Consider the following 144,179-nt stretch of genomic DNA (forward strand, 5'->3'; position numbering starts at 1 on the left):
TGCCCAAGTGCCAGGGGCCCAAGAGTAGCACCCTGGCAGCAGTGGTGTGGGGCAGGCAGCTTAACCCTTCCCTGTCTACTCAGTCAGGACAGAGCGCAGGTGGCTACAAGTAAACTGGTGGGAGGCAGGGGGCAAGCCTGGAATGAAGGGAGGGGTGACTTTCAGCCCCCCAGGTCCCTCCCTGCTGACCTGAATGTCTAATTGCTCCAAACTGGAACTAGTGCTAACACCGATTGATGGCTCACTGTGTAACTTGTATCAGGGCCCAAGGAGTACCAGTTCTCAAGTGGGGGTCTGTGGCTCTCTGTGGGGCTGCAAACAGGTTTCAGGGGGTCTGTGCCTGAGGGATGAGGAGGCAGAAGTGTGGCACATGAGCACTGGCTGCTTCCAGGTGGGGGGCTCTGGCTGGATGCTCTTTGTTCTGGGCTTTGACTGGCTCAGCTGCTGCAAGGATGCCGCTGGAGGGCAGGTGGGTTGGGGGGCAGCACGGGTGGCCTGAGGGGAGCTGGGCCATGCCCCCTCCACATCTCTCCTGCCCTACACAGTAGGGGCCTGGGGGCAATGAGTTGGGAGGGAGGGGTACTAACAGGGCTGAGAGGGTGTGGGCTGGGAGTAAGCACTGGCAGGGCCAGGGGTTGCGAGTGAGGGGGACCTCAAATCCAAAAAAGATTTGAGAACTCCACCGAGCTAAACCACAACAGGCCAGTTGAAAACTGAAGTCCAACATTTACAGGTTTCTTTGAAACCAAATTAGATCCAGTCTGATGACAACACAGGCCTTGCACTAAGACACGGTTGCACTGAACGGAGATGACACGGGGCCTTTTATGAAAACTGCCGCGCATTTGTCATTTTCTTCCGTTTCCCCTCTAAAAGCAAAACCCCCTCTGGGGAGCCTGGGCCAGGCAGGGCAGGGAAGAAACAGGGAGTTTTTAGCATGAGGCATCTCCTCTCCCTTCACCAGAGGAAGAGTGGGAGGGACTTTCCCCCTGCCTGGGATCTCCAGCTGCTGCCTTGCTTTGCAGAAGGGGAAAGGCAAGGCTGAAGGGGACGCCTAGGGGTGCGCACCATTCACGCGCAATTACTGCAGTTTTGTAAGGGAGATGGCATGGAGTCTGTACGAGGCTTCTTGCGGGACAGTTGGCATCGAGTCCATACAAGGTGCAAAACTGTGCAAGGTGCAACCCTGGCACCTCAGTGCCTAGACCACATCCATGGGGTCACAGCCTTGTATTGGCGTAGGTGACAGCATCGCAGGTCACATCCTCCACGAGCAGCTTCGCCCCCTGAGGGTCTCCTGGTAGCCAAGATTGGTGCTGAGACACTAAGTTACAGGAAGGGAACCAGAAGGCATTACAAATACTGAGGGAGGACGGCTGCCAGGCTGCCTGTATACTGCAGAGCATCTCCTATAGAAACAGAGCTCGCAGACGCACGTTGCAAAAGACGCTACATTTTGAAATATCTTTGTCTGACACCTCATGCAAGGAGGGGTCAGATTTTCACCCGACTGGCCGCACAGAAAGTGCTTGGGCCAGGATCGTGTGGGGCAGGTTGACTCGAGGGTCAGATGTAGAGCCAGGCTTGGCGGCCCTGACTGTCGCGGAGAGAAGCTCTGCCCGGCGCCCCTCTCCCCCCTCGGCCAGGGCACGCATGCAAGGGCTGCTGCCGCTCCCGCCGCAGCGCCCAGCGCCTCACGCGGGCGGCGACAGCGGCCCTCCGGCCTCTAGCGGGAGCTGCTGCGGCGGCCGCGCCCGCCCGCTTCCCGCCCTGCCCTGGGGAACAGGGAGGCGCCGCTGCCAGCTCGTCTGGTCCCGGCCCGGCCCGTCGCGGCACCGCGATGCTGGCGTGCTGCCGGCCCCTGCTGCGCCCGGCGCTGCGGGCCACCCCCCTGGCCACCCTGCACAGCTCCGCCCGCCGCCCCGCCGCCCGCGTGGCCGTGGTGAGTCCGCGGGGCCGGCCGCGCCGCGCCGAGCTGGGCCCGGGGAGCGCCGCGGGGCGGGCGAGGGGCGCATGTGTACGCACGCGCGCACACCCTGTGTGCACACGCACACATGCACGCACACATGCACTGCATGCGCACATGCACACATACAGGCATGTGCACACACGTATACACACGCAGAGTACATGCATACACGGTACATGCAGACAGTGCATGCACATGGGCCCACACACCCAAAGTATGTGCACACATACACAAATACATGCACACACGCAGACTTTTGCAGACATACACGTGCACACACATACACAGAAGCATGCCCCCCCCCACACAGAGTAGACAGTACACATGCACAGACAGGAGATACACACACATGCAGTAGCAGTACATGCATGAGTACAGGATGTACACACACAAACATGCACACTCACTGACACACGTACACATGTGCAAACAGGCCCACGTGTGCGTGCGCACAGTTATGCACATGTACATGCACATGTGTATGTGCATGCTCATACACAACCTAATTGTACATGCCAGTGCAGCTCCCTCTGACATGATAGGCATTACTGGTGGGAGGGGGTGGGTTACATAGTTTGGAGAGGGAAATCTGGGTGGTAGCAACAACTTCTAGGAAGTAAATAAGGTCAAAAGTGCCTTAGTTTCTCCCTTGATAACTTCAATAAGGTTAGGATCCGAGAGCATCTAAGACCTAATTATGTCAATGAGGTAGAAATGATGCCTGTAGCAAATATGAACATCAAGAGAAGGATGGTACAAAGGAATAGGGAATTTGACACTTGCTGAAATGTGCAGCAGAAATGAAGGTGCTCCTATAATGATGTAGTAAGTAAAAAAAAAAAAAAGGGAACCAGAAGGCTGCTAGTATATCACAGAACATCTCTTATAGAAACAAAGATAAAATGATGGGGTTTGTTTGCTGTATGTGTGACAGCAATAGACTATAAAAAGAAAACCCCAAAAAACCCAACTGCAGGGATGGTGCAGAATGTGTTTAGGCCAGAATCATTTGGGGCAGGTTGAAATGGGCAGTTGACTCAAGGGTCAGATTGTATATGGCTAGAGAGATTTCAGTAGCATGGCTATATAGGTAGATGCACATCTGGAATTGTGGAAGACCTTACATTTCTGGTTACACATGGGAAAATAAAAGTTACTAATAATGGTTGGGTTCCGGTATTCATCAAGTCACCGAACCAGCTGGAGGTGATGTATGAACATATTATAGAACTGGTTGTAGAAAACAACCTTGGATCAAGCATTCATACATTGATTTACTTCTAAGTTTTATGTAAGGATTAACAACAGGTCTGTCATTTTTCAAATGGGCAAACTCTGAGAAAGTAGCAAAATTAGCTTCATGCAGTTACTGGACTGAAGAGCTCTCACGCTTGAATGGGGAGGAGGGATCTTGGGATTTCAGTAAATCAGGTTGTAAAAACTGGCAAGAACCTGTATCCCAAGCAAACAGGAAAAAAGTTATAGAGAAGGGCTCCAGACCTAACTGGACAAAATTTAAAAGGCAAAAACAAAAAAAAGGAAAGTAGGAGTAAGGAGAGCCTGGAGAAAAGGGATGGATCAGCAAAGTAAGCTGCGTCCTAGAGGTCAGGAAGATTAGGGATGAAGACAGTTGCCAACATTTAAACCTTTACAGAGGAGAAAGGGGAGTATCTGTGTTAATCTGAAGTTAGGCAGAAGACAGGGAAGGGTGGCACCTTAGAGGCTAACTCATTTGGGGGCATGAAGTTTTGTAGGTTGCAGCCTGCTTTGTTAGATGATATGGTGAAATTAAAGCAAGTAGCAAAGGATTTCTAGCCACGTGAAGACAGAGAAAAAGGAAAGAAGTGATACATTGCATTGAGGATGAGGTAGAGCAAAGCTGTTCAACTAGTGGCCCATAGGTTGTAGGCAGCCCATGAGAGATTAGGTTGCCCCTGTTCGCCACCACTTCCCCTACTGCTCGGGCTGCAGTAGCTCTGGGCTCCCCCTTCTCCAGCTGCCATGTTCAGCCTCTGGGGTTTGGGCAGTGCAGCCCAGGGAGCAGATGGTGAGTCTGGGGTCACGTTGGCACACAGTGCAGTGGCGGAGGGGGAGCAGAAAGCATATGTGGGCACAAAGTGAAGGGTATGGCTGTATGGGCACACAGTACCGCAGTGGCCTGGGAACGTGTAGTTCACTCCTGGTGTGACCCACAAGGTGTGCATTCCTAGCCTCTTGGAAGTTGGACATCCCTGGGGTAGCAACTGAAGGTGAGCTACTGTTTTTTTATGCTGTTTTTTTGGTAACAACAATGATATTGAACACAGGGCAGAGACAGGATGGCTAAAGGAATGGGGTGTGAAAACTGAAGTTGCCTTAGTCAAAGTAGAAGCAAAATTCAGATATTTGAGGAAGCAGATAATTTCCATTCCAAAAATCTGAAAGAACTAACACATGAAGTCACAGGTCCAGTAGCAGTGATGTTGAAGGGGAAGGTTATTACTATGTAGTGGGAAAATAACAAATGTAGTACTTCTTCCCCCACTGCTAAAGTACTGTTTAATTAATATGTGATGCAAGCCTATTAAAACACATTTTTGACTAGAATAAAACACTTGATGGATTACCACATGAGACACTATTAGTTATGTGGGAGAAGATGAGGGTTAGTAGAAAAATGGTAAGGTGAGAGGAAATGGCTGAAAAGGAAAAAAACAGTTGTAATAAAAAGTTGGAGAAAGCTTACTAGTAGACTTCAGGTCTTGAGACGGATTTAATCTAATATTTTAATGAATAACCTCAGTACAGAAACCATATCTACATGCATACCACATGCACTCCAAAAAAAAAAAATAGCTCTCCAAAATTGGGGTATGTTCATTAAGTGAGGGAGCTGATTTCCATGCTGGAATGGCAGTAGCTTTTGCCAGCAGCTGTAACAGGGTTAAAACTGTAGCTGTGGAACTACAGGAAGCGGGTAAGTGATACGGGGGAATGAAGTCTCCCCTTTCTGTACATGGCCAGCATTCAGCCATTGTGAGCTTGTGCTGTGGCAGTTAAAATTCTGAAAAAAAAATCTTTTTTTCTTTATTCTGCCTCCCCAAACCAAGGGGCACGTGTTATTTGTGGGCCTGTGGAATGCGAGAAAATATGGTATATGAAGTTTGCTTATTTCCCAAAGTTGGGAGGCATCATCGGTATGGGAGGGAGCATTGATGCTTTACATAGGAAGAACTGGATGACCTTGAGGACTGGAGTGAGAGAAATCAGATGAAATTTAGTATCACAGGGTACAAAGTCATGCATTTAGGGACTTCTTACAATATTTTCTGCAGCTAATTTGGGGCTTACTGTTTGGAAATAAAAGAGGAAGGGAAAGACTTGGGTGTATCAGTTGATTGCAGGATCACTTTGACTGCCAATGAGGCAACTGTGAAAAAGGCAAATGCACTTTTAGGCAAGGCATCTCCAGTAGATGCAGGGAAGTGTTAATGCTACTAATGAGAATTATCTGGAATACTGTGTACAAGTCTATTTTTCTTGTTCAGGAAAGAGGAACTCAAACTGCAACAGGTACCTAGTAACCCTAGTTACCCTTCAACTGAAAGGGGGTCTGTTTTATGAGAGAAGGTTGAAAGGGATTGCTAGGCTGGGAGGGGATCAAAACGATGGCTGGAAGCAAATATGACTGTTTGCTAGAATTACATCAGGAGATAAACACTAGAAAGGAAGAAGAGCTCTGTAAGCTAAAGGGCAAGATTGGCTCAAGGACAAACAGTTATAAACTGGCTGAGAGTAAATTCAGGCTGAAAATCAAGTTTTCAAACTATCAGACCAGTGAGATTCTGGAATAGCCTCTCTTTTGGGGTAGCACAGGCAGAAACCTTAACTAGTTTTAAAATTGAGCTCGGTAAATTTATGAAATGTCTTATATGAAAGGTCAAATATATATGCATGCAAGTAATATCATTAGTAAACTAAGGGAATGCAGTCTGTGCAGTAGCTTGCAACCCATGGCCCGCATGTGACCCAGCACAGCCCATGTGACATCCTGTTAAAAAAAAAGAGTAAAGACATTTGACAGTGTAAAAATGAGAGGTATTACAGAATATTGATTTGTATTGCATTACTGTCAGATAACGGATACCCAGCATTTTTTAAATGGATACACAGGAAGTAAGTTGTGTGAGCGTGGCCCACGTAACACATTGAGAGAAGCAAATGTGGCCCGCTGTGGCAAATAGGTTGAGAACCACTGGTCTAGAGGAAAGTACTGTTAGACGGATATATAACTGGTTGGGTCATTGTGTGGAGAAATTCGTCATCACCAGTGGCACTGGGAGGAGGTGTCCATAGGATACAGCCTGAGGAGCCACGGTATTTGGCCTGCAGGGCTTGTGGAGGGACCAGGAGGAGGGGAGCAGGATGAGCGGGGGCAGGGCTCACTGCCAAAATCCAGAGTGTGTGTTTTGGGCACCACACTTCAAGAAAGATGTGGACAAATTAGAAAAAGACCAGCAAAGAGTACCAAAATGATTCAAGCCTGGGAAACAGATTTAGGAGGAAAAGCTGAATGAGTAGGGATTACACAGTCCAGATTAGAGAAAATTGAGGGTGCATTTTATAACAGTCTTCAAATACCTGAAGGATAGTTTTATAGAGGATGGTGCTGATTTATTTTCTGGAGCTGTGGGATGGGGCAGGATAGGGGGCAGTACTTTTCTTTTGTAGCAAGAGAAATGTAGGTTGAATGTTAGGAAGAATTTCTCACTTTGGGAGTTGTTCAGTATTGGAACATGTTATCCGGAGAAGTTGTGGACTTTCTATCCTTGGAAATTTTTATGAGCAGGTTAGATGAATACTTAAGTGAAAGAGTTTATACAGGGATGATCATGCCTTGAACAAGAGGTTGGACTAAATGACCAGCTGAGGTCCCTTTCACCTGCACTTTTCTGTGTGTCTGTGGAATAAGTAATTGATAAAGTGTTCATTAATCTTCTCAAATGAGTAGAGAGTCAGAGTTAAGGTGTTAGTTATTGAGTGCATACCATCCTTGCCAACTGGAATTGTAGTCACTTTTTAAAACATGAGTTTATAATAGTTTCAGGAACTGGCAATCCTCTTGGGTTATCTAGGTTTTAGATTCATACTTTCCTATTTTTAAATATTTTTTTCTATTTTCTGTCAATATGTACCCTCACAAACAGAAAAAGTTGATGACATACATAGTGCTATCAAATGAGCAAAGTAGCGCTACAGAAGTACAGTAGCTCTTTTTCTCTCTACCTCTTGCTCTCTTTACTTTCTTTTAGTTCCAGTGATAACCAGGGTGGATTCAGGGTACTGACATGGGCAGATGTGTTGGCAGTATTGCTTTCAGATCAGCTTATAAGAGAAATTCAGTTGAGAGTAGTTTGCTTAGTTTCTCAAAAAATTTAGCCTCTGATCATAGAATAGCAGGGTTGGAAGGGACGCTAAACCAACCCAGATAAGGATCCTCAGACAAAAAATTATCTAATAAGGAAAAGAGCATAGTAAATTCTACTTGAAGTGCACCTTCACACCCCTTCTTTCCATGTGTTTCAAGACAGGAATGTGTTTCATGTAATGTACAAGCACCCTCTTCTGTGATTTGGGAACATGAAAGCCCATAGCGTTGTTTTTAATCACTTTTTATAACTGTAAGTATTTTCTGATATTCATTCAGTTTTTGAAGTGTGGGAAAAATGCAGAATCGAATATGGTTTGCTGTTTAAGTCTGTGGGAACTGTGGAACCATTTGCAATGTGACAGGCTACGATCAATAGCACATTTCCTCTCTGCAGGTTAAACATCAGCACTAAGGCCAATATCCATGTCTGTTAAGAGTGTCACTGCGATCTATATCTATTCCCAAATGTTTGTAAAAGACCCCAAAGCGTAGTGTGGGAAATAGATAACTTGTCTGAACTATGGTCTTGATTTTATTTTTTATTGCAGGTCTTGTCTGGATGTGGTGTTTATGATGGTACCGAAATCCATGAAGCCTCTGCGTAAGCCGCTTTGTGTAATTCAAGTTCTAGCAATGTATCCTTCACAATAGACATACAAAAAACTAGAACTCTTGGTTCCAAAATAATACTTTTTATTAGACCAACTGGAAAATGGCAAGAAAATTGTCCTTTTCTTCAAGCTTTTGGGATCAAAATCCCTTCGTCAGGCTCTGGGAAAAGTGTAGATGGTACAAGATGGTAAAAAGTCCATGCAGAAAAGAACAATTTTCTTGCCATTTTCCAGTTGGTCTAATAAAAGGTATCATTTTGGAACCAAGAGTTCTAGTTTTTTGTATGTCTTTTTGTCTCCGACCAACACAGCTACCAAGTACACTCCTTCACAATAGAGCATTTTTTCATATCAAATTAATTTCCACTTGCTAAGTACTACCCTGAAATAGCCTTGATGGTAGGTGGTTTCCCTCTGGGATCTTTTTGACAGCCAGGGGATGCCACTATTTTGTCCCAGCTTTATGTTCCTCAATACGTTCTTATATCACGGTGTTTCAGAGGGAAATGATTGGGCACAGTGTATGGCTACCAACTACTAAACCAGAGTAGTGAAATGTTGAGACAGGCCTGCTCTCTTGAGCAGTACCCCTAGTTCCTCCATTCATGCCACCTGAATCATAGATTTAATTTTATAGCCAGCTTTCTGAGCATTCATTTCTGAGCCACATTTACTTATAAGAATAGTACACCAGGTATGTTCATCTTAATATCTCTTGGTGTGACTTTTGCTGCCATTTCTGAAGGAAGGCCAACTGATCACTGAAATAGTTATAGACAGCCAAAGGGATTGAAGTAATGCTTGCAGCTCATCAGGCACCCTGTTGGCCAACTATTACACTGTAAACATTCTATTAATGCTGGCAATGTGTAGTTTTATTTGATGGTACTTTACCAGCTTTTTTTCTCTAAAAACAAGGAATATGTCTCTAGCAGGACTTAGAGGCAAATTAAAGTCCTGCTGTAATTTGTTTGCCATTATGACATCCCCTGTCTGAAGGTTTTCAATGTATTTTATGCCTGTGTTGTAGTATACTGTTTCACCTGAGTCGCAAGGGAGCTGAAGTTCAGATGTATGCTCCAGATGTTCTTCAGATGCACGTTGTTGACCACACCAAAGGACAGCCTGCTGAGGCTGAATCGAGGTAAAAGCTATGTTTAAGTAGATGCTTTTTCTTGTGGTTACCATATACAGTCTCCTTTATCTCAAATGGGTACTGTATTTCCTGCTAGTTTTGTTTCAGAAGTCACCTCACTATTGCTATGTTTATTCAAAGCCATGATGGTTTCTTACTCTTCAAAAATGACATAATTCCTTTATATACTTGAACGCTTGCACACACAAAGCCTTTTTCTTCTGTTTTATTTCTGGTTCTCCAAGAAATGTTTTAACGGAATCAGCAAGGATTGCTCGTGGTAAAATCACAAACCTGGCTAAACTTACTACACAGGACCATGATGCTGTGATCTTCCCTGGTGGCTTTGGAGCTGCTAAAAACCTGTGAGTGCCAAGTTAAGTAAGCAGTAATTTAAATCCTTTACGCATAACTCACAGTAGTAACAAGAAACAGTTAATTGCCTTTTTATAGAATGCATACATTTACTGAGGTTGGAGATTGCCATGGGATAATGTTCTCAGTGCAGTGCTTAGATAGTCTGGGATTTTCCCATATGATTCTTATTGCTGCAAGATGACAGCCCTAAGTCTCTCTCCATTGGTCACACTAAAAATTCCCTATTAAAACTAGTCAACAGTGCATGTTACATAAAAAAATATTTTTTTCCTCTGACGCTGTGATTTGTTGTGGCATAGTGGGGAAAGTGAAGGTAAAACTTTCAGTTTCAGATTATTTCTTGGTGCTTAGTTTTGGCTACAATGTATCTGTGTGTCAGTAAACTTATTAAATAACTTGCTTTCAAAAAATAGCATGTATTTGTCTTGAGAAAGTTTGCTTGTCAACAGAGGGGGACATTTTCTTTTGATTTTTGGAGCACCGTGTGTTTCTTTAAAACAGGGGCAGGCAAAATGGCAGGTCTGGCTAGTGGCTGGACTCTATTTTCCAGTAGCCCTTGCATGCGTCATTGCGGCCAGTGTCCACGGAGACCCCAACAGCAGCAGGGCCGTGACCATGGAGACGGGCCCTAGCAGCATTGGCAGGGTGCATGGCTAGGTGGGGAGCTGCTCTAGGGCCGAGGCTGGGATCTTGCAGCGGTGACAGCATGGTCTGGAGCTGGGGCAGAGCTGCAATCCGCTGCGTGCACACCCCTGCCTGCATGGCCCTCCCACCTCCACATTTTCTACTGCTTTGTAGATTTTTGCTGTATCAAGGAGCTGTCCCTTCTCCTTCACTGAAGTTCGGATTCTAACTTGTGGTGGTCGTTGAGAGATGTTCTGAGTGTCAGTGCACATCTGAATGCTTAGCTTTGTAATGAGGTGTTCATGACTGTCTCTTGTGACAGATCCACCTTTGCTGTGGACGGGAAGGATTGCAAAGTGCACAGAGAAGTTGAACGGGTCCTTCAGGAGTTCCACAAAGCAGGCAAACCCATTGGGTATGTACATAATAGGAGCTGGGCCCTTACAAATACTGCTGTGGAGTGGTAGCTTGAGAGCGGAGATAAAATGAGTTCTGTGTAGGTATGTAGAGTTTGGCATGGAAGGTAGAAAAAACGTGTGTGTTTTGCATGCATGGCTTTTTTAAAAGTCATCCTTCAAGATTGTGTGAATAGAGAGAAGTAGTTATGAAAAAAACACATTTACTTGTTGGGCAGGAAAATCTTGATACTGGACAGAAGAAATGACTGTTTTACATTTGTCTTTCAGATCTTTAAGAGCACAGACTGTAAAATCTTTATAAATACAATTCATCCTTTTAAAGAAGGGGCTTTCTTGGATTTTCATTTCCTATTTTTCTTGCAGGCTGTGCTGCATTTCACCAGTCCTGGCAGCAAAAGTACTCCCTGGTGCTGAAGTTACTGTGGGACACGAAGCAGAGGAAGGTGGGAAGTGGCCTTATGCTGGAACTGCAGGTGCCATTAAAGCACTAGGAGCAAAACATTGTGTCAAAGAAGTAACCATATCCTTTCTCATTAACATTTGGTGACTGTCAATTGAGAAATTGAGAGTTGAGAAGCAATGAATACTCTTGGCTTATACATTCTTCCAACTGTAAAGCCATATAGAAGCACAAATGTGTGCTTCTATTCCAAATTATTCCAGTTGTATAGCCATACATGAAGCACATGGCTGTAACAATAGCTGTGTGATTCCTGATGTACAATGCTCACCTCTTTTGGCATAGCCAGCACCACAGTTAATTCAGAGGTGCTGTGAGCAATACATGTACAGACCCATTCATATGATCTCATATAGACCCATAACTAGTAAGTTTTTCTTGTAATATGTAATAAAATACTAGCATTGTAGTCTCAATGAAATTCAGGTATTTCTGGCAAAGTAAGTAAAACCACTCCTTTCATAGGAACTAGTTTTCAGTTTGCCTGTGTGTAAAGGAAGATATTTTGGATTGTTTTTATTTGCATTGTTTCTTTTTGCAGTCAGTGTCTATCAGTACTGGGTTGGTTATGCTTTCCTTAACTCTTCCACGAAGCTCATGTGGACTTGAAAAACAAGGTGGTCACTACCCCGGCCTTTATGTGTGAGACAGAATTGCATCACATCTTCGAGGGCATTGGGGCCATGGTAAAGAATGTCCTGAAATTAACTGGCAAATATAGTGGTGTTTCATAAAACAAGCTTTAGGAAAGATTTGAATTCGAAGTACACCACCAGAAATAAAAATCAATTCTTTTGTAAACCACTGATGAAACTGATGATCTTGTTCCCAGCTCTATTCAGATAATGCCTTTTTATGTAGTAGGGGTTTTTTTGCAGTGATTCTCAAGCACTTCTGAGCAGAAAGGTCTGCAGAATGTCTCATTAGGTACAGGCAGTGTGTCCTAAATCCTAAAGTCTTGTTTTGGACTTAAGCTTCTGGGGAGGGTTACATGGGAATGATCTGAGGCCAGCCAGCATGCAACAAAACATTCCTGAGGAAAATACTAAAGATTCACATGACAATTGAATGGCATGAGCATCAGTCATTAGCCAGAGTGGCAGTCTGGACTACTGGACTAAGTTTGAGATACATGGCTAACACCATTTGGAGTTTCTGGCTCCTGCTCTTGGAAAACTACGTTAAAATTCACTTCTGTCTAGTTTAGTTAAAACGGCTGTCATTACCTTTACTTTCCTGAGACTGCCTGTCTGTCTGGGTGCTCAGATGTCGCTCAGGTTTGAGGAGAGAGAGATTGATCTGAATCACAAAGGTATTGGGGAAGACGTACTGATGTGTGTTTCAAGCAGGGTTGCTGTAGTTTGCTGTTTATGCAGATGTATGTGAGCTAAAAGCCAAGATTGCTTTGATTTAACCAAGGGAATCACACATTTTCCAAGTCCTAATTCATTGTTAGCTTTGTGTTGCTCAGGTTTTTTTTCCTTTCTTTACTCGTTCAGGGGCTTTTTTCTGCTTTAAAAAAACCTGCTCTTTCCAACATGAATAAAACTACATTTCAGGAGCAGGACATATCTTTATCTATAAATATATAGATTTTGAGGACGCTAACCATGATTAATAGCACAGTAAGCCTCCTACATAAAACAGGCCTGGAAATTAAAAAAACAACCTGCTGCAGTAATTGGTAAAGTTTAAAGACATCACCCATGCTAATGTAATTATTTGCCTAGCAGTGAACACTGGATACTACCACGTTCCCCTCACCAGAATAACAAAGCTCTTCCAGAGAAATACAGTCAAATGTAGGAAGAATGATGGCTAAATAAATTAACTTCTGTCCAATAATCCTTTTACAATGTTTAATCATGGAACCTTTTGCATTTCGAAATCACTTGACGTGTTCGTACAGTAGGATGCTATAGTATTTCCATCTTTTTTCCCTACATTTTCCCATTTGCTTTTGCTTTTATTTTTTTCTGTCTTCATCTTGAATATTAACTTTGTTCCATATGAGCCCACAGCACATTCTCTTCCATAGACAACTAAACTAGAAGACAAGAGACCTTTTCCCTATTCACAGGCAAATAATGTTGGCTTAACTTTAATATTGTGCCCTTTTCTATGACAAATGCCATCTTTAAAACACACTTGCCCCGAGTTACATCTTCAACAGGAATTTTAAGCCACATACATGAAATTATTTTTTTCAGAAGTCCCAATTCCTAGGATGACCATATTCAAAGATCACAAAATGGATTTTGAGGATTTTTTAAAAAAAATTTTGGCCTCCACATACTCTATTTAATGTGGTGACTGACTAATGTGACAAGCTGAGTATATATACTAATTATTTTCTCTTCAGGCCTACTGCCCCAATTAGGAAAACTAAAAAAAAATGTTTTGACCTGGCCACAAAAGTCTGCTGGCTGGTGTATTGCAGCAGTGACATGATATACATAAAGTTAATAAAAACTCATATGAGTCGTGTTCAGTGAAATGCCAGTGGTTAATGAGTATTTTAGTTGTGCATCTCATAAATCAGTAAGCCTCATTTAGTTTCCATTTACATCAGACTTCAGAGTTTATTTGTTGATCTTGGGCTGAAATACTCTCTCTGCCCTTCACTGGAAATCAACAGGGATTTAGTACAGTTTGTTTAAAAATGACTTTTTTTTTTAATTTTTACAAAAAAAAAGATTTTGGCTTGTAACCTTGTTTAACCAATCCTCAGATGAAGAAAAGATAGGCACTCCCTTGGGAGAGGTGCTTTTCCTTTTTTTAAAAAAACAGATCCTTTTTGTCTCCAAAGCAAATATTTGGTGTAGTTGGAGGTTCTGAGTGCATCACCAGAACATGCAAAATTGTCATTGATTACCTTAATTGTTTAAACTGTGATCTTTTTTTAAAGATAGTATTCTCTGTCATAGGGATTCTGTCATTAGCACGTATGCAGCTAAAGGAAGAGCTACGTACAAACTGTATCACTGAGTGAATATATATTTGTGTGTGTAGAATAAACTGCCTACTGCATTGATTTGTACAATGCTGGCTTTGTGTGTGCAGACCATTTTGTAGGAAACTGCTGGCTATCAAATGAGCAAGAAATGAAGAGTAAATCACTGTCATGCAAATGATGACAAATAAAAGTTGCTTCCATATGTCTGTCTTGTGAATTTATTATGGTATTACCTTATTTTTACAGACATCTGATTAACTCCATGGGGAGAAGGAGAGGTTTGAACCTTATTAAGTGTAATAAAGTGTTCAAAATATCTTTAGAACCTGAGTCAGTGAGAGCATTTGGGGGGAGAGAGATCCTGTATTTTATTTATTTTGTAGTCTTGAATGTATGTCTTACATTGTAAGAAGTTAAAAGGAATATTATATGAACAGCATTGGAAAGCTCTTGAAAAACACTATTTGCCTGTAGATGGTAGTTAACTATCAGGTGTCATACTGGTCCATGGGCAGCCAGGACTCGGGGTCACCCAGGGTCAGAAGAAGCAACCATGATCTGAGGAGAGCATGCAGAATCTGTGTGTGGGGGAGCCAGGAAGCTCCATCTTGGGAGCCAAGTCAGAGAGCCAGAGGGTCAGGCAGAGCATGGGGTCAGGAGGCCAGCTGGGTCAGTTATCCAGGAGTTCAAACCAGAGTTGAGTCAGGGAGCCAAAGGATCAGGCCAGACTCCGAGTCTATGCACAAGCCAGGATAGGTAGCCAGAGAATCTGTCTGAGAGCCAGTGGAGAGACAAGCTAAGGGTAAAGCAGCGCGGGTAAGAGATTGAGCCTGGTTGCTCAGACACTTTCCTCTTCCAAGTCAGTATTTTTTTTAGGAAGGGGTAGAGGGTCATCTGACCCTCACTGGTCACTTAGGTTGTAGGGAGTGGGTGGGTGGTTGAGCCCAGATGGGTTCTGACCATCTATGTCCACCCCAATTTTCAGCTGAGGAGGTCATCTTCTTGTGTCTCCACACCACATTTGACCATTTTGTTACATGTGCTTGTGCTGGTTTATTGTACTTTGTGAGATCTTTCATTGTATACGTGCCTACAAGTGGTGGGCATTGCAGCAGGTGGCACACATGCCTTCAAGCAGGTGTTGCATAGTCTGAGGCTCTGTGCCGCAGTCACTGGTGGTTAAACCAATGGTATAGCCTCACTTCTTCATTAGTTCCTTGGAGTGTCCAGCTCTGGTATGTGGGTGGTTGAGACATCGCCATTTTTGCCATGGTTCTTCAGCCCCTGGTGGTAAGGGCTTAGCTGCTGGAATGTCCATTTTTTGGCTGTCAGGGATTTTCTTCAGCCTCTCGTTCCACATCTGTAGTCATGTCTCCTTGATGTGGCATTGAGAGGTTGGGTGCTGGTGAAGAAGCTCCTGCATGACTTCAGACATTGTGAGCTGTGGGATGGTCATCAGTGGGCGTCTCACATCTTCACTTTGTCTTGATCATTCTATCCTGCTGGCCACCGCTCTTCTGATGTCAGGCGGAGCAATGCCAGCCAGCAGGTGCACACTGTTTAGACTGGTTTAGGTTGGTCATTTGTATAGATGTTATAAATCAGAACCTACACAATTGGCAGTGTTTGTGGAAACTGCAACATTGGTAGGTTCCCATGAAAAAGCACACAATCAGTGAGTGTGTGTGTGGTGGGGGGGAATGGGAGGGAACTGCAAACAAAGGCTGGGAAGCACTAGTGTCTTGAATATAGCATATATACTCTCTATCGGTGAGAGAACATCTGCATCTACATATACTGCTATATTATCTCCTACAGCAGCGTTTCTCAATCCGTGGGTCACGACTCAGAAGTGGGTCGCAAGAATATTTCAAAGGGTCATGAGCTGCAGCAGGCAGAGGGGCAGTGGGAAGGCGCCTGCCCCTTCCAGCAGGGGAAGGGGCAGAGGGAGCTGCGTGGCTAGGTTGGTGGCACTCGGGCCGGTGCCCGTGCTTGTAGGGGCAGAGTGGTCGGGAGATGCTGCTTGGGGGGCGGGAGGGGCCCTGACCAGGCTGCCTGGCACAGTGTGGGAGCCCCAGCTCAGGGAGCGGGGTGCCACAGACCTCTCCTCCCTCCAGCCTGTGTTGGGGCCAGACTTGCTCTGCTGCTGCCCGCATGAGCCAGAGCTGCTTTAGCCACTGTGCTCCAGCCCAAGCAGGATGGGGGCAGCTGGGGACCCCTCCACCAGGGCTGAGGAGAGCAGGGGCTACGGGTTGGGAGTGAGGGACACCAGCATGGCCTTGGGGGTGCAGGGGACTGGAGGTTGGGACAGGCTAGTAGGAAAAAGGTTGAGAACCACTGTCCTACAAGACTGCTGTAACCTGGGCTCACTCGTACTTTTTGGTCCTCAGAGGCTGACTTCGTGTGGATGCATTTAGTACTACTAACTACAGTGAGGTTGCACTTACAGTAGGATATTTTTATGCACATGACTTGTAGTGGGTATGGTTTGGGTGGTGATAGCTGTAGTGCAGAGGCAGGGAGTCTTTCAGCTGGCAAAAGCTTTCTTTTCCTATGGCTAGACAGATAAGGCCTTCCTAAGAAAGGGGGAAGTGTTTTGAATAAAAATTTAGTATCACGTTGTAACTTGTTCCTGTAGAATGAGATAACTGGTCATCAAAGCAGTGTCTGTCCTTGCAGTCCTCTCAGTCTTCACTGACCCTAGTCACCCAAATTGGAGCAATGCCCACCTATGCCTTCTTTGGTCAGTCAGAGTCTCGAACATGGTGATGCCTGTCTTTGTGGCTTTCTGGAGGAATTACTGTGCTGTGTATCAGGGAATAAACACACAACCCCTAAAAATCCAAACTGGTATTGAATTGACACATTCTGAAAAACGTGTTGAATAAGTGCATATCCCCTTGGTGGGTAGGTCTCTAAATACATACCTGCCAATATGTATTTATCAACAGAAGTTCAAGGTCATGGGCAGCCTCTTCAAGGCTGTCAAGAGGTGGGGCTTTGCTACCCAAACAACCACCTCAGTGATCAAGGCTTCAAGATGTAGAGGATGGTTTCAGGTTAGATGTAAGGAAGAATTTCTTTATGGTAAGGGTGACCAGAATCTGAAATTGACTTTCCCAAGGAGGTGGTGCAGTCCCCAGCCTTGGAAGTCTTCAAGAGGAGACTGGACAGACACCTTGCTGGGATCATTTGATCTCAGCTATATTCCTGCCTAGAGCAGGGGGGTTGGACTTGATGATCTTTTAAGGTCCCTTCCAGCCCTTAATTTCTATGATTCTGTGTTTGTGCCTAGGAACAATGGAGCCATCCATATAGTGTCTAGGGATGACACTTTTCCCAGGACTTTGGTATGTATGGAATTTCAAAGACAACTTGTTGTGATACCTCAGCTTTCCCTCAACAATAGCTGTAATTTAAAATCTCCCCATGGGGCTGAGGATGAATTAACCATACACAAGAATTAAGTTAATTTTATTTGCTTGTCATCCTAATTAATTGCACACCACAAAACTATGTGTGTGGGGGGGCACAGTTTTGCTTGTCTTGGATCTTGTAGAATCTGATCTGAAACCTGTTGCTGGCACAGGCTTTAATTTCCTTTTGGCTCTCAGCCACTGACTAGATGGAAATTCCACATGTGTTTGCAAAACAATAAGAAGAGAACATGTTTCTTTTAATTGTAGGATGGGTTTTCCCCTCTCCGTGAACTTGTGGCTGTTTGAAGCTTGGCCACTAGTTAGGTAGCTCCTAAGTTTGTAGTAAATACAATTTATTATCTGATAGTATCAGAAACAAACAGCACACACATATACATACATATTCTTTTTGCTCCTACAGGAAGGGTTATCTTTACATATGCAATGACTGGCCCCTGGACAGCATGAAGTCTTCAGTAAAGACTGAAGGGGATGACTTAGTATAATGTTAGCATGCATTTTCTGCCTATGTTCTACATGAATGTTCATAATGTTTTCTTGGAGAATGTATGCCAGCCTGAGCCCATGGATAAAATTTTATTTGCATTTAGAAACTTTGGCCTGCCTTAGTTCCATATTTGGGAACTGTGCTTTGTTTCTAAAAGTAGAAATGAGAGTAAGGATGGAGGCTTCCTCTCGTTTTCACTCTAGTTTGTAGTATGAAAACCATTTTCAGAATGTTTACCAGCAGGGGGCACTCTCTGAACAGTCTTCCAGGACAGAGATTTTCTTCAGCTAAAAATCAGCTATTATCTTTCAAATGTGCAACTCTTACATAAGTGTCCAAAAAGCAACACATTAAAAAAAAATATAAATGAACATTACTTATGTAAAAAAGACAAAACTAAACAAAACAAAAAACCCTGGCAGCCATCTGAAGGCAGATTCCACATTTAAAGAGTGCATTTTTTATTAATACGGATACATAGAGGACTTTGGTTTGATTCCCAGTCTATGTTCTTTCCCCTCTTCAAAGGTCTGCATTGGCTGAAAAGAAGGTCATATATTTTGGTGTTAATTCTCTTGCAGAATTAAGGAAGTTACATTTAAGTCATTTTTCCCATGATGGCTTGGGTTGTCAGAATTCTGTAAGTGGAAGTAATCTGCTGTAGGAAGAAATGGGGAGAGCCTAAAACTGTCCGGAAGCAAAACCAAATGGAACAAGGCTATGCTTTGAGACTAGTCACTCTGTGTGTTTTTCCACTTTTTTTTTAATATCTATTTTTAAAACTTTCCAGTTCACTTGCTTGGCTTGGATGGTGATTGCAAAAAGAGAGAATTGCATATGCTGATTAACTCAGTTTGTTCTCAAATAATGATGAAAATCCCACACTTTGATGTATAATTGCATTGACTTTATGCTAGTGCATTTTTTGCATTACTCCTTACACATAACATTGAAACTTAAGTCTCTGGTGACCATTTAGTTACAACAGGCAAGTCTATTTACAATAGAATAATGTAATAGCTAAGAAAATGAACTGCTATTTGGCGATATGTTCATTTGCATTTTACGATGATTAAAGTCATGAGGGGAGGAGGGGTCCCCCAAGGCTCCGTCCTTTGGCCTATACTCTTTAACATCTTTATTAATGATGTAGACATTGGTGTCAGAAGCAGACTGGCCAAGTTTGCCGATCACACCAAACTGGGATAAAGCATCCATGCCTGAGGATAGGCTGGTGATCTAAGTTGACTTCGACAGGCTCAGAAAATGGACGGATGAAAACCTGATGACATTCAACACTAAAGAATGCAAGGTACTCCACTTCAAGGGAAAAAACCCCCACAGCATGCTTATATGCTCAGCAGTGTTACGCTTGCTAGCACCATGGCCAAAAGGGACTTGGGGGCTATGACTGACCACAAGATGAATATGAGCCACCAATGCGATGTTGCAACTGGTAAAATGAGCAAAACTCTGGCTTGCATCCATAGATGCTTCTCTAGCAAATCTCAGGATGTCATCCTCCCACTGTACTCGGCCTTGAAGAGGCCACAGCTGGAGTACTGCATCCAATCCTGGGCTCCACAATTGAAAAAAGATGTGGAAAAGCTTGAGAGAGTCCAGAGGAAAGCCATGTGTATGATCAGAGGGCAGGAGAACAGGCCCTATGATGAGAGGCTGAAAGCCATGGGACTCTTCAGCTTAGAAAAACACAGGCTCTGGGGGGACCTGGTGGCTGCCTATAAGTATATAAGGGGTGTGCATCAGGATCTGGGGGAACGTCTGTTCACCAGAGCGCCCCAAGGGATGACAAGGTCAAATGGTCACAAGCTCCTCCAAGATGGTTTCAGGCTGGACATAAGGAAAAACTTCTTTACTGTCTGAGCCCCGAAGGCCTGGAATAGACTGCCACCGGAGGTGGTGCAAGCACCCACTTTGGACTCTTTTAAGAAACATTTGGACACCTATCTTCCTGGGATCCTTTGACCCTAGCTGACTTCCTGCCCCTGGGACAGGGGTCTGGACTCGATGATCTTCTGAGGTCCCTTCCAGCCTTAATGTTTATGAAATCTGTGAACCCCTAAGTGACTTGTTACCAGAAAAATGTACAAGGGTCTCTTAGTGTAGGAGTGATGTAGCTATGCTGGTCCAGAGACAGGCTACAACAGGGTTTGAATTATGGGGGACTGGGTGTGGGGAGGCTGAGCCCTCCCCTCCTCCCCAAGAGATGAGAGCCCCCCCAGTAAGATTTGAAAAACATAACCTGGGAGGGGTCTCCGATTTTATTTGGGCATCATGATGGGCAGCCCTCTGCCCCCCCCAGGCAAGAGTCAAAGTGTAATTCGAACCCTGGCTACAACATAGTGTTGAAGAAAAACTAGGAATGGTACTGTAGCATCCCAAAATTGCAGCCTGCGGAGCTAGCAGACATTGACAGTCTATTATCAGAAGATAAGTAATTAGCAATGCCAATGCTTTGGGATAATTTTAAGAAAGAAAAGGGAAGGACTTCTTTTAGCTTCAAGAACTCTTGCAGCTTTGTATTGTCTACACTTTGCTCAGGCTGTTGTGAATGCATGGTAGATTATACAGGCAAACCACTGTTTAGGTGTCTGTCCATTTGCTTGTCCAAGCAACCCATGCAAGTACAAAATGATACTAATTGCATCTGCAGTTGCGGGGGGGGGGTCACATTTTATGTTCTTGCACTGAATGTTTTTTTAAAGAGCTTGACCTTTAAGTTATTGCCACATGGCATGTGATTGTTGAGGTGAAAGCCAGCAGCCCACACCTCTGAGTTGTGGTTTGCATGCAAGCAGACACAGGAAGACTGTCCTGAAGTGGTTCCACTTTTGAAGGTTATGTTTGCACTCAGAAGAGGTAGGTGGTGTTTTTTAACAGGTTTTAAGTTCTACAGAAATGGATGAGATTGCCAGAGAAGAGCTGGTATGGCATGTGACTGCATTATTTATTATTTTCCTTCTAGTAGAAGGCTAACATCTGTTTTGAAGAGCTTATGCTTTATGACAACAAACAACATGTGGAAGATAAGACAATGGAAGACGTTACAAATATGTACATATTTTAAAACAAATCTTTCTGTTAAATCGATACATAGCCTTTATACCCAACTACTCCTCTATCATTTCAGTATATGTACATACTGGCTCTGTTTGATTCCAGCCGTGACTCAGGTGCAGAGATTTTCATGAGCTTTTTCCCCACACTAGGGGTATCTGTCTCTGTTCCCTGAAAATCTCTTTCATCAAAGGCTGCAGAAAGGAGCAGCAGGTCTCTTGTTTCCTTTTTTTCCTTTCCAGCAAGTACAGTTGTGTCTTGTTTGTAAAGGAGTGTAGAATGACTTCATCCAAAACCAAGCTGCTCACAGTACATTCTTGTGAGCTACTTTTCCTCCCCTCTGAGATGCTCTGATGTTACTCCAACCTTGGTAAGAAATTATCCAGCACTGCAGTCATGATGGTAGCAGGCTGTCCCACAGGTTATGCAATTTTTCTTGATATTATAGAACCATAGAAAATTAGGATTGGAAGGGATCTCAGGGGGTCATCTAGTCCAACTCCCTGCTCAAAGCAGGATCATCCCCACCTATATCATCCCAGCCAAGGCTTTGTCTAGCTGAGTCTTAGAAACCTCCAAGGATGGACAGTCCACAATCTCTTTAGGTAGCCTGTACCAGTGTTTTACTACCGTTCTCTTGAGAAAATTCTTCCTAATATCTAACTTAAACTTCCCTTGCTGCAACTTGAGACCATTGCTTCTTGTTCTGTCATCTGCCACCACTGAGAACGGTCCAGCTCCAAATAGGAAGTTAATCAATAGGAAGTTAATTTCAACCTTAAACATGGAGAGATATCCTCTTTAGTTTCCTGCATGGAGCATTCCAAAGAACAGACCAGTGCAATCCAGACAATTATCATTCCTAAACTTCGGATGCTTAAATCATTCTGTATTCCTGTTTTGTTTGTTTAAATACATCCTATATGAATTAGTAACTAGGTGTCAATGGTCATGGGATTGCTTGCATCCAGACCAAGTAGAACTTCAGACTTTTGTCAACTGGTTGTATTTAACTTATGTTCTATGAGGAAGAGGGGGTGAAAATGCCAGATTATGTCTTTTAAAGTCTGGCTGATCTGTTGGTGGGATCATCTTCCTCTGCACTTGCTTGCTTTAAATGTTTCATTGCCTTCCACCATTACTCTTCTTCCTATTGAGTGAATAGAGTATTTCTTTTTGAAGGAGAAGGAGGGATCATAGATGACCTAGACACATAAAAGAGCAGAAATATGAGCTACAATTGTACAGCCTCAAAATTTTCTGTGACAGTGTTTCCACTCTTGATTTTCACAACCAATTCTACTACTTCCACTTTTTTATCTGACATGCAGAGCAGCTACCCTTTCTACTCTTTCATTTCTCTCTTTGCGAAACATATGGAATCTTACGCAAAATAACCACAGTAAGGAACAATTTTATAATGTGACATAGTATTGTAAGACTCAGTGATTTGAAATAGTAATTACAACAAAAGCACAAGAGAACTATCATCACCAATTTTTTCACATGCGGATGGCTAAAGATAGGCTCCCAAATATGGGTGAAAGAAAAGCCAGGCTCACAATCTCTGATGCTTGCCGTTTCTGAAGATTCAGGACCCCTGTCTGAGCACCAAAATATGGATTCAGGTACCTAAAGTGTGACCTTTTTCTCAAGTATCAATGCCTCATTTGTGGCTTCTGGAACAGTGATAGTCAACCACACAGAAGGGTTCAGTTTGAAGTCACTCACTGGGAGAAGGTTGAAGATGAAAGTTTGTATTCACAGTCGTAAAATCCAAGCCATTATTACCACCAGGAGGTGAAAAGAAAAAACAAATGCATCTGAGTCCTTTGCATTGCTGCTGCAATTAGGATGATGTGAAGGTTGACCTAAGAGCAAAAAAAAATGTGTGTGTACAATTAGTAGTCAATAATTCCCTATTTAAAGACTTCCTAGGCTGTCTACTTCAGATGTTTACCACCTTTTTAGTTCAGATTTGTGTCAGATTCAGAAACACAAATAAGGTCAACAGCCTGCTTCTTTCCTGCCTAGGTACTGGAGGTATATTGTACTAGTTCTGGATTCAGTTATTCTGGACAAAGCTAGTCATTCTTGAATAGTAGGGATAGTTTCCCTCCCAAAATACAAATGGGTGTTTCACAACAGCTCTAAAAAATAAGTGCGTGATAGTAAAAATCACTGTAAATTTGAAACAGCTATATTTTATGAAGGGAATTTTTTTTTAAAGTTTGCATGCTCATCTGCATTTTAACTCATTTGAAAAATTCCATACAGCTTTTGGAGTTCATCAGTAAAGATACAGGATATAGGACTGCAGCAGAATCTTTTTCCCTCCATAAGACTGATGTACAAGACAATATATATAAATGTATAAAGCACATTGGTTGTGGTAATTTCTTTATGCTTTGGAGTTTTTAATATACATTAAAGTGTTCTCCACTTCCACACCAGTAATATTTGTTTATACCTTAATGGGCTCACATTAACTAAAACAAAAAAGTATAAAATGCACAAAGGGCCTCTCTCCGCTTAGGGTCCCAGATCAAGTACTTCTATTCACAGTCCTCAAAGAGCAAATTTTTAAAATAAATTCCAGAGGATAAAGGCATTTTCCCTATTCTACTTAGGCCATAGACCTTCTCTGTAAAGACCAGGTTGTGTTCTATATAGATTTATATGCTGATCTTATGGCTATAGTCTCGAAGGACCTCAGAACAGTGTATTAAGTAACATGACTTACAACTGTCAGATTGTTCTTTTTCCCCATCCCCTTCCCAGAAGACATATTATGTACAAACATATTGTGTACAACTCTTTAATTTCTGCTCATCCTCAATATACCTTTAGCATGTAGGTATAAGATTGTAATGAGTTTTCTATCCAGACTAGAGCTTAAGCAAGTTGCTATTAGACTAGAAAGGGTCTGCTCTGAGCCCAAAAGTGGCAATACAACCATCCTAGGAATAGAAGAGGATCTTGGAGAGTTTAAAAATATGACAAAAGAAAAACAAAAGGATGTTTTGGAGGGGGGGAGGTATGTGTTTGTTTTGATTTGATTATGGCCTCTCCCCACACATGAAAAATGTGAATAGCTGCCTGAACTCTTTTGGTAACTAAAGGAAAAGTACAGGTTCTTATCAGGCATCTCACTGTATTAGGTGGTTCCCAGAAAGAGTCTGAATGCCAGACAGGCTTCAGCAAATGGGGCTAATTGTGACTGATGGAAATATAAAAATTGAAGCTAGTGAATGAACTTCTTTCTGCACTCATCAACATTTTTCAGGAATTTTATTTTTATTGTCCCAACTTTCTTTTGACATTTCAGGCTTCTGCCATAAAACTTGATACCATGTACTGTTGATTGGAGACAACTGCTAAGCTTTATTTATTTATTTATTTATTAGTTATTTAGAGACTTCATTACAAAATACCAGAATTTTCTCACAAAAAAAAAAATCTTATCTGAAAAAAAATGCGTCTGTTTTGGAGGAGGAGGAGAAATTGTCAGGAATTTTTTTGACCAGCTCTATTACATATTTCTCCTTTAAAATAAAGGAATGTGAGCATGAACTTCTACTCTTCTTCCTCCTTATTTCTGTATCTTAGTTTTGCTGTTGCCAGGAAATTTTCCCTTCCTGTCAAATGAATGTGACCCCTGGGGGACTTGTCATCATTCATGTGGAATGTAACTAGCAAGAGAGGTCTTGTTGGCTTAGCTGCTTATTTATTTATTATTTTGGTCTGGTAACTTTGTATCTTAGTCGACTGTCAGGAGCAACATTAAAGATGAAGGTCAGCACTCTGAAATTACCCCATTGTCCTCTGAGAGGCTGTTGGGTCAGGAGCACTTTTGCATTTGTACTTTTTGCTGATTTTTAAATTTTGAGAGGGCCATTTCCTGCAATTTTAAAGATGCTTATTGCAAGTGACCTACTAAGCTGAGAGCTGCTACTTTTAACGAGACCAAAAAACAATGTATTTCTTTGCGTTTGTTTAAGATTTTGGTGTTCTTTCTTTTTCTGTGGCCTGACAGTGATGTCATGGTGTGTGTGCGTGCTTTGTCAGCTGTACGAGTTCAGGGCTACTGATTCGAGAATTGACTATGTTGTTGATCTAACATAAATCAGTAAGGATGCCTCACAAAAGGTAATAGTTTTATGAAGCAAATTAGGAATCTGAAAAGCTAGCATCAATACTTCAGGCCAGTGCCTTTTGGCAGATGTGGCATAAAATAATCACACACCCTCCCCGAGTGCCATGCTGATCCTTTTCCCTTTCTTCTGCCTGTCATCCTGCTCTCTCTTCTGGTTCAATCTGTTGCTATGCATTATGCTTCATGTCCTGCAGCCCCTGTATGATCTCTTGCTCTTTCTGCTTCTTGCCCTATCTGCTGTGTCTGCCCCCTCCCTTATCTGTTGCATGGCACACGCACAGGTTGTCCAAGCTGCAAGTTGGCCACTCCTTCTTCAGGCCATAATTAGGATAGGAAGGAGAGAATTTACTGAGGAAGATAGCTCAGAACTGGAGGACATTTGCTTAACGTACCATATTTCCTAACGTGCAATATGCATTTTCTACCCAAATCAACACCCTCAAATTAGAGTATGGGTATTAAATGGGGAAGCTAATTTTCTGCCCAGGATAGAAGCCCCTTGCTTTGATTTTTGCTCTACGCTGCAGCAGCTGTGGTATTACTACCCAGGCAATTGAGGAAATCAGTTGACTTAATGTTTCATTGCTTTTCACTACAGAGGTGTTAATGATTAATGATCATCTCTCCTTTGAATAGTCTTGATATTCCTCTAATTAAGTTAACCTTTTTAGGGCAATTTTGCTGCCTGCTAGCTGCTCATGGCCTCTCTCCTTCTATTTCACAGCCCTGGAGACTATTTATCTCTTTTAAAAATCTTAGATCCACCCATGGAGACTAATCTTCAGCAGCAGTTAAGGCTTCAGCTTTAGTTAAGGAGGAAAGGGAAAGTGAGTCAGTTAAAGATTAGGCCCTGTCCCTGCTCTGTGCAGCCATAACTTATGAAAAAATATTTTTTTCTTCTTTTTGCCTTTCAAAAAAGAAGGTGCATGCTATTCGGGGTAGGGGTGGGGTGTAAGAAAATAGGGTACAGTTATTCTCCACTAGCTCTCCTATGCTAGAAACTCAGCACCCTGTCTTGTCTTTGATGTTCTGGAAGTACTTGGAGACAAACATGCAAGGGTCAAAGCATTTAATTTTCTTATTATAAAACTAATGTATCTGCATAACTCAGATTCAGAGGTCATAAGTCACATGATCAAGAAGTTTCTACAAAGGACCCTAGTGCAGCCAATTATATAAGGTAAATAAATACGTTTAGACTTTAGCAGCTGCATTGTACTACAGAACTGTACCAGGAAAAGAATCATTTCAGTTTTTCTTGCAAGGACTTACATAAAGACATCTGCCCTAAGTATTATTAAGGCATCTATTAATATATTACCCAAGTGCCTTTCCAAACCTTTTGATTTAACAGTTCATCCAAACTAAGGGTATTTATGGAGAAGTTCTTTTGTCTGTTCTAAAACCCCAGTGGCTGCCCATTCGTTTGAACGTGTGTACAAACGTGTGCCATATTAGCAACAACAACAAAAAAAGTAAGGGCTAGTGGCTGCTGGCACTGTAATTCTTTTTATTATGAGCTTGGACTATTCTAGTGGTAGATGTATTCTCATCTAGGAAGCAAATAGGAGGTTTTTTTTCCCATGCTGAACCCATGTACTTCCTAACGGCATTTTGTTGGGATCAGTAAGGAGTATTGCCAATGAGAGACAAAACTGAATCTTTATTGGGCCTCCCTTGCTTAGAAGGGCTCATAATGAGTCATACAAATAAGGGGTGAAGGAAACCCTAGCTTACCCTATGGCTTTTTCAGTAGTGTATAACTCACCAAGGTAAAGAGAATTCCCTTCTTTTGGCTGGATATCTTGAATTTGAAAGAGAACAACATTCAGGTTAGTCATGTATATGTAAGCAAGATGAAGAAATATGTTTCCTAGACAGAACTGGGAAGATTTTTTTGGTATATTTGCCAAGGAACAGACTTTTTTTGGATATCGCAAAACAGCTCACAAAATAAGGTCAAATTTGATTAATAGCTTTGGCCAAAGATATGGGATAAAAATCATTTTAAAATTCAACATATTTTATTTTTACATTTTACATTTTTACAAACAAAATGGTTCACTTTGGAAATTGCAAAATGTTTTATTTTGAGGCTTTCCAAATTACACTTAGATTTTTTATTTCAAAACATCATGTTCCCTTGAAAAATGGACCTAATTAAAAAAAATAAGTTTTAGGACAGTTTATATAATCTTTTGAAGGAAAAATTCTAGATATTGTGTTACATAAAACACTGAAGCAACTGTGTTTTGTTTTTCCCAATGTTAGCTTCCCCACCCCCACTATTTTTGTATTCAGCTACCAAAAATTATTATCTTTCCCAGCTCTGCTCCTAGAGAACTACAATCTTTATGCAGTATAAGTAGTCAGCATTATTCAAGTATTTGTCACGACCTCACTTTTTTCATACAGAAGAAAAGATCTTTATTGCATATTTAATTAAGTCTGTGTCCCATGAGCTATTGAGATGGACTGACCTTGCTGCCTCCTTTTCTGTACAATGGATTTTCTCTTTACTTTTCAGCAACTCAGATAAAGTCACAGGTGCAAAATTAGTTAATAATTAATCTGAAAGTATACAGACCCTTTTTCTGCACTCATAAATAAATCAGTGAGTCTTTTCATCAACTCCACTGTGCTTTGTCTCTGGCCCATGCAGGTCAAGCTAATTTTGCTTCATTGACTGTCATTCCCCATGCCTTCCAGTAGCAAAAGGAAAGGGTGTACTCAGTAGCATTTGTAAATATCAATGTCCAAATTCTGGAAAAAGTTTGAGGTATGTTTTCTTGTCAGTGTCATTAAAGAGGGGAAAGTGGGTGGGATCCTTCTTTGGACCATTGGATCCTATAAAGACGTGCAACCCTGAAGCTTCCCAAATGTTCTCCATCTTTCCTTCCTCATCCCATATCTCATTCTTCCAATAAAATCACAGACTGGAGAGATTAAAACTTGGAGGAACTTAAATTTGAAAAACTGTAATCATCCCTAGCAGAAGCAACATGCAATTCGTTTCATCATTACAATAAGCTCAGTGGAGAATCATCCCTCTTTTCTCCCTCCCTTTAAGTTCAACTCCTAATAGTCTTACCTGAGACATTCAGTCTAACTGCATGCTTCCCTATTGCTCTGGTCTCTCCATTTCTGTAGATGCAGGTATACACAGCTTCATCATCATGCTGAACTTGAGAGAGTATTAGAGAAAAGTTACCATGTTCCAGCTGATCCAAAAAGAGCCTGGTTCGGTTCTGATATCTTTTAAGCTGATTGTTCAGTGATTCTGCCCCATTATGAAAAAAATGCACTACTGATGACTCAATCTGCCAGTATATTGAATACTTCTTCATGTCCAGTTTTTCAGATGTCTGATTGGCACAAGGCAGAATAGCAGTGTCTCCATTGATTGCTTGGTACAAAGTTGGTTGAGGAACCACTGTAATAATAATAAAAAATGCTGTGTGTGAAAAAAGGTTGATAGTGTCAAGAGAAAACTCCTGAGAACTTTGGAGCACCTGAACTTTCTATTTCTTACCTCTCAGAACTTTTGATCTAAATTTATCATTGACTGTAATGGTAGCGTACCAACTTCTGACACCTTGAAAACAGAAGCTATCTGCCACCAGTAGTAGATGTAGTGGATTCCGCTTTATAGAAGCATTGGTTAATAGAATCAGCTGCTTATTTGAATCAACATGGGAAAACCAAAACCATTTGTATATTATTACATGTAAAAATCACTCATATTAGAATCACAAGTTTTGGGTTTTAGGATCATTTTACCAGAGAAGCCTGGGGATTTTGCAGCTTTGTGAGGAGGCCTCTGCAGACTGGCAGAGTTCCAGCCTGCAGGGGGCTGGGTGCGGGAGGGAGGGAGCAGGAGGAGGGCAGTCAAGCAGGGGGCACCATGGGCATGTACTTTACAGCCTGGAGAGCAGCTCCCACAGGTAAGTGTGGTGGGGTGGAAGGGGCGGGGAATTGAGCCCCTGTAGGGAGGGAGGGATGGACTTGGGCAGGGCTGGGACCCCAGCAGGAAGTGGGATGGGTGCCAGGCACCCTGACAATGAACCCCCTGTGTGCATGGTAGCTTTGAGGATTGCAATCCCACATCACTGCCCTCCCTGCCCATGCCCACCCCCACCCCACGCACAGATTTGGGGGGCATGGGTCCCTCCCTGCCCCTCCGGCACACTGGGGAGCTGGCTCCACCTCCCTCACCCAAGCCCGCAGTGACCAGCAGCAGGTGGGTGTCAGAACCCAAAGTTGTGGTTTTTGTTTGTGTGTGCTTCGGCACCGCTAAATTATTTTCCCGCCGATTGTAGCTTTCTTTGCACGATAGAGTTTTCTGCTGCGAGAGAGAACTCTGGTGCAACGGGGGATTTCCTGCCAAATTACAGCTTCTTTGCAGGGTGCATTTCTTTTGCATACTAGTGATGCACGTTGCAAAGGAGTTCCCGCCATTTGTATTTGGATTCGCGCCACATTATTGGCCAGTTCCAAATGTAGGCACAAGTGGCGGCTAGCTATTGGCTTGCTAGCCGTACAAAAGGCTTGAGTGGTTTCCGCCCAAGGGGGAGGACTCCACGAACACCAGGAGAGAAAGGAGGAGGGAGGAAAAGAGAGACTCTGTGTGAAGATCTCCAAGTGCTGCGGACCCTCGCGGACCCAACGCACCTCCCCTAAGCAGGCAATAGAACCGAACCTACGGAGCTTTCGCTTCTAGCCTCTCCCCGTCGCCGATTGCAATCCCAGACGTATCCCTTTCCTGTAAACTTCGAACCCGCGGAGCCTAAGCAACTCCGGGGAACCCTTCGAACCCAACCGAACCAGACCCGCGGAGCCTAAACAACTCCGTGGGAGTAATCGAATTTGTCGTGGTCCTCTAGTGAGGATCTAAGCGGGAGCTGTGCCTGGAAACCTGTCCAGCCTACACCACGACCATCTTTGGGTGTAAGTAAACAATCTTTTCAATCAACCACTACGCGTTTGTGACTAACTCTAGCTCGCCGCCAGCTCTCTCCAACCCCGCGTGCCCGGGCTGCTGGCCACAGCCCGCGTGCGCAAAAGACGGGCCGCGGATCATCCCTCCCGACCCGCATGCGGCGGCGGGAGTGGGGCCCGGCCCGCACATGGCGACGAGGATGGGATCAGGAGAAAATACGCTAGAGTTAGAGTTGGTTCAGAACTGCCCTTGGCGCGATGGCCAGCGCCAAGTGAAAAGCTTTGAGGATCTGGAGGTGCATATCGCTTACCACCAGGCGGGTGGAACGGGTGAAAGATTTATAAGCAGACGTCTGTCGCTAAAGGGAGAAGAGGGAATCTCCAAAGACGGAGCCCTGAGAGAAAGGGAAGTGTACTTGCTCCCTGCGGTGTTCGGGTGTATAATGAGAGATGAGCGGGTCCTGTTTAGGCCCCTCGATACTGTGTCCCTCGCCAAACCCAACCCGGCGGGCGAAACGAACCCGACTTTCACCCAGGAGTGTGCCCGATGCCTACGATATGCTCGGGAGAGTGAAGAACTGGAGCCAATTGGCCGGTTTCCCCCGGGTATGATAATGTCTAGATTACAGGGTCACGAGCTTCCATCCGAACTCCGCGCAGATCTGGAGAAGGAGGAACACGCCGCGGATAAAAGAGTGGCCTTGCAGTACGACAAGGGGGGAGAATGTGGTACAACTTTTCGTACTGTGATGGATTTAATGCAGAAAAATTTAAGTTTGAAAACCCAGCTGCAGATGGCGATCCGATCGGTCAAAGAAGCAGCTGAGAAAAAGGAGCCTGAAACGCCAGTCCAAGATGGCGCCGAGCAAGAGGGAGACCGCGTGGAAGAACCAGAAAAGAAGGGTGGAGCTTCTAACGAACCCGCGAGAGTTCGGTCAGCGACTCCGCCCATCGACGTAGCGTCGTCGCCGGCAACCCCGCCTAGCGATGCAGCGACGTCTCTGCCGACCACGCCTTCCTGCTGATGAAGGAGAGAGTCAAGCGAAGGAGTGCATCCGCCCCTCCTGCCTGAAGCAGCAACAGCAGCAGTAACCCCCGCGGCAGCAGTTTAGCCTGTGACAACATCAACTCCTGAGAAAGCGGCTTGCCCTACAGCCATGGTCAACCAAGCAACTGATGATCGAGATGTCGTCACCAGTCGCATTCGTGCTTGGACAGAATTACAGCATCTATATAATGAATCTGAGATGGAATCTGATGAAGCTATAGTCTCATGGCTAGATCTTATGGCCATGGAATTTAAACGTGATTAATGAATAATCTTCTTTGTCAGTTGCCAAGACTGCGTATCCTGATGGAGCCAAGATTGTCTTTTGATCGGGACTGTCAACACCCGACCAGGCCTCAAGGCACCAGACAACATGGATCCGATCTCCCACCACTGCCACCGAGAACCCCAGAGGAGCGATACATGTTTGGATTTCTCCTACAGCGTTCCGGACTTAACAAGCGGCAACTTCGGATTTTAGGGGACGCAGGCCAATGGCAGTTAGCTTATGAGTTAGGTTTCTGTTATTTAGAAGAACCAGATGATGAATCTTCGACGATTTCGTCTAATTGAGCCATGAAAATTGTTTAAACCTGTTTAAGTTTGTTGAATAAGGTCATTAATCTGTTTTGAGAGTTTTCTGTTTACAGATCCGGAATTCAGAGCGCGTGGCAAAGAGAAGCCCTAAGAGAGACGACATCACCGAGAAAAGTGAGGAGACGTATGACCTCGCCACGATGCCCACTGAAGCCCTGATCATGCAATTTTGTTATGAATCAGATTATGTGTTTATGTTGATTATTATTTCTTGATTGTTATGTAACTTAATCCCAGGACAGCAAATTTTATGTTTGTGTATTTGTTTGTTGGGTTATTTACTCATTTGATGACTACGACAAAATTCTAGACTGCTCGGAAGAGTATGGCATAATTTAGCTATGCTCTCAGCAAGGGGGGATGTCACAACCCAAAGTTGTGGTTTTTGTTTGTGTGTGCGCTTCGGCACCGCTAAATTATTTTCCGGCTGATTGTAGCTTTCTTTGCACGGTAGAGTTCTCTGCTGCGAGAGAGAACTCTGGTGCAACGGGGGATTTCCCGCCAAATTACAGCTTCTTTGCAGGGTGCATTTCTTTTGCATACTAGTGATGCACGTTGCAAAGGAGTTCCCGCCATTTGTATTTGGATTCGCGCCACATTATTGGCCAGTTCCAAATGTAGGCACACGTGGCGGCTAGCTATTGGCTTGCTAGCTGTACAAAAGACTTGAGTGGTTTCCGCCCAAGGGGGAGGACTCCACGAACACCAGGAGAGAAAGGAGGAGGGAGGAAAAGAGAGACTCTGTGTGAAGATCTCCAAGCGCTGTGGACCCTCGCGGACCCAACGCGCCACCCCTAAGCAGGCAATAGAACCAAACCTACGGATCTTTTGCTTCTAGCCTCTCCCCGTCGCCGATCGCAATCCCAGACGTATCCCTTTCCTGTAAACTTTGAACCCGCGGAGCCTAAGCAACTCCGGGGAACCCTTCGAACCCAACCGAACCGGACCCGCGGAGCCTAAACAACTCAGTGGGAGCAATCGAATTTGTCGTGGTCCTCTAGTGAGGATCTAAGCGGGAGCTGTGCCTGGAAACTTGTCCAGCCTACACCACTACCATCTTTGGGTGTAAGTAAACAATCTCTTCAATCAACCATTACGTGTTTGTGACTAACTCTAGCTTGCCGCCGGCTCTCTCCAACCCCGCGTGCCCGGGCTGCTGGCCACAGCCCATGTGCACGAAAGACGGGCCGCGGATCGCCCCTCCCAACCCGCGCGCAGCGGCGGGAGCGGGGCCCAGCCCTCACAGTGGGGAGCTGGGCTCTGCTCCAGTGCAGCAGCTGTCGCCTCCTGCCAGGGTAAAGGGGCTGTGGACTGGGGTCCCTGGCAGCTGGGGCCCCCCTCCAGCAGGGCTGGTGGGCCAGGGGGCTGTGGGTGGGGGCAAGGGGCACCAGCAGGGCTGTGGGGACTGTGGGGGGCAGAGGGGGGGTGAGATGCCTGAGGAAGGCCAGGGAGCTGTGGGGAAGGAGTGAGTATCTGTCGTTTTAAAAAAACGGGTCTCCTTTTAATGGAATCAGCTGGTTAATAGAATCAAACCACCATTTCCCAAAGTGATTCCAATAAGAGGAATCTACAGTACCTTCAAAATTTATCTTAGGTATTTTTAAGTCTCCTACTAATTGCAGCACCTGGGTGCCTCATACTTTTTAATGGAATTATCCTTGATAAATTTTATTAGCTACTAAATTTGGAAAATATCTGTCTTGAGGCTTATTTTCTATGATATAGTATGGATTTTAACAAAAGGTAAAGATAGCTATTGCACTTCCTTTTTGATACAGGGGATTGAGTTTCCTGTTCTCCATGGGCCTGGCCTACAGTCTGAATAGGATTATGGCAACTGATGGCCCCTTGGAGGGGCTAACTGTCCTTAATAAATACCTGTCGGTTTGCTCACTACTAGAGTTCATTGCAACTATTTATCTGGAAGTGATATGACCACATTTGAGAATCAGTAATAGAAAAAACCAGGTCAGTAGAGCTAACTAAGTGACCAGTCTTTTAAAAATTGTGCCACATCCTAGGCACCTACAAAGGCTTCTGCATCTATACTGTGAGGTAGCTATTTTTGAAATTATTACTGCTGGGGATTTGTTTACACAGCTGTTCAGGAACGAGTCCTGTTCTAAATCCACACACTACCCTGAGTTCACTTTCAGATATAGACAAATCCTTAGTTTTTTCTTGTTGAGATCCATAATCTGAAACAGTGCTCTCTGTTCATAGACATACATCATCAGCATTTCATTTGATGGCATCAAGCTTCAATACTTGCATTTTTCTTTTCAGAAAAAAGCAATTTAATCTCAAGTTGCAGTTTAAGATGGAATATTTTGCCCTCTTCTCCATATGGGAAAAAATGCGTGCATGGCTATTTGTGGTTCTAAGGCATACGTTAATTTTCTTAGCAACAGTCAGGAAATATTAAGGTAAGAATACATACACATCCTTAGAAGCATGCAGGTATCAAAGTAATTGATTCTTTCCTTAAACAGTAGTTCTGCAATGAGGCTGAACCAAAAAATAGCGGGGGAGAGAAATTTGGTTCAGGTTAAGCCAAAACAAATTTTTGGTGGGCCGGTGAAACAAAAAACAAATCTCGTCTTGGGTTGCCCCAAAATATTTCATTAGATCCATGACAAAATAGTCTGTTTTGTTTTCAGGTAATTTAACCCTTTCGTTCAACTTTAAAAAAAAGTCTATTATTATATAGGAAAAATACTACTTTTTCATGAAATAAAATATGCACGTTGAAACAAAAAGTAGAATTTTAATTTTGAAAATGGCCAAATTACAACACTTGTGAAATTTCCCCTTTTGGGCATGAGTAGGTGGAAACTACTCCCTGAATTCTCAAATAGTCTGGTTCCCTCAGGACTCCGTGTTTTTGGCAATGCTGACACATAGCACTCCTACTACCACTATCCGTGTACCCGCTATAATGCAGCTATGCAGAGCTGCTGTGTTCTTAACATGATTAGGAGGAAAAAAAGACTCAAGTTCTGATTCACCAAAAACCGTCTGTAAGGATTTACATCCGGCTTTATTCAGCAAAGCACTTAAGCACTGTGCTTAATTTCAGTACGTGCCTCAGCCTGACTGAAGTCAAGTATCTACCTAAAATAAGTATGTGCTCAAGTATTTTGCTGAATTGGGGCCTCATCACTTACATATACAACCTTCTACAGTCTGTCTTCCAGTGCAAGAGGAGGCTGTTGTTGTAGGTAGCCTGCATGTTTAAAGATAATGAAGCTCTTTTGGTTAGAGAGGTTAAACCTTCTCTGTGAAACAGTCTATGTCAGGATTGACATGGACTATGGTGCTGTAGAAAGCAAGCGGCTGTCTTACTCACTGGCAGTTTAATTACAGTCATGCTTAGCCCCAAGTAATGATCAGGGCTAGACAGCTTGCATAAATCCAGTAAGATGGGCTGTATTTCTCTTCATCAGGGATCCTGGTTTTCTCTGATTTAAAAAAAATTCCCTATTTTTCAGATTTAAAAAAGTTACCCCAAATCCACATTTTTCTGTGATTAAAATGAAATGCCACCAATATATATATATTAGTGGCATTTCATTTTAATCATGGAAAAAAGTGGATTTTGGGTTACTTAAATCTGAAAATCGGGGATTTTTTGAAATCAGAAGACAAAACCAGGATACCTGCTCTTCATTGACCACAAAGGGATTAACTGGGGGCTGAAGAGGAACTGAAGAACACCTGGGAATTTCATTAACCTCATCTGGTACAGGTGGAGAGGGTGTGTTAGGCTGAGGACACACATGCAGCAGTCAAGGAAGGAGAGAACTGAGGTTAAGAAGTATTGGATCATTTGAGAACCGCTTTTTGTTAGGGCCTCTCTGACGTGAGGCTGTGATAAACCAAAGGAACTGGAGTAGAAAGGGGGGAGTCTAGAATAGTTCACTCTGTTTTAGTTTGTTACATTTATTCGTAGGACCTATGAAAACCCCAGAAAGCTGGAATTTTAGCAGGTCTATGTATTTAGGGATGTGCCCTCTGCCATGGGGATATCTGAAGGAGTGTGAGAGAGTGAAACTCTGTGCTTTCTATATGGGTGCTCTCTAAGGATGATGGACTCAAGCAGAGACTGTAAAAAAGAGTCTCCACACCCAAATGCAAATGCAGTCCAAAGCTGAGACAAACCATGCTAAGGCGGTTTAACAAATGAAAGGGGGAAGTGCCCAGTATGATTCCTGATCCTATTAATTTTTTAAACCTTGTCTTCCAGATTTTTTAATATATTGTAATTTCCATGGGTGTGTTTGTTATGAGAAATGAATGCAAAGGTCAGTCAAACTTGAACCTTTCCTGGCTGCTGTTCCTCCTGTCATCAAGTGTGCAAGCCCTTACTAGCCAGGACAGGGATGATGGAGGGCAGGGGGTCCAGTTGCTTTTGCCCTGTTGCACCTGCAGTTGGTGTCAGAGAAGGAGTTAAAAGGACAGAGGGACTTGCTCAGCTGGGCATTGACCAGGAAGATGAGTGGAGTTTAGCTTTTGCTTTCCTCTAGGAAAAGCTTCACTATAGCCAGGAATCTTGGCTATTTTGCTGATGGGCAAGTCTCCTTCAAGAGGATGACTACATCTGCAGAGGCTGGCTGAAAGTGCTTAGATAAAGATTGGGCCTGTGTAAAAGAGTGGTACCCTGCCAGAGACTTTCCAAAGGATCCTATTTTGAGTTCCTCGTTTTTCTCCCCTCTTATTCTGGGTCCTTCCTCCCCTGGAAAGAATAAAACTGGAGAAGTTCATAGCCAAGAGATGGTGCTTCTGCACTGAATTCTGGCACAGACAGTAGCGAAGCACTGGAGGCTCTGAAGTCGGGTGAGTAGTGTCCTATTAGACTACAGTTTTCTCTCATCCCTGCCCTTTCCATCTTGTCTTCTTTGCTCTATAGGCAAAAAACATTGTACAACACTCGCAACCCTAGAAACAGTGGATGTACAGATATAGTGTTTACTCTTGGATTCAGCAGTTCTTCCAGATAAGAATCTTCTTTAAAAAAGAGTTGTTGTTGTTAACACTAGTGAGACCTTTAATGGGTCAAATTGAAGATGAGTTTGTTATGCTTTTATTATTGTATTCTGATGCATAATCCTCTGGGATTCCTGTTCTGTCATAAGTATTACAGTACTGCATTAATGTCCCCTGGTTCACTATTGTGTGTCAATGCAAAGCAACTTTAAGTCTTCTATCAAAACCACTCAAATTGCCAATTTGTATTTTCTTGCAGGACCTTTCTTGTTAGATGCTGCAGCTAAGCTACACAAATAGGTACCTATTTTTTCAGTTAATTGCTCTTGTGTACCTAGCAAGTAACTTAACTGACCCTCTACCCCACCCCCATTGGGCATTTGACTGCAACAGAATTAAAAGCTTGTATCCCTTAAACAGCTGTCCTACCATTCATCAGAGGAGGCTGGTCTGACTGTTTGGGAGTCTTGTAATTATTTTTGGGCCCCTGCAGTTCTTACAGTAAGAACTTAAGAGCTTTGTTCCTACTGATGCTTCAGAATTGCTTGGATATTGGTCAGTCTGAAGGATGGTACAACCAGGCTCTAAAAGACTCTCTTCAGAAGATGTGATGAATAACCTTGACTAAGAAAAATGGTATCTGTTTGTTTAGATGCATATCATGATAGTTTATACCCTTTAAGAAGCTTAAAATCCAGTAGAAAATGGGGAAGCAAATAATTATAAGCATGGGAAATGGGGAGAGGAAAGAAGGTTTTAGAAACGAGCAATGTTGAAAGTGTCTTTTGGATGTAATAGGCAATGTGTCTAACAGTTCATGAAGTTAGTGGAACAGAAAATACACCTGCAGTAAAGGACAAAACACCAATCCATTTCAGTGCTAAAAGTAGTGCGTAGTGCACTTCTTCCTTGTCTCTTTGGTTGCTTAAGTTGCGTCATGTAGAGGGTTAGTAATATCTCATTTCCCTAAAAACTCTATGCTACTCTTAAATGTAACATGGGATGTGTGACAGATCTGAGCATCTGCAGGCTCAGCACCTCGATCAGAAGAACTGAACTCAAACAGCTTCAAAGGAAAAGTGAATCAGAAGTTTTATTAAACTTTCCAGTGTCTTAGTGGTGGGTTGCTGTGACCCATGCATCAGTCGACGTGGTATCTATTTGGCAAAAGAAACGCTCTCACCTCACAACATGGGGACAAGGTGTATTAAAAATTAGAATTGTGTTTTTAGAATGGTGAGACAGATAAAACCTGCATGAGGAAATCCTCCCCTGACCTATTGCAAAGCCTTCGGAAAATAATGGTGCAAGCCTTTTTATAATTATTCCAATCAGAAAAGTTACTTCATATGCCAATTACCTTGCAGATAATTTTTTTTTTAAGTATAAATTCTTCATGTTTGGGGTTAGGCCTTCCAAACAGCCACCCAGCTCTTACCAATAATTCAATCCTGTAATAGTATGGCACACTGCATTTATATAGGGTCATAAATTATGAAGCGCCAGGGACCTTTGGATCAGGCACTCATATTTCACTGTTATTCCCTCTACTGAGTCCAATAACTTGATACAGTGAACACTTGAAATAATCAGAGAGAGGTAGTTAGCTATGTTAGTCTGAAGGCAGGGTAGGGTGGCACCAAACCAATTAATCTTTGAAGTGCCGCATGCTCCTGTCTTTTCCCTGATCTTCTTTGTTGAGGAGACAGATCTAAGAAAGCTGATTCTATGGAGTGCAATTCAGAATGATTTCATAGTTTCATAGATGTTAGGGGCTGGAAGGGACCTTACAGATCATCGGGTCCAGATCCCCTGCACTTGGTTGGACTATGACATGTACATTCAGAACCTTTTACATTAACAATGCTCTGAGAACCAAAAATATGTTAATCTGCACTTTGTAGCTATATATGCAAAAACTCAGTAATTCAGGTTGTGGTATACTTACCACCAGGTACAAACCACAGTAGTAAGCAAGTGATCAAGTGAAGGACACCTGCCCTGTGTAATAAGAGAAAACAAATTTAGACTGGTCTTGGTTCTGCAACTCGGACAATTGCTTTGTTAATCTAATAAATTTGGTACTTGTTAAATTGCACCTCTAGCCTACACCATGCATATTGCTATTATCTATATACAAACTGTTATAAATGTCATCGCTTAGGATCTCAGTTGCATTGTTTTACAACTGGGGTTGCGGGTGGGGGGGAAGGTGTCAGTCATGGCTTTTTTTTTTTTTTTTTCTAGACCTAAACTTTCCCACTTTGTGGGTTTTATTTTGTTGTTGTTGTTGTTGTTGGGGGTGGGTTGGGGGGGGGGGCGGGGATCTGGTGCACCCAGTCTGTTTTATCTTTATTGTGTTTGTCTGATCAAGGCTGAAACACCATGTATTGTCATTACTATTTTTAACTAACTCTGCAAATGCTTCCACCACCTGACTAGCTGCAATGCATCAAAAGGGTTACTAGGTTACCTCTTCATTTTTGCACCAGTTGCTGCAAATCCTCTCACTTCATTAAGTTTTCCATGTGTGCCTCCTCATAGAATGGTGATGCCTCTGTGGAATAACAAGGTGAGAAAGACATGATCTCTGCTGTCAGGACTTTAAGCCAAAGGAGAGAGAAGGAAATTCTTGTTATCATAATTTGCTATACTACTATGTTTTGATTCCTCTCTTTCCCTTGCAAATAAAATGAAGTTTTAACCTTTTAGTGCCATATAGGATGGGGAAGATTCACAACTCTCCAGAGGCTCAAGCGTGGATCATCAGCCCATAATGGTGCTGCCTACGAGACATCCACCTGGGATTAGAGTTTAACCACCACGTTTAGTGCACTGCTCGGACTAAATGACTCTGCCAAGCACTGAACCAGCTGCACATCTGCAGGTGCAGTTAAAGCTGCATGGACTGCTTCAGTTTAAGCAAACTCCCTAGTATATTCCCCTTTCTCCTCCCCCTCCCCTTTTTATAATGGTTAAATTGAACCAATCCTCATTTCTCAAGATTGTTGCACTTCCCCCCAAACCTTTATGATTCAAGGAGGAGCAAATGTTAGAAACATAGTAGTTCTTCAGTGGTACTAGGGCAGGGAGGGCTGTGGAGCAGATACTGGTGAGTCAATGACATGGGGCCAAAGCCTGCCACAAACTACACTGTCATCTGCTGCTGCTGGTGAATTATGCATGCAACTTCCAAGAGTAGATATGGCCTTAGAGTAAACCCCCAAAGAAGTAGTGAACAAACGGTACTGGTATTCTTGTACTTGTGCTCCAAAGATGAGTTGTAAGAGCGGCCTGATTTTACCATTCTCCCTCCTCTGTTTTGCTAACCCTAACTATGCATAATTTCATTAGTACTTGGAATATAGTCTTCAATATTGCAATGTTTTGTCCTGAATCTTGTGGCTGCTTGGGCTGATCTGAAGGCAGAAGCCAGCAGTAGAAAGAGCCCAGGCAAATTATGAGAGAGAAGCTTTTTCATCTTTCAGAGGCAGGGTGGGATTGATTCCATCCGCGAATCTTTTTTGACTTACTTTACACCACCCCTCCTGCATGACAATAGGCTGGGTTGCAGAGAAAGCTGACTCATGGGAAACTAACAGTTTCTTGGTACAGAACATTTCAAGCTGAAGCAAAATGCTAGTGGTTAAATTAGGGATTGTGACACCTTCTTTAAGGCAAAGTAAGCTGGGGAGCTCAGAAAGCACTGAGAGGATGAAGCAGCTTCTTTCCTCAACCTTGGAAAAACTCTTCATGCCCAGCATGAGTAACTTGTTACCAATCACTGAATACAAGTGCTCATTTGTTCGTGTTTTGTTATGGGGGAAGCAAGTCGATGTTAGGTATGGGCTGAGCAGCTTTCCTGACTGGATTCCTTTCTCCCTAAGCCCCATCCTGGGTATGTGGACCTAGACCCTTGTTTGTAACCATCTTGATGTCTTATTGTGCATGTTTATAGGTGGATCCTTGTGCCTTCCTTCCTGTTTGTGAATGCTATGGCCTTCCCTTATATGTAAAATAATACAAGGACAATGTTCCCTGAGCATTTTGCCCTTTCTTCCCCCCACGTTATCTTGGTAAAGGCACCAAACCACTGGAGGTCAGACCAAGGATGGTGGTGATTCTATGCCTATGGAGGGACTTTACATGGGGGCAAGTGCCTGCAAAAGGGTAGTAGTAGGTGGGAAAACAGACTCCTGAGAACAAATAAAGATCTGCTAGAAAGGATACAACTGTATAGTCTACAGGAGATAGTACTGTTTTAACAGTTGCCATTTTTTTTTTCCTTTTCACTAGGCACTTTTCCAAAGCCTGATGACTTCAGTGTGTTTTGAAACTTGGCAACCTTTCCATTTATCATGCCATGTAATGCAAAGGCAGTGTATTTCTAAGGCCTGGGCTTTTGCTATCTTTTTTCTGAATCTTTACAGCTCTAATAGGTTTGCTTCTGTGAAAAGTCTTCTTGGGACTTTTCCCCAATTTTGTTTATCCATATTCATGAGAGAGAAGGAGCCTCCTAATGCAAGCTTTCTCCAGTGGTGGCAGGAGAAAATATTATTTGGGGCTGGGGGCGTGGGGGCCAGTGCAGGGTAGTCCAGGGCCACCACTTCCTCCTGGAGGGCCGTTGAGGGGCCAGCATGCAGCAGGGGTGCTGGGCATGGTGCTGTGGTGGCAAGGCATGGCAGTGGTATTGAAACAGTGGAGTCACATTTGGGAGTACTAAGCCCTGTTAGCCCTGGCTTTCCATCCCCTATGGCCTACTCAAGCATAAGCACATGAAAGGTATCTATCACTTTGTAATCTAGTTGCCTATCTAAAGGTACTTTCTAGTTCTTACTTTTTTAAACTTAAATTGGCTTTGCACTGTTTCAACTATGACAGTGCAAACTGATGCATGGATCTTTTTATTTTTGTGTAAACCATATTTATTCCAGTTTCATTTTAATTTTAAATAGTTTTGTAGATCAGTTAAATTGAAAGAAGACATTTTGGCCAGGGACACTAGTAACATGTAAACTGATATAAATGATTGGAAACTGGTTTAAACCTGTAACAGAACAGAAGTTCAGTGCATGCAGGCCAATTGCAAAATGGTGGGACCTGGTTTAAGATAGAGCTGGAACAATCTAGTATCAGACTTAATCAGTTTAGGTTAAAAGAGTCTATCAAACTTCTGTTCCAGATTCCCACCCAACTCAAGTTATCTCACAGTCCCTTAGCATCCCAGGATGCTTTCCAGCTCCCTGCTAACCCTGCCTCACAGGGCAGGCAGGTTAGTGAGCCAGCTGTTCCTGCCCCCAGGCTGTTACAGTCCAGAGGCAGCAAAGCCTCTGCTTCTCAGCCCAGCTGGCAGGGCACATGGGGGCCAGCAAGTGGGGAGCGCTGCAATATTTCCTCTAAGGCATGGGTGAGGAAAATGCAGACTATCATTGAACCAGTCTGCAGGGTTGGGGGCAGGCTGTGTTGCAGAGCTTCCTGAAGTATGCAGACCCCATCTGCCAGATCAAGAGGGCTCTGCTTTCCACCCTTGCCAGCTGCCCCCCCCGGCTGCCATGCCACCCAGTTAGGGTGAGGTACAGGGGAGGGTCTGGTGACTGCATGGGGTTGTGGGGCATGTGCCTGACAGCCAGCTGAGGATGGGCCTGCTCAGCTGTCCTGGGCTGATCTGCACGCTGGGAAATGAGAGATGTGCAGGGCACCCTGAGCCTTCTGGCTTGGCCAGTGCAGGCATTTGCCTCCTCCCCACTTCCCCTTTCTCCTCTCCTGGTGACCGAGTTCCCTTTGCTTTTGATTCAGTCTTTGTAGCTTAGAGAAACTCATGAAGGTTAGACCAAGGCAAAAACCATAATTAGTCTTTGGAATAAGTTTCTAAGTAAGGGGGTTTCATTAAATCAATTTAAAATAACATCTTGAGTTAAGATGGTGTCACTTTCTTGCCTAGAGCAGGTTTAGGAGAATATTTCAGGTAGTTAGTATTTTTTATGTAATTAGACAAGATTTACAATGGAAGTTTCCTACTTGTTTCTACTTGTTTCTGAAACGTCACATAAAATGTAACAAACACACTTTTGGCTTTAAGTCCCTTGTTCCCCTTCCTCTTAATGTTTCTTAAAATTGCAAAATGGAACAATGTTTTCTTTGTTTTAGCTTGATAAAGGAATTTTGAGACTTTTTAAACACAGCGTTAAAAATTGGGTGGCATTTTCAAGGAAGCATAAAGGCAAGTCAGTCTCTTGTATTACCATATCATGTAACTGGAGGGAGGCTTTTTGTTCTAATTTAGTAAATGGAAAAGCATTACTACAGCATTTAAAGTTTACCTGGTACCCAAAAAATCAAATAAAGGGAAAGGGGGACAGATTTCTCGAACCATACACATTTGTCCACCTTTTTCCACTAAAAAAAAAAAAAAAGGGAAAAAAAGAAAGGTAAGTAAAATATTCAGCTTGGCTTATTGAGGTACTTCTTTCTCTCCTAATTTTAACATCAAGATTTAGATGCTGAACTTCTACACTCCAGTTAACATGATGGAGAAAAGACATTTAGTTTTGGTTCCCAAACCCCTCTGCTTGCCTCATCTGTGCAATCATTCTACCTTGATATCTAAACAGAGGAACATGAAAGCTGAATGCACAAATAGAGCTCAACATCTAGCCTCTTGGAGAGAGCTCTGATGATTCAGTAATTTATACTGAAACCTGGCAATATTCCCAGCCTTCTCTTCTATGCAGAGGACCTATAAGGGTAATGATAAATTCACTTTGAGTGGCTTTTGCAACAGTTCAAGTTGGCCCAGGTGCGCCTCATGTGAAGGACACAGTGGGCAAAATCCAAAAGGATAGGAGATCGTACTGTCTTTAAAGAAAAAAAGAGAGCATGGAGTAAATGTGATTAACTAATCTGGAGGTAACTTTCTGGGGACTTCCAGGTTGTGGGCAGGGCTTTGGGAGGTATTGCTTTATTTATTCTACCTATCGCACAGTGCAATTTTTTCAGCTACTGAGAGCCTTGGCAAACAAGCTGCTATGGATGCATCCTGTTTCAGAGTGATCTCTGCTGTCTTGAGCTGCATGCTAGAAATGGGTGATTGTCAACCTTGTTAGACTCGAGGCACAGTTCAAAAAATGTCAGCTCTTAGCTTTTGCTTGTATTTTTTACTATAGAAAAGTAACGGAGCAGTTCCTTGGTTGCCAAGGACTCAGACCACAGCAGGTCAGATGGCTGTTAACACTATGGATTCCTATTTGCAGTCTCTGAGTGTGTTTCCCACATACAAGGGCATGTGTTTACCGTAGCAAAAATAGCAGCAGCACAAATGTATGCCGCTGCTTTTTGCCATTGTACACACCTTTGTACGTGGGTTCTGGTGTGGAGCAAAATGCCCTACTTTGGGGAAATGGCTGTGCGCTGAAGGAGCTGGGGTGGAGCTAGAAGAGGGGTGATACTTTGGCTGCTGGCAGAGCATCTCCCTAGAGGACTGAACCTCCATGTCTGCCAGCAAGTGCTCCTGTGGCATGTACCACGCCACTCTTTTGCAAGGTTTTTTTGCTATTGGGGTTTTCTGGTAGCAAATTTTGGCCTTGCATTGCAAATTTGCAGTGTAGGTCACATTTTAATGTGCTGGGCATGAAGTTTGTAGTGCCACAAAGAGGTCTGCGGTGCCACAAACTACATGTGCCTGCACGTCTGGGTCCAGCCTCTAGGTTTTTCTTGTGAACCATATATAGATGTTTGGACACATAACAATGCTAATATTGGATGGCACCCCAGAGCTCATGGCATCCTGACTCAGAATCACTGCTATAGAATGTAACCAGCTGACAGGTCAACTCCAGATTGGGGACTGAATCTTCGTGTATACTATAGCAGAGCTTGGCGCATCTGTGGGATGGATGGGCTTGTGCTCCTATGCTGTTCTTTCCCACAGTCCCAGAAGCTAATTTAACTTTCGACATAATCTGCTGAAGTTTCAAGTCTGTAAATTTGCTCTGGTTTTCAGTAGCCTTGTAAAGGGGTGTTATGCTAAGCTCTGAAGGTACCCAGCTGGCATAATTTGTTCGAACTTCTGTTCTGAACATAGCCAATTATATGGAGTAAGTGGAGGTGCTTGCTGGACTTCCCCATGCTCTTGGAATTTCCAGTTACTTACTTGTGGTCCAAGCTGTCTGGACCATATTCTGTCTCTAAAAGGTCACTCATAAGGGAGACTATTTCAGACATCAGTGTGGTAAAGCGGATGTTTAACTGAAAAGGAATAACTAAGTAGCAGTAAACTATATTCTGCACAGATTCCAAAGCTATTACAGAGCCTATCACATGCACTGACTACTTTTTTTTTGGCAGGGTTGTAGACAACTCAGATTTACTCTTCCTTTCAACCTTATAATAAACTTCTCCCTGCTTTTAAAACTCCTATTTGATGTTTTGCACATCAGTCCCTAAAACTAGGGAAAATGGTTTGCACTCGGGATAACAAAATCTAGGTGGGTCAAACCAAAGTGAGGGTAAAGCAAATCCTAGAGCTGATGATGCTTCACAGAGATCATCCTGTTCTAGCTCCTGGGTCATGCTCTTTGGTTTTCTGAGTGAGGGTTTGTTATATTTTGAAATTCTCTGAGTAACTTTCTGTGTCCCCAGCTGTGCGCACACCCATTTCTTTGTGTAATTTCTGTCCAAATATGACAGTCTTTTTGTAAGGCAGCCTTGACTGGTGGTGACCAAATGTTGCTGCTGTCAGGGCTATTCAGTCACTTCTGTAAAATGTTTGGTCTGGGTGCAATTTTCAATACACCCAGAGTTAGTGACAATCACTGTGTAAATGCCATTTGTAGAGGATTTCAAGTGAAATGCAAATGCTTAAAGGGGCATGGATACCAAACTGCTCTTTCTCTCTGAGAATAGAAGTGTATAGGGGACCTTAAGCTGCTGTTGCCTGTCCTGGACTTCTGTCTCCAAGGTTAACTTGATTCTTTACCTTTAATGAGCAGTGGCTAAATCATTTTAAAATGGGGTTCTGTCCATTTTATAGTGCACGCACACACTAATATATATATAAACTATAGTATATTTTAATACATTTCATATATTTTTATTATATATACACACACACCAGTATACATTTAAGCAGACTTGCTACATCTGGCACATAACTCCTAGATTTGCTATCTGTTATAGAAAAAACATGGTAAGAAGTCCCTTTTCTCTGTTCCTTTAGAGAGAAACTACTTTTGAACAACTTCATGTGGCATAAGAGGTATAGGTTAGTGTGTTCTCAAACCAGCTACCAGTACACTTCTGATAGAAATCATTCTAGGTTTCTGAAAGCCATGGAGCCTTAATGTTTAATTGGGCCCTGCAAAAAATCATCTTGCAAATAGAATTCCACCACATAGTTTCTCCCAAACCCTGTCTCATGCCTGTTAGGTTAGACTTGGATCCTGATGCTTATTATGTGGGATAGTCTTATTTATGCCTCTTTATGAAACTTTCAAGAGAAACCAGAAGTGAACTCTGTTCCGTTGTGGTGTCTGTCTCTGGCAACCCAGAAAACAGTTCCTCTTTTCTTTTGATTCCCTTCTCTTCCCCTAAGAGTTTCCGCTGTCCCTGCCTCATCTGTTCCACACATTCTATATTTCTTACACTGGAATTGCTCTTTTATTTTTTTTTTTCCTAGAAAAATGAAGGGGAATGCCTTCCAAGAACTTTTTTTTATTTTATTTCCCCTTAATATGAAAAAGTTCTTTATGGGTGTTAACAAGGATGTGGGCATAGGGGATCCAGTAGATATAGTCTATTTGGATTTAAAAAAAAAAATATTTTTTTTTATGAGGTCCCTCCCCAAAAGGTCTTAATCTCCCCCCCCCACCCCCAAAAAAAACCCCAACCTCAAACCAACAACACAAAAACACCCCAAAATGAAACTGAGTGGCTACAGGATTGCAGGGAAGGTCCTTTTAGGGATGCCATTGGCGACGCATAGGGGGTGCACATGCACCCCCTGAGATTGGTCGTGCACCCCCTGGAAGCACCAGCTGGGAAACCGGAAGTGCCGCCAGAAGTGTACTTCTGTTTTCGCCGGTTTTGCTGCTGGTGGTTCTGGGCTTGGCGATTGGTCACTGAAGGAACTCCCCCTGTCTGCAATCTTGGTGTCCCCCCAGACTTGGGAGGCACCAGTTGCCCGTGTAGGGATCCAAAGCTATTTATAAGATAGGAAACAAAGGGTAGGGCTAAATCAGGCATACGCAAGATTTGGCCTGCCAAGGGATTCTGTCTGGTCCATGGTTGGTCCCTCAGCCCTGCCTGGCCCAAGCATAGGAAGTAGTGTGGGCCATGGTGCATTTGGCCAATCCTGGCATCCCTGGGCATGGAGTGGGCTGAGAGTGGCTCAGTGGCTGGACTTGGTTTCCCAGCAGCCCCCACAGTAGCAGCTTGCTCTACCTGGCTGCTGCTGCCAGTCCCCCCCACACCCATTGCTGGGAGTGCCAGAAGGAACAGGCAGGTGGGCAGGGTCTCCATGGAGAATGGCCTGGGACCCCTGCAGTCGGGACGCGCTTGGGTAAGTGGGTGGGATACGGCTGTGGGTGGACGGAGAGCAGGACAGTTGGGCAGGGGTGGTGATAGTGCAGGGCCAGGGCCCAAGGCACAGCCGCAATTCACTCCCTGCATGTCCCTGCTGGTGGAACCAGCTCCTATTGCAGGGACGTGTGGGGAGCAGCTCGTGGCCCTGGCCCTGCACTGTCACTGCCCAGCAATCCCGGGCCTGGGCCCAGCCCCACCTGCTTGTGGCCCCATCCCATCTGCCTGGCCAAGCATGCCCTGCCTGCAGGGGTGCTGGACTAGTTTCCATGGAGACCTTGTCCCCTGCCTTATTCTGTGTCCCTGGTGGTAGGTGTAGGGTGGGCAGGCCTGGGACTGGGTAGGATCAACTGCTCCTGTCCTCCCTCCCCGCCCCGGCCCACAACAGCTCACTGAAACTCCTTAAGTGGCCCTCCAGCCCAAATTATTGCCTACTCCTGGGCTAAATTATCACTTTTTAGGATGGAGAAAGATCAGTAATGGGGATCTGTGCTGGTCCCAGTTTTGTCCAGCATTTTATGAATGACCTGGAAAATGGAATACACAGTGATATCTCTAAATTTGCAGACCATGCTAAATTATATTGAGCAATGAAGTCTCAAGCGGATGGTGAGAGGTTCCAGAAAGGCTTCACAAAACCAATTGAGTGCAAAACAAGGTGCAGAGGAACTTCAACGTTTATAATGGTTATAGTTGTTTTTTGGATATGGGAGAGAAATAATCTCAATTATGCTTACACAATGCTGGGTTCTGAACTAGCCATTGTGGTTCAGGAAAGAGACCTTGGAGTAACTAAGTTGATGGTTTTTAGAGAACTAGCTACCATTAAACATTGGCAACCAAAAAGCCAATGAAATACTGGGCATCATTAAGAAGCAAATTAGAAACAAAATGGAAAACCTAATTATGTCACATCCTGAATACTGTGCATCTTGGAATGTAAGGGATTTTAGTAAAGGTACAGAGAAGAGCAACCAAGATGATCAAGGGTGTAGGAAAAACTGTTGTACCAGGAATGACTAAACAGGCTAGGACTCTTCTGTTTGGAAAGAAGGCAGGGGTGGGGGATGATGCAGGATGTGGCTAAAATGAATAGGGAAGTTTTATTAATTAAGTCCCAGAATACAAGAATTAGGGGGCAACCACCAAAGTTAACAAGAGCAGGTTTAAAACAAAAGAATGCAACACTTTCTTACATGGCACCTGTAGAACTTGTAGAACTTGTTGCTACAGGTGGTTGTAAGGGCAAACCATATCACCAGGTTAAAAAATGGATTAAATAAATTTATGGAGAACAGGCCCATTGGAAGTTATTAAATAGAACAGTCTGACAACATATCCTGTAGCATCCCTAAACCAATGATGGCTGATGGCTGGGAAGGTATGACAGGAAATGGATTATGATGAAGGTGCCCAGGTCATATAATTTCTTTCAAAAGCATCTACTACAGCCAGTGGACTAGATGAAACATTGCTCAGTCCCAGAATGGGACTTATGTTCTCATGCCGAAACTTCTGCAGGAATCGGTATGTTGGTTTAACTTAGACTGTTAGGGGAACTTCGCGTGGGGCTACATGAAGTGTTTTACCACTAAGTAACTAAATAAAGTCTTGAATGATATACCTTGACTTCAGCAAAGCTTTTTGACACTATCTCCCATGACTTGCTCATTAACAAACTAAGGACATGCAGACTAGACCAAAATACTGTAAGATGGATATATAACTGGTTGGATCATCATGTTCAGTGAGTAGTCATCAGTGGCTCAATGTCAGGAGGTATCAAGTGGGGTTACCAAGGGGTCTGTCCTGAGTTTATTATTTAATATCTTCATTAATAATTTGTACAATGGAAATGAGTGCATGCTTAACAAATTTGTAGATGACACTAAGTTGGGTGAAGTTGCAGACGCTCCAAAGGGTAGAGCTAGTATCTAGAATGACCTGGATAGACTGGAGAAATATGGTCTGTAGTCAACCGGATAAAATTCAGCCAGGACAAGTGCAAGGTCCTGCACTGAGGACAAAATAACTGCATGCACAAATACAGACTGGGGAATGAGTGGCTAGACTGCAGTACTGCAGAGAAGGGCCTGGGGTTTACAGTAGACTATCAGCTGAATATAAGCCAACAGTATGCTCTTGTTGCCAAAAAAGCCAACAGCATACTGGGTTGTACTAATGGGAGTGTCACTTGCAAATCAAGGGAAGGGATTTTTCTGTTCTCTTGCAGCACTGGTGAGGCCTCTCCTGGGGTATGGTGTCCAGTTTTGGCCCTACACTTCAAGAAGGATGTGGACAGTTCAGAAAGAGTTCAGCACTGAGGAACAAAAATGATTAGAGGATTGGGAAGCATGACTTATGAGGAAAGGCTTGAAAGAGCTAGGCTTATCTAGTCTGAAGAGAAGACTGACAGGGAATAGGATAACAGTCTTCAAATACTTGAAGGGTGTCAGGCTTTCTTCTGTGGCCATGGCAGACAGGACTAGAAGCCACGGTCCTAAGCTGCAACAGGGGAAATTTTAGGTTAGAGATTAGGAGGAACTTTCTGATTATGAGGCTAGTCAAGCATCAGACCAGGCTACATAGAGAAATTATGCAATTTCCATCCTTGGAAGTGTTCAAGAGCAGGTTAGGCAGATGGTTTAGTCAGGGATGCTCCTCTCTTGAGCAGGGGGTTGGAGTAGAATCTAGTTGCTAGATGAACCTGCAAGGTTTTTTCCAGTCCTACTTTCTTCTGCTCTGCAAATGCTTAAGCCTGGGCCTAACTCGAATTGAAAAGGGAAGAACCATGTGATTCAACAGGACTGTTTATGAGAGCAAAGTTGCACACAAGCTTAAATGCTTGCAGAAGAGAGCCTTATTTTTTCTGTTCCTCAAAAGGTTAGAAGCTATATATACTTGAAGTAACTTTCTTAATTTTATCCTACTTAGAATTTATGACAATCCTAAAACTTGCATTAATGATATTTCTACCTTCCTTCTCCAACTCACATGTCCAGTTGCATGTTATAGCACAACTGAACTACACCAATGCCAATATTAGTTTGAAGATGGCTAGCTAGTTTTCAGAAAAATGACCTACTTGGGATTTTTGTCTGCTTGGAGAAACCACATACATTAATCAGCCTGTTCTAGTTGCAGTATTTTTTGGCCTGGTGGCCAAACAGCAAACATTGAAAAGGGAAATTGGGTTCAGGTTTAACTGAAACCAGAATTTTTTGGGGGGTTTTTCAGCAAAATTGAAAATGTGTAGAATCAACTTTGAAATACTTTGTTTAATTTTTTTTTCTTTAGTTTGGGTCAATGTAAGTGAGAAATTGTTTAAAAAATAGGTCAGCGTGTTTCATTTATTTTCCCCTCTTCCCTCCCCATCTCTGAAAATACTGACATTTTGTTTTGAAAGCTTTTTCTTCTTCAGTTGAAACTATTTGTTAATTTGACCTTAATATGTAAATATTTTTTGCTCCCTTGAAATTCCTCTTTTCAGCAAATACGTTTGGGGTGGAGAGAGGCCACATCTAGTTGTAGGTATCATTTGAATATTACAGGGGTTGCAGAAACTTTGACTCCACTTGTTTTTTTAATATGTTGTGTTCCAGCCAAGCCTTGTAGTTATATAGGGCAAATAATATCACACCAGTGTAAATCTGGGATCTGTACAATGGGGTAAATGGAATTACTTCTCTAGATTCACATGCATGAGGAAAGAAGGACAGTAGATGCCTCTAATGACACAATTTGATGTTACAAATTCATTCCAACTGTGAGCATTTCATGGTGGCTATTGGGACAAATAGAAGGCAGGCTAGATTTGTGCCTTACAGACTAACTAAAGTACATGTATAATATAAGCTTTCTTGAGCTGAAGCTTACTTCATCAGATGCGGTGAAAGGATGTACACATAGCTGTGCATAAGGAGAGAAAAAATTGAATACAAAAGTGGAAGGGGGGCAAGGAGTGGGTAGGGAGGGAGTGCCAGCAGAAAGAAATCTGCAAGCAACAAGGGTCATAAGCTACTATGGGTAATGGGATAAGAATCCATAGTCCTTGTTTAAAACATACTTAACATAATCCAGTCTGTGGATGATTTCTTGTTCCTCAGTTTCCTGTATGAGTCAGTTTGTAAAGGTTTGCTGCCTGAAAATGGCCACCCTCAGGTCCGTGATGGAGTGTCCAGGGAGGTTAAAGTGTTCTGGCACAGGCCTGTGCGTCTTCCTGCAATTGATGTCAGAACAACATTCATTAAGGCAAATGTCTGCTTCTATTTCATTGCAATTAGCTTGCAGATCTTGTAACTTGCCTTTGTGAAGGTGTAATGCCATTAAAATGTCACTTAATTATCCATTAAACAAGTATGCCTTCAGACAAGCTTGATGCTAAAATTATCTACTAGACTACAAAACCCCCTTGGCAAATGTTATCAGGCCAAAGAAGGGAAGAGGAAAAAAAAATTCTACTTTGTACTCTCAGATCCATATCTTGTTTAAAGCCTGGTTACCGGGGAAAAAAGGGAAATTCTTTGGGACTTTCTTAGGAAATGGAAGGGAAACTTTATTGTGTCTGTGACAGACTGCTGTCATCTGACAGCAATCTAGTCAAAAGACAATACTGTCTTTTTTGGATGCAGTCTCTGTTTCATAACATCTGACAGGAAGTATGCAGTAGTCACTTGGAGATTTTCTACTCCTTTAACATGCTGACCAAGTTTTACTGAGAGAAGGGCAAAATACTGGCTTCAGTTTCTTTCTTTTGCTGGACACGTCCCTTAACCAAATGGGTGAAAGGTCTGGTTGCAATGAGTCTACTGTAAATGTATCTGCATCTTCTCTTGTGCTTATAAAAACATACACTATTGCCAACTAACAGGTGAAACGCCATAGAGGCTGCAGAGTGGAGGAGGCTTCTAGTATGGTCTTGAACCTCCTTATAGTTCAAGCAGTCTGAATCACTCCAATACTTGGTACAATTGGTAGCCTTTGCTTTGAGGCCCATGCCCAATTATAATATTAGGCTCAGCATGCATTTGTAGAGCTGTGGAAAGGGAGGCCTGAATTATCTCGGAGTGACCCTTTTATAAGAAGTAGGATTTACAAATTTGATCGCTCTGTTTAAAGCAAAAAGTAGTAAAGATACCAAACACATCCTTGCAACTCCAGAAATCAGTAGGCAACATGAAAGAGAGCAAGCAGTGACTCGAAATAAAATGGAGCAGTATGAAAAGATGTGGTTTTGCTCACGTAATGCCACCAAAAAACAACAGAGGTCAAGTGGGCTTCTGCTGAGATCTACAGAAACACCTTTCCACCCTGATGGTAGGTTTAAATCTTTTATTTCTATTCTCCTTCAAACTGGTAATGCGCTGTATTTCCAACTGGTCCAAGCCAATGCTTAGGGGAGTAACGTGTCTCAAATAAAAATTCCTGATAAGGCTTGCAACTGCTAGGGCTCTGTCTACTTCATATCAGCAGCTGGTTTCAGGAAGTGCAGAGCTGAGTGCGTCTGGCCCACCTAAGAAGGAGTGCGTTCTGGAGAGGAGTCTGGAGAGGTTTCACTAAGGAACTTTTGACTTGGGTTGGTAGGGGCTCTCCCCGAAACCTGCTGCCGACATGGTGTAGGCCAGTGGTTCCCAAACTCTGACAGGTTGCGCACCACCAACTTAAAAATGGCACAACCTTAAATACCACCAGCAAATTTGTGTCTCATTAAGTAATTATAATTAGTCTGTTAACATGTACCACTGACAGGTGGTCTGTGTATCACTGGTGCTACGTGTACCACAGGTTGGGAACTGCTGGTGTGTACAGAAACTCCCACTGTGATGTCCAGTACTCCCTTGTCTGGGAGAGATTCTGGCTCTAGGTCTAGCCCCTTTTACAGGGCAAAGTCAATAATATGCAAACTTTGTGATATTCTACTAGGGTTCTTGTTTGATTTCCAGCACATGGTAAGTGCAATCAAAATGCCTGAGGGATGAATTAGACTAATTGGAAATTTCCCCTTCCCCTGGCTACCCTTGCTTGTTTTTAAGGAATTTATCAAGCTGTAAGGTAGGGCTTCAGTTATTAGCACCTCAGTCCTGCAAAAGCTTACTTATGCAAATGTTAATAACTTCAGAAAGTGGTGGCCTCATTGATGTCAATGGGAGTTGCCTTGTGAAGCACTCTATTACTTGATTTTTACTTTATTTAATTTACTTCTTAAAATTTTAATTTATTTAAATTGCTTGCTTTCATAATCTGGTAGAGGTGCGCAATAGTGTTTTGCACAGTCTCCGTTAAATGAATGGAAACTCAGATGGCTTTGAGAACTGTGCCTTGCCTCCTTGGGTCTGAACTCTTACTGCAGCGTTCTGTAGATAGCCAAAACCACATCATGTTTTTACTGCTGGTTCAACAGTAGTGTGCTAGCATCAGAATATCAGACTGAAAGTGTTGGATTGAGAGGTAAATTATGCATGCTTTTGGCAATTAAGGCCCAGATTCAGCAAAGAATTTGAAAACCCCATGAAGCTTACTAAAAATTACCAAAATCAGTAATTTATGGAAAAGATTGATATTTGTTTTCTTAAATACAAACTTCATGACTCTTTTGAGAATTTGTCCCAGTTGTTTGTTTGTTTGTTTTGGCAGATTCCAGTACTTAAAAGCACTAGTGTTTTTCACGAGTCTCAGGTAGGTCTACTTCTATGGGAGAAGTAGCCTTCACTTGCCTAAAACTTGCTGTGTTTTATTTGGAGTGGAAAGAGGATTTTGTGTGATTGTAGGTCACTTAACTTCTGCACCTCAGTTTGTCTGCTTGTCAGATGATAATGACATCTGCCTGTTTCATAGAAGGAAAGTACTTTGAGATTCTCACATTAAAGGCACTTAACTGCAAAGTGCTTAATAATTGGATAAGATATTCCTTCATTTGACATCGACAATGCCTGTGCTGTCTTGTCATGAGTTTGTTTACTGGCTGCCACCCTGAGACAGGCTGCAGTGTCAGGGTGAAGTGTTTGTATCTAATTTTTAGAGCGCTCCAAAACCCCTTGGGAGATAATATGTGGACCTGAGGAGCATAAATTAAGAACATCAAGTTCCTCCTCTGTAATGAAATTCAGAGTCATTGTAGTTAGCAGGCTTTGCTAACAAGGCAAGAGACTTTGCATAAATATACAGCTGACAGCTGATCAGCTGTGCTGTAATTCCTGTGTTGTTCTAGGCCAGTCAGTCATTCACAACCTTTTTAGACTCAAAGTACTCCATAACTTTTTTTTCTGTATTCATCAGCACCCCATTTCAAAATCTAATTTATTACAATGGTTATCTCCTTGCAGAGGGGTTGGGTAATGGGGATGAGGGAGCAGCAAGGCAGGGGAAGCCTGAGCTTACCCTTATCTGCTTATCTCCTTACACTTCCCACAGCATCCTTCAAAGGATTTGGTGGCACCCCAAGGTGTCTTGGCACCATGATTGAGAATCACTCTTCTAGACACTGGCTGACTTGCCACCTATCTTAAGTGCAACACATCAAGTTACATACAACACTCAAAGATAACTAAGAAACACTATCTGGTGCAGATGCCTCCAGATTACCTCTTACAAATTAGTCCATGAGCTCTACTCCTTATTGTGTAAACACTTCCACAGACTGGGCTGGCGTGCTGCCGCTTGTACATGGTTTATTGTTTGAATCCTTTGCCCAGGATCCCACTTGGCTGCTTAGGGTCTTGTTCCAGGTATGATTTATGACGAGGGAAGCTAGGGCGTGAACTGTTAGTGTGGCAAATACCTATGTGCATGCATTTAACCTGTGGTTAAAAGCAAGGTTGCTTGTGAGTTAAAATGGGGTAATCTGTTTACTTCACACTTTGCTGTGGGAAGTGATTCTAATACTGTCACATGCTGATCACCTCTTCCAACCTACATGAAGTCGGTCTAAGAGATACTAGATTTACCCAAAGAACCTTGTCTGCCTATGTCCTTAGACCAACATGGCTACAACCTACACCCAAGCTACATAAAGGTGTTCAGGGAAGAATGATGGTAGTAAGTGAAGAGAGATGGAGTTCTTCGAGACTGGCTTCCACTTCAGAGCAGAGTTGAGCTGCAGCTCAAGATGCAGGGGGAAAAGTGTCTTTGAGCTATTTTTTTTTTTCGGTGGCTGCTCAGATTCTGGGGCCAGCCAGGGATTATTGCAGTCCTTGGCATATATTAGAACAGCCCGAGGGACATAGCTGGGGATTAGTTATAGCTGGGGATTTTCCCTTTGCTGTGGGAAACTCGGTAACAGGGTAAGCCAATTTTTCTCCTTTGAGTCACCAGAGATACCTAACTGGGAACAAGGAGAAACAATTTTATAGTGTGTTGTGCAATAAATGTAATGCATGTAAATGACATGCTTCATTTTGGGTGAAGACATGGAATTGCCTAGAATATGTTGTCTATAGAAGTGGTACTGGGGTGTTGGCCCCCAAGAGCCACAACTGGTTGGCTCTTCAATTTATCATCTGACTCTTCCCAGAAAATGTTTCTAGAGTGAGTTTTTTTTTTAACAGTGTGCTCTGGGCATGTCTTTCCTGCAAACTGTGAACAATGTAGCTGGCTCCAGCGTGCTTGTGCACACTCTCTCTCTCTCAATCATTGTAGAAGCATGGTAACTTTTCCCCCCTTTCTTTTGAGCTGGAGTTGGTTGGCCACAGTTCACTCAGGAGTGTTTGTTATTGTGGCTTGTGGCTGTCAGGGATGGCTTGTGTGGTTTCTGAGGCAGAATGTTTGGACTCAGAAGAATAGGTCAGAGCCTCAGCAGAGGCCAGTGGGTGACCCTTTCTCTAACCTCTTCAAGCTGTAAATGAATGGAGCTGCACAGATTTTTATCAGCTGTGTGGATGCTATACTGCACCTGAACTGAACCACATATGGGCAGCTGGTCTATACAAAGTGGGGAGGCTCCTTTGTAACTAAGGTGGAGGGTGAGCTGGGTGTCAATTTAGAGGGGGCACAAATGGTATCCTGCAGTCCTCGCTCCAAGCTCTCCAGTGCTCAACAGCATCCCTGCCCACTTGTTTGACTCCACTTGGAAGTGGAGTTACAGCTGGAAGTGCTATTTATACCTCTGTCCTTATGTTTAAAAGAGCAATGTGTGCAGTAGTTGGAGTGGAATACATCTTTTCCTATACATAGCTGTCACCACCCCAAATCACTTAGACTAACTGAAAGATTTCTCACTTGGATGGGATCCAGATGGTTGAACCGAAAAGAATATAAATGTGTTCCCTATAAAAGTATGCAAGAACACTCTAGCTTTGAGCTGTTTCCTAACAGATGTTTATTAAAAACATTTTGTTTTTGTTTGGCAATATTACAGCCTTATTCAGGCCCTAATTTAGCAAAGAACTTAGATCTTGGGCTTCATTTAAGGCCTGTGTTATTCCATTGACTCAAATGGGACTTAAGCATGTGCTTAAAGTGGGTTTAAGACTTGTTCTGGCTGAAGAGGATGGCCTTCAAGTGCTTGCTTTAAATGCTTTGCTGAATTGGGGCCCCAGTGTATAACTTCTCTGAGGATCCACTCTTCCATAATAAATGCAACTAATGCCCTCTTTTCTCCCCTATCCCTTTTGTAGCAGTAGAAATGCACAATTATATTACAATCAGTGTTTGAATAGCATCTGAACCAAGGGAGGTTTCAGAGGGAGTGCAGAGCTGCTGCTGTATACCGCCTGGTTGGATTAGAACATTACATGGGAGTCTCCAGGGACTTTTTAAAGTTCCCATAGCATATGAGAATCCCTCTTCCTTTCCCCTTCCTGCTCAAAGGCCAGCTCTCTCCTTGCCCCTTTTCTGCCCTCCCCACTCTGCCTGTCTTTCCCTGCTGTCCCTGGGCCAAGGAAGCACCAGTGCCCTACCTGCCTGTGGTGTGGGGGCTGGGCTCAGCTCAGGACAAGGATAGTTGCAATGCCTACTCCAGGACCTGGCAGGGTGGGGGGGGACCTACTCTCTCGCTGCACTGTTGCTGCTGTCCCCTCCCCAGCTGAGCCTAGCCCATGCTCAGTCTGGCTGGCTCTGGTGCAGGTAGGGGAGTGTGTGGAGAGGAGGAGAGCTGCCTCTGAGAAGGAAGGGGAGATTTTCACCTACTTTAGGGACTTAAAGTCTTCAGAGGCTCTTGTGGATCAGTCTGCCCACATTGGTGGGGAAAGGAGAAGCTGGAAGCAGGGTGGGGCAGCTACCCCTGCCATGTGGTTTGCTGCTCCTGCACCTCCCTTTGGGAAATCCTTGATCCATCCCTTATTTGAACCATGGACAAAATGACTTGCCACCTTCTGCCTCATGGACTTGCTTCATCTTGTCACAGCTACTTCTCAAACTTTCCTTCTTCAACAGAAACCCTGCACTCCCTGTGAATCTCTCTTTCATGGGCAGAGGACCATGGGAACATGGTTGAGACAGAGCACAGCCTGGTTACAGCTGGTGAGAGGGTGATGGAGGAAGATTTCACTGCTTCCGACGCAACAGTCCTGCCTCCCTCTTTCTCTGCAAATCATTAAAATCTCGCCTGGTGGGAATGATTTTGGCCTTGGCTCATGCAAACAATTTATTACTATTACAAAACACTTATTATTCTGGAGCCCCAAGTACAGACTTCACACAGCCCAGCACAATGAGGCCTGACATCCGTAAGTGGAAGAGGCCTGAAGGGTATGTCTGCTGAAGCTCGTGTAGATATATGTGATGATACACCTGCACTAGAAGGGAGCTGTTCCTTTGATCATTGAGGAAAAGAGGAGAGCAATAACACTTTGGGTAAAAGGCATCTGTCATAATTAGAACAAGAACAGAAGGTTTTTTAAAATAACATCTGTGGTTTGGGAACATACCAGTGTTTGTTGACAACAGCATCTGTTGTTTCCTGTGGATTCTGCTCTCAGTTTTGTACTGAATTTGAGAGTTTGCAAATGAATGTCCTTAGCTGTGGAGGAACGTGGGTATTCAGTTGCAGAAAATGCCTGTTAGTAAAGCTACAAACATGTATTGCTGATACCCGTGCTTAAAAAAGATGCAAGGAAGACAGAATGCATTGTTATTTCTGGTTATTCTTCCCTCTGTCTAAAGCTGAATAAGACTGTGTTCCATGGACGTGGTAGCACAAGTTTTCTTAGGCACAGCTCAAAAATATTTCACACAGCAGCAATTAATTCTTCCATCTTATGAGGAACTATGCCAAAAGAGATCTTGCCAAGTCAAGCTCCTGTCTACAGAAACGCAACTTTGTTTCAGGACTTTCACCATGTGGTGCTGTGTAATATTGGGCAGGAGAAACCACAGGTTTTCACCATGCTGAAATCGGAAGATTCCATTCCCACGGTGGGCAGGAGAGAATTGGAAATCCAAATCTATGATACAGATTTGGACTGTGCAGATAACCAACTCAGGCAATGACTTGAGAGAAGCAAGTTTGACTCCTGCCTTCTCCAGCTCAGTATGTAGAGTCTTGCCAGCTGCCCAGGAAGGGAAATTGGAAGAGAAAACACATAATTCAGACGATGTGTGACTTTTCCATAAGAGGAAAATAAAGGCTGGTCAGGGAAGCTCTGAAAAAAATAACTACATGGAACACGTAGCTGGGTTTAGGTTTCATTAGAAAATGATACACAGGATATTAGTTAAATCAAAAGAGTCACTAAGGTTCTTTAACCATTTCAGTCAGAGAGTCTGTCTCCAACTAAATCTAGGGGCATTGTTGCATGGTAATTTTAGGTGGCTTTTGGAGCTCTCAGCCGCTGGATTGGCTGCACATTAATACCTTTTAAGTGGCTTAAAGCACTCATTATTTGACTTACAGTTATGTCACTCCAGGACAGGATTATTTCTAGTCCACCTGATTTTGCTTCTGTTCTATTAAGGTGTAGCCACTTTCTGCAGCTATTCCACCCAAGTTGAAGTCTTCCAGCATCCCAGGATACAGTGGTTCTGCTTGAGTTCAGGATGGGTATGCTGGGACGCAGTGGGGCTGGAATGGTGCTTCTTCCTTGCTGTTCACACTGGGCAGAGCTAGCACTGCAGCCCTAAAGCACCTAGCAGCTGCAGTACCTCCCAGATTGGCTTGCTGCTTTAATGCCCAGGCCAGACTCAGGCCGCAGTGCATGCAGGGGTGGCAGACTGGTGCTCTCCTCTCTCCCTGACCTGCAGGTGAAACGGCACCCAGTCCTGTGCTCCACAGTAACGTGTCTCCTGCCTGGCGCTTGCAGCCCTGGGACTTGGACACATGCCGTGGGCATGGCGGGTGGCTGGAGCAGGGTGGAGTTTGGCAGCTGCAGCATGGCCTGCACTCCACTGGGCTGTGCAGGGTCCAGCTGCTGGTTTCCCCTGCCTGGCTTACCCAACAGTGACCATGGTTGGCAGGTGCCTGAACCCCTTAGTGGGGGGGGCGGGGAAGGATGTACAGGGACAGGAGTTCCCACCCCCACTGGGCTTGGGAGGCAGGGGGGAGTGGTGCAGCCTCTTCGCCTGCTCTGTACAGCCCCAAGCTGAACAGGCAGCCCCGTCCGCCATGCCCAGAATTGCAAGGCTGCTACAGGGGGTTCAGGGGCATCAGGTACCTACCAACCACATCCACTGCCTGCACAGCTTGGTGGAGTGTGGGGTCAGTGGGAGCCAGCCTTGAGTTGCAGTGCTGCAGCTGCTGAGCTTCACCCTGCTCCAGCCATCTAGCCTCACTGGGGCATATGTCCAGATCCTGGGGGGAAGGATCTTGCTATTCTTCCATCAACTTCGAAGCTCGCCATCAACAGCTGGCTGCTGGCCAGCTGGGTGCTGCCTGAACTCTGAGGGGCCCAATCCTTTTTGAAGCTCCAGTGGTGCCTGGTTGGCTGGCAGCCCAGGTTGGAGCAGTGCAGGCTCTGGAGGAAAAAAATCATTGGGTTCCCTGGAGCTCTAGCAACATGCAGGTCCTGCCCCTAGCTCTTGGACATGCCTCTGCTCACCAAGCCTCTAGTGACAAGTCACAACTCTGTAGATGAAGGGCAGTCAAAGATGGGTTTTTTTGAGTTAAGGTGCAACTGTTCCACTAAACTGAACAACATTAAGCTGATTAACATTTGTTCAGCTTATTGATTAAGGCCCTTGGTCAAGCTACTTTTTCTGCACTGCATTTGATTTAAAGCTGAGTTTTTAATCCACAGCCCATCAAAAGCTGTTGGCTTCATATGCACATTTCTTGAAGTGTGCATAGTGTTTTTTTTAAAAAAAATTTCATTCCAATTCAAAACAAAATACAAATTGAAACTGTTTAAATAGCCAAGACTAAAACCAAATAAAAAGCACAAGTGAATTCCTGCTAGGTGAAATCTCTTTAGTTTCACACATCTGTTAGACACGGACTTTCTTTTCTTTAACGTCAGCACTGTTCAATTAATATATTATTACCCTGCGATATAGCAGTTAAAACACTTGGGGGAAAAAAAAATTTGAAACATATTCAATCTTAATTGTTTCCAAATCATATGCGTGTATACAAACAGAACTTCCTGCTATCGCTATCTTGTTTATTCATCTACATTTTTATTATGCTCTCGTGTAGTGCTTTAGGAGGGGGAGAGCTGTACAGAAGACATGGATGTGGAACGCCACCAACACAGAGCATATCAATGCACTCATGAATTTGCAGTTGGCAGGATCTAGAAGATGACCCATGTGAGTTAGATGCTTAGTTAAACTCTTATTTTCAAAGCAGCACTTTTTTGGTCAAAATAGTCTGTTCCAGGATGTTAGCCATATGGCTTACTGTGCTGTGCCAGTATAAGCTGTCATAGTTGTAGAGCTTCCTAAGTTATTTGGAACTAGAAGGTTATTTGGAAAAATCTGTGGCTAAAGTGCAGTGGGATTACATGTATTCTAGAAATTTACATTGTTAAATAAATAGGGTCCATAAGCAAATCCTTCATGTCTGGAACTGTCTGATTTTGGTCTAACCAGTATGGGTTTAATTTATTGGGCCATAAGAAGACAAAGCACTTCTCAGCAGAATAGCTATTATATCAGACAGAAGACAGGGCAGAGACTACCTGGTTCAGAGAGGCACAGGTTCTTGTAGACCTGCTAAGTCAGATGCTATGAATGGTCTGGCAGAAAGAAAGGGTTTTATATAGAAGGGAAAGTGATTGTAGGGAAGGGTGAGGAACAACAATGCTGGTAACCTCAGCATAGCTGCCCTTAAACAAAAGAACTTTTAAAAAACAACCTGAATATAAAATTGTGCAACAAGAAATCATCCCCAGACCTGATGGTCTCAAAAGGGACTATGGATCCTTATCCTGCTACCTCTATTTGCTGTTAACTCCAGTGTCCCTCTCTGTTAACTGCCTTGTTCATCTCAGCTGATTCAGTCAACCCACTCTACCTCTCTTAGCAGTGCCCCTGTATCCCTTTCCTTTCTATATAAAGCTCTTTCTTTAGATGCTGTGAATAGACAGGAAGAAAGAAGTAGGTTGCTGCCTATAAAAGCTCATGGCTTCCTGAACCCTTCCCTACTTTCTGCCTGACTTCAGACTAACATGTCTAACTACCTCTCTTAAGCTAGGGGTGTCAAATGTGCTGGCATGTCATAGATTCATAGATTGTAAGGGGCTGGAAGGGACCTCGGAAGATCATCAGGTCCAGCCCCCTGTGCCAAGCAGGAAAGGTAACTGGGGGTCAGATGACCCCAGCAAGGTGATGGTCCAGTCTCCTCTTGAAGATTTCCAGGGTAGGCGATTGCACAACCTCTGGAGGGAGCTTATTCCACAGTCTTGACACTCTAGTTGTGAAGAAGTTTTTCCTAATGTTGAGCCAGAAACGGTCTTCCAGGAGTTTGTGACCATTACTTCTGGTTTTCCCCAAGGGTGCCCTGGTGAACTGTTGTTCACCAAGCCCTTGATGCATGTTTCTGATGTAGTGGTAAGCTGCTACTGAGTTCCCTCTCAGCCTTCTTTTTTTCTGGCTGAAGAGTCCCAGATCCCTCAGCCTTTCTTTGTCTGTCAGTGGAGTTGCAGGCGTATTCAAATATTGTGGTAAGCTAAGATTTCAATAACAAAGAAATGGGTTTCTAATTCTGACTGCATGAGCAAAATGCCAAATATGAGTGACTGCTGCTGGTACAAAGCTGCTTTCCTGAACTGGGCAGCCTGAAAGAATGACTTAAAGGCATGCCTTTTCCTTACCTTCATTAGTCTCATTAGGTGTTGCCTCTGAAGCCCAATGCTTGGATGTTGGCAGTACTTTTTCAGTGTGGATCACTTTTAGCAGTTTGTATGGGAAAGGGGTGGGTGTAAAAGTTGGCCTATGATGGTGTGAATTGGCAGATGCTACAGAGGAGGAAATGCAGATGAAAGAGAGAGACTTGTGGAATAAAGGAAGAGAGAATCGAATAAAGGGGCAGAGTGGGCTATAGCCCTAAAATAAGTGTATTTCTAATAATTCGTGCTGAAAGTAACAATATAGTAAGTTCTTCCCTCCTGAGATCAAGTGACTAGGTTGGGGTAAGTGAGTTTGTTGTCTCCCCTTCCCCAAGAGGCAGATAGTGCTGGCCTTGAAATGAACTGGCCAATGAAATTCAGAGTAAAACTTCCACTGACTTCACAAGGAGCAGAGAGAGGCCTTTTGCCACTAGGTTAAGACCATGTTCTGCTCTTCATCACCTTGTAAAGCTCCCACTGATATCCAAAGCAGATTTTTCATTGGTATAATGCAGGTTGAATGTACCAAATTGCAGCCTGCTGTCTCTTGCTGCAGCAGTGTTGATTTGTGAAGGTTTTTAAGAAATGAAGATGGGCTTTGAGAGCAGTTTTGATTCAGTCTTGGGTCTCCCTCTAAAGCATCTCTGTCCAGGATTAGAATTTGCAGTTTTTCATTTTTCCCTTCTTGCTCTTGGACTGAATTTTGTTGTGTGACTGAAACTGGTGTCAGATGAGTATAACAGGAGAACTTGATTTTTGTTTCCTTCAGTGAATACTTTCTGTTGGCATGTGTGTTTAAGATACATCCTTGTGCTGTTTTGCTATTTCAGTGATGAATGTATGTACATCTGATTCTTAACTCTTAGAATGTGCAATAATGAAAACAATGACACAGGCACAATCCAAGGGACCTTAAACTTAAGTCACACAAGTACAATAGGAAAAAAAGTAAAGTATTTGCAGCACAACCAGCTGCTTTGTCTCTGGAGTGAAACATGCCACTCTTGCAAACATTTGTGTGTGTGTGTGTGTGTATAAGTAAGTTTCATCTACAGAGTTCAGAGCTTATTTCAACAATCTTGCACAAACTCTTAGAATCTGGACATAGAGGTTTCACAAAGGAAGAGTTCAAAGCGAGTCTGTAAATCATTGAAGAACTAGGATTCCCACTTCCTTGCTTTATTTGTGTAACACTGTTCTAAAAATAGTTATGGAACTATTTGAGGAGTAAATCCCAGTTTAGAGAGAAAAATCTTTACAGTCTAGTCCGTAGGGGTTAAACAGATAAACAGCTAAACATCAGATAAAGAGAAACTGGAGATGATGCAAAACAAGAAACAGAGCATTTACAGGGAAAATAGGCAAGAAAAGTGAGAGAACAAACACGCTCATGAGAGGGCAAATGCAGGTCATATTGCAGTGGCCCTCTGCTGTGTGCAGTGTGTGAAATGACACGACACAAGACCTGGAAGTTATATGACGAAGACAATCCGAGTTGACTGAGTGATTACAGCATTTCACAATTCCTTTTTAAAATGCCTTGTTAGTTCAAAATTAACAATATATAGAATCTATAATAACATTAACAATAGGACTGTGGGAAAGTAGGGCTGAAAGGGACCTTACAAAGTCATCTAATCCAGTCCCCTGCTCAAGGAAGGATCATCCCAGATTAAACCATCCCAACCAAGTGTCTGTCTAACTTGCTTTTGAAATTTTCAAGCATGAAGATACCATGATTTCTCTAAGTAGCCTATTCCTATGCTTGTCCGCCCTCATAGTCAGAAAGTTCCTCCTAATTACCAACCTAGACTTTCAGTGCTTCTTCCTGTCCCCTAAACCAGTGCTTCTCAAACTATCTGATGTGGTGGACTGGCAATTTTTTTTCCAGTGGGCCAGGGACTGGTGCCCAGTTCAGCCCGTGGCAGCAACTGCGTGTAACAGCACTACACAAATGCGCGACCGGCTGTTTCTTTCTCTTTCCTCACCTCGAACGATGTGACGTCACCTGGAGTGTTGGAACGTACAAACTGCTATGACATATCAGTGTTATGTTTCTGAAAATTATATTTTTCTTTTCTGGCAACTTGCTACACCAGTAAGCAGTGGCTCGGACTACCACTGAGAAGCACTGCCCTAAACCACAGAGAAAAGCCCATCTCCATCTTCTCTGTAATTAGTGACCAGCACTCTTCAGGTATTTGAAGACTTATCAAAACACTATCAACTATCACTAATACTATCAACATTGATATTGTTCATGTTATTGTTGAGTATTTGTGATGTTAAAAACAAACTATTATTACAATGTTTTGATGCTAATATTAAAGCATTTTTTAAAAAAGGAATTGGGAAATACTATATGGAAATAGCAAATGTAGCACAGTGAGACCAAACAATTAATGGCTTGTTCTAAAACTATAGAAATATTGTCTGTTGTTTTTTTGGGGTGGCCCTTCTTAAAAAGGGCAGATGCCTGCCATCAGATTAAATCTCCATAACATGCATTTCTGTTTGGACAAGAATGAATGGGTACTTTATATTATTAAATGAGCTTTTTTCACTAGTGCAGCATTGTATTGGAACCCTGCTAACTGCAAGTAACAGACAAAAAAAAGTTATAAAGGCCTCATTTATGCAAATACTTCAATGCTCTAAACCCTAGTATGAAAAGGCAACTGTTGTTTCTCAAGAGTTATTGTTTGGCTTCTTGAGAAAGGTCAGCTGTATCGGTCCCAGAGCATATGCTACATTCCCTGTGTAACTAAGAGCCTGAGTTTGTTATATATCCTGTATTTTTTTTTTCAGTTGCTGCGAGTTTTTGGGTTTCAGAATGAGTCAACTGTACATTCATGTGGTTTCAACAAACTTTCAAAACTCCATAATTTTGTTGAAATTATGAAAGAACTTTGGTTAACCATTTTAAACAAGTGGTGCTTGACTTTTGGGCCCCGCAGGTCAGAAGACTGAGCTGAATGAAGCCCCTTGTGCCAGGATCGGGACTTGTACCACCCCCACAGGTCAGGATTGGGTCCCAAGCTTCCCTGCATGCCTGACCAGCATGTAGGGGCATGCTGTCCAGCTCATGCTGTTCAACCTAATGCCCATGCTGTCCAGCCTAATGGATAAGGCACTGGCCTCCTAAGCCAGGGATTGTGGGTTCATGTCCCATCTGGGGGTGATAGTTTGTTTTTCAGCCTCCGCAAGAGAAGGTTGAGAGGCGACCTTGTGGCTGCCTATAAGTTCATCACGGGGGCACAGAAGGGAATTGGTGAGTATTTATTCACCAAGGTGCCCCCGGGGGTTACAAGAAATAATGGCCACAAGCTAGCAGACAGCAGATTTAGATTGGACATTAGGAAGAACTTCTTCACAGTTCGAGTGGCCAGGGTCTGGAACGGGCTCCCAAGGGAGGTGGTGCTCTCCCCTACCCTGGGGGTCTTCAAGAGGAGGTTAGATAAGCATCTAGCTGGGGTCATCTAGACCCAGCACTCTTTCCTGCCTATGCAGGGGGTTGGACTCGATGATCTATTGAGGTCCCTTCCGACCCTAACATATGAATCATAGGACACCCTATGGGTCTGGAAATTTAGCAGCAAGCACTTGTTCCCCTACTACCAAATTTTTGGATCCATTGGAAGCCATGCAGGCCAGATGATGCAGTGCCAGGGATTGGATCTGGTCTGTGGCTGGGTGGTTGGGCACTCCTGTTTTAAATAGCTTCCCTAGTTTATAGGTTGGAGGTCTATTGACTTGTTGTGAGATTGAGGCTCCCAGACTGCTTTTGAATGAGTGACTCAGGAACTTTAAATACTTTTGAAAAAATCATACAACACTTCTAAATTTGGATTAAGCTTGCCTTCTAAGGCAGGGGTGGACAATTATTTGGGCCCAGGGTCCACAGAGTTTTGATGAATTGCAGGCTGGGTCGGCACCCTTGCCCCCCCACCCCCAGCTACAACCACTAACCAAAACTCCCTATGTGGGATGAGGCTGCAGGCAGGCAGGGAGCGGGTGTGTTCAGGAGCAAGACGGGTGGGTGAGGCTGGGATCAGAGTGGGGTCATGGGGCAGCCCCTGCCCTGTGAAGGTGTGTGAGGGGGAAGGCATATGGTTGAGGGAAGGCAGCTGCCTGGGTGCTAGGTCCTGGCAGCTGGCTGGGGTGAGGGGAGGGAGAAGGGGGCAGGGGGCTCATGCAGCAGACCTTACCCAGGTGGTGTGGTCCGCAGCTGCCCCCATGGCACTTCGTAGGGGGCTGAGCCCTGCCTGGGGAAGCCTATACAATGCCTGGCCCTGGCCAGCATGCACTGCTTTCAGTGGATCTGCTCCTGGTGTGGCTGTTGTTTGGCTCCCCTTGCCTCCAGCAGTGCCGTCTCCTGCTCCTGCTGCACCGCTCTGGGCCAGGAAGAAGCTTCAGCCAGGTGGCTCCTGCCCCAGTGTGTGGGGCTTTGGCTCTAGTTCCTGGCTGCCTTCCACCAACTTGGTGGCCTGGGCTGGAGTTAGGGTGGCCATCATAGAGGACAGTTCGGTTTTCTGGTACTCTGTCCTCTATTGCTATAAAACCTGATGCCTTTATGTCCTCTATTTTTCTCTCAAAGAGAAAAAGAGGACATAAAGGCATCAGGTTTTATATCAGTAGAGGACAACTGGACTGTCCTCTATGATGGCCACCATAGCTGGAGTGCAGCATGGTCTGCCTTGGGTGGGGCTCAGACTCATGTGGAGCCCTGCAGGTACAGCCACAGGCTGGATCTTATCAGTTTGTGGGCACCTCCTCCATTGGCTGGATCCAATCAGTTGGTGGGCCGAATCTGGCCTGTGGGCCATATTTTGCCCATCCCTTCTCTAAGGCAGTGTTTCTCAACCTGTGGGTCGTGACCCAAAAGTGGGTCGCAAGGATATATGAAAGGGTTGCAAACAAACTTTCGAAATGGATTCTCCTTTTAAAGGAGAAAAACGTAGGAAACCATGGCTTTCCCTTGCAGGCCGACAGAGTTCCAGCCTGCAAGGGGCTGCTTGAGGGGCACTGGGTCAGGACTGGCCACTGATGCTTACAAATGGGTCCTGGTACAAAAAGGTTGACAACAATTGTTCTAAGGAATAGTGAGGGTAGATTATCCAGCTTTGCATAGTTCGCCATTTGGACACAATTGATAACTCTATTTATATATTAAAATATATTCTGATATATGCATCTCTTTCTGGTTTGTTCATTCCTGTGTTTCATAGAATCATATTAAATTAGGGCTGGAAGGGACCTCAGGAGTTCATCTAGTCCAGCCTCCTGCTCAAACCAGAAGCATCTCCAACTAAATCATCCCAGCCAAAGTTTTGACTAGCCAGGTCTTGAAAACCTCCAAGGATGGAGAGTCCACCACCTCTCTGGCTAACTTGTTCCAGTGCTTCACCTTCTTCCTAGTGAGAAAATTCTTCCTAACATCCAACTTAAACTTCTCTTGCTGTAATTTGAGACCATTGCTGCTTGTTCTGTCATCTGCCATCACTGAGAATAGTCAAGCTCCATGCTCTTTTAAACCCCTCTTCATGTAGTTGAAGGCTGATATTAAATCTCCTCAGTCATCTTTTCTCTACACTAAATAACCCCAGTTCCCTCAGCCTCTCCTCATAAGTCATGTTCCTTAGCCCCCTCACCATTTTTGTTGCCCTCCGCTGGACTCTCTCCAATTTCTCTACATCCTTTCTGTAGTGGGGGGCTCAAAACTGAACACAGTACTCTAGATGTGACCTCACCAGTGCTGAATAGAGGGGGATAATCACTTCCCTTGATCTGCTGGCAACACTCCTACCAATGCAGCCCAGTATGCTGTTAGCTTCCTTGGCAACAAGGGCGCACTGCTGGCTCGTATTCAGCTTATTGTCTGCTGTAATCCCCAGGTCCTTTTCTGCAGAGCTGCTGCCCAGCCAGTCAGTTCTCACCCTGTACTGATGCCATGGGATTGTTCTGTCCTAAGTGCAGGACTTTTTGTACTTGTTCTTGTTGAACCTCATGAGATTTCTTTTGGTCTAATTCTCCAATTTATCTAGGTCACTCTGAATCCTAGCCCTACCCTCCAGAGTATCTACTGCTCCCCGCAGCTTGGTGTCATCTGCAGACTTGTTTCCCCATTACTTATTATTAGGCTTGGCAGAATTTGATTTTTTTAAAAATCTTTAAATAATATTGATGGCTAAAATAAATGTGCATCTTGAAGCATTTATGTCAATTTTTATTGTTTTTTTTTTTTTTAAATGATCAGGATTGCACAAAATTAGGGATGTGGGGGGCAGACAATTTAGTAATGACAGGATACTGTTAAGCTTTCTAAAATCACATGTCAAAGTATAAAATGTAAATATTCATAAATCATTAAAGCATACATATTTTAAATTTATTCTGTTCACTCATCACCAAGGAAGAGCTGGGCTGGGCAGGGACCAGAAAACGAGGGTAGTGGCATTCCCAGAGCTCCGGGAATGCAGGGAGAGGTGATGGCCATCCTTGGCCCCTTGTGCTTACTCCAGGGGAGTATCCTGCTGTCACCAGGCTGGAGCCTCCAGTACTCTCTCCCAAGTCCTGTTTATCAATGTTTACTGATAAAAATCAAATCCTGCCAAGCCTACTCATGACTGGCATGTACCATTTGTAGCAAATGTATTTCATAAATGCAAATTCAAAGCCTGAACAGTTGCCTCCTAAATGCCTTCTCAAACTGACCCCTGCCACAGCATCTACAAATCTCTCTTGTCTGCCTTTAAATACCTGTTTAAAACCCCTGATTTATGACAAACAACCTATGCCCCCACACCTGCCTCTGCTATTTCTTTGTCTCCTAGTCTCTTATTTATCTGTTTGCCAGCTGCACAGTAAACCTAATGTAGTGAGCTCTGTGTAGCACACACTGTCTTCCTCTCAGCTGTTTAGTATAATAGGGACCCTAGCCCTTGACTGGTCCATAGAGACTATTGCAAGAAAAATAATTGGTTTACAATCTGAAATATACAGTGTTTGATTTTTTGATGGGGGCAGTCTGTTCACTGATGCTGTTTACCTTCTTCTAGTTGGGGGAGAAGAAAGATCCCAGCCACATGTGCTTGGAATGAATAGGTGCTGGAATTCAGCATTTGCTTTCTGCAAACCTGATTGAAACCTCACACTTTTTCAACTATTAGTCCTGCAAGCACTCTGATTCAATGGTCAAGGTACATTTAAAAGACAGAGAGCAAATATAGGTGAAGTACACTTTGGTTAGTTAACTGAGCAAATAGTTCCGATAGCTCTGGCTTTATGGTGAAGTCAGTTTATATCTTACCTGTGCTTCAGTGGCTTGATCTTGCAACTGGTTCTCCAGCAGTCTTGTCTGATATTTTTTTTCCAGAACAAAACCTAAAAGGAGTGGCATTAAAAAAATGCTTTGTCTGGAGACTGTCACTTTCTCTCTCTTCTCTCCAGCATAATGCCACTTACAGCAGAAAAAGCTTTCACTTCTCACTGCCTTGTTCCCAGACGCACAAGACTTATGAAGCAGTTTAAAGAGGCCACATCCAGGATCCTTCAGTATTGGCAGTTTTCAATGTAACACAAAAGACTTAACTGACTGACATGTCTGTGACTTTCTTGAACCTCTGCTTGTGAGAGCTGAAAACAATTCTCGTTTTAAATGAGGAAGTGTTGATGAGTAAAGCGAGATGTATGAGGCAATATCTTGCCTGTACAGTTAAGCAGATCTTGACTAACAGGAATGCAGGATACATTTGTACCTTATATATATCTACTTTGGTTAGACTATAGCACAAGCTGTTTTGAGCTGAAATTCCCATCATCAGGTGCTGTGAAAGGACATGTAGAAAGCTGAGTATAAGGAGAGAGAAATTAGAATACAAAAGTCAAGTGAAGGAGGGCAGGGTATACTGCTGGGAGAAATGAGCAGTAAACCCATAGGAACAAAGTCTCAAAAGGTATTCCAGATAAGAGGATACGAATCCATAGTCCCTGTTTAAACTATACTTAACACAGTCCAGTCCGTGGATGATTTCCTGTTCCACAATTTCCTGTTCAAATCAGTTTTTAAAAAGTTTGCTGCCTCAGAACAGCCATGCTCAGGTCAGAAAGGGAGTGTCCAAGGAGGTTAAAGTGTTCTGTTACATGCTTGCATGTCTTTCTACAGCTGAAGTCAGAACAGTATTCAATCAGTCGTATAGGGATCGTCTAGTCTGCCCAATGTGGATGACAGGGGGCACTGTAAGCAGGTGGTGGTGTATTTGACATTGGTGGAGTTGCAGAGGAATGAACCTTGGATATTATAACCTATGTTATTCAGTTTAGTGATGAGGTGGTCAGTATTGATATGGGGCACAGAAGGCATTTTGGTCTGTTGCACGTTCTGGTGTCTCTGGGAGTTAGGTAGCCTGTTGCTTGAGACACACCATTTGAGGTGTGGCAGGGGGTGGCTCTAAGCACTTGGCCCTTCCTTGACTATATTATTGTTAGAGCCTGTGATTGAATGGGTGTTATATGGTGAGAGCCATACAAGGAACTAATAACTTCTGGACAGATCACTGTCTTTGTGCAGCGATTTTCCCAATTGATGTGGAGGATTTTCCAGAGGCATTGCTGGCAAATGTCTTGCTGTCAGAGCAGAGGAGAGAAGAGAGGAGGAATCCCAGCCTGCAGCCTTTTTTTTTTTTTTCCTGTGGAAAGACCTGCAACTTCTCCTGATGAATTTGTGGCTCAAGGATTAGATTCTTAAGTCATCTCAAGACCTGTCAACGAGCCATGGTAGGGCTTATCCTCAAATTGAGAGATTGCTGCTGTCATTGTCAACAGTAATATCAAGTTTTGAAATCTACCAATCTGATCTGATAATCTCTCCATAGATGCCTCTAAAAGTATTCATGTGTCTTGGCCCATGTTATTTAGCTAGGGTTTGGGGCTCAGCCAGGTTGTTTCCACTAGGAGGATTTTTAAATTTTTTTTTAACAAGTCAGGTGTTCTGACTTGTGCACTGAGACTTTACACGAAGCCCTGTTTCCCTGGACACAGTGGGAGTAATCAGGAAGCAGTTTCTTTGCTCATAGTTTCAAAGCCGGCCTTTCTAGTTTAGTAATTTCCTGAAAAGATAATCTTTCTTTGGCTACATGCAGGGCTGGCACCATTACGTCCCATACTCCCTACTTACTTTTTAGCCGGTGTTTGCTTCTGATAAATGCACAGAAGGACACAAATCAACACCCAGGCTACTCTGTATCCTTCAGTCAATCACAGGAAAAACCCTTCTAAAACTCTCAAAGTTTGTTCTTCCTCACCACCTTGGGTTGTGGCCTCTGTTTTAGCTGTTACTTCAAATTTTAAAACAACCCCCCACTAATTAGTTTCTATAGATGGAAAACATATTTTTTTTTTCCATGTATAATATCTATTTATTCAAGGGTTGTCTTAAATCTGTTACCTGCCCTCCCTGTCCTCCCTCCCCCCACACACTGCTGGCTCATATTCAGTTTATTGTTCATTGTAACCCCCAGGTCCTTTTCTGCAGAGCTGCTGTCCAGCCAGTCAGTCCCCAGCCTACCCTGGTGCATGGGATTTTTCTGTCCTAAGTGCAAGACTTTGCACATGTCCTTATTGAACCTCATGAGATTTCTTTTAGTCCAATCCTCCAATTTGTGGAGGTCTCTCTGTATCCTAGCCCTACCCGCCAGCATATCTACTACTCCCTCCCTCCCTCCCCCTGCTTGGTGTCATATGCAAACTTGCTGAAGATGCACTCTATCCCATCTTCCAGGTCATTGATAAAGATATTGAACAAAACCACCGTCCCCAGGACTGACCCCTGGGGCACTCCAGTTGATACTGGCTGTCAACTATACATTGAGTCATTGACTGTTACCCTCAGCCTGATGCTCCAGCCAGTTTTTTATCCACCTTGCAGTCTATTCATGCCACCCATACTTCCTTAGCTTGCCTGCAAGAATGTTGTGGGAGACCTGTATCAAAAGCCTTGCTAGAGTCCACATATACCACATCCATTGGTTTCCCCTCATCCACAGAGCCAGTCTTCTCACCATAGAAGGCAGTCGGGTTGGTCAGGCATGACTTGCCCTTGATGAATCCATGCTGACTGTTACTGATAGCCTTCTCCTAGTCCTTAAAAATGGATGCCTTGAGGACCTGCTCCATGACTTTTTTCCAGGGACTGAGGTGAGGCTGACCAGTCTGTAGTTCCCTGGATCCTCTTTTTTCCCTTTCTTAAAGATGGGCATTATTTGCCCTTTTCCTATCATCCCAGACCTCCCACAATTGCCATGAGTTTTCAAAGATGATGGCCAGTGGCTCTGTCATCACATTGGCCAACTCCCTCAGCACCCTCGGGTGCATCCTGTTTGGCCACAGAGATTTGTATACGTCCAGCTTTTTAAATTGTCCCTTTCTTTTACCACAGTTGGCTGCTCACCTCCCCCCACAAACTATGCTGCCAGGTGCAGTCGTCTGGGAGCTGACCTTGCCTGTAAAGACTGGGGTGAAAAAGGCATCAAGTACTTCAGCCTTTTCTCTATCCTCACTAGGTTCAGTAGGGGACCCAATTATTCCTTGGTCCTCCTTTTGTTACTGACATACTTGTAGAAACTCTTCTTGTTACCCTTTACATCACTTGCTAGCTGCAACTCCAGTTGTGCTTTGACCTTCCTGACTTCATGCCTGCATACCTGAGCAATCCTTGTATATTCTTCCCTAGTTGTTTGTCCAAGTTTCCACTTTTTGTAAGTTTTTCCTTTTTGTGTTCTAGTTTACTGAAGAGTTCCCTGCTAAGCCGAGCTGGACCTCTGCCATACTTGCTAGTTTTTCTGCACATTGGGAAGGTTTATTCCTGTACTCTCATTTAAGAATTTTTTGAAGCACAATCAGCTCTCATGGACTTCTCTCCCCTTCAGACTGGCTTCCCAGGGGATCCTGATCGTGAGTTCCCTGAGTCAGTTGAAGTCTGCTTTTCTGAAGTCCAGGGTCCTTACTTTGCTGCGCTCCTCCTTTCCTCAGGATCCTGAACTCAATCATCTTGTGGTCTCCCCACAGCCTCCATCCTCTCCTCTTCCTCACTTGCCGCCCCCCCCGTCAGACCCAACTCTGGCTCAGTTTCTTCCTGGGGCATGGAGCACATGGAAGTGTCCCAGGGCTGGAGCTGCGTTGTGGCTGACTGGGCAGGCAGGGGACAGAGTTGCTTCAGGGCCTGGAAGGGAATACAGCCAGAGCCACACTTGAGAATTAGGGAGGAAGTTGTGTGTGTGGCAGAGGGAGTGTGCAGGTGGCTGCTGGGGGTCTGACTCTGTCCTCAAATGAGGGCTTGGGGCCTTCCCTTCCCCCTCCCCCTCTCCTTTGTACTTGAACCCAAGACAGGGAGCTTTCCTTCCCATGCTGAATGGGGGGGAAAGGGGACCTTATCTTGGATTTGAGTAAATATAGTACTTCAGGAGGAACTGATCCTTCCATTCAGCCTGAATTGAAGGGGACACGCATGTCTGTCATCTTCAAAGACGTTTGATTTACTCATGGATCAATGGTGTACTTTGTAGCAGTCACTAAATCTTTTGGTACAGCTGCATTCATAGTTGCAGGTTTTCCTGACCCATATTTGACACTGAACTTTTCTTATCTCGATTCATTAAACAAACACTGACCTTTCACCTAGAGCAGGGCTGGTCAATACCACGCCGGAGTCCTTCCCCGCAGACTGTCATCTTCTGGCTCGCTCTGTCCAGCTCCTCTGTGTTAGACTGGATCTTTCCGTTACCTCTTTCCCCTACACAACAAACTGTGGGTACAGCCTTACATACTTATGCTTCTATCTGTGTACTCAGAACATTTAACATGCATTGTTTATAAATATCTGCCAATAGCAGAACTGGTGGCATGTTTATTCAACATAAACATGATTAACAAAAGCATATCTATTGTCTAACCAGCCAAGGTTCTTTGGGTAAATCTGATTATCTTTTATTAGACCAACTGAATATATGGAGAAATATATCTTGGCAAGCTTTTGGGTTTAAAAACCCTTTGTTAGGCTGAGGAAGCATCTGCAGTTGGTGTGTGTTCTTCCTGGATGGAATGAAAAGTAAAGAAGCCAGGGGCTGGGCTGGCATGCATACAAGACAGTCGGTCAGTGACGATGTAGATGTAGAGGAGTCAGGGGGCATGAAACAGACAGGGCAGGGGGGCGGGAAGGGGTATTGTCTAACCATGAACTCCTTGTACTGTAATGGGCCTAAAGGCCCATTTTATATAGCTTGGATATAGCCAACACCACCCTGTCCTTTCTCCTTGAGGCTTTTCATAGATGCTAAGGTCGGAAGGGACCTCAACAGATCGAGTCTGACCCCCTGCCCAGGCAGGAGAGAGTGCTGGGGTCAGATGACCCCAGCCAGATTCCTATCCAGCCTTCTCTCAAAGACCCCCAAGGTAGGGGAGAGCACCATCTCCCTTGGAAGCCCATTCCAAATTTTGGCCACCTTTACTGTGAAGAAGTTTTTCCTGATATCTAGCTTAAATCTGCTCTGTCAGTTTGTGACTATTGTTCCTTGTTACCCCAAGAGGCACCCTGGTGAACAGAGCATCTCTGATCCCTTGCTGCATCCCCCTAATTAATTTGTAGGCAGCCACAAGATCACCTCTCAGCCTTCTCTTGCAGAGGCTGAAGAGGTCCAGGTCCCTCAGTCTCTCCTCATAGGGCTTGTCCTGTAAACCCCTAACCATATAAGTGGCCCCCTCTGGACCCTCTCGAGTCTATCAACTTCCTTCTGGAAGTACGGCACCTAAAACTGGACGCAGTACTCCAACTGCGGTCTGACCAATGCTGCATAGAGGGGAAGTATCACCTCCGTGGATCTATTTGTCATACATCTGCTGATGCATGATAAAGTGCGGTTAGCTTTGCTGATGATTTCATCACGCTGATGATTTCATCACACTGATGACTCATGGTCATCTTGGAGTCCACTATGACTCCAAGATCCCTTTGCGCTTCTGTGCTGCTGAGAGGGTCACTTCCCAGCTGGATATTTTTGCCCCCTAGGTGCAGCTCTCTACTTGTCCTTGTTGTACTGCATCCTGTTGTGTACTGCCCACTTTTCTAACCTGTCCAGGTCTGCCTGCAATCATTCCCTACCCTCCAGAGTGTGCACTTCACCCCACAATTTAGTATCATCCACAAACTTGGACAGAATGCATTTTACACCTACATCCATGTCACTGATGAAGATATTGAAGAGTACAGGCCCAAGGACCAAACCCTGTGGGACCCCACTACCCACATCCTTACAGGTTGATACCGACCTGTCTACTACCACTCTCTGGGTGTGACCACTAAGCCAGTTTGCCACCCACTGGACCATGTAAACATCTATGTCTATGCCTCTTTATTTATGAGAATAGGATGAGATACTGTATCGAAGGCCTTGCTAAAATTCAAGAAAATGATGTCCACCTCTAGTCCTGTGTCTAAGCATTTTGTGACCCTGTCACAAAATGAAATGAGATTGGTCAGGCATGATCTACCTCCTACAAATTCATGCTGGTTTCCTTGCTGCATTATTTTTCCCGTTGGACAAATATGATCCTTCATAATCTTTTCAAAGACATTTCCAAGGATGGAGGTGAGACTGACTGGCCTATAATTACTCGAATCCTCCTTCCTCTCCTTCTTGAAAATAGGAACCACATTGGCCCTTTTCCAGTCCTCCAGGACCTGACCTGAGCACCACGAGCACTCAAATAGCCATGCCAGTGGTTCTGCTATGACACGGGTCAATTCCTTCAGTACTCTCAGATGCAGCTCATCTGGGCCTGTTGACTTGAACACATCCAGTCCATCCAAGTGACTCTGCACCAAATCAGCATCAACAGTTGGTGGGTTGGTGTCCCTCTGATGCCCATCTAAGAACCTATTAAGAGACTTATCTTGACCCCTGTTCAGGAACATTGAGGCAAAAAACTTATTGAATAGCTCAGCCTTGTGCCCCCTCTGTCCCACTAATTGCTCCTTCTTGTTCAGTTGGGGTCCTATGCTGCCCTGCACCTTCCTTTTACTCCCTACATACCTAAAAAAAAAAAAAAAAAAAAAAAAAAAAAAAAGACTTTTTGTTGTCTATAATTTGTGTTGCCAGCCTCAGCTCTATAGTTGCTTTGGCTTTTCTAACTGCCTCCCTGCAAGTGCGGGCCAAATAGGTATACTCCTCCTTGGTAGCTTCCCCCCTGCTTCCATTGTCTATATGCCTTCTTTTTTGCCCTTAGGCTCCCCTGGATTTCCCTGTTTAGCCAAAGAAGTTTTTTGGCTCCTTTCCCCCTTTTCCCTCATACTGGGATAGTTTCCCTTTGCTCCCAATGGATCGCTTCCTTTAGAAACGACCGTCCTTCCTGGACTCCCATCTCGCCAATACTCTTCTCCTGCAGTGCATCATTGATTAGACTCCTAAGCACACTGAAGTTAGCCTTCCTAAAGTCAAGCACTTCCACCCTACTAGTTATCTTACCCACCCTATGCTGTATGGTGAATTCGATTGATGGGTGGTCACTGTCCCCAAGGTGACCACGAATCTTCAGCTCCCCTACTAGGTGCTCTCCCATAGCCAACACCAAGTTCAGTAAGGCCTTCCCCCTAGTGGGACTGTATACCTCTGGCGTTAGGTGAAGGTCCTGCATGTAGGTTAAGAACCTACATGAATGGTTAGATTTGGCTGACTGCTCCTCTCAGAAAATGTCAGGGTAGTTTAGGTCCCCCATGACAACCATGTCCCTAGACTGTACGACCTCTGAGAGCTGCCTTAAGAATTCCAAGTCTAGCTCTTCCACTTGGTGTGGTGGTCTGTAGTACATCCCCACCACCAAGTCCCTTTCCCCTTGACCTCCATGTATCCTAACCCACAATGCCTCAACTTTCTCCTTTGATCCCATTTTGATTAGGGTAGATGTATAATGCTCCTTTACATAAAGAGCAACCCTGTCCCCTTTCCTCCCTACTCTGTCCCTTGTGTACAACCTGTAGCCCTCAATGTGTACTGCCCAGTCATGGGTAGGGTCCCACCAGGTTTCCGTTAGCCCCACTAAATTGAAGTTATTATCTGCAAGCAGGAGTGTGAGTTCTTCCTGCTTGTTCCCCATGTTCCTAACATTAGTATAGAGGCACCTGAGTCCTCTGAATGGTGCCTTTTGTGCCCACCGTTCTGATGCCCAAAGGGCCCCTTGGTACTTATCTGAGGTGTACTGCTGCATGTCTCGCAGTTTGTAGGTTCTAGACTCTCTCCATCTCCTGCCTCCCATCCCCCATCGCACTTAGTTTAAAGCCCAATATACGACAGGGGATGAGGAGGCTGGAGATGGAGAGAGTCTAGAACCTACAAACTGCGAGACATGCAGCAGTACACCCCAGGCTTGTTTGTGAAATGCTTCTGTTCTTCTCCCCTTCCCTCCCCCCATGGTAAGAGCTCTGAACATAGCTCATTTAATAGATTTTACAGACATTTAGTTTCATAATAGTTTGGGGTCAGAAGGGACCTGAACAGATCATCTAGTCTGACCCCCTCCCACTGGCAGGAGCACACGCTCTCAAATTTCTCCACATCCTTTTTAAACTGTGGAGCCCAGAATTGGATGCAGTACTCGGCCTTGGCGAGGCCGCAGCTGGGGTACAGCGGGAGGATGACATCCTGGGCTTTACTAGAGAAGCATTTATGGATGCAAGCCAGAGTTTTGCTCGCTTTATCAGCTACAACATCGCATTGGTGGCTCATATTCATCTTGTGGTCAATCACGACCCCCAAGTCTCTTTCGGCTGTGGTGCTAGTGAGCATAGCACTGACAAGCCTGTAAGCATGCTGTGGGTTTTTCTTCCCAAGGTGGAGAACCTTCTATTTATCAGTGTTGAACACCATCAGGTTTTCATCTGCCCACTTTCTGAACCTGTCCAGGTCAGTCTGGATCATCATCCTGCCTTCAGGTGTGGTCACTTTACCCCAGAGTTTGGTGTCATCGGTGAACTTGGCCAGTCCGCTTCTGATACCAATGTCCACATCATTGATAAAGAATCTAGGAATGGGTTAAGAAAATGCTGGGGTAGACTAGGCCATAAAGGTGACACCCCCACAGTCTGGACTGAAACACTTGAGCCAGAAGCCATAGGAAGCCCAGCCAGCTGCTGCACTGGCCATGTCTGTTCTGTGTTTAAGCAACTTCCAACCCAGCTCCTGACTCCCTTTGAAATATAAAGGAGCCTGGGAGCCTTCATAGGGGTGGAAAGCTCAGGTTTCGGTGGCATTAGCATTCATCCAGCCTGCTCCCATCCATGGGCCCAGTGACCGTTCCCTTCTTTCACCATAAACCTGCCGCAGAGCAAGTGGCTGATTTCCCCAGACCACAGGGCGAGGGTTCGAGAGCCAGACAGTCCATGGCAAGGCATTGAAAGGCATCTTTCAGAGAGCGGGCTGACTCACGCCCATGGAAACCGCTCTGTCAGCCAGCTACATACCCAAAGCATTGGGAGACTCCAGTGCAATTAGCAGCACTGATCACATACCAGGCTTCAACCCTGAGCGCAGATTTGGAACTGATCTGGGCAATTTGACCTGGTACACGAAACAACATAACCAGAAGAAAAATGTAATTCAACATCCTGCTTGCCATCAGACAACCTTGAGGTAAATAGACTGCTTTAACTTTTCTCTGAGCCTAATTGGCACAAAACGAACTTTTCCAACCAGGAGTTCTTACAACACCTTCAGCTGTCCTGTGAAATATGAATTTTCATTTCCACCTAGGAGAAATTTTACAATCTTTCCATTCTCCTATGCCTTAAGAAGGGTGGGTGAGTGTGCCTGAAAGCTTGCAAATAAAGATTTTTTTTGCAAATGTCTAGTTGATCTAATAAAAGATATTGCCTCTACCATGAGTTCTGACTCCTTTCTGCTGCCTGGAAAATTTCCAGAAAGCATGCCCACTTTTCTGTCCAGCATACACCGATCCTGGAAATGAGGCAGTAAAGGGCTGCCCCTCTGCACTGCTACTGACATAGTGTTCACTGCTGCTGCTCAGAACTAATAAGCATGTAACCTTTTTTTTCACTGTGCTATTATCTTGATAAAACTAATCACAGTTGAGACACTAAAGTTCTGGATCTGCCTCTGTAGCCTTAAGGATACAGGCTTGCACTTGTTTTCAGTCTGTCTGTATTACAGTGAACAGCCAACTCTGCTTTAGTTACATTTATATTTAATGTTGACTCTTCTAAAGGCTCTGAAATTCACAGGTTGCACGTAGAAAGGCAGAGTAGGGTTACTGTTCTCTATCTGGGGTCTTCTGAGCCCAGAGTCTCTGAAGCATCAGCTGACATGCTGTCCCTATCTCCCTCCAATTTTCCTTAAGTCAAGTTCTGCCATTGTGTTCTTTGCGCAGACGTGGGCCCAAACCTTGACTAGAAGTATGTCCGTACTAGTCTTGGTCAATCAACATTTACCCTAGCTAGTACATGGGATGTGTGGTTTTACCTCTGGAGAAACGTGATTTGAGTACTGTACAGCATTAAATTCAAATGGCAGTCAGAAAAAGGAAGTCACTTGCAAATGCTTGCGAGGAGAGGATGGGATGGGGGTGGGGGGGATTGGAGGAAAAAATGGAAATGAGGGGTTGGGGGTTTGGAACACTAGCAAGGGTGACATGGGAGAAGCAAGATAAGTAGGAGTACTGGGGTGGAGGAAACTGTTCAATCCCCATTCTCCTCGACTGTTAGTGCTGGAAAGGGTTGCCCCTCTGAGGATGTATGAGTTTCCATGCTTGTGTGTGGTGGGATCTAATGAGACCCTGCCCCTATGGAGTCAGAGACCCTCTCCTTTCACTGGAGCTACAGTTTTCAGGGGGTGGGTGGCTGATATTTGCATGGATATTTGGTATCTGTTGCTAGCAGAGTCAGGCAGTAAAAACTAAATGTTGGATCAGGGTTGGTGAAAGATGGAGGATGGGAGCCCAGCTGGGTGGAGGGTGTAGTGTGGCCATATTTTCATGCTTGATAAGCAAGCTGTGTGAGACTTTGGCCCCTAAAGGGCAAACTGCTTAATGATGTGTGAGAGGAAGGAAAACTACAAAGGGCTGGGGGGGGGGAACAATTAACAATCATATACCTGGCAACAATTAACATTTTATGGTTAAGCTGGGTTCTATACTCTCTCTGAGAACCTCATTTACTCTTCCTTCCCCTTGACCTCCCCATTTGCTCTGCAGCAAAGCTTCTTTTACCTAAGTCAAAGATCCCTGTAATGCCCAAAACTGTGGTGGGGTCTGCTCATCAAGTGAGTTATTAATGGGACTTTTGTGACAAGAGATTGGGACATGCTGAGTTTTGAGGCGCATGACGGTATGAGCTGAAAGTGCTGATTGGACCCAGCCTGCTCAGACGTAGTCTGTTACTGTGTGTGTATGTCTGTCTAACTGCATTTATTACTGTCCTGTTGAAATAAGGGATGAATTGAGTTCAAGGCATATGAGGGTGACGGTCTGTTAATGCTGAATAATCCAGCCTGACTCAGGGATGCCCTATTAATCTGTGTGTGTGTATGTGCATATGTGTGTTTGACTGATTCAGTCACTGGAGGAACCCAGCCCCATTGAACCTGAGCCCTGTATCATAGCTCCATTGGGGGTGAGGACTTGCAGGAGGGAGAGATACAGCTCCATATAGAAACACAAGTAACACAAGCAGCATATTGCTAGAATTACAGAGACGCCAAAAATGTACCCCTAATAAATGAGCACACCCCCAAGTGATGGGCAAATCTGGTAACAATGGGTGCAGGGAATAGTCCAGCCCTGATCTAGCAGGAATGAGGTTTACCATTAGAAAACTAGAAACATGCTTTGGGCAAGTATAACATGGGAATTTCAGTTCCCTTACATGCAAAGGAACACTATTTTGTTTTGTGCGGGTTCAGGCTCATGTGTGGTCGCTATCTACATTGTTGTGTTTCTGGCAATCCACCCACACATACATGTAGGGTCTCAAGAGAGCAGAACAAATACGCTTTGTGTCAATGGCAAACCACAGATTGTGCTGCCAATTATGTCCAGTGGTGGAGAGGAAATAAACATGTTGAATACTTTCTTTTTCTGAAAGGAAAAACATCTGAATGAGGTGCTGAGCCTTGCTTGCATTAAACCTGTGTCAATTATGTTGTTTGTTTCTACAGCACCAGGCTCTCAATGCACAGTACCTTTCTTGGAACCAAATCCTTTTGCATTTCCCCTGCTAGGAGGCCTGAAGGCATTTTTGTGCATATGCTGCTGTTGAAGTGCTCCTGAAGAATGCTGCTCTCAAGCACAGCATGCCCGTTTTTCTGTCCAGTATATGCCGATCCTGGAAATGAGGCAGTAAAGCCACCCCAATGACCTCCACTATTGGGTGGGCATGACGTGCCTGAGAACTGCAATCCCTGGAGTGCTTCAGAACTGGTACAGGCCTATCTCCTCTGTTTTCTGAGTGTTCTCCACTAAAGGGCAGAGCTTAAAATCAGTAACGTGCTGGCTTTTCTTTGCTTGTTGTACAGAATTATGAATTTGGCTACCAACTGCCAGCATGCTCTTCCTTGTCAGAGCAATGACTGAGGTCATAATGTGTCTTGTAAAGTGCACAAAGACTGAGGCACAGAAAATCCAGCACTTAGAACTTGTGCTTCATGTTAATCTAGGTTCTGTTCCTAGCTCTGCTGTGAGCTTTCTGTGTGAGTTTTGAGAAGTCATGTCATCTGCAAGGGGACAGTTGCCTGTCAGGTAACCATTGTGAATCATAAGGAGTACTGCTTAGTACAATGAGTCTCAACCTTTTTTTGACTTGAGGCACCTTTCATTAGACTTGAGGTGCCCCTCCGTAGCACCCCAAGTTAAAAAAAGTAATTGATGTATTACAGTGCATACCTCCTTGCAGAGAGGCAGGGGCAAGCCTGAGCCTACATCTTTCCGCTTGTCTCCTTGCACCTCAAGGCATCCTTCAAAGGATGTGGTGGTACCCAAGGGTGCTGCCACACCCTGGTTGAGAATCACTGGCCAAGTGATCAAGAACCATGAAGAAATCCCAAGACTTCAAAGCAAACAAGAAAGCAAAGAATAAGGGGTGTAGTTTACTTCCCTGCTGAATCAGTAGGATACACTAAAGTTAAATTTTCAAGGTTTCCTTTGCAATCCTGAGGCCCACAAATGTGCTCATTATAAAAAATGAAAACCTGTTCTTATAAGACATATCAAGTATTGTAAAAAAAAAAAAAAAAAAAAAAAAAAAAGATAATTGTGAGAACTAGCAATGCTGCTTAAGGATTGATGAGTGCAGAGGTTTAAAAGTAATCATTGGAAGAGATGAGTCTGGCACTCTGGGTATTTGGCTACCTGTCTTACACTGAAGGGACATTTTGGTGGTAAATTCAGTAGCAAAGTTCAGAACAACAGTGATGTCTCCTACCAGTTCTTGTATTTCAGAGGAAAATTCCAAAATCTAGTCCAAGCATGCTGTTGAGCAATTCTGAAGCCTCGGGGCTATGTACATGTGTAATACCATCTGCTAATGTTTGTATTGCTGCCACAACTATTAACAAATGTGACATCAAATCCAACTGCTACATGCCCAGGGATCTGTGGTAATATCTCCAGGCAATCAAATCTGTTCATGCAGAAAAGGAAAAAGGCCATTTCCTAGGAGCTTTTTATACCAAACTTTACCTTGGAGCAACAGCATTGTGGTGCAAAACAATCAGAGCTGAAGGTGTTTAAAATAAACTACAATACTTTTTACAGCAGGGAAGAGTTGGGTTTCTGCCCCTCCCTCCTCCTTGCTTTCCTTGTTCTTGCTTGGCTAAGCCCTGTGAGGTCTAACCTTACAAACAAATATCACTCTTCTAGCTATAGCTGCTCTTCCAGCTATTATGAGTTCTGGTGGAAAGAGCACTGTTCTTTTACTACAGGTTAAAATGAAGCTGCCGGTCTAGGTCAATGATATTTGCTTAAGAGTGTTTTAAATTAGCAAACAAATGTATGCATAACTGCTGGTAGGAGTGTAAAAAATTATGCTGACAGCTGTTGAGAAGGTGCATTTGCTATCTTGAAAGAAAAGATTGATTCAACACATCTGACTTGTTCTGTGGGAATACATTGAATTTTTTTTTAGCATCAAAAGGGTAGACTACTGCCTGGTTTCTTGCCAGCCCAGATTGTGGGTACACTCTCAGAATCGGTTTCCCTGGTTGGTCAGCAATCTGGGATCTCTGGCAACCTACTTTGTCTCAATTACTGGCTCTCTGTAAGGTCCCAGCATGCACGCAGAGTGAATAACTCTTCAGGTAGGTTGGCCACCTGAGTGCTAGTCCCTTGTCTGGAAGACTCTGGGCTGTTTGGCAGCAAAGGAGGCCAGGAAATAGGGAGCCGGGTGGCCTACCCACCAAGTATGCAGCTAGTGAGCTTCAAACTTCCACTTTAGTTCTTGTGAAACCATTTTTTCCCTTGAATTTTTCTTCCTTCAGTGTTATCCAAGATGTTGAACATTTCTTCTCCTAAACTGGGATAATTTTTTTTTACCATTTTCTCAGCAACTTGCTTGTTTGTTTAATATAAGTAACCTGAACAGAAGTAAGGAGAAAAAAATATTCCGTAGGCAAGCTGACCTGCATTATCAGCCCTTTTTTACTCTCTATGATCACTGTCAGTAATGGGGAATCTCCTTTCCCCTGCAGATGCTAACAGTAGAAACCACTCCACAAAATGAAGGCTGTATATAGACAGCACTGTACACCCTATAACAGAACCATCACCATTCCTGGATATTACACGTGTGTCTCTAGAAATGTAATGTCTCATCCAGTGCACTGAATGCCCTGATGGAAAATATGTAGGAGAAACCAAACGACAACTGTGGGCCAGAATGAACAAACACTGAAAATCCATCAATGACAAAAATATCCAATTACCTGTGGGTGTGCACTTCTCATAAAACAATCACTCCCTCTCTGATCTCTCAGTTCTAATCCTCAATGGAAATTTATAAAACGCCTTCTGTAGACGAGCCTACCAGCTTCACTTCGTAAATCTACTGGACACAAAAAATCATGGACTTAATATAAACATTGGATTCATGACTCATTACATCCTGCCTGACATCTGATATTCCAGGTAACCTGCCTACAGGTGACCACTGCATTCCTTCACACACTTCCCTCTCTTCCCCCCTCCCCTGCTATCTCTACCCATCGACTTCCAAACTTCCACTCATTTGGATCCTCGCAGACCTGCAAGTTTTAAATTAGCTGCTTTTCTACCTTGGAGAACACAACACCAGCAGTCTCCCTATGCCTGATGAAGGGTGTTTGTGCCCAAAAGCTTTCAAAGAACATTTTTTCCAGCTAGTTAGTTGGTCTAATAAAAGATATTACATCTATCCAAAGAACCTTGCCTGCCTATAGACAGCATTAGCATGTAAATAGAAGTTGTATGACTTGTCAAAGCAGCTGGAGATGTTCATTCAATATGAGTACTGATACCCTCACTTGTTTCTGTTCTTAAGTCTTAACATGTCACTGCAATGTTTTGGAGCTGTACAAATATTTACACTTCCATATCCTAACCTATTCATGTGTGGCCATGTCTTGTCATGATTAAGTAGCATATTCTGAACCCTAGGCAAAATAATGAAAGGGCTGATACATGATTCATGCTGATACATGCATATGAATAGGAATACATTTACCTTCAACCAACATGGAAAATAAACCTCTTTCTAACAAAACTGATTTAATTCTTTGAAACTACAGATTTCACTGTTAAAAGTAACCGTAGATATAGTCTACATTTTAAGTCATTTGAATTAGTAACGCATGATGTGCTGATAGATATTGTTTAGTCCCAAGTTTAAAAGTGTGTTAACTGTATTTTGGACTAGTTAACTGACAGCTCTTAAATAAATAGTTGTAATGAGACATCATTTAGCCAGGGGTGTTTTTACTGGGACTGGGCCTGATGCCACTCAACCTTTTTGAAGATCTGAGTTGATATAAATCACTGCTGATTATTACCCTAAGACTGACAGAATGGCAAACGATGAGTGTAAAAAACCCCCTCAGATTCCTTGGAAATTTGGACCAATGCAAACAGCACATCTTTCAAAACATGAAACACAAATGTAAATATCTAGGGAAAGGATTGCAGACCAGTACCTATAGAATGGGGGACTAAAAAGGAGTTAGGGGTTTTAATAGATGGATTGCTGAACACAAACCTCCAGGAAATGCTGTATCCAAGAGGGGATAATGCTATCCTTGGATTAATGAGGGTGTTGTGACCATGGGAAGGGTTCTGCTTTTATCTTGCCTATGGTATTGGTGAGAGTGGTATTAGAAGACTACACCCAGTTTTGATCTCCAAATGGATGTTGGGAAATTCTGGGGAAAGTGTGTTTAAAAAAAAAACCCACAAAAAAACCCACAAAATTGTTTCAAGGGCTGGGCAAAAAAAAGTCTTACAGGGGGGCTTAAAGATCTTCATCTGGTTAACATCCAGAAAACAGAATGAGCAGTGATGTGGTTACAGCATGTAAGTGCCTGTTTAAGGAGAATATAGTGGATGCTAAAGGGCTCTGTGATACAGAAATAACAGCATAAAAAGAACCAATGGCTGGTGAATGGTACCAATGGCAAATTCACATGAGAAAATAGACCAAAATGTTTATGAGAGACACTGATGGGCCATTGGAACAATGTGTCAAGAGAAAAGCTGTACCTCGGAGGGGGGGGTCTCTAAATCAAGATTGGATGGCTCTCTGCAAGTCTTGCATCAGCTGAACACAAGTTACTGGGCTCAATGCACTGGTAGCTGGGTGACATTTTTAAAGGCTGTATTAACTTCCCCCCCTAACCCCTCCCACCCCCCCAAAAAACCCAAACAAACCAAAAACAAAACAAGAAACAAACCCAAGCCAACCAAAACAGAACAAACAGACAACCCAGCTGGCCAAACCAAGTGATGTCATGCACGGTCCCTTTTATTCTTGTACTCCAGAAAAGTTTTAGATATGAACACTCTTATATTTACAGCTGGCTAAAGCAAAATGTTTATTTTTTTTCTGCCAGAAAATTTGTTTAAACAACCTCCTCTTGTTTGTGGGCCAAGTAGTAGTTCTGATTACTTTTGTTGAGAGAGAATTTCTTGAACCTACAAAGGAATTTCTGGAGTGGAAAGAGGGACTTGCACCAGACTATCCAATGGCCTGTTGGTTTTTGAGTTGGGGTATGGGAGATGCAAATTTGTCTCTCGTCTATTGAATCTCCCCACATTCCACAAGTACCCTAACCAGGGGAGGGGGTGCGTGAGGGGGGAAGGAGGGAATCACCTTTCTTTAGTTTGCATTAAAATTTGAAAGGCTTTAGTATGTCCAATGAAGAATAAGAATATTTTTGAAATTTCAAAAATTTTCACAGGATGGAAAAAAAAATTTCCTATCCAGCTTCAGTAACTATACAGTTAAGCCACAGCCTGAAGTGTGTGCATCTGTATACATGCACACACACCCAATGGGAGGGGAAGAGAGATTTATGAAAGAGTGTGAGTGTGTACACATCCTACACAGGGGGTATGTGTGTGTATTTTCTTTCTTTTCTTAAACCACAGCAGTGTTTTATTTAATGAGAGATCAGTATAGTTTCTTTGGCAGCATAACCCCACCCCCCTTTTTTGGCAATACTGTGTTGACTTGTAGCTTCTGATGAAATGCCTCTCTTGCTTTCCTGTCCAAACAGAGAGAGAGGATATTTCAGTGGTTCAGCACTAGTTTGGGGCTTCAGGGGCACCTATACACATGAGAGAGCTCTGCTCCAACATGTGCTAATTAGCACATGTCAGAGCAGACTTGATTAATAGAGTCATGCTGCTCCAGCAACTTCTGCCTCATGTGTATTCAGCATCCCTGCATTTCAAAATGGTGGTGGGAGTGCTTTTAACTAAACCTCATTGAATGAGCTTTAGTTGCAGCACCCCCGCTGCCATTTTGAAGCTTGGGATGCTGAATACACATGACCCTGGGGTCACTTTAACTAGAGTGGCTCTGAACCACTCTAGTTGAAGTGCTGTCCCCCCCCACACACACACGCTTCACCCTGGAGCACATGTATAGATGCTCAAGTGGCCTGGGTTCAAGTGCTTGCTCTGCTACTGTTGCATTCTGTGCTTTATTTCTATGACTGTGAAAGGGGATTAGAGGATGCTCTAATTGCTTAGGAGACTACATTAAAGAGAGCAAGGTGCTTGGACACTATGATAAAGAGTAAATATATATACTGTCTTTTCGGTAGTTCAGAACATAGTTGGGCTCTGTACAGACATGAAGGCGCACTACTGCAGAACTGGTGGAATAGGGCCTAAAGTAGGTAACTAAGTCTCTGCTCCAGCAAAACTGTTGAGCATGTGATTAATGGAAAAAGTTTGAATTGTTTACACTGATATGTGCTTTGTGCGATCAGAGCCAACAGTGCTATGCAACAGTACTACTTTACATGGGAGCTGCTCTTCAAATGCTTGCAAAGGGTTTCAAAGCTATGCAAGACAAATTTCATAGTGCCTATATTTATACCTTGAAGGTGCTGACAGATATGCAGTTCTCTGCTATAACTCATTGTGCTTCATAAGCACTATGAGTTACAGTAACACCCTCCCCTTCCCCCATTAGACATTCACTGTTTGGTGGGGAGGGGTATTAAACTCCACTTTGGAGCTGATCCAGTTGACAGGCTGCCTAGCTACAGCTTTTCCACTAGCCCTGCCCCCCATCCTCAGTTCCAGTGCCGTCTGCAGGATGGGAGGGGGAGAAGAAATAGGGAGGGAGCTGCAGACTGAGGTTTGTCCAGCCTGTGCTGGGGGGCGGTAGATTGGAGCCACCCATGGGTGCCCCAAGACAGGGGGCTCCAATCCACCCAGCACAGGCTGGGCAAACCCCAATTTGCAGCTCCCTCCTTCTCCCATTCTGCAGATAGCACCAGGGGCAGGACTGGGCTGCACTGCACAACTGGGCACTTTTAAAGTGCTCTGCAGCTGTGTGCTTCTGCCAGGGCATGGCTGTAGAGCACTTTCAAGGGCTGATCACCCAACAAAACATCACTTCTATCAGTGCCCTGAGTGCCTCCTCCCCCATCCCATCAATTCTTACCCCCCTCTCTCTGTTGAGATGTTCATCTCTAATGTGTTTTTTTTTTTGCAAAGTTTACATACCTACATTTCATTTTTTTGTTACAGAGGCCTCATTGATGAGTTGTTACTTTTTTATATTTGTCCTTGAGTTTTTTCCACCCACTCTTTTCTTATTCCCTTCTTTGAATAGGTGTTTCTTTGCTCATTAGTATGTTTACTTTCTTATCAGGTCATCCAGCCATCATGAGGCCTGTTTTCCCAAGCTTCTTTTTGGCACTTTTTGCTTACTGTAGCTTAGCATAGCTACAACCAGAACTCCTACAGCCATTTACATTTATATATCCTTCTGTAACTGGATATGGAGTAGATCGGATATTTAAGTTAAAAGAACACAAATGCAGTGATAGATATTTGTTACAAAATGGGTATGATGTTCAGTGCTTTTAAGAGTTTCTGATGAAACACTCTGCACAATGGTTTGATCCTGCACCCTGTGAAATTAGTGAAGTTCTGTTGCAACATCAAGCACAAGTACACAGAGGATTTACAATGGAAAAACAAACTCTAATCCTTCTGACATGCTGCATATAGTTACTGACAATCTTTAGACACTTGGTTGTGAAAGGGGGATGAAGAAAAAGATCTTTTTAACTCAAAAATTATTTCAGATCTATAGGTAAACAGTCAAATAATGAATTTGACTAGAGGAAGGATGGATTTGGACCACTGAGTAGCAATGCTCACTTTCTCAAGGGGCTTTCCAGTTGTGGTTTACCAGTCAGCCCACAATAAAACCCTTTCATTTTCTGTGAAATGGAAACAGTTTCTTAGAATAAATTTTATGAGCTGCTTCAGGTGAGAATTTCTTGCGTTTCTTATTCACTGATCCTCAGTCAAATGATTTCAACATTAGACAGAAACCTGCTTGTAACATGGAGTTAAAATTAAATTCTTATTTTAAGCTTGCTTCTTATGGATAATAGAGGAAGCTTTGTTGTGTCTGCACTGTCTTGATCACTCCATGCCTGGTGACTTAATACTGCTTTATGAAAGTACTTTTGTGGAGTGGTTTTGAAAACAGAAACAGGTGAGCCTGTTGCTCTATTAGAGCCCATTAGAAATTGAAACACTTGTCTTTCAGATGCTGACTTTTGGCTAAATATGACAGTCAGAACCAAAGTATGTTTTATTTGAAACGTAGACATGGACAACAAAAACAATGTTGGTAGAGGTTGCCAGTCTTCCTAGTCTTTTAGATCGTAACAGACAACTATAGCCTGGGATTTGCCTTGTAAAAATAAGACATAATCCAGAACCAAACAAAGATCAAGAGCAAAATCGACTGAGAGCAAGCTGTCACATTCTGGTGTACCTCTTACAAGTTGCAAAGTAATCAAATAGAATTAAATAGTCTGAAGTAGCTTAACAATGCATTCCAGGAGCAGTGCCTTGTTCATTCCTTACATCCCCAAATACAAGGTGTAGCTTGTTGTGACCAAGGACTATAGAGGAAAACTGCAATTAGAATTGGTACACACATATGTCAAAAATCGCACTATGGGGGCTGATGTTAAAAAAACAAAAACACAAACCAACTGTCTGAACCATTAAGAAAATAATGTATTCCACAGAAGCATAGATATGATTCACATTTTAGGGAGTCTAGTGCAAGGCTACAGTTTTTATCAAACACATTATATTTAGAAGTCAGTAAAATGGAACATAAATAGACCATGGATTGCTGAAAATACCCAATGTCTACTTTAAGGTATAAGAGCAAAAGTAGTTTAAGGCACTCTTATAGTCTCATCTGCAAAATACTGAGACTGGGTCCACAACCCCAGGCATGAGGATATATTGTAATCTGAGAGGTGGGTGGCAAAATGAAAGCATTTTTTATCTAGTCATAAATGTGTCAGACTTACTCATGTACCTTAGGCAGAAGATACACATTACACTTTCCTCACAGTTCATACACAAGGTCAATTTAAAAAAATTACTGTTTTTTTTTTTTTATAATACATAAAACCTTTGTTCTTCCCACTGTCATTTCAGCACAGAATGTCTTACAAAAACTCAGATTTTAACAGGGTTGGAATAAGCCTCATTTGCACTGAAGTGACTGCTAAATTGTGGCTTCAGTACATACAGAGCAGACCAGAGCTGTTTTAACTTGCAGTTATTGCACTATTCTAGTTTTGGGTATTGCTTCAATAGAAACTACTCATCATACAATCATTGAGCATTTTTATAATATTCACAGTGATGGAATTTGATCATCACTCATGCTTTCATTTTTAATTGGAAGGTGAAGTCTGCTTTTAAGCTGAAAAACCAGAGTGCTGATCTGCTGTATCCTGATAGGAGCCTGGACAAAACAAGTCTGGGTTGACTTCATTCAGGTGGCAAAGGTGGTACAAAACAGACTAGCAAATATCATAGACTGCTAGTGAAAATAGATATAAAGGCTTTGTGAAAAGTAAGGATGGCAAGAACTGCCCTAACCAAATGAACTAAGTTGTAGAAAAGACTCTTTCTTCAAAACCTTAAAGCCTTTTTGCATCCTGCACTTGGAAGATCCCCTGATCCTAGCAGCATTACAGGGGTCATACGATCAACTTCTGCCTTATGGATTCAGCACAACACAAGTCAATGCATCCTTTTTGATCTTCTCCACTCGCTTATTTTGGTCATTAATATTTGTGCTATATCAATGGCCAATGCAATATTTTTTGCACTTCTGGATTTTTTGGGGGGGGAGGAGGAAGGGAAGAAAGAGTCTATTTTAACTCTCCAGTGTCCTAGAATCCAATATGAAAGTGGTTGGATCTTGACAGGACCAAAGGGAAGACAGCCGTGCTTGAGATTTCTGTCCCATCTGTAGGGTCCCATCTGCACAGACAACTGCTGACATCAATGCAACAAATATGGTATTCCTTTAGCACTGCTCGTCTGAACTCTTGTGAAGCAGGTGAGATATCTGTGCTCAGTCAACTGGAAAACTCCCTTTTTGACAGAATTCTCTCTAAAACAGAGTGCAAACATTTCTTATAATTTAAAAAAGGCTTCCTAAGGTACAGCAAACTCTGGCCCTGCATGCAGAAGCTGGAAGCTTTTTGCATATTTGTGTACAGAACCACATGCAAACAATGAAGTTGGGAGAGGAGGCACCAAAGAAACGGTGAAAACAGAAGAGGCAACAGAGTTTGCTTTTATACAAGTCTTACAGTTTTTACTGTTCCAAGCTGCCACTCTTCCTGGTCAGTAGTCATTTTGAGAAGTTTATGAGGGACAGGGAGAACTTCAGCATTGCTGAACATGGCTGCTTCTGTTCACAAGGAACTCTGAGACAGATTATATAAATGGTCGGTTGTTATTGATTTTTTTTTCCCACCATTTTGGCACCAATTCCTGTGTGTCAACACTGTTCCTTTCACCAACACGTGCTTGAAACTCTAGTCATCTCCAAGGACTGTTTGCAATGATTAATTAATGTTTTCATGCTACAGTTGATTAAAAGTGGCAGAACAAAAGCAGGTGGATTTCATTGTCTTTTCCACTGAAGATGTCTTTTGCCATCACTGCTAGTCCACACTAAGGAAACAATGTGACACTCATATTTCAGGTGATGCTATCATCCATGGCTTCAAGGTAGTAATGGTGCTTTCCTTGACACATCACTGGTCACTCAAGTTGTTTCAATCTTTTCTGCTTACACAGGTGCTTCAAAGACAAGATAAAATTATCTTTATTACAAAACTATTAATGCATTTTTAATTTACATCACTGGTGAATGGAACAGGATGATAGAAGTTATGGTTCTATTCAGGTGATGTTACAACTGAATCCCATGGGTGAGTTCCTGAACTTGCATTGAGCCTTAGGATTTCAGTGGTGCCAACTGGTGCACATCCCACCAGAGAGTCAAAGCCTTAATCTGCATCCCTGCCTACAAACATGAAACGTCCCTCCCTCCTTCCTCCCCCAAACAGAGACCTACATTGCCCTTGTTTAGTTTCAGCCTTCTCTTAAATGGAAAGAAAAAGCCTTTCACAATTCTTTTCTGTTACAGTGTAACCAAGACTCTTATCTTCATGTCATTCATGGGTTACTGTCCTCAAAGATGAAAATTAAATTGCTAAAGCAGACATGTTTTGCTTTAACACCAAAAAGTGGAATTGACAGTCTTCTCTGCCCATATTGTTGTTTCACTTGAGTGTTTCATCTGCATTATGCATCTACACTGAAAACCTAGAGCTAGGGCTTCTTGGATACACAATGGTGGATTTGGCAGATCCAGGCACAGGGGCATCAGCTCAGCCTAGGAAGAGCTTGAGATAGCCCTGAACCCTGTAGCAGATGTTGTACCACCTTTCTTACTGCAGCTGGTGCTGCAAAGTGAATAGAGGGGATTCAAACTTTAGGGCAGGAGGTCTCTGTTTTAATAAAAAAAAATAATAGAAATATTTCTTGTTGCTGGCATTAATGGGGTTAGTGTGGTGAAAGTCATTTTTCACTTATTGACCAGGTCCTGGAGTTTAATGAGAGCACTTGCCAGGAGGAGAGGACAAAGTTGACTCTAAGTAGACTGCTTATATTACATAATTGATTTATTGCTATCTGAAGGAGAAAACCCATTATTTTGAAATGGATACTAAACAGGAAATAGCTTAATGCCTGTCAATATTAAACAAACACAGCTGGTCCAGCTGGCCTGGGAGAATATCTGACCTGATGAGCTGGTTCATATTTTTCAGAAATATAAAGCAAAGCACTTTATGGTGTGATAGGTCAAGTCACACGTATGTATGGTGGTAGGTGTCTGTGTGCTGTTCCAGCAGCATATATTTTCTATGTTGCAAATCTTTGTACTTTAGTTCCAACCAGCTTTGCTATAATTCTGCCAACTCTGTAGGTGTAGCACAGGTGGTATTACTATCAATTTAAGAAAAAATGTAAATCTGTACATTATTCAGATGTTTAATCCTGTACAGATTTAAAAATGAATATTCAAAGGTTTTGTAGGGAATTGAAGCTCTGAAGCTGAGTAGTTCTGGAGGTGTCTATGGTAATGGTATGTCTGATCTTTTACTACTTACCATCGCGCTGTGTTCCTTCTTCATTTTGTTGGACATCTGTTAAAAGAAATACAGCATTTTAGGTATGTGAGGCATCTCTTCCCTCTTATCTGAGCTTCAGGAGAACTGAGGAGCATCTGTCAAGGACCAACACTCCAGGGAGTTAGGCAGGCAAACAGTAGAAAGACAGTCCCTGCTTACAGTCTACGTTATGACAAGATGCAACAGGTGGGCAAAACCAATGGAAGAGGAGGATGGGGTGACAGGAAAGCAAGCGAAATATCACACAGCTAGCAGAAGTCTCAGTGTGTTGCCCTCCTAGCCTCATCAGCATGAATGTATTAAGACTATTCTACAAATGCATATAAAGACTCTGCAAATTTCCTGTCCAATAGCTTCTCTGTCATAACTAGTTTACGACTTTTCTCTAAACATCACACATCTTCTTGCGGTACAAAATTATTGGGCCAGGGACCCTCTGGCTTGTCAATTCCTCCTGGCCTTAGTTGGCTAATATTGCTAATATTTCCTAAAGTTTAGATGATGAGAATGGGGAAAGAGAGTCCCTATGCTTCAGTAAGGCTTCATGGCTTTTAGTTGCAGCTCTGCACCAAGGGGCGAAGTGCCTTTGAGTCATTTCCTATGGAAGGCACTGATAAGTCTTGTGCCTTTATAGAAACTGAAAACTCTGAATAAGTTCAGTTGTGACAGAATGAGGCAGAGCCAGGTCCCTTCTTTCTCCTCCATCCCCTTCAAATACATAATGATGCTTGCCAGAAAAAGTTCTTATCTGGATTGAAACCATGTCTAGGTCCTACCCAAGCAGAAGAGGGAAGGCTCTCTGTATTCCCTCTCTCACATGCTCTCCCTTGCATATCTACAATTTTGGCTATGAGTGTCACAAATATCTTTACCATGTATTTCTGATATATACACTAATGCCAGCATATATACTGTCTAGATCTCAAGATCACTACTGGAGCTATTTTTATTCTATGTTGTAAAATGGTGATAGGCTCACATAGGGGCAACTACAGAAATACAAGCAATTGTGTGTGGCTGCGCAATTACAGTCAGAAATGACTGCTGCTAGCTTAGGATACTGTATGAAACTGGTTGTTTTGGAAACCTGTATTAGGATCTAGAAACTTGAATCTGAGTCACTGATTCTAATCCTACCAAGACTGACTTTTAATTTTGGTTTGATTTATTCTCAGTTAAATGAGTTGGCAAGCTCAGCATAGTTCATAATGAAATACTGTCCACCTAATGCTACTCCACTTCACCATATCATCATGACAGCTTTCCCATGGATAATCTTACAGAGAGGCAAGAACTAAATAGATGAGAAGATTTGTTAATTTGGCACTTTTTACGAATTGGTTCCACTAAAAAATAGAGAGCTCTTTGTTATAAATGAATGACAACCTGTGCGACTTGCAGAGTTTTAGCAAATGAAAGAGAATTATTCAGATTTGACCAAACAGATTAGTGGTTTAGTTACCTGTATACGATGCCTGTCGCCAGGACTTCCTTTTCCAAAGCAAGCAAGTTAAACCAACTAGTGCAGCTATCAACGTGCCAATAATGACAATGCTTATAACTTTAGCGTCTGGTTTATTTGGACTGGGGTCAGGCTCATTTATTTCTTTTTGGTTTTGGTTTATCTTCTCAAAATCTGAAATGGAATTAAAAAAAATGCAGAAAGTAGTAAATTATCAAACTTCAATCCCATTTGATAAACAACAATAATGTCTCTAGGCTAGTATGCCACTCATACATGCAGCTTTGGTCCCAGTCCCCTCTGGTGGTTTTTAACAATGCAAAATTTCTTCCCAAGTGGTTGATTTTTAAAATTATTACTATTATTACAATAATAGGAACAAATTTTCCTTCTTTAGAAGGTACTAGTCATGTAACTTCTATAAAATACATGCAGGATTATCATCTTAAAAGGGACAAAAAAATTGCTAACCCTGCCAAAACTGATTGCTATTTTGGGTTTGCTCTTCTGAAGCAGGAAACTACTGAACTAGTTTTTGAAGATTTTGTTTGAGTAATCTGTGTACTTTGAATTACTCACCCCCTCCCACCCTCTCTCCCAACACAAATGAAGATGAGATCCTTGGTGGTAGTAATTTCCTGTAGCTGTAATGAAACTCACATCCAAAATTTTAAAGCAGAGTTGTCAAAATTCATCTAGCCAGATCTGGAGCTGGGGGTATGTCACCTGGCCCATGGGGCTGCCTGCAGGACTGGAAATTTGGTGGTGGGTCAAGCAATGGCAAAGAGGCTGTGGGTTGAAAATATGGCAGTGAGACAAGTAGTGGCTGCTTTAGCTCTGAGAACTGCAGCAGTTAATTTGGCAGCAGTTCTCTCACTTGCCCTGCTGCCAAATTCCTGGCCTGGTGGCCAGCCCCCAGCCCAGATGACACAGCTTCATGGCCTGGATGCAGCTCATGGACCAGATCTTGGACAATTCTGTTTTAAGGCATCTTCAGTGCAAAAAGTTGTTTTCTTTAGGAGATGACAATAATTATTCCCATTTTTAACTCCCAACGCTTTTAAATCTAGGGCTGTCTCTGGGATTCTGGTTAATAATGGGTACTTTGTTGAATGCGGTCCAAAATCTGCGACAGAAGGATGCTATAAGAAGTGCCATCCTTTCCTCATGGGACCTGCTAGGATGAACAGATTGGCTGCTGCTGCCCTTTGCCTTTAAAAGGGCAGGTATTGAAGATGGCCCACTGGGTGTAGTAGGACAGGGGGGCTAAAAGGAGGCTGCAGTGATTTCTGGTCCCTCGTGCAACAAAGATTGTATTCTCTCCCCACCTTCTCACGGACAGCTCATCTTGTACTCTCGCACTGCCACTTGTTTTCCTGTTTTGTGAGATACTAAACAGCTAATTATTCTTCTTATTGCTAAATGCTTCCATTTGCCATAAATAGTCCATCATCTACGTGATCTATGATTTATTGTTCTTTTGGCTGAATATGACTGGACTTCTCTTACAGACTTAATTTAAATGGTGTATGTTTGTATGGTCATGAGGTTTAGGGATTGAACACATCACTTCAAAATCAGCCACAGAAGGAACAAATCTGAAAGTGGTTGTAAAACATGGTAGAATCTTAATATGGGCTAGAGAAACACATTCTAAAGCTTCCTCAAATGTTCTTGGTTTGGCAACCATCTATCATGTTTCAACTCTGTCTGTTTGGGTTTTGTGGGAGCTGAAGGCAAAAAACCCAGAGTGACTCCAAAATATGCCAGAGAGACCAAGAGCTTCTACAATTGGGATGGTTCAAAATACTTGAAGGGGCATTTAGCTGCATTTAAAGAAAATAGTGATGACACAGAAATACTTTAATTCTATACCAACTCAGGCTATAAAAACAAAATAATTTTAGTAGCCCAGATGATCACAGGCTAGTTTAGATTATCATGTTAATAAGTTTGCTTCTTATTGAAAATGAATATACCTATGTGTGTATATGCTTATACATATGTGTGTATACATTTCTTGCATGCAAAATATTATTAAATATCTTACTGGGTGTAGTTAGATTTTGCTGTAGTACCCTATTTTCTATGGAACATCCTATTTTCATCTTAGAAGTTGATTTAATCTTCAGTGTGCTGAAAACGCTGTATGTGCCATCAGGGTCCTGGATGACTGTCATATTTGGTTCAGGGAGGGAGATGTTGTCTTCATTTGTCCAATAAACTTTTGGTTCTGGATAGCCTCCGCTAGACTTGCAAGTAAATGTAATCTCTTCCTCAATGTTTGGTCTGCTTTCTGTTGGTCCATGTAGCACTGGTTGGCTGTAATTTGCTGAAAAGGAAATACTCATCAGCACTTTATAATTTATCTTTTACAAAGACAAAGATGTGACGCAAATTCTAGAGCACAGGTTGTGAGGATTTTAAACTCTTCATAACTTGGACCTTCATATCTGTCTGTATGGACACTAAGTTGAAGGTATTATTGACGGGGGAAGAAGGCAAGACAAAACATTTCAATAGCATTTACAATAGGATTCAGAGCTAACTCGAACTACTCCACCACCATGCAGATAATTGAGATGCGTCTCCAAGGAGTTTCATAGATGTTAGGGGCTGGAAAGGGACCTTATAGATCATTGGTTCCAGGCCCTAACAGCTCTCCTTGTGGAGCTCTCCAGCATTGTGTGGTCAGGTGGAGAGGGACACACAGAGCTGTACAAAGGAAGACCCAGCTTTGAACTCGAAGAACTGCTAGAGGCCAGGCCCATCCACATCCTACTGCCCCCTCATCCCAGCTCCCTGCTCCAGCTCACTGGTAGTGCAGTTCCATTACACACAGATAAATAGGTTTCTGCAGGTTACTGCCTGGTTATGTGGATTTGGCACATCTCTTTTGTGCAGATCTAGGGGGAACAATCCAGACTTTCTGCACACTTCCCTAAAGTCTATTTTTTAAAGGAATTTTGAACCAATGGCTTTTGTTCCATGTTAGTTACTGCTTCCCCATGAGTTATTTTTGCAATACATGACTGTGTATAATTAAGCATTGATTGGATTAACAAATGAAGCATTGCAATATGTTACAAACAACTCTTTACAAATAAATTCCCACTGTGCTTCCAAAATGTCTTCATTTCAGTAAGTATTTTCCATCTGGATAATTCTATCTTTTAGATGACAGGTACTGCACACTAAGAACCAGGATTTAGGAGAGAATCAGGAAGTGCAGAGGGAAAGAAATTGGATGGATAGAGATTTAATTTTCAATTTTACTGTTCGAAGTCCTGATTCTGCAACCTCAACAGAGCTCTACTAACTTCAGTAAAGCCCAACTGAAATCAGTAAGGCTCTGCTTAGAGAGAGGTGTCTTTTCACATGTATCACAGTAGGATTAGGGACATTTATAATTGGGGGCTTTTTAAAAAAATAAAACCTTCTTACTTTGGTTAGGAGCTAAGGGAAATGCATCGCAGTAAAGCTACTAAATAATGAAGGCAAATCTGCTGTAATGATTCATTACAGTATAAAGTTTACAAAGTTATGTATCAGTAGCAAGTCAAAATCCCAAAGTAGGGCATATTATTTTTTGTTTTATTTGGTTACAAACTTGCAGTTATCATAAAGTAAAAAGACAACTGAAGATCATTACTTTGGGCTCTTTCTGTATATGCACTGGAATTTTCTCCTACCCATATCCTTATTAAAATGGATTTCCGTAAAGTTTTTGCAACTGATTCAGAAAGGAATTTTTTTTTTTTTTTTTTTTTTTTTTTTTTTTTACTCTCCACCCCAACATACACTGTTTTGTATCACAACTGGCTCTGAGAAGAGGGTTGGGAAGCAGGTGAGCTGGCCATGCCACAGGTGGTATTATCTGGCTTTGGAAGGTCACTAAAGAGAATAGTCCTCTGATGATAAATATCAATACCTGCAGCTGGCACTTGGCCAAGATACCAGTTTGAAACAGATTTTTCTACTAACCTTGCAGAAATTTTGTGCAACTATCCTAAGCTTTCTGCATTCCCTCACATGAAGATTTTAGGGAAGGAAAAGCCAAAAAGCTTGTACTTCAAAGGTGGAGAACTATGGATGTGTATTTTTTTCTTATTTGTTTTACATAGCTTCTTGGCAGGGAGCAGATGTTATATTTGTCCCTAGACAAGTTGTGCCTGTGTTTGTCCTGAAACAGAAATATTCGGGGACATCACTCTTGCAAACTTTTTTGGATTTATCCCAGGACAATGGGCATGGACATCTGAATGATTGCATTTTTGTCCCAGGACAAAATGGTTTATTCTGGGACAAATGTGATGCTTGTTTGTAGCCCAAGCAATACAACATTCGAGTTAAAAAGCTTGGATTCTTCTAAGGAACAAAGTTTATGTAGTGGTACCACTACCAACATCTGGGGCCTAGGAAGAGTTCATCTTTAATGTGCTATATAATAAATGGCCCTTCCGTGGTATCTATGTAAATCTTGGGTTTTTTTAGCATTCCATTCCTTACCTGCTACCCTGAGAACCACAGCCGTATCATAGTCGACCTTGAAAACTTTGTCCATCTTCTTCTGCACTATGCATCTGTATGTGTGTTCATCTCTTGGGGTGATATTTAACAGTAGCAGGGAAAAATCGCCATCTTCAAGTTTATCCTTCAGTAAGCGAGTCCTGTCTTTAAAATTGTTGCACTGGTCACTTTGATTGTCTTCACCAAGAATTAATGCATGTACTACTGGACATGTTTTCAGATCATCAGCTATTTGCCAATAAATTCGTAGCTGACTTAAGTCTATATTTTCCTTTGAATAGATGCAATGCAATTCAGCTGTGTTTCCAACAATACTGGTGACTTCGTTCTCTTCCACTGCAATAACTATAGAGGCATAAAAGTGAGAGAGGGGAAACAAAAGTTACAAAATTCCCAATCTAGTAAATTAAGTTGCTGCTTTCAAGTATCCTGTATACCAGATGATATGAAATATAATACTTATATTGTCAAAGCAAGATAATTGCTTATAAGTAAATGAATATTATTTTTTCTTTATGACTATACTGATTTTAGTTCCATCAAAGATGAGCAAGAGGGCAATCCAGGGATTGTGAGAAAGGATCTATTCTCTTCTCTGCCACAAATTTCCTGACCTTGAGGAAATAATTTAGTTTTGGGTCCACAATTTTTTGGGGGTGATATTGAATACAAATCTTACAAAAGCCTTATACTGAGGAAGCCCTAGGACAGCTGTTGCAACACTACAGTTTAGATTTTATTTTGTACACATAACATACTCTGCATATTCAGAGGCTTATATTAAACTTGATTATAATGAACATAACATTTTCTTGACTTACCAGTTCTCAGAACATAGAGAAACAGAAGTAAAACTCCAGAGCTAAAATAAAAAGAAGACAACATAATATAATGAAATCATATATCATTAATGTTGTGCACACTACATCATATAATACTTTTTAGAGTGATAACTTAAGAGCAGAAGTGGAGCAATTGGACACTGGTATCATGTAGACACAAAATAAGTACCTGCACTTCTGTATCTTTTTTCAGGAAAAAAGGCAATAAGTACAAGCATAATATATTATACTAGAATGAGAGCGAAAGGCCTGCCAATTAGTTCTACCTCTGATTTAACAAAGGACAGGAACCATATGTGGCAGGTTGATAAAATATTTTGATGTGATGTGTGTGTGTGTGTGTGTGTGTGTGTGTGTGAGAAATTATATTTATTTAACCATTTATTTGCATATCACATATGCTCAAATAAGACACATGCCTTGTTTTGAGAAGGCAGAAAAAAGAAGAATAATTTTCTTTAACCAAAGAAAGAACAATTAACTTTAACCAAACTGTTCAGAATAAATTTCCTTACTTAAGACACAATTTTCAATAATTAATTTTAGGTAGAAAGGCAAGTATGATTTGTGAAAAAATAAGGTAAATAAAATCTGCAAATATATAGGAAATGAGAGAGTTGGGGAGAGGAGTTTAAAAGCTTTAGCGGAATGAGTTTGAAACAGTCACATGCCTGAACAACAAAGCAACACAGGAATTGGACAGATGTCAGCTATTGCGAGAAAAACTAGTTTAGGAATGTTTCAGCAAGTCCCAGTTTTTTCAGCTCTATCCATCTGTAGAGCCTGGGTGCTTTAATTATCATGACTTCATTCTGCAGGATTTAGGAGGAGGATGAGGGGTATGGAAACCAATAATGAACCTCCAAAAACCATTTTAAATCAGCCTTTCTATGCACAACCATATTGCAACTCTACAGTCTACCAGTTTGGGCCAGTGCCATTTGAAAGGGAGGAATTGTCCTTTGCCCTTGGCATAATGCCTTCATTAGTATCTCCTCAGAGGGGTAATGTATTATACTTGAAAGTTTTTATACATCTACCGAAACTCCTGTTGGTCAGGACTGAACTATGGTTGCAGGCCTTTAATTACTGCATACTATTTAAACCAAATCTGAAGACAGAATCACTCATTCCCTTGTGAGCTTTCTTTGATGCTTATTTCCACAGGATCTGATATTAACTTATCCTCACACTATCCCAGTGAAGTGCGGACTGCATTATCTCACTTCCCAGATGTGAAGCTGGGACATAGAGAAGGAAGGTCAAAAGTAATAACAAATTTTACATGTCCTAATTGAGACAACTAGCATCAGTTTTTTGGAGTGCTTGTTAAACAGAGTCTACTGATTTCACATTAATTTGTGAGCAATAATGATGGAATTGTTGGGCAATCCAGTGCTAAATCTGAAGAAGTTTTTACTGAACTTGTGCAACCTGTATTTTTTTCCTCAAAGGCTTTTAACTCAGGCAAATTAAAGTATATTTTCCTGGAGGCATAAGGCATATTCTTGATGCACAAAGGCCCCATCCTCCCTCATTCCATGCTAAATTCCAAGTCCCTGCTCCACAGCATGAGGGTGTTAAGACTGTTCAAATAAGTTACAAGATTTTTTTTACATAGGCAAAAGAACGTGTTGCTTCTTTAGTCACATGCATTGAAATGGCTTACTAGTTTTGTCTAAAATTATTATTTCTAACCAACCTGAAACAGACACCTGATGCCTGTATTCTGTCCATTTATATTCACGCTGCCAGTGTGTATGAGCCTAACTCAAGGATCTCACTGTGCTAGTCTCTAGAATCATTTCCTTTAATATTTACCTTGGTGCTATTTTAAAATCCTGTGGCTTTTCCTATCTTACACAATGGGTCCAACTAACTTTTTTTTTCTTTGTTTCTTTTACTCAATTGGAGAACAATACTTGATTTGCTTTGTTTTCCACTTGCCCTTTTGGGGAATTCCCCTCAGGAACCTATTGCTGGTATTTAATGAGAGCTGCACTTGCATTTGTTGTTGTTCCTGCTAGTTAATTAGAACAATGTGCAGGTGTAGATACAAAGATATTGTTGGTGTCTCAGTCTAGAATTTAGATTACACAGGTCCAGGAGGTGACCACTGTCCCTAAATGGAGGAACTTGCACTGCTCTGGAAACTACAGTGGTCTACAACTTCTGCACAGAGAGAGAGAGGTTCTGGCACTGAGCAGCAAGCTAGGGCAGAAGGGAAAATTCCTACTGCTACTGACTTCAGAGTCTACCCCTTAGGAGTCCATTCCTCCTCCCAATGAAATACAAAAAAAAGACTTCCATTATTAAAGTATGATTCATCTTAGTCCCTTGGTCTGTTTTGAAATATTTTTCCCCATTTATTCCCCCATCTCTCCCCGCCAAACCTTTTTTTTTTTTTGGCAGCAGTTTTGAGAGAGAGAAGAAAGTTGTACTTCCTCTTTTACACATACTCATCTGGTGAGATAATCAATCCCACTCACATCTTAAAGTTTACATGCACGATTTTTACCTTCTGCTCAGCAGTAGATTTGATGCAGTTGAAGGAAGTGTACTTTTATTTTTTGATGCACTTAGAAAAGCAACTTCTCACAGTTCAATTTAGTCAAGGTATATGGATTTGATTTATGCCTTAACTTTTAAGAACAGCTCCCTTTGCAACAGTATCTATTACCTTCTATGTGTCATACAGAATTCAATTTCCCTAAATCTTTTTGCTCGTTAATGAAATTTCCCCCCATTATTTTCTAGTATCTTCCAAAATATTGTTATATTAAACTGTGATATGATTGCTGAAGTTTTTCTGGTGTCTCCTAAACCAAATTTGGGTTATGGGAAAAAGTTAATTCAGTAGGAATGGCCTTTATGCAGGCACACAGGGGCAGAATATGGCTTTGATAGCATTTGAATCTTCAGTAAGTGTTCTCGGAATTCAGAAGGCAGATAAAACACTCTTATTGAATCGACCAAACCCACAAAGGCTGCAGCCTCTCAGAGAGATGCCCCAAATGATGAGGTTTGTAAAATCTACCTTTAGAAGACTTTGGGAAGTCCAGATCTGGATGCAGTAACAAGGTGCTGCTGCATGCAATTCATCAGCTGAGTTCTTCATCTATAGCAGGAGTGCTCAATCTCTAGCTCATGGGCCAGTTGTGACCCATGGAGCCATGGCATCTGGCACATGGAGCTCTCCTTGGGTTGGTAAATTTGGCAGCAGGGGAGCAGTGGCAGTTAATACCCTCCCTGGATGCCAAATTCCCAAGCTGTATGCCATGGGTCAGAGCCACACCATGCCCTTTCTGCCTGTGCAGTTAGATTGGGGATGGCTATTCCCCCTTCCTTCTGTGCAGCTGTATCAGGATCAGATCCTGCCCCCTCTCATCTTTGCTCACTGCAGGACTGGGTTGGGGCTGGGATAAGCCCCCTTCCTTGTGTGGCTCAAACCAGGTGGGGCTGCTTGCTGCCCCCCCCACATGACTGGGTGGGGCACTGCCATATTTGCTGTGGGTGCTGGAACAAGACCCATCAACTGGATCGGGCCCCTGGATGGATTGGGCGCTGTCCATCCAGTTCACCAGGCAAAAAATGTTGAGCATCACAGATCAACAGTTCCAAGGAAAGTGCTTTTTCCCCCGCCTTGACCCTAGGGACTCCAGTTAGTGCTGAGGGGAGACTGGCATTCACTTGCTTTGCTGACTCTTCCATGTCATTCAGGGAAGATGGTGTAGTAAGAGAAGTGCTGCTGGCTAGAGCTGTGCATATATACACCTGTTTGGGCTGGAGAACCCAAAAGGACAAAAAGGTTTTCAGGTTTTGCCACTGAAGGGAAACACTGAACAAGTTCTTTGGTTTGGACGAAACCTATTCAGCAGGACGCAGTTTCATTTGGTAACAAAATCAGAGGAACAACAATGAGAGGTGGCGGTGTGACCCGGGGCTGTGGTAGCCACTGTACCTGCTCCTGGGGCAAAGGCAAGGACTGTAACCCACCCTCCACGGACCTCTCCTCGTGTGAGCTGCTGAGGGGACACGGCCGTGGCCGCCCCTTGGGTTTATGAATCGGACGGTTTGTTGCTGCGGTGATGATAGCGGGGAATCCGTAGCTACTTTGGGGGGTCGGTTGGGTTTTTGGAGGGGGGTACTGAAAGGGCATTTTCACCCGCTGCCTCCTTGGCAGCCTGCTCCCCAAGAGGGCTTCATGTCTTGGGTACCTGCAGCGCTTTCCTTCCCGCCCGCACAGCACAGCGGCCGCCACTTCGCTCCCAGCCCGACGTGTCAGGGCGGCGCAAGTGGAAGCAGGGACCACAACCCCCACATCTGCCCTGCCCTGCACCTTCCCCCGCCCCACATCGCCCCCCGCGTACCCCGGGGCCGGCTCACCTCGCTCGCGCCATCCCGTGAGCAGGGCTGCTGTGTACGGCCGCAGACTGCTGTGTCTGCCTTGGCCGCGCCGGTTAAGCCTCCCTCCCGGCCGCGCCCCCAGTTACGTGGGAGGCCGGGGATTTCCGCGCCCGGCTCGCGGCTGCCCCGGCGGCCGGACGTGAAGCGCGGCTGCCCCGCCGGGCTCCAGCCTTCTTTCCCACAGCGCCGTCTCCGCGCAGCCCGGCGCAGCTGGGCACCGGCCAAAGACTCTCGGTGGGCCGACAAAGAGACAACGCGTTTGCCCCAAGACACACAACCTTTCCTTCCGGGAGCCTGCAGCCTCACGCCAGGGCCCCTGGACGGGGGTGGAGGTGGAGCTGCACCCCCTTTGATCCCTGCTCCACCCACTCTGTGTATATATAGGTGTGTATATACATGCACACACGCGCTGTGTTATTAAAGTATGAAGTTGCACAAGGACTTTATAAACTTCAGACGTACACACGATAGAAGCCAACTGCAAATGACGGCTCAAAGCATAACCCATTACGTTTTAAATAAAACACAGTTCATATTTCCAGACTTCAACAGAACTGCCATCTTTTGTGATACAGCATTCAATCCGATTTTCCAACTCGTAGAAGACATTTTCCAGTTGCTGTTGAGTGATTTCATGAATTGCATTGGTGACCCTTACCCTATGCATAACTTACATTATGTTAAAAAATTTAAGGGATTATGCTTTCAAATCTCTATTTACAGTTTGCTTCTATCATGTGTATATATCCAAAGTTATTAAAGTTTAAAGTTGCACAACAACTTTAGAAACACCCTGTATATGTAAAAAATGTGTGCACATATTTATACACACACACATATAATAAATATATAGTATTCTCTCTCTAAATATAAAATACACACACACACACATATATATAAATGCATTCTGATATATATATATATATATATATAAACTGTACCTCTCCTCTACCAACCTGTCTTGTGACCACTGTGGTTTACTTAACAGTCCAAAACACGTTTACGGTTACACCTTTCTTAGTCCCACTACAAAAAGCGCACCATGCACCCACGTTCCCATCACTGTCACTTTCAAACCATAACAATTACACAACACCAGCTGCCTCATCTAGTCAGGCAGCACTGAGGGAGTTGCTTGGCTCTATGGCTCCTAATCTACCCCATCCCTCCCAAACTCTTCTTTCCACAGCTGTTAACCACTCTCTCCTTTTTCCTGGCCTTGATTGTAAAATCATAGAATCATAGAAAGTGAGGGTTGGAAGGGACCTCAGGAGATCATGTAGTGCAATCCCCTGCTCAAAGCAGGACCAATCCCAAGTAGATCATCCCAGCCTGGCTTTGTCTAGCTGGGTCTTGATGTTCCAGTCATCAAGCTAGCTTTTCTTCTGTTGGCTGCTCCTGGTCATGAAGCTCCACTTTCACAGATAGTGGTTAACTTATTCCAGTGATGTGATATTTGTTTCTGTTTGTTTTTTGCTTCAATCTTGGCTTCAGAATAACAGGGCTCAGAACGCAGTATTAATCCCATGCCTTTGCCAATAGATGGCCCAGAGCTAATTACTGAATGGTGACAGATGGCTGATTTAATTAGGACAGGTTGTCTCAGGTTTTGACTTGCATACACCCAGTCTCTAGGACAATCATTTAGATGCAACTTGAATGGCAGTTACTTTGAATCAGCCTTGATTGTGGCGGCAAGGTGTTGTTAATTCAGATGCTTCACAGGTACTTAGGATGGCACAATTAGCTTGGTCACTCCGTGGGTGGAAGGCGCTGCAGCCCAACCCCAACCTGGCTGTGCAGAGGGAAAGGGGTGTGACCCAGCTCCAACCCACAGCATGGAGTTTGGTGGTTGGGAATTTGGCAGTAGGGAGAGTAGCTGTATTAATCACCACTGCTCCCTGCTGCCAAATTTCCTGACTTACAGGGAGATTTGTAGGCCAGATGCCATGGTTTTGCAGGCTGCATTTGACTCCCAGGCTAGAGGTTGAGCACTCCAGTCTATAGGGTCCCAGAAGAAAAGATATTATGGGGAACAGGTGGTGGTGGTGGGAAATTGGTCAAGTCTAAACTTGCTAGATAAGCATTTGTCTGACCCAATGATTCTCAACCAGGATGACGTGAGATCCTTTTCAGTGTGCCATGAGCTGTCACACAGTATTAGGTGTGCAAACACCTATGTGATTTGCAAAATAAACCTAGAAATTTAAAAAAGGAGTTCATAGCATTGAACCACAACAGGGCTTTGTGGGTTTTTTTCTAATTTCTTTGCAGCAGAAGAATTGGTCTTTTACTTTCCTGTAGGAGTGAAAGCTAACAGCTGGCATTTCCTGAGGGGGGTCTTGAATCTAATGAGGTTGAGAGCCACTGATCTAGCCTATTGTCACAAACTTCAGGAACAACCCTCACTTGCAACTACCAGGCACAATGCCTGACACATCAAAGATACCCTTTGGTAGTTTTGACCACAGCACCTGTTCATCTAACAAAAATCCCCTTAAAATCACTCATGGTAATGAAAGTTCAAAACAACAACTGACTGTTGGTGCAACAGATCATTTATGTGGTTAGCAAACTTCTGATTTTTCTCAAAGACATGTTAAAATCCTCCTACATATCAGGGGGCCAGATTGTGCCATTTATTTTTAAGGAGAAAGTCCTCTTGACCTTTCCACTGATGATTGTTGCTTATAAAAATCAGTCTGGATCAATGAATCTTGATTCTGGGGCTCTCCATCCTTTTCTCCATTTCATACCTAAGCTCAGGTAAGTGCAGACCTTTACAAAGTCCTGCACTTAGGACAGAACAATTCCATGCACCATTACATTTTGGGAGTTGACTGGCTGGGCAGCAGCTCTGCAGAAAAGGACCTGGGGGTTACAGTGGACAAGAAGCTGAACATGAACCAACAGTGTGCCCTTGTTGCCAAGAAGGCTAACAGCATACTGGGCTGCATTAGTAGGAGTGTTGCCACCAGATCGAGGGAAATGATTATTCCTCTCTATTCAGCACTGGTGAGGCCTCATCTGGAGTATTGTGTTCAGCTTTGGGGCCCCCACTATAGAAATGATATGAACAAATTGGAGAGAATCCAACAGAGGGCAACAAAAATGGTTAGCGGGCTGGGGGCCATGACTTCTGAGAAGAGGCTGAGGAAGCTAGGCTTATTCAGTCTGGAGAGGAGAAGACTGAGTGGGGATTTACTAGTAGCCTTCAACTACCTGGGCCTCCAAAGAGGATGGGAGCTGGACTGTTCTCAGTGGTGGTAGATGACATAAAAAAGAGCAATGGTCTCAAATAGAGTGGGAAGTTTAGGTGGATATTAGGAAAAACTTTTTTAACTAGGAGGGTCATTAAGCACTGGAACAGGTTATCCAGAGAGGTTGTGGAATTTCCATCCTTAGAGGCTTTAAGACCCAGGTAGACAGAGCTTTGACTGGGATGATCTAACTGGGGCTGGTCCTGCTTAGAGCAGCGGGCTGGTCTACGTGACCTCCTGACATCCCTTGCAACCCTAATTGTCTATGATTCTATGAATCCTTTTCTCCATTTTGTACCTATGTACTTGCGAGGGCAGACCCCAAGTGGTGGCCTCTGGAGGGTTAGCTGTGTCTGTAGTGTTAGATCCTCTTGATTTTGGCTTCCATCTTGTATTAAAAGATGCTTTAGACTAGCTCTGAAAACAGATACTGTACCATGCATGTTCCTGGGTTACTAAACTTGTGTAGTATTTGCTTCATGTTAATAAAATAACCTCGTTCAAATCCAGTGAATCCAGCATTCCACTATTTAAAAATCATAAAGAGAGGTTTTGAAAAATTTGCAACAATAATTGCTTCTGTCTTGAGATTTTACATGTCCAATTTTCAGATAGAAGTACTATAAGTGCACTGTCACATGCTTTCTTATAAAAAAGGTTTTAAATGATACATATATGTGGGCAACCAAGATGATCAGAGGTATGGAGTAGCTGCCATTCAGGAGACAGTAAAAAGGCTAGGATTCTTCAGTTTGGAAAGGAGAAAGAAGGTTGTGGGGCAGGGGGGATATGACAGAAGTCTACAAAATCATGAGAAGTGTGGACAAAGTGAAGTCCCAAATCCCAGAATACTAGAATATTCACCAATCCCAGAATATTAGAACTAGGGAGCACTCACTGAAATGAGCAGGAGACAGGTATAAAAGTAACAAGTAGAAATACTCTTTTTGTGCAGTTAAGTTGTGCAACTCATTACCATAGGAGTTTGTAGAGAGCATAGCCTGGTTCAAAAAGGGTGTAAATAAGATCATGGATGATAGCTTCATTAATAACTATTAAACAGAGTACTGTAGTCAGGGATGCATCCTCTGTTATCTCTATACCAGTGATTTTCAATCAGGATGCTGGGGTATCTGGGAGTCCTGCAAGATCCTTTGAAGGTGACACAGGAAGTGTGAGGAGATAAGTGAGGTGTGAGGAGGTGAGCTAACTCAGGCTCTTCCTGCCTGGCTGCTCCCACTCCCCCACTGCCTGACTCCTATGCAAGGAGGTAAGTACAGTACATTAGTTTTTTAATGGGATTTGGAGGGGTTATGGAGGGCTGCCTTCAATCCACTGAGGGGTGCCTTGTGTCTAAAAGGTTCAGAAACACTGCTTTAAATCAATGGCGGTGGTTACCAGGGAGATAGATCACAGGGGATAGATCATGCCCTCTGAAGCAGAGGTCAGCAGCCTCTTGAGGGCATGGGTCAGACCTTGTGACCTGCCCATGATGGTAGGCCATAAGTATCTGGCCCCTTCCCACTCCCATCCACTAGCAGCTAGCACTCACACTCGCTACAGATGCCTGGTCTTCCTGCATAAAAGAGAGCGCAGATGCACTGGAGCTGTAAAGTCTGTAGTGGAGGGAGTGCTGCAGAGGTGATGGGAGGTACAGTGCAGCTCTGTGTCACTGATTTCCTCCACCTGATTTTCATGGGCTGGATTAGACCTCTTCATGGGCTGGTTCCAGCCTGTGGATTGTAGGTTGCTGACCCTGGCTCTAAAGCACTAACTACTACCACTGTCAGAGACAGGATATTGGGCTAGCTGGACCATTGGTCTGACCCAGTATGGTAGTTCTTATGTGTGCATAATGCATACTTTTCATTAATCATAGTGTTTATGGTTTCCTTAAATGGGAGAATTTATTTTATGACAATGAAATGAGTATCAATACAGTACCTTCCTGTTAACCTTGGGAAGAGACACAGGGTCCAATTCTAATGTCTTCATTTCATGAACATTAGAGAGAAACAGGATTTTGTAATGCATTCAGTTTTGAAGAGCAAACCTTTTAAAGATATAGGGCCTTTGTACATGTCACAAAATTGGCCTTTGAAGCAGCTTAAATGCCCTTTTGCACTGCTTTAATGGTGTTGCTGTTTGCACGCTTGGCAGCGTATTCTGCTTTAAATGACTTTGTAATGTAGCAAGATAAAACACCTCTGAGGTGTTTTAGTTTGCTACATAACAAAGTGCAACAGTGCACAGGGCGCTGGAAGCCCACTTGCTCAGGGAAGCTCGGGCTTGGTGGGCTTCCAGAACCCTGTGTACCGTCTCCACCACCAGCACACCCAGCTGTCTTCCTGCCATCTTGCTGCTCTGCCCCAGGGGCAAGTCAGCCATTCCTGATTGTGATAGTTACAGATAACCAAATGTTGGAAAGCACGGACATTGATGCCAAACTTAAAAAGCAAACATTTGATAGTCATTGCTACTGATCCACAAGCAACTCTATTTCTGACCTTGTATCAGTGCCTCTCTCTCATATGTCCACTAACAATCCCCTATGCCTGGGTAGCATCCTTGTTTTTGCAATGAACCACAAGGCTTTCACTACCACATGGTAAATAAAGTTAAAAAACATAAAAAAAAACTCCAGGAAGCTATAAGATTACTAGAGTAATTGCTCACTGTTTGGGCTCTAATTGATACTATAAAAACCAGTGATGTACCATGCTATAAATAGATGACCATAGGAGAATAGGGCTGGAAGGGACCAGATGAGGTCATTTAATCCAGTCCCTTGCTCAAGGCAGGAACATCCCTGAGTGAGCCATCCCAGCCAAGTGTCTGTCTAACCTGCTCTTGAACACTTCCAAGGACAGAGATTCCACAATTTCCCTACATAGCCTTTTCCAATGCTTGCCCACCCTCATAGTTAGAAAGTGCTTCCTGATCTCCAATCTCAGTTTCCCCTGCTGGAGCTCAAGACCATTGCTCCTAATCTGTCCCCTACCGCCACAGAGAAAAGCCCATTTCCATCCCCTCTGTATTCAGATATTTGAAGCCTCTTATCAAATCCCCCCTTGGTCTTCTTACTTTCACACTGAATGAACATTCCCATCATAATTATGCAAGGGCTATCAATCTAAATATTATTTCCACTGACAGTTGAGTTGAGAGGAAGAAAAATTAAATTTTCTTATTCTACAGGGGTGTATGTTGTAGCGTGTTGGTCTAAGGACATGGGGAAAAAAAATTCCCCCAACCATTTACATTGGTTTAATAAAAGATATCAGATTCATCCAAAGAACCTTGCCTGCCTTTTCCTATTTTTGCACATATCTTCAAGAAACAACATGAAACTGAATTCTCTTGGCAACTATTCCAGCATAAATCAAAGGGCCTAATTTACATTTCCACAAATATCTATGGATTGGGATACTCACATGATTTGTAACTTTCTGAAGTGTTTTAGATACCATGTCATAACAGAGATGTTAAGCAGGGATATAGATAGGGTCAATGTTAAGGCTCTTTGTAGTTGGACAGTTCCTGGCTTGAAGTGTTTGATGCTTAACCTTGAGCTTTTAGATTTATAAATGTTAATTTTTTTCATTTTAAACTTCTAATGTTCTAATAATTTAATTGGCCAGGTCTTACTGTCACAACTGTCCTATTGTGGTGATATACAATGTGCAGGAACAGCTTCTTTCTGGGAGGATGAGATTTCTGGTCAAAATTGGGGAAAAAACAAATCTTGCCCTCTCCAGAATTGGCAATAGTCTGTTGGCTAGGGACATAGGAGTCAAAGACCTTTAAAGGCACTGATTTGCACCAGGCAAAACATGGACTTGAATCTAGGTTTCCCATAACCCAAATGAATACATTGTCCATTGGCTACTCTCTTTCTCTTTTTTCCTCTTTCCCTCAATTATTCCGTCTCCCCTCACAAAGGTCTGTTGTGCAGTGGAACAGCTTAGAACAGTTGATTTTTGGGTTGCAAAGTGTGTCTGGTATTTTCTCTGTCTCTTATTAACTAACTCAAGCTGTAATAATAACCTTAAGCAATTTGACTTTATGACCCCTTTCTACTGAAAGGGTACATTACCCAGTGTCTGCTTTGAGACATGCATACGTCTCACTGGAGCCCTCATACATCCGTTTACACACACCCACGCAGAACCACAAAAGAAGCAACAGAGATTGTGAGGGCTCATTGCAGCAGATATTGTTAACCGTGCAATGCAGTGTATTTTTATTATGTGGATATCATTATGCACAAACAGTTCAAAGCTTTTAAAAAAACAAGCGCCTCAAGTTGGGGTTGTATAGTTACTTATAGGCAGCAGAACATGTGACCTGATTTTCAAAAGGTTTGAGCACCTGCTACTCCCAGAGAAGATAGGGCTGCTTCTGGGTAATAAGAGTATTTTACTGTCAGGTCATTTGTCTAATTGCATTAGGAGCTTAGCTTTAGGCATATATTTTAAAAAGCTCATGGCCACCTTATTTTATGTTTAAATAAGTCTAAATTAATAGTACTGAAGGCTAAGATTTTCTTCTGGTCATTGGTTAGGAGTGGGATAAATGAAATCATCCTATGTTTAGTGTCAAAACCAATTTTAGCAATACAGTACTTAGATCAATATTAAGTTTTCCACTGTTGTTTCTTAAGTAATTGTCCCATGCTATGGGAAAAGAATAATAATTTCAAGTGAAATTGCATGCAAAACTGTGGATGTTTCCTCTAGGTCATTTTTAAAAATTTCGTAATATTAGGTTAGATAAAATACGTAAATGCAGATCCTGAGATGCAGGCAGGAGCGGGGGAGGGGGAGGGGCCAGGGGGTGTGGGGAATAGGTGGTTATTGATGTATCAGCATTTAATAAATATGTTAAAATGAATTGGAATGTGACCATAATAAGCAATGATAGCAGAATATCATTTATCAGAAACTGTGTTGGTCAATATCTTGGGCTGGTCATGTCCTAGTGGAGTTGGAAATGCATGTTTGCTAAGCCGTACTGGTTCCTTGATACTAAGATCTCTTTTGCAATTATCACAATTAACAGCTGGTAGCAATATGAGGGAAACAAAGAGAATGCTAGGTCTCTCTAGTGACCATCAAGTAGCAGAGACCCAGAATTCACCATATCATTTGACCTGCAGGTATATCCTCAACTGGGGGAACTGTGGCAAAAACTAAGCCAGTATTGTTTTTACTGTCAGATTTTTTACATATCTATGTCATATGCTGGATAGAGTAAAGTTCAGCGCAATATCCAAAAGACTAAGGACTGTTACTTCATTACCACATCTGAAATTCTCTACTAACCTGATACAAAAGAACCTTCTGTAAAGAAAATTGGATTTATGGGTACCTATCTTGCATAAAATGACCAGACTGACTTTGTGCATTGCAGAGCAAACATGAAACATGCCCCTGTGATTACATCTATTGCCATAGAGTCATGGCTCCCTAGTTGAAACTGAATCTTAATGTCCTCATTTATTTCTGTATTGGATGCCTAGCTATGTGAAGATGTGGTTTTGCAGCTGCCATTGCCCATTCCTTTAAATAACATATACATGTGGGCAACCATGATGATCAGTGGGTTTTAGGACACCATAAACCAGGTTCAAGAAATCTTTCCCTAGGGATTTGATGGGCTCATAGCACAGACGGTGAATGGATTTCACTTGCCATCTTGCTTTCAACAAACTACTGGACCAAGCCCAGGCTCTGGCCAGCACAAATGTAAGAACTAACCACACTATCATGAAAGCAGACTTGATTTTGGGCAGATTGTAATTTTTAATAGCTCATAGATTCATAGCTCTAGATGTAGTTCTGGGACTGCCATAGTTGGGAAGCACCCACCCCAGAACAGTCTAATTTTTCTTGTCACATCAACTCCCCTGGTGTTTGTGGGAGCTCATATTTCCTACTTCTCTGTGCAATATAAACTAAGATTGTTGGTCTGTAAATGGCTGTTCTCTTGTGAAATGATTCAGTGCAGACAGGCCAACATGAAACTAGTATCCCTTCCTAGTTTCTTGAGACTTCCCCTTAGAATCCTGTTCCGACTCACTGTTTGAGTTGGCCTTTTTCACAGTTTCCATTCAGATATTTCTTAATAAGTCATATGATATGAAGTGTTGGTAAACAGGTTCTTTGCAAATTATTGTTCTTTTCTTAATGCGTGTAACACAGTTGATATATGATGGCAAGGAACTGAAGTCAGAGATGTAGCAAGCTCATTTAGTGCCCAGACTGGTGAGGGAGAGGGTGGCTGACCACTGTAGATCACTGCTGACCACAGTAGTGAGGGTTGTTGGGGTAGCGAGTGGAAGGGAAGTTTTTCCTGCCTGGGCTTTCTACACACAGAAGGCATCTGCTGCTGCTGTTCCTGCTATAGCAAAATCAGCGTGGGTGGCAGCAGCTCCATGGCACTGGCTGTCTGGAAACTGCCTCTTGTGTTCTGTTCACTCTCCCCTACCTTCCCAGTTCTGGTCCCCACACCTCAGAAAGGATATGGGAGAATATGTACAGAAATAGGAAACATGGATGATTACTGGTATGGAGAGGCTTCCATATGAGAAGAGACTAAAGATGCTAGGCCTATTCAGTTTAGAAAGGAGATGCTTGAGGGTGGACATGATAAGGGTTTACCAAATACTAAAAGGCAAAGAGAAATAAATAGCGATTTATTAATTACTCTCTTACACAATATAAGAACTAGGCATCACAAAGTGAAGCTAGTGGGTAGTAAGTTTAAAACTAACAAAAGGAAGTGCTGTTTCACACAGGTTGTAATTAAAGTGTGGAACTTATTGCCCCCAGATGTTGTGGCAGCTGACCATTTAGTCAGATTCAAAAAGGGATTGGACAAATGCTTGGAGAAAAGGAGCATTAATAGCTATTGAGCATGGGAGTTAGGGGGACAGCCTCTGGATCAGAATTTTCTAGATCTTAAATGCTGGAGGCTGCAAGTGAGAGAGGAACAGTGGGGAAAAAAACCCTGGTCATACCCTGTCCACTCTCCCTTTCAGCATCCACCCTCTGTCACGGTGTGGCACAGGATACTGGGCAAGATGAACCTATGATCTCACCCAGGAAATGACAGTTCTTATGTTCCTATTCATATGTGTTGCAATGAAGCAGAGTAAGGTAACTGGTGCACAATCTCTTTAAGAGAGACAAAGGAAGTGCCTTGAAGTTCTTGCTCTCTGGTTACTACAGCAAAAGCTCTGTTATCTGGCACCCAGGGGGAATGGGGGGTGCCGGAAAACCAAATATGCTGGTTACCCTCCTGCTGCATCTGGTGCATCAGTGTGCCGGGAGACAGGCACTGTGCCGCCCCTCCCTTGGCATCAGTGTGCTGGGGGACAGGGAGGAGGATCCTGCGCAGGCTGCTTTGCTCCGGGCCGTGGCCCAAAGTGAGACTTGGTGAAAATGGAAGTCCCACTTCCGGTTTCACTTTTGCCATGTTGACCGGCATGCCAGTTAATAGAGCATGCCAGGTAATGAAGTGCCAGATAATGTGGCTTTTACTGTATGTGTATGCATGAGTCCTGGGAGCAGAGTGGGCTTGAAATGCCTGATTAGTTTACCTATTCTTTATAGATCTTCAATGCTGTGAGTGCTATAAACCAAGCCCATACATAGTGTCAAAAGAAAATAAACTAATTATGGCTTCATGCAAAATAATCCAAAAAATATAATGCCTATATGCTTTGAAACTGGAAGCATTGAAGAGAACTGGACATGTTAGGGTAGCTTGTCATAGTTTATGCTTTAAAGTTCACCTGTTTATAGAGTGGTGAATTATAGCATTATGTTACCTTTTTTTTTTTTATATTCAGCCTAAAGTTCTGTATAGCCTCATTCTTATCTGAACTTTTCATTTTGCTGGTGTTTGGAATATCAGCTGGCCTTGTTTTTTGCAAGCAGCTTATGGCCTTGAGTTTGCTTGCATGAAGTTTATTTCCTTTTTCTGTTATTGTGAGAAGTTTTTATAACACTACATAGTAATGGTTTTGTTACTGGCTCAAATGAACTGAACTTGGCACTAATCAGCTGAATCAGAGGGATGAAATGATTGGATATGTTAATGAAAGTTGATAAAGGAGACCAATGGACAATGCTTAAAGTAAGACACCGGAAAAAGGCCAAATTAAGAGATGTGCTCATAATGGGGATGTTGAACAAAGGAATATGCTGACAGGATAAAATATGGACAATATGCTGACTGCAGAGAGACCAATCCAAAAGCAAGAAGTCATCAAAGGAGTCAAGTTAAAGAAAAGAGTAAAAGGGGGAAGCAAGAAAATTAAGTGGGTCATTGTTGTCATCATCATTTTCATCATGAATCCAGCTTTCAACACCTGTCTGGATCATCCCAGCCAATGACGCACCCCTTGCTTCAGGAACTGAGTGGCCATCTTTTCTGTGAAGCAAAGTAATATCTGGGATTGGGTGAGATCATTGTACTAAGTGTTTTTCTCTCTCTGAATATAGAAACTGCCAAGATAATATGTGTTGTACTAATAAAGTTAAACTTTGATTTTTAGGACACTTGAGTTGTTTATGTTCATATTTCATGTTCCATTTAAGGGTTAATTGTGCATTAACGATCCATAATCACTATCTGCTGGTCAGTGGTGTGAACAGACAAGGTGGAAGGATTTAATGGAACTCATCTTCAAAGGACTTGAGGCATGTAAGTAGTCTCCCACTCAGAAAGGTTCTCATTTTCTAATGTGTATCAGGTGAAAGGAGGGTATATCTGCAGAACATGGGTCTCTAGTGGCAATCTCCCTGAAGCAAAAGAAGAAAAATCCAGGGGCTGAGCTACCTGAAGCCCATTCTTTTTCAAAGGATAATATCTCCATGAAAAGAAAAAAAAAAACTGATGAGAGAGTAATCAGAGGGCTCTTAAGACAACTATGAATGGATTACCCAATTGCAATTCATTTTGAATGTTGTACATTCACAGAGGAGGGTGGGATGTTAAAGGAGAGAATCTTAAAGGATCAAGCTCAGAAGAAATATAAGAAAAAATTACAAATGGCCAGTAGAGCAAAGCCATTAGAGTAGCCAGGAGACTTCTAAAGAGCAGGCAAATGTTCTCACTAGTCTCACTCATGATATGCATGTAATCAAGCAGAGGCATGACTTACCATAAGAAATACACACACCAAAGAAACCTGGTTGCAAGGATTCCAGCCACAAGCAACAGTAAAAGGAAAGCATGTAGTAAAAGTCAAGATACAGCAGGTTTATAATACACATGGCCTGCAAAAAGAATGCCCTGCACTAGGGAAGATATGTACAAAACACCATGAAGCAAGCCATTTTACATCAGCATATCACACAACCAAACAGAAAAATACAGAACATAATGTTTACAATTGGAGAACACTTCCAGGGGTTGGAGCTAGAAAAATGATGCATTACTTTTTTGGATATAGTTCAGAATAAGGAGAAGGAGGCATATGGAACCAGCTTAATAAGTCCAGAAGAAATAACTATAACATTCAAAACTGACACTGGGGCACAAGTGTGTTTTATCATGGAGATAGACTATAGGAAAAGTTCAGTACACATAATAGCACTGACATTGTCTGCATTAGTCACATCAGAGATTGTGAGCAGGATGTGGATAGCAATGTTAAATACCAATATAAGAAAAAATATTAAAATCTAGATTTCTTTGCAATAAAATGCCAGTAAAACCAGTAGTCGATCTGAAAGCCTTAAAAATCATTACAAAAATCCTCATAGTGGTGGAATTCATAAAAAGACATGAGGATTTTTTTCCCTCACAACAGAGGAAATTAGAATTTCCTGTTGTGGTAGATGGCATGGGATATCTATTGGGAGACTGCAAAATCAAGCTTCAAATTCAGTGTTAGTTGTGCATTCACCCTGATAGCTTTAATTTTAAAGTCCAAAGTAGAGAAGGACCCCTAGCAAATATAATTGATGTAGATAGAACTGAAAAATAGAGGCGTGATTGAAATAAATTAGCTTGGTGCATCAGAAAAGAACTCGCTGGTCTGATCCACATAGGCATAAACCCTCTAGACTAAACCTAACAAAAAACCTGAAACGTCAAGCAAGGCCTGTCAAGCTATCGCTCTATGTGACATCACTTCTCTGCAGTTAATGCATTTAGTATATGAAAGGTTTAGAATTGATACTGAAAGGTTAGATGGGACAAAGAGAGCAGCAAATTAAGACTTCATGGCTGCCTATACACATGCTCATTCACGTTCCAATTAAAACGCTCCAGCATCACCTCATTGTCACGTGTATTAAGCCCTCACACATTTTAAAATGGCTGCGGGAGTGCTTTATCTAAACCTCATCAAATAAGCTTTAGATAAAGCATCCCGCAGCCATTTAAAAATGCATGGAGGTTTAATATGTGGCTGTCTTGGAACTGCTCTAATTAACCCTCCCCCCACCCCTGCCCCTCTTTCTGAGCACATGTATAGGCAGCCCATTTGAAATATGGTGTTTCAAGAGGATGCCCTTTAGTGTATCATCTTCACAAAAGGTATTTCAGAAGAAAGTATGTAAAGCTACCAGAAGGACTGATGGGAGTCAACGTGATCATCAGTAATACTGTTGTACAGGACAGCACCAGAGAGGAGCACAGCAGAAATCAAATAGCACTACTCACAAGGTTCAGAGGGTGCAACTGAAAACTGAATCACAACATGGAGCAGGGGTGCTCAGTCTTTTTGCTCTGTTGGCAGTGCCTGTTCCATCTGCAGGTTGGATCTGGCTGGTCGGCCCCATCCAGTGTGTGGGGTGGGCACAGCTGTGCCTGATTCAGCTGTGGGGGCTGGAGAGTGTGGCCCAGCACCAGTCCAACTGCCTGGGAAGCAGGGGTGTGGCTAGTCCAGCCATGCAGGGAAGGGGACATGGGCTGGCTCCCATCTGGCCATGTGGTGGGGAGGTGACATGGCCTGGCCTCAACCCCACCATGCAGAGGGAAGGGGGTGTTGTCTGGCCCAGATCTGCCTGTGTGGGGCTTGGGAATTTGGCAATGGGGTGGTATTCATTGCCACTCTTCCACTACTGCCAAATTTTCTGACCTGTAGTGAGCTGAATTTTCTGACCTCCATGGGCTGAATTTGGCCTGTGAGCCAAGGGCTAAACACCTCTGGCACAGAGCAAGAGAATTACATTGGGCAGAAGCACTAGACCTGATCTTAATAAAGCGAAAGTGATAAACCAGTCAAAAGCTCCTAGCTCCCTTAAAGAAGGTAAGCCAGATCTGGGACTGGGACCTGCTTATTAAAATGTATACCTGGATTGTAGAAATCACAGCACTTCCATAAAAACTGTGTGGGGAAAAGCAGCTGGTGGTACTCAGACAGTAATCTAGACAAAAATCTTCCAAACCGGTGGAGGTTCCTCTCACCATTGAAGAAAACATAAAACACTACAAGGAAAACAAACAAATAGACACTACAGTCTGTAATTGCAGTGGCAAATAGGTAAAGAGTGTGGGCGTGAAGGTAACAAAATTATACTCAGGTAGAAAAGGAATGCTTTACCTTTGTTGGTGGACATCAACAATATAATTAATATATACATATGTGGCCAGGGGCAGATCCAATGTTGCGGGGAGGGTCTGACCCCTGCTTTGATTCCTGCTCCACCCAGAGTTTAAGACCAACTACCAGTCTTAAATTTTTCTATTCAGGCAGCAGTGATGGAGTCCATTGATTTCATGGTTCATTATTATCTACCTGATTCCTTCTAAACTCTTCATTCCACAGGTATTAACAACCCTCTCTCCTTTTTAATGATCTTGGTGTTCCACTAGTCAAGATACACTTTCTTCTGCAATTCTGCTGTTAGATATTCCTGGTAATGTAGCTCCTATTTCTCAGCTCTGCATGCTGTTTTTGATTCCAGTTAAAAAGATTAACTTGGCAGTGGAAATGTTAGCTCAGGTGAACATTTACTTAGTTGAGGAAATCACATTCAGTAAAGAACTATGCACCCTCAAGATGCTCAAGAAGGCTAGATTTTATTTTGTGAATCTGAAACAGAAATATACAATTTATTCAAATGACTGTAGGACTAATGAAACAACTTTTTAAAATTATTTTTGCCTAGTTCGTTGTGTTTTTTTAACACAATACATGATATAGCAAAATGATGTATATTCCAATTAAGTTACAGGCAACCGCCGCTTAACGCTGTTTTGCTTAGTGCTATTTCGCTATAACACTCATTTTAAATAGATACCTGATTTCACTTAGCGCTCAGCGAGTTTGATTATAATGCTAGTGGTTGCTTTCTTGGGTCATTAAAAACAATTGCAGTCGCCATCTTGGATCACCAAATACTTTCAAACGCCCTGCTTCCATAGCTGCCCTGCCCACCCCAGCTCCACCCCTTCAAGAAAAAAAAAGCCCCCAAAACCCCTGGACTCTCCAGCTCCTGCAGCAGCCTTGGGGCTTCAGGGGGCTCATGCAGAGCCCCCATGCAGCACAGGGCAGTGGGAAGAGTGGGGATCACCCCTTGCCAGGCGGGAACTGGGGAGTCTGGGGTGTACCAGACCACACCAGAGAAAGAAGAGGGGTAAGGGTTCTCTGAAACCCCCTGGCTCAGCAAAGGCATTCAAGAATGCCTGAGGGCCAAAAGGGAGGCGTACACTGGGTGGAAGAGAGGGGCCATCACCAAGGAGGAATACTCCTCCTTGGCCCGTGAGTGTAGGAGGGCTATTAGGAAGTCCAAGGCGGGGGTGGAGCTCAGGCTAGCGACCAGGATTAAGGACAACAAAAAGTCCTTCTTCAAATACATTGGGAGTAAGAAGAGGGCACCGGGTAATGTAGGGCCCCTGTTAGACTCAAATGGTAATCTTGTGGCTATGCCAGATGAGAAAGCTGAAATTTTTAACAAGTTCTTTGCCTCTGTGTTCTTAGACAGGGACCTTGACAGCTCTCCCACCACAGGTAGGGGCAATCTTGAGGATAGCACTGCCAGGCCTCGGGTCTGCGCAGAAGTAGTTAGGGATCTTCTGGAAGGGCTGGATGTTTTTAAATCTGCGGGCCCTGATGCCCTCCACCCACGGGTGTTGAGATAGCTGGCGGGGGTCATTGATGTGCCCTTGGCCTGGCTGTACGAGTGATCGTGGTCCACAGGCCAGGTGCCCAGAGATTGGAAACTAGCTAATGTGGTCCCCATTTATAAGAAAGGGAGAAAGGAGGACCCAGGAAACTATAGGCTCATAAGCCTCACATCGGTCTTGGGGAAAATCCTTGAAAAAATGATCAAGGATCACATGTGTGAGGGGCCAGCGGGGGAGATCATGCCCAGGGGAAATCAACATGGGTTCATCAAAGGCAGGTCCCGCCAGACCAACCTGATGGCCTTTTATGACCAGGTAACTAAATCCTTGGATGATGGTGTCACCGTGGACATAGTCTTTCTGGACTTTAAGAAGGCCTTTGACACTGTCTCTCACCCCATTCTCATTAATAAATTGAGCGACTGTGGCATTGATGCCTACATAGTTGGATGGGCCAAAAATTGGCTGATAGGGCACACTCAGAGAGTGGTGGTGGACAGGTCATACTCTACCTGGCGGGATGTGAATAGTGGGGTCCCCCAGGGCTCAGTCCTGGGGCCCACACTGTTTGACATCTTCATCAGCGACTTGGATGAGGGGGTGGAAAACACATTGTCCACGTTTGCCGATGACACTAAGATGTGGGGAGAGGTAGGAACACTCGAAGGGAGAGAGAGGCTGCAATTAGATTTAGACAGACTACAGAAGTGGGTGGATGGTAATAGGATGGGGTTCAACGTAGATAAATGCAGGGTGCTGCACCTGGGGAGAAGGAATCCACAGCATACATACAAGCTGGGGAGCTCCCCCTTGAGAGCACAGAGGTGGAAAGTGATCTTGGAGTCATTATTGACTCCAAGATGAACATGAGCTGCCAATGCCAGACTGCAGCCAGCAAAGCCAGCTGCACCTTGTCGTGCATCCAAAGATGCATCTCAAGCCGGTCTAGAGAGGTGATATTCCCCCTGTACGTGACATTGGTCTGGCCTCAATTGGAGTACTGCGTCCAGTTCTGGGCACCGCACTTTAAGAAGAATGTGGCCTGCCTTGAGAGGCTTCAGAGGAGGGTCACCCGCTTGGCTGGAGGGCAACAGGGCAGGCCCTATGAAGAGAGGCTGAGGGATCTGAACCTGTTCAGCCTCAGCAAGCAGAGACTGAGGGGGGATTTGGTGGCTGCCTGCAAACGCGTCAGGGGAGATCAGCAGCAAATAGGAAGGGCCCTATTCCCCCCAGCACCACCTGGGGTGATGAGGAACAATGGCGAGAAGCTGCTGGAGAATAGGTTCAGGTTAGAGATTAGGAGGCACTATTTCACTGTTAGGGTGGCTAGGATCTGGAATCAACTTCCTAGGGAAGTGGTCCTCACTTCTACCTTGGGTAAATTCAAAAAGAGGTTGGATGAACACCTGTCTGGGGTCGTGTGATCCCAGCGTGTGCTCCGGCCAGTGGTGGGGGTTAGACTAGTTGAACTATTTAGGTCCCTTCTGACCCCAAACAACTATGAAACTTATAGGCAGGGACCCTGGTTTTCTCTCATTAAAAAAATCTCCAGTTTTGGGATTTAAAAAAGTAACCCAAAATTGCTCTTCAGTTTATCCATGGAGAGCTTGCAGCCACATGTCCTCACCCACCTAATTCTGGTGACAGGATCCAGAGCCACAAGTTTGTCAAGAAGGCCACTGACAGACATTAATTTGTCTGGGATCAGATCTGCGATCAGAACAGTTGTGCTCCTTGCCATGCCACAGGGGCTGGTTGTCACAGTTCCCGGAGCCAGTCCATGATCAGCTGATTGTCAGCAGATCAGGACTGCCTCAGGGCTTCAGCCCCACAGCAGTCTCGATCAGCTGATCTGCCAGCAGTATCTGATTGGGACTGAGGACAGTCCTAATCTGCTGACAATCAGCTGATTAGAACTTCCCAGAGTATTAAGCCCTAGTGTGGTCCTGATCCTTTTTGTCATCAGTGGGATTGGGACTGCTCTGGAGTTGCAGCCCTGGTGTGGTCCTACAGCTGGCATAATCCACACCAGGATTCAGGCCCTGGTGTGGTTTCTGTCATCTCACCATCAGCTGATCATTAGTAAGATTGGAACTGCACAAGAGTTACTTGCTGCAGTCCTGCTTGAACCAACAATCAGCTCATTGTCAGCAGGTGGGACAGTGTCAGGGCCAGTTGGAAACCCCGGTGTTGTCCACCTTGCCACATGTTCAGTTTAAAGTGAGACAGGAATCAGCCACAAAATCATTACACATTTTGCGTAATAACTTTGTGGCCAGTTTCCTGTTTGATAAGGTCATTAATCCCCTGAATGTGTGGCTCGTTTACACTGTAAGACACAATTAACTGGTTAACTGAATCTTGAGTGTAACTTGCCTGGGACCTAAAGCTACGCTGGGCTCGTTCTTAATGCTTGTTCTCAGTCTTTTGATTTTCTGCAGTACAGAAAGCAGCCACTGGGGTTGAGTCTCCAGTTGCCTCACTGATAAATTTTTGACTCTGGAGTGCATCAATGGACTCACATAGTCAGGGTGTGCTCAGCTGTGTGCTCCCTAAGCCCTGCTGCTGCTGAGGTATAGATAAGCCCTAGCAAGGCTTGCTGTGTCCAGAATATCATTCTCAACAACAATATGTAATAGGGCAAGTGATCTGTTCCTTAGCCTGGAAAAACAAGGGGTCAGATTTTTCTTAGACACTCTGAGCTGCAGTAGTCTGTTGATACCAGATAGGCCTCATCAGCCATTTTTGGACAAGAAGATAAGACAAGCATTAAGATAGTCATTTTTGACTACAAGGGATTGTCGAAAAGTGTCAGTATGCCAGGCCCTGCTGCCCTGCCCGTATTTCCTTGAAACACACCTCTTTCCTTTGAGTAATTAAGGTGTGCCCATGAACACTTAGCTGATGGATGAGATACCTGGTGTTCCTTCCATAGGGTGTAGGCAGATTTGTTGTTTTTCCCTTTGCTCTAAAGAGGTTTAACCCTTTATTTATCAGCTGCTGCTTCAGGTGTGTAGGACCTATCAAATTTGAATCCAGATCTGAATTTCCCAGAGCTCAATTTCTTTTGGATTTGGTGTTGCAATTAAAGAGCACCTCTGATTTTAACAGGTGTGGTGTGTTAGAGAGGCTCAGTGAAATGCCTGGCACAGAAACCTTGAAAACCACCTTGGCAGTCAGTGATAGAACAAGATATGTCCAAACACAAATGTGGCGACCCTGTAGAGCTGAGCTGGGTCCTGCTGGCTCTGGGGCTGCTCGTGCCGCCCAGCTGCCAGGCAGCACCAGCAGCCCCAGGGCCAGCAGGACCCAGCTTGGCTCCACGTGGTCCCCGTGCACCGGTCCAGGTCCTGCAGCTATAGGAAGGGCCTGGCTGCAGCAGGACCCAGCACAGCACGCAGGAACCTCATGCTGCACTGGTTCCTGTCAGTATGGACCGGGTCCCAGGGCCAGCAGCTGCCTCTGCCCCCTGTGCCTGCGGGGGTATGAGGACCTGACCTAACCCCATGTGCCTGGCTAGTCCGGGCTTGCACCGGAGCGGGTCACAGGGCTCTGGGAGGCGCGGCTCCTGTGCGCGGCTCCTGGAGCTGTACGACCTGCTCCAGTGCAAAGCCAGACTAGCGAACCTCAGAGATCAGGGCCAGGTCCTCACCACCCCCGGCTAAAACCAGTGTGTCTCTTTTGGAGGACTGACTCTGGGCATGGTCTTGAACCGTGCGTTGCTTTGCTCAATTGTGGAGTGGTTTTTTTAGACCCCTGGATATCCAGGGGTCTAATTTTCTCTCCACACTGCAAACTTGCAGCGTGCGGAACATTTTTTCATTCCCGCACGTGCCTGTTGCCCTGCCTCAAAGGGGTTTGAGGCAGGACAACAGGCACATGCTCGCTCGTCTGGACGTGCCCACTGAGACCTAAGTAGCAACAAGTGGCGTAGTATTATCACCTTCCATATCTTGCTTTCAATACTTGTTTTCATGCACATAGTATTGTATTCATTAAATTTTTTACATTGCTGATTGATGTTGAGTTTGTGATTTGCCATAACCTCAAGATCCTTCTTGAGAGTTGTTCATTCTGTATTGGTGCATTCAGTTTTTCTTGCCTATGTGTAGCACTTGACATTTGTTTTTTGTTGAATTTCATTGCTGTTGTTTAGGGCCCAGTCCTCTAGTTTATCAAAGTTCCTTTGAATTTTAATCTTACCCTCAAGTCTGAAACCCCTCCTAGGACATAATATAATAGATTTAATAGATTTCATAGACATTAGGGCTGGAAGGGACCTCGGAAGATCATTGAGTCCAGCCCCCTGCCCAAAGGGCAGGAAGTCAGCTGGGGTCATAGGATCCCAGCAAGATAAGCATCCAGTTTGCTCTTGAAGGTGTTCAATGTAGGCGCTTGAACCACCTCCGGTGGCAGGCTGTTCCAGACCTTGGGGGCTTGGACAGTAAAGAAATTCTTCCTTATGTCCAGCCTGAAACGGTCTTGTAGTAGTTTATGACCATTCGACCTAGTCGTCATCCCTTGGGACGCTCTGGTGAACAAACGTTCCCCCAGATACTGGTGGTCACCCCTGATAAACTTATAGGTGGCCATCAGATCACCCCTGAGCCTGCGCTTTTCCAGGCTAAAGAGCCCCAGGGCTCTCAGCCTGTCATCGTAGGGTCTGCTTCCCTGACCTCTGATCATGCGCGTGGCTCTTCTCTGGACTCTCTCAAGCTTCTCCACATGCTTTTTGAATTGTGGAGCCCAAAACTGGACGCAGTGCTCCAGCTGCGGCCTCACTAAGGCCAAGTACAAGGGGAGAATGATGTCCCGGGATTTGCTTGAGAAGCATCTATGGATGCAAGCCAGCGTTTTGGTCGCTTTACTAGCCGCAGCATCGCACTGCAGGCTCATGTTCATCTTGTGGTCAATGATGACCCTCAAGTCTCTTTCTTGCATAGTGCTAGCCAACATAGCACTGCTGAGCCTATAAGGATGCTGCGGGTTTTTCTTCCCAAGGTGGAGAACCTTGCATTTATCGGCGTTGAACACCATCAGGTTCCTGTCCGACCATTTGCTGAGCCTGTCCAGGTCAGCCTGGATCACCCTCCTGTCCTTGGGTGTGGATGCTTTGCCCCAGAGTGTGGTATCATCGGCGAACTTGGCCAGTCCGCTTCTGACTCCAATGTCCGCATCATTAACAAAGATGTTGAACAATATGTGTCCAAGGACAGAGCCTTGGGGGACCCCACTGGTCACAGGGCACCATGATGAGTGACTTCCGTCTATTACCACCCTCTGGGTCCGACCATGGAGCCAATTTCCCAGCCAGTGGATCATGGTGGACCCAAGGCCACAGTTGGCCAGTTTTGCCAAGAGGTGATCATGGGATACCAGATCGAAGGCTTTTTTGAAGTCAAGATATATGACATCAATCTCTTCCCCCTTGTCCAGGTGATAGGTCACCTGGTCATAAAAGGAAATGAGATTGGTCAAGCAAGACCTACCTGCAACAAACCCGTGCTGGCTATCCCTTGAGATGTTGGCGTCAGCCAGTCCATTAAGGATGGCCTCTTTAATAAACTTTTCTAAGATCTTCCCCGGGATAGAAGTCAGGCTAATGGGCCTATAGTTAGCCGGATCCACTTTCCTCCCTTTCTTGAAGATAGGCACCACATTGGCCTTCTTCCAGTCTTCGGGCACTACACCAGAGCGCCAAGAGTTTTCAAAGATCCGCGCTAGAGGCTGGGCTATGATGCTCGCCAGCTCCTTGAGTACCCTGGGGTGAAGATTGTCAGGGCTGGCTGACTTGAAGGTATCCGGCTTCTCAAGGTGTTCCTTCACGAAGTCAGCATCAATGGAGGGCAGGGGATCACCCTCACCCGGACTTCCCTGTCCCGTAGCAGGCATGGGCGTCCCATGGGACTGATGAAAGACCGACGCAAAGTACCTATTTAATAGGTTGGCTTTTTCCTGGGCGTCAGTTGTCAGTTGCCCCATCTGGTTCAGCAGGGGTCCAATGTTGCCCCTGCTTTTCCTCCGGCTCCCCACATATCTGAAAAAGGACTTTTTATTGTCCTTGATGCTCAAAGCTAGCTGGAGTTCAGTTGCAGCCTTGGCTTTCCCCGTCTGCTCCCTACAGGACCGGACCAGTGCAGAATAATCCTCCTTGGAGGTGACTCCCATCCTCCATCCTTTGTAGGCCTTTCTTTTTAGCCTCAGGAGGTCTGCTAGGTCCCTGGAGAGCCAGGGGGGCTGCTGTGCCCTCTTGCTGCCTTTCCTTCAAGATGGAATAGACTTAATTTGTGCATTGAGGATCGCTCCCTCGAGGAGCAACCACTCTTCTTGAACTCCCCTTTCTCCGTGGTCATGTTCCCTTAGGGCCTCACTGACAAGCCTCCTGAGCTTGTCAAAGTCAGCTTTCCTGAAGTCAAGGACTTCCGTGTTGCTGACTGACTTGCCAGCTTTTTGGCGGATGGTGAAGGTGATCAGCTCGTGGTCGCTGTTACCCAGCTTCCCATCGATCACTAGGTCGCCGACTAGGTCATCCCCAGTAGCCAGTACCAGGTCGAGCAGCGCTTTGCCTCTTGTTGGCCCATAGACTTCTTGAGTCAGGTAGAGGTCATCCACGCACGAGAGGAAGCTTTGCGACCGCTCAGATTTTGCTGAGAGAAACTCCCACGAGATGTCTGGGTAATTGAAGTCACCCATGACAACGATGGTCCTGGAGCATGCGGCCTCAGCTAGTTCCTGGGCAAACTCCTGGTCAAGCTGAGGACTTTGGGTGGGAGGTCTGTAGTAGACTCCCACCATTGTGTCCCCTGTGCCGTGTTCCCCACGGATTTTAACCCAGAAAGTCTCCAGCCGTCCACCCTGGTTGCCAATATCGGCTTGCAGGGACGTGTAGCTTTCCTTAACATAGAGAGCTACACCCCTGCCCCTTTTCTCTACACGATCCCTCCTGTACAGGGTATCGCCATCTATACCCGTGGTCCAGTCATGGGTGGAGTCCCACCAGGTCTCTGTTATCCCTATGACATCATAATTATTTGCATTGAGCAGGAGGATGAGCTCCTCCTGCTTATTCCCCAAGCTCCTGGCATTTGTGTACAGGCAAGCAAGTGCCCCCTGGGGGGCTCCTTCCTTGCCCACAGATTTTGCCAGGGCTGGGGCAGGGGTGGGCTCGCTTAAGTGCCTTGACCTGCTGGCTTTGCAAGGATTGCTCAGCGGGCCAGCAGTGGCGGTAGTGCCTCCGTCCCCCAGCGGGCTTAGTTTAAAGCCCGGTGGAGCAGGCCAGCCAGTCTGGCTGAGAAGAGCCTCCTCCCTAGGGGAGAGAGGTGGAGGCCATCTCTTCCCAGCAGCTCGCTGCCTCTCTCGCCAAAGAGCGGGCTGTGGTCATGAAAGCCAAAGCCTTCCCGACGACACCAGCGCCGCAGTCTTTGGTTGACCACGTGGATCCTCCTCTCCCTCCTGGGCCCATAGCCTGAGACTGGGAGGATTGACGAGAACACCACCTGTGCCCCCAGACCCTTTAGCCCCGCTCCCAAATCCCTGTAGCGCCTCATGACCTGGCTGGGAGTGCTCCGAGCCGTGTCATTGGTGCCCACATGAATTAGGAGCATGGCGATAGTGGTCTGTGGGTTTGAGGAGCTCTGGGATCCTGTCCACAATGTCCCGGATGCGGGCCCCCGGGAAGCAGCAGACTTCCCGGGCTAAGGGGTCGGAGCGGCAGATTGCCCCCTCAGTCCCCCTCAGGAGAGAGTCTCCCACAACAAACACCCTACGTTTTGTCTTGGGGAGAGCAGGGGCGGGAGCTGCAGTTGGGTCCATGTTGCCTGCGGGGGCCGGCAACTCAGCAGGCTCTGCTGGAGCGGCAAGAGGTGCATACCTGTTGCTCAGCTCCGGCGGGGCAGGGGCCTTGGTGTGGCGGGCCTTAGGGCCCTTGACCACTGTGGTCCATGCCCCTGGCTGGACAGAGCGGGAGGTCCTGGAGTCCTCCTTTGGCGTGGAGGGAGACTGTGGTCTACCTTCCGCCTCCTGGGGGAGAAGGGCCTGGCAGTAGGAGTCTATCTCCTGCTCGGAGTCCCTGATGGCACGCAGTCTCTGGACTGTGGCCTGGAGCTCCTCCAGCTGGCGCGCCAGAGACCCCAAATAATTGCTTAGAGTATCATAGAATCATAGAAGTAGGGTCGGAAGGGACCTTGTAGATCTTCAAGTCCAACCCCCTGCCTGGGCAGGAGGAAAACTGGGCTCAAATGACCCATCAGGTAGGCATCAAGCCGCTTCCTAAAGACCCCCAGGGTAGGAGCCAGCACCACTTCCCTTGGAAGTTGGTTCCAGATCCTAGCTGCCCTGACTGTGAAGTAGTTCTTACGGATGTCTAATCTGAACCTACTCTCCAACAATTTATGGCCGTTATTCCTTGTTATCCCGGGGGGCGCTAGGGGAAACAAGTTCTCCCCCAAACCCTTCTGGTCCCCCCTAGTGAGTTTATAGATGGCCACAAGGTCCCCCCTCAACCTTCTCTTGTGAAGGCTGAACAGGTTCAGGTCCCGTAGCCTCTCATTGTAGTGTCTGCCCTGCTGTCCCCGGATCATGCGGGTGGTCCTCCTCTGGACCCTTAGTAGGCAGAAGCTTATTTTTTATTTTTAGTGGACATTAGCAAGAATTTTAAAAGGAAGACTAAAAGAGAAAATCATTGCTGGTAATGTTAAGCACTTAATTGTAACTTAATTTACCCCAGGATGAATTAGTTCTGGGATGAGGTAATTTAATATGTTAAGTATCTATTTGAAAATTGACATATTAACAGTTATCCCAAATTTCAGATACATGGGGAGATTTAGAGGACTACATGCAGAATTGTTTTAAGAGCAATGGATGTAGCAAAGAGCATGATACTATAATAATAATAGAAAATAACATGTATCTGGGATGGAAAAATTACCTTTGGTATGAACCCATTCATCCCTAAAGAATACCTGAGAATTCGTGATTATAGGAAGTTTCCATCAACATAAATTATATGTTACATACATTTAAAAGTCCAACAATAGGTTGACATTTTAATATAATCGGCAGAATTAAAAGAAAAAATTCTTGCTCCAAAAAGCACACAAAATAGGAGACCATGTAACGCAACAGGATGTGATATGAGTGCCAAGCACTTGGGAACAAGAACTAAAATCTGTTTTGTGTTCAGTGAAATTACTTTACTTTTTCATAGTTAAGCCATTCACACAAGTTTCTTAGGATATCAATGATACTGCAGTGTGTAGATCAAGTCAGTGGTGTGGCCTGTAATCTTTAAAATCTTTAGCTGATTTGTGGCAGTTATAGATGTAGTACAGGGTAGCACATGATTGATTAATCATTAATTTCACAAACAATGATATAGGAAACCAATTATATGCCAACCCTTACTTGACTGGGCAGCTCTGCTTTCATAATTATGCTACACTAAGAGTCTCTTTGCTGCAAGAATAGAAAATAACAATGAGCTTTTTAAATAGATCATATGTCTTACCTATATAGATTAGTTGGGACAAAAAGAATGATTAGACCCTCTAGTTTGACCTACAATGTATCACGAACTGTTCATTTTCACCCAGTTGCCTCTGTGCTGATCTCAGTAACTTAAGTTTGGCCAAAGCATGACTTCCAGAAAGGCCTCCAGTCAAGATACAGATGCATTAATAGAGAGAGAATCTATCACTTCCCTTGGTATTTTGTTTGAATGCTTCATGACCCTCACTGTTAGAAATGTGCAACTTATTCCTAATTTGCCTCACTTCTGCTTCCAGCTGTTCATTCTTATTGTGTATTTATCTACTAAACTAGCCAATTGAGCATCAAGAATGAAGGGGTGGGGGGCGCAGGCAGGGGCTGAGCGCTGCCACCCACCACCCTGTGCAGCTGCTGCCTCCCAGGAGCGTGAGGCACAGAGGGGAAGCTTGCCCCGCTGTCCCCTCCATCGCCTTCCACCAGCACCTTGCACCACCGCCACCTCCAGCACCACTGGCCTTGCCCCTGCCCCCCCTCCTACCCCTGGCCCTTGTCCTCGGAGGTCATGGAGCACCACCATGATGGCAGGGACAGAGCGAGGCCTTGCCCTCCTGCTCCATCCCCTCCATCCCTGCCATCGTGGCAGCACTCTGCACTCTGATTGGTTGTTTCACTAACCAATCAGAGTGCTCCAAGAGCATTATGGACAGACAGACACATGGACTAAGCCCTTTATTATATAAGAATTAAAAAGCCCTTTAACAATAGTAACTTTATGCTGTTATCGAGTCATTGCTCAGTCTTCTTTTTGGTAAATTAAACAGATTGAGCTCTTTCAGTCTCACCAGAAGGCAATGTCTCAAGCCTTTGAAACATTCTATAGTTCTTTTCAGCGCTTTCTCCTATTATTATTACAATTTTTAACTGTGGTCACCAGTACTTCAACACACTATTCCAGTATTGATGTCACCAGTGTTGTATAGAGAAGTAAAATCACCTCCCTCCTTAGTACTCTGTTATATTTACATAGCCGAGGATCTCTTTACTCCTTTTGGTTACAACATACCACTGGAAATTCATGTTGCTTCAATTGCTTCTTCACTATGACCCCTCATTTTTTTCTTATCATTCCATCTTTTGAAGAATTAATCATATGATGGTCTGCTTCATTTTAGGCATGCAGTATTATTTCCAGAACATTATTTGGTGGGTAAGCTTGAGTCAAAGCAAAGACAATGCATAGAATGATTCCAGTCCTGATTTCTCATATCACATGTCTAATTATAAGTATGTGACCAATCCCATTGCTGTCTGGGAAAGTACTTACACATGTGTTTAAATCCTCTTAAGGTAATTGGGTGATTCACACCCTTAAGGCCTAGGTTCTCTAAGGGATTTAGATGCTGAAGTCACATGAAACATCCCCATAAGTGCCAAAGTTCATAATTTATATCCTCTAATTACAGAATAATAGGCTTGGGAGGGATTTTGAGGATCATCCAGCCTAACCCCCACATGAATGAAAGAATGTCACTCCTAACCTATAGGTGATATAGCAGTAAGGAAGTTTTCCCTGAGATCTATTCTAAATCTACTTTGCTGCTATTCAAAGCCATTGATCTGTATCCTGCCCTCTGAAGTAAGGGAGACCAGTTGTTTTTCTTTTTCTCTATGGCAGCCTTTCAAATACTGTATCTGGAAACTTCTAGCCTGCCTCCTTTAATGTCCTTTTCCCCAAACTAAACATACCTAGTTCTCTCAACTTCTCCTCCTGTCAGTGTGGCTCTGGGCGAACCGTTTAGTATTGGCTCCCCTTCATCAGAGATAATGATTTTTTTTGTCGCAAACGTCTATATCACATCTGTGGTATCAATGTCTTTAAATAGTTTGTTCTCAAATAATAACATTGCCAGTCGCATATATGCACAATATTAAAACTTTTTTTGCAATTGTAATTTAATTTTAATTTTTGAGCCCTCTTTCTGTCCAGGCCCTGGGCAGCCACCTGGTTTGCCCCTGCCTGTGTCTGGGTCTTATGTCTTGCCCTTCAACCTTTTATCATTTTTATTGTCTGCTTCTGGACTGTCTCCAGCTTTTACACATCCTTCTTAAAAAGTGAAGCCCAAAACTGCACACAGTATTCTGGAGGAGTCCTAACCAGCATTGCATAGAGTGGAGTTATCGCCTCTTGTGTTTTACATGTAATGTTCCTGCTGTTGCAGCTCAAAATTACATTTGCTTTTTCTGTGATTGCGTCACACCCGACTCATGATGAGATTGTGATCCACCGAAAGCCCCAGATCCTGCTACTTGATGAGCTATCTCCCATTCTGTACTGCTGCAACTCCCTCATTCAGCTGCCGCCTTATCTTAGAGACTCTTAAAGTCCATAAGCACTTAAAAGTCTGTTTTGAGTCATCCCCAGCACTACCTCTAACATTAACTACACTAGGGATGCTCAACCCCCTGCCTGTGGGCCAGATTCAGCCTGCAGAACCATGCTATCCACCTGGAGCGGGGGGCTTGGCACAAATCCAAAATTTGGTGTTGGGAGGGTGGTGACAGGGACTGTCAAACTTCTGGACTGGTGGGGAGCAGTGTGGGCCAGATAGCACGCTGGATCAGAGTGTGGAGGTGACTGAGGGCCTGATCTGGGCCCACAGGGGCCAGCTGGAGCATGGGTTCAAGCAGAGGCAGCACAGGGCCTTGATCTGATGGCACAGATCCTAAGGAAGTGGCATGGAGCTCTGATCTTGTGTTGTGGGGCCAAGGGAGGTGGCAGTGGGCCAATCTGGCAGTATAGCTCCTGATCCTGTGGCATGGGGCTGATAGAGGGGATTACATATCCATAGAGTGAGTGGAGAAGAGAGAGAGAGACAATGTCCTTGGTGGTTAGGGTCACCTTTTTGTTTCTATGTAGATTTGCAACCTGACCGTAGCTCGACAAGTGCTCTATATGCTCACCTGTACATAGCCCCTTGTTCAGCAAGGTTTAAGTATGTGATGTTCAGCTTTCACTAGTGCAGTGACCGACTCGGGCATTCCCTGTTCCCAATGAGGCTAGGGAGTCATGCTCACTTTCTCTCCCTGTCGCTGGCCCAATGTGTATTTAATTATTCCTTGCTTCAGTGGGAAGGATTGAGATCACTTCACCAAGAACACCTCATGCCCTGGTAGTTAGAGCACTCACCCAGGAAAGCATGAGGTGAGGGTTCATATTCTCTTAGACAGCTTGGGTATCCTACATCCCAGGTGAGTGCTCTAATTAATGAAGCTCTGGGTAAAATGGCATTGCTACCACTATTCTCTCCTCTTCTGGCCCTAGCTTGTGACTAAAGGATGGGTTAGGTGCCTAAATTCAGGGAAGGGCTCAGCTATGTGAGTTCTGATTAGGGACAGATAACTCCTTGCAGCTTCGGGTAAGGCACCTATATTTTGGAGAGGGGCATGGTTTAAGATACAGACCTTTTGGCTGCTACAGAAGTTAAAAAAGAAAATAAAACTGCACTTTACTGGAAGAAGCAGCACAGTAGTTTGACCTGTACAGCATCTGTATAGGTTGGGCACTTCAGTGGGACTTTTTGGTGCTTTTAGCTAAAGCTAATTCAATCAGCTATTAGATAAAAGCCCCACTACAGCACCTGCTCTATACAGACGTTGGGTGAGTCCAGCTAATGTGATGCCTCTTCTGGGCATGTGCTGGGCTTGGTGTGGGAGCGCACTGTGTTTAAAGTAAAGCACCGTTTTTTCCCCAGACCTCTGTAAACAGCTTTTGTGTCTCTAATTAACTAGCTACTCACTGAGGGACCATCTCCCAACCTCTAACTTCTTCAATCTTCTAAATTAGGGAACATCTTTAAATTATAGCAGTGCAGATACCACTGCAGATACCTTAGGCCGCTCTCTGCTCAGCGCATTGATTCTTATGGATCCTGTTGATTATCCTATGGATAATGTGCCCTGTTTTGCCATGTATTGTGTAAAGCATCTAGGTGCTTAACTCCAAGTTGCAGGCTTGTTCTAGCCTTTTTGGGTGGTTCTTGTCTTACACTCATCTTCTTCCCTTCAAGATTTATATATATATAAATTATATTATATATATGTGTGTGTGTGTGTGTGTATTCTGTTCAAATATATATATATTTAAACAGAATGAGGCAAATGTGAATATAAGACATAATATACACTTTATAAGCCCAAAATTCAATAACCCTTTTTCCAAAAAGCACAATTATGACTCAGATTTTCTTTTGGCTAATGGGAAAAAGAAAAAGAGGCCTGCAACAATTTCTAGATCTCAGCTTTTAGGCTGGGTGACCATTCCAAAATAAATCCAGACTAAATTCCTTGCTGTTGGTTCAGAAGAACCAGAGAAGTGCTAAAATTCACATTACCCTTGAATCACATGTATGTGTTATACCGGCAACAATTCCACTATTTCTTTACACAGAATTGTACAGCACTTCTTTGTTTTAATATTACAGAACACACACTTCTGTCATCTTGACAGTAATTATGAAAGTAAATGTGCCTTAAATAAGTAGGTTTAGGTTATTTTGGGACTATACCATCTTTTCGAAGATAGTTCATGAATGTCTAAATAAAAACAAGAAAATGCTTTTTTGAAGTCAAGTGTTTCCTTTCAATACTGAGAGGACAGTGCAGACAAACAAATTGTTTCAGTTCTTTAATTGTAACTTGCACCTAAAACATATAATTTCCCTAGAGAAAATCTGAACCTATTTAATAGAATTCAGTCCTGGTTTTCCACTTCTTTTTCATAAAGGTGATTCTCCATCCTTGCTCTAGATGGAAGGATTATGTCCTCATTTAATACGTGTGCACAAAAGATGCCTCCTTTTCTATTTCTCCTTAACTGTATTTTGTCAGAGTTTGCCAAAAATGTTTAGTTTATAAAGATTATAATAAATAGTGCCAACAAGATTATTTGACCCCCTCAGATGCCACAGGGAAAGGGAATTTACTCCTCCGGGCAATATAGTAGGGGCCAAGACTGCGGAAGGGAAAGCAAGTGGAATTTACACTATTGTTCCCCTTTCTATCTCTTTCCCTCCCTTCCCATCCCTGCTCCTTCTGGTTTTTCTACGAGAAGACAACTTTGAATAAGGATTGAGGTCAGCAGGAGGATGCCTAGGAAATCAGTACATCCCTTTTCTGCACTGGTTACTTCCCCATCCCAGATATTGCTGCAGAGGGAGAAATTACTAGAATTTTATGCTGGTGAGAATCTTGTATGGGCCCTGTGTTTGTGCATCCCAATGCTAAATCTAGCCTCAGGGGTCCATCCACTGGCACTGGAACAGATGCCCCTGGTTGATCAAGGATGTGTTGGAGAAGGCTGGGTAGGGTTCCTTGCCACTAAGGTGAAGGAAAGGTTGGGGTTGTTTCCCTGATTCTAATGGAATTCATTCTCTCTCTCTCTCTCTCTCTCTCGGTGCTGATAAATCATCCTTGCCAGGAATGAATATTACCCTTACGGTTCACAAAAATAGTTTGAGAATTGGGTTTGGTTTTTTGCCTTTGGAATGTACCAAATTATATGAATTGGAGAATACTGTTAAATACATTTTCCAGGGGAGGAAACCCTGGAACTGGAGATTGTTCTTTGCTAACAGTCAATATATTATAGCGGGTAAGAAGCCACCTAACTATGTCCAGCAGACAAATGGCACATCAGCAAGTTTGCATTTTTGTTAAGTAAATTTATCCATTCATCTTTCTCTTTCCAAGCCCTTGCCTCCTTCAAGCACAGGAGGTTGGCGCACAATTAAGGCGGAGAGGTAAGGAAACCGTGGGAACCTGTTCAGCAATCCACCTCCACTGAAGTAGTATCAAAGTCAGGAGGCTGGTTTTTCCCCTTCTACTTTATTCCTGGCATGTCTATGAAGATTTGCAACCTGATTGTAGTTTAGTGGACTGGTAAGTTGGAGAAGGAGATACAGCCAGATGATCCACTTTCCTCTGAATGTTTATTTCACCAGTTGAATATTTATTCTGTCATGACTATCCTGTGAAGGATTTTCCTGGAATCACAGTTGGAAGGGTCTCATTGGAGCATGCATGCATACCCACTTCCTCTGCTTATAAGCAGATGCTTACGCTTCCCTTACGCCTACTCATAGGAACCATCCATGCCTGCCCAGCCCACGCACCCACAAAAGCAGAAGTAGCTGTACCACACACCCAGCGGTTAATATGGTGTAAGAGTTATTTGTATGACACAATGGAAATAATTAGGCAGATTTCATGCCAGCTATCAAGTACTTGCAAATAGTTAAAGATACTAAGTTTACACTAAGTGAAAATGTCTTGCTAAACTCTCAGTGATTACATCAGATCACTTGTAAAAATTATTGACAGTAACTATCCTTCAGTGGAAGTGTATCACATGGGTGCATTTGCTTTTAATTTTAATGCTAATGAAGGTCATTATCTGAACCTTCCTCTGTGGTTTCATAGTCTCCCTGAAAATAATATTGTTTTTTATTTACAATCAGGAGGCAGCAAGAGGAGTTAAGTCACACCCCTTTCCTGAGGGGAGGGGGAGAGGAGCTTTTCCCCCCCCCTTGGACCTGATTGATGACTGCAACACTCAGGTCTGGAAGACTTCAGGGGCGGAGCCCTGGAGCGTATAAAAAGAGCTGCATGCCCAGCATGAGGGGAGCACATCTGGGAACGAAAAGAGAGAAGAGTGGGGCTTAGAAGAGCTGAGGAGAGCTGCTCAGCAGGGCAAAGCAGTAGCCCAGAAGTGTCCCTGAAGACTTCCATTGGCGGGGAACGGTGGATGGCTCCAGCAGCTAGGCTCTCGGTGCACAGCACAGCGTCTAGACCCTGGGAGCTGTGTGAGGCGGCTTGGGTCTGCAACCTCTGGCGTGCGGCCAGAGACACGGTACACAGGCTGGTGCATGGAGCAGGATCTTTGGAGTGCTTGGGTGGCTCAGGTCCTCACCCCCGGAACGAGGCTGGGAGCTCGGTGCAGGAGGCGCTGCACGGAGGGTCCAGGAGCGGACCGAGCCTGGAGCTGCACAAGGCAGCCCAGGCCTCTGACCCATAGCAAAAGGTTGAGTCCAGAGAGCCAGACAGTGCTCAGGCTACTGAGCCAGCAGACAGGGCTGAGCCAGAGGCCCCAGAAGCCCGGCACAGCAGAGCCCTGTTCCAGGGGACAGCAACCTCCCACCCCACAAAGCCCACTGCAGGCAAGAGAACAGCCTGGCACAGAGGACGAGGGCCACCCTCCAGGCCTGGAAGCCATGACTTGCAGGGAAAAGAGGATTCCCACAGGGGTGGGGGAGTCCCCCCTGGTTAGTTAACGGCTCCTGAAAATGGAGGTCCCACTGAGAGGGCCCCCCTAAAGTTACCAGCTTTCTTGTAGGGCTTGGGAAAAAGCCCATGGGCGTTGGGGTTTCTCCTTGGGATTAAGTTTATCTTTGAGGCTCTTGCGCTGTAAGTGGTATGATGTTGTGCATTATATTTTATGAACTCTCATGTTTGCAAATTAGTAGATGAGTACAGTCCTAGGGCTCTGCCAGGACCTGCTGTTGCTATTATTTCACCTGTTGTTTATTTGTATTTATTTGTGGCTTATTTATTGTTTGCCTATACTTATCTATAGTTTATCTGTTGGCTATCTATGTTTATTTTGGGGTTTATCTGTTTCAGATCAGATACTTACCTGTATCTGGAGCACTGGTGTAAGGTTTTATAGCATTTACCCAGAGGGTATTGTTTATGTTATTTGTTTAGATATCCTATGTATATATATATATATATATATATTGTACATATGTTTATATTCATGTTTCTTTTCCTTGTAATAAGTTAATGTAAATAAATGTGTATATAGTTAAGTCCCCTGACTGTCCTGGCCTGGTTCTATAGGGGTGGAGGGAAACTGAGCAGTCTGCAGTTCCCACCCCACAGCACACCTGCCAGCTAACAATCCCCTTCAATTGGAGAAGGGGAGTATATACCCAAGTTACCTGGGCTATATATGTAAGATTGTTCAGGATCGTGGGCAACACAGAATATATGGATCCTTTTGTTTCTAAACCTGAAGAAATGCATGGTGAAATGCAACACAGAAATGCAAGGTGCTCCACCTCAAGAGAAAGAACCCACATCACACTTATAGGCTCAGCAGTGCTACCCTCACTAGCACTATGACTGAAAGAGACTTGGGGATCATGATTGACCACAAGATGAATATGAGCCACCAATGCAATGCTGCAGCCAGCAAAGCAAACAAAACTCTGGCTTGTATCTACCAATGCATCTCAAGGAAGACCCAAGAAGTCATCTTCCCGCTTTACTCAGGCTTGGGGAGGCCACAGCTGGAGTACTGCATCCAATTCTGGGCTCCACAGTTTAAAAAGGATGTGGAGAAACTTGAGAGAGTCCAGAAGACAGCTACACACATGATTAGAGGTCAGGAGAGCAGGCTGTATGAGGAGAGGCTGAGAGGCATGGGATTCTTTAGCCTGGAGAAGAGAAGGTTCAGGGGGGACTTGGTGGCAGCTTGTAAGTATCTAAGGGCTGTACATCAGGAACTGGGAGAGCGTATGTTCACCAGGGCACCTCAAGGGAAGACAAGGTCTAATGGTCACAAACTGCTAGAAGACCATTTTAGACTGGACATAAGGAAAAACTTCTTTATTGTCCAAGTCTCCAGATTTTGGAATAGACTTCCTGCAGAAGTGGTGCAAGCACCTACTCTGGATACGGTCAACTGACTTCCTGCCCTTTGGGCAGGGGGCTGGACCCGATGATCTTGCAAGGTCCCTTCCAGCCCTAACATCTATGAAATCTATGAAGCTTCAGAACCACTCTGTCACCTCTACTAGTAGCTCCTTTTCAATCTTCTTATGGACAGTAGTAAATGGGTTGGACTGTATATATCCTTATGCAGAGGTTCTTTGGTCTCTAGGTCCATTTTGCTTTTATGTGAAGATTTCTGTTCCCAAGTGGTTGCATGCTGTGAGTTGTGCCAGATTCCATGCTGCTCATTTAGAACCTGACCTTGCAGCGCTGCCAGGGGCTGAGATCCATGAACCTCTGCTGTGGCTAATATGAACTAAGGTTATTCAGAACTTAACAGTACTGCACAACACACAGTTCACCATTTGCCAAATTTGCTTTATTTTCTCTTTTAAGCTTTGAGCAGATATATGTTTTTTTCTGATTATCATCTGGATCCTATTTTCTATTAACATTTTAATAAAACAGCTTTACTTTAAATATACAAGTTTTAAAACAAGATAAAAATATTATCGTGTATTTCCAACATGCTGAATCTTTTATTATTATTATTATTCAAAATAATGTTTAATATTTTTACATTAATGAATTTTGCTTCCTTCAGATTCATTATATTGTACAGTCCTTTTTTATCTTAATGACATCAAACTAGTTAGGCCTAAGTCCACAGCATTTAAGTCACAATTTGTAAATATAAACCCTTCTGATATTTTCTGTTATGTTAGCAGTTAGGTAGGAGATGTGTTTAGAGCTAGTATTAAAGTAAAAGCAATATAAATCAGGTGTCTTTAAATAAAATTCTACTGATCTGTCAATCAAGGTGAAATACTAAGGATGTGTAGTTTAATGGGATGCTCATTTGAGAAAAGAATCAGATATGCCTCTGCATGTGAAGAATCATGGCTGCAGTAGGCTGTTAATTATAAAATGTCAAAAAATAGCACATGTACTCTTATTCAGAAGAACTAAATATCTATAATAGAAACTTCAGCAACCTACCAAATAACAAAGGAAGAGCAAGTACTAGGCCCATGCAAGACAAGAGAGAAAATTATACATCATTAACAAAAAAATATAAATGAGCAGTTCTCCAATACAGGCCTGAGGCAAAGCCCATAAGAGCCAGTAAAAAAAAATCCCATTTACTTCAGTGAACTCTGGATCAGGCCATAAATTATCTTTACATGGCATAGAAACCTTTTCAGTATTAGGGGATGATCTGAGTCATTGATATGGCATGGGAAGAACTTCTTATGAAAAACATTTAAAATACTCCTTCAGGGGAAGAAAAAACTTCTTCACTAGAGTGGCTGGTTGTTGAGAGAGAATTCTTTTTCGGATGATGTTCTTGGCCAGAAGATGTAAATCCACATTTAAGTCTGAGAGAGAATATTTGCTTTAAAAAAAAAAAAAAAAAAAAAGAATTAAAAATCTCAGAAAGTTCCTTTCACAAAATGTTCTCCAAAATATCTCTGGTGCATGGGTTTAATCCTGGAAGATGCTATGCAATCTGGTCCTGGTCCAGCAAAGCCTTAATACTTTTAAAAAAAGCTTTAAGCTTGTTATCAGTTTTAGTGAGTTTATCACTGTGCTTAATGCTGAAAATATGCATTTGTCTATGCTAGATAAGGGCCAAAGGGTGTAGGGTTTTGAACTGCCCTTCAGTTGGTGAAACTTTCCTTTTCTCCAGCCCTCACAGATGCAACCCATTCAGTTAGTGCCCTCTATGCAATGGAGTTGCTGATCACAAGAAAGAACTACTCATTAGTGAAAGAGCTGGTGGAACTAGGCTCCAGATTACCAAACGAGTAGTGGATAACTTTATTACACGTAATGACATGAACAATACCCCACTGCTTTGAAACATTTTCCAATGCTGAAAATTGTTTTTTAGCAGCAGCAGCCTCTTCACAGATGCTGTAATAGGTGGAAATATATCTAAGACCTCAATATGCCTGAAATGGCACCATGGTGCTGATGAGTCAATTAACCAAAAATTTGGCTCATGTATCATTAGTGAGCATTGAAATAAAACAGGTTCATTATAGAGTTCAGAACTGTCTAAAAGAACCTTCTTTGATATGCAAGACCACAGGTGGGGTTGTAGATATGCTCTAGCAGCATCATTGTGGCGTTCATGCCTTATGTGATACACTTCTCAGAAGACAATTTTGCTGAAAGACATTTGAGAAAGCCAGAAAGTGTGGGATGGTTTCTAGACAGAATCTGTGAGAAATCCGTGTTCCTCCTAGGAGTACTTTCTGAAGTGCTAATATTAGCATTTGTTTGGGTTCTATAACTGATTTTCCAGTGTCTTATAGCTGAATAGATAAAATGGAGGTTTCATTGGTATTTTTATCATGAAATCTGTATCATGAAGTTTCCTACCTGACTGCAAACGTTAAGGTAAAAAAAAACAACCCAAAACCCACAACAGTTTTTGGGTATTCAGTGCATCTCAGGGTCAACCCTAACTTTGGCGTATGTTCACAGTCTGGAGGATAATGTATGTAGCTCTTAAAAAGTGAGAATGAGAGACCAATTCAAACAAGTTGAACTGGAGAACTGAGGGTCTACATGAAGAGTGAGAGGTAGAATTCTCCAATTCTTTTTTTGCTAAAGCCCCATTTCCAAATTTCTGACTTGGGCTTTAGTTGTTGCTGTTTCGGATATTGCCTAATTAGACCACTTAAGTGAATGGAACTTATTTCATCCCTGTCTGAATGCCTTCCAAACTCAGAATACCAGTTTGGCTTGCTTGCAGATGTGGGAATGTGGGAACTATGGAAAGAGAGTGGAAGGATAATGGAGAGTTATAGGACACTGAAACTTTGGAAGGGTCAGAGGATGGACATGGTCAGAAACTCCTTGAAGCCTTCATCTTTTTTCAATCAATGATAATCTACTCCTTAAAATCTTGAAAACAAACTGGTACATCACCTCTTAACAGATGGTATGTTACTCCATATGATCACAGCATTCTGGATAGTTTCTCCATGTTCCCTGTGTACAGTCACTGCCTCTGTCTTTTTTTAAAGAGAAAACTGTGTGAATGTTTTAGGGCTAAACATCTGTCAAGTGTTAATCTGATTTTGCATACTGGTTAGGATACACACCTAGTTAGCTTTCCATTTTTTATTGTATTCATTTTGGGCTAGACTGGGACAGCCTTTTGTTCAAGTAGAAAAGCAGAAAAGCTGGCCTAAACTTTGCAAACTTGAAATTTCAATAACATTTTAATTTTGAAAAAATAAAAAAATAGATCAGAACATTTTTGATATTTTTTCCTGTTGTTTGATTAACTTTATAATTTTTTTGTCTCCCTAATGTTATAGAGCTGGTCAAGAGCTTTTGAATTAAAAAGGTGCAAATTTGTTTTACAATTTCCTCCCTTTTCTGGCCAACTCCAGTGAGCGTAGTACTTACACAGTAGTCCTATTCACTTTTGGGGGTAAGGATTGTGCTCTCTCTCCCCCTATATACATTCTAGAATGGCAACAAACAGTTGTGTATTGGACAGAGAGAGACTAGTATTTCTAGGAATAAATTAATTTTTATAAATTACAATGCAGAAAAGGGAACAAAACTGTTGACCTTCAAGTTACTCATAACTCATTATAAGTATTGTGTGAGGCTACCTAGAAATTGCAAGAGGTTTAGCATAGTTTTAGTTTTATTATTGGTGGTACTTTCCTTCCATATTCAGCTTTCTAATCTCTCCAGCAAATATACCTATTGTACATGTCCTTTTAACTCGCATCCTTTTTGGTTATTTGACTACTTCTAAGAGGTGACATTGTTTCAGGGTACTGTTTGTGTTCTGTGCTGACTGCTTCCTCATTTGTTTTCAGGGATAAGCAGTTTCTAGTGAAGTCAGCAGGATCAGCTGGTGCTCATCCTTTCTGACCACCAGGTCCTCATATATCTAGCCCTGCCTCTTACAATCAAGAAGACATTGTGATGAATATGTTGCTGTTCTTCAGCCAATAATACTGTAAGCCTGTAAATAATCTATCTCTCATCAGAAATTGGCAAGGCAGCCTGGATGGCTGATAGTGTTGCTCATATTGCATCCTACAGATCTCTTCAGTTTGGAAGGGCTATAGATGTGTGGACCAGTTATGGTTTGTAAAAGTTTGAGATAAATGAGCTGTGCTGTAATCTCAGAACTGGAAAACATGTTGACTAACATCTGACTAATCTTTCGTATGGGCAGCACAAGCAGAGAAACTTTCCGTTTTTTGTGGTACACACAAGTATTTTGATTGCATGCATGCCTTTCTTGGAATGTCCACTTACAGGACCTAACAGAGATAAGTCTGATCTAGAATTGCATACATAGCTCCCTGCAGACTTTTAGGCAGTTCAGATCCGGATTTAATAATCTCAAGCAGATGGATCTGAGTCAGAATCTGGGCTCTTAACTGTTCTTCTCCTCTGTACACTTGCTTGAAATTTACATTCAGAGCCCAATCCAAACTTCTTGGATTCGCCCATTTCTGCTCCTTAATCAGATAGGATGGAATACATTTTGAACAACATGAAGCACTCCTTTTCCTCCACAAG

The 144,179-nt window shown here is 43.5% G+C and overlaps 4 protein-coding genes across 7 annotated transcripts in view; 1 reads left to right on the forward strand and 3 right to left on the reverse strand.

Annotated features, from left to right (window-relative positions):
• The first annotated feature begins 1,766 nt into the window (after positions 1–1,766).
• On the forward strand, positions 1,767–14,164 carry GATD3 (glutamine amidotransferase class 1 domain containing 3). The gene is made up of 7 exons (XM_019487257.2): positions 1,767–1,942; positions 7,928–7,980; positions 9,021–9,134; positions 9,371–9,490; positions 10,450–10,542; positions 10,910–11,066; positions 11,597–14,164. The coding sequence occupies exons 1-7, from the start codon at positions 1,841–1,843 to the stop codon at positions 11,738–11,740; spliced, it is 783 nt and encodes a 260-aa protein (XP_019342802.2). The 5' UTR covers positions 1,767–1,840; the 3' UTR covers positions 11,741–14,164.
• A 6,674-nt stretch (positions 14,165–20,838) lies between these two features.
• Positions 20,839–70,204, reverse strand: LOC106738022 (CD276 antigen homolog). 4 transcript variants are annotated; one of them, XM_019487214.2, is made up of 8 exons: positions 69,774–70,202; positions 51,334–51,486; positions 39,166–39,249; positions 38,641–38,693; positions 28,215–28,556; positions 26,892–26,927; positions 22,699–22,838; positions 20,839–22,172 (listed from the first exon to the last, which is right to left on the reverse strand). In XM_019487214.2, exons 3-7 carry the CDS (start codon positions 39,171–39,173, stop codon positions 22,729–22,731), a joined length of 549 nt encoding a protein of 182 aa, XP_019342759.1. In that variant the 5' UTR covers positions 39,174–39,249; positions 51,334–51,486; positions 69,774–70,202; the 3' UTR covers positions 20,839–22,172; positions 22,699–22,728. The 4 variants fall into 4 exon arrangements, with proteins under 4 accessions (XP_019342759.1, XP_019342760.1, XP_019342756.1 ...); XM_019487215.2 differs by having other exon boundaries at positions 20,839–22,838; positions 26,861–26,927; positions 69,774–70,204; XM_019487211.2 differs by having other exon boundaries at positions 20,839–22,838; positions 69,774–70,201.
• A 19,600-nt stretch (positions 70,205–89,804) lies between these two features.
• On the reverse strand, positions 89,805–105,318 carry ICOSLG (inducible T cell costimulator ligand). Its single transcript, XM_006268572.4, has 7 exons — positions 104,983–105,318; positions 100,576–100,616; positions 99,734–100,099; positions 97,275–97,556; positions 95,225–95,398; positions 93,742–93,777; positions 89,805–92,365 (listed from the first exon to the last, which is right to left on the reverse strand). Exons 1-7 carry the CDS (start codon positions 104,994–104,996, stop codon positions 92,355–92,357), a joined length of 924 nt encoding a protein of 307 aa, XP_006268634.1. The 5' UTR covers positions 104,997–105,318; the 3' UTR covers positions 89,805–92,354.
• Positions 105,319–142,549: 37,231 nt separating this feature from the next.
• DNMT3L (DNA methyltransferase 3 like) overlaps positions 142,550–144,179 on the reverse strand; it is a 17,145-nt gene continuing 15,515 nt past the window's right edge. Inside the window, exon 12 of the mRNA XM_006278470.4 lies at positions 142,550–142,639. Within this exon, the coding sequence (XP_006278532.4) occupies positions 142,550–142,639 (90 nt within the window). The remainder of the gene's footprint in view (positions 142,640–144,179) is intronic.

The sequence above is a fragment of the Alligator mississippiensis genome, chromosome 1 (assembly GCF_030867095.1).
Source record: "Alligator mississippiensis isolate rAllMis1 chromosome 1, rAllMis1, whole genome shotgun sequence".
NCBI classification, from domain to species: Eukaryota; Metazoa; Chordata; order Crocodylia; family Alligatoridae; genus Alligator; species Alligator mississippiensis.

Coding starts and splice junctions, on each gene's coding strand:
- GATD3 (XM_019487257.2), top strand. CDS start 1,841: ATGCTGGCGTGCTGCCGGCCCCTGCTGCGCCCGGCGCTGCGGGCCACC. Junction 1,943..7,927: donor CCGCCGCCCGCGTGGCCGTG/GTGAGTCCGCGG, acceptor TTTTTATTGCAG/GTCTTGTCTGGATGTGGTGT. Junction 7,981..9,020: donor GAAATCCATGAAGCCTCTGC/GTAAGCCGCTTT, acceptor CCTGTGTTGTAG/TATACTGTTTCACCTGAGTC.
- LOC106738022 (XM_019487214.2), bottom strand. Junction 28,557..38,640: donor ACTGTGGTTTGTACCTGGTG/GTAAGTATACCA, acceptor TTATTATTACAG/TGGTTCCTCAACCAACTTTG. Junction 26,928..28,214: donor AGTTAGACTGAATGTCTCAG/GTAAGACTATTA, acceptor TTCAAATTCAAG/ATATCCAGCCAAAAGAAGGG.
- ICOSLG (XM_006268572.4), bottom strand. Junction 100,100..100,575: donor TCTCTATGTTCTGAGAACTG/GTAAGTCAAGAA, acceptor ATGCCTCTATAG/TTATTGCAGTGGAAGAGAAC. Junction 95,399..97,274: donor GCAAAATCTAACTACACCCA/GTAAGATATTTA, acceptor ATTCCATTTCAG/ATTTTGAGAAGATAAACCAA.